Source organism: Cololabis saira, chromosome 5 (genome assembly GCF_033807715.1).
Source record: "Cololabis saira isolate AMF1-May2022 chromosome 5, fColSai1.1, whole genome shotgun sequence".
Lineage (NCBI taxonomy): Eukaryota > Metazoa > Chordata > Actinopteri > Beloniformes > Belonidae > Cololabis > Cololabis saira.
In genome coordinates this window covers 36,395,650-36,523,495 of record NC_084591.1, presented here as the reverse complement: position 1 = coordinate 36,523,495, position 127,846 = coordinate 36,395,650, and the positions used below count along the sequence as shown (strand labels likewise).

The 127,846-nt window shown below is 42.1% G+C and overlaps 3 protein-coding genes across 4 annotated transcripts; 1 reads left to right on the top strand and 2 right to left on the bottom strand.

The window, feature by feature from the left end:
- The first annotated feature begins 6,624 nt into the window (after positions 1 to 6,624).
- On the top strand, positions 6,625 to 44,760 carry fkbp16 (FKBP prolyl isomerase 16). The gene is made up of 8 exons (XM_061721880.1): positions 6,625 to 7,425; positions 7,510 to 7,679; positions 8,146 to 8,234; positions 37,821 to 38,038; positions 38,799 to 38,980; positions 41,705 to 41,782; positions 43,892 to 44,029; positions 44,116 to 44,760. Exons 1-8 carry the CDS (start codon positions 6,963 to 6,965, stop codon positions 44,200 to 44,202), a joined length of 1,425 nt encoding a protein of 474 aa, XP_061577864.1. The 5' UTR covers positions 6,625 to 6,962; the 3' UTR covers positions 44,203 to 44,760.
- On the bottom strand, positions 44,312 to 61,842 carry rasef2 (RAS and EF-hand domain containing 2). Its single transcript, XM_061721879.1, has 17 exons — positions 61,541 to 61,842; positions 59,273 to 59,425; positions 56,654 to 56,744; positions 55,632 to 55,727; positions 53,792 to 53,869; positions 53,598 to 53,713; positions 53,455 to 53,523; positions 53,158 to 53,239; positions 52,955 to 53,025; positions 52,675 to 52,855; positions 52,471 to 52,572; positions 47,824 to 47,968; positions 46,795 to 46,876; positions 46,522 to 46,636; positions 45,351 to 45,464; positions 45,180 to 45,256; positions 44,312 to 45,106 (listed from the first exon to the last, which is right to left on the bottom strand). The coding sequence occupies exons 1-17, from the start codon at positions 61,840 to 61,842 to the stop codon at positions 45,004 to 45,006; spliced, it is 1,977 nt and encodes a 658-aa protein (XP_061577863.1). The 3' UTR covers positions 44,312 to 45,003.
- A 2,188-nt stretch (positions 61,843 to 64,030) lies between these two features.
- Positions 64,031 to 109,916, bottom strand: sema4ba (sema domain, immunoglobulin domain (Ig), transmembrane domain (TM) and short cytoplasmic domain, (semaphorin) 4Ba). Of its 2 annotated transcripts, XM_061721884.1 has the most exons (15): positions 109,747 to 109,916; positions 92,616 to 93,007; positions 75,900 to 76,060; positions 75,684 to 75,746; positions 75,023 to 75,121; positions 74,423 to 74,534; positions 73,514 to 73,630; positions 73,100 to 73,257; positions 70,792 to 70,973; positions 69,945 to 70,095; positions 68,225 to 68,435; positions 68,025 to 68,140; positions 67,522 to 67,679; positions 67,342 to 67,433; positions 64,031 to 67,247 (listed from the first exon to the last, which is right to left on the bottom strand). In XM_061721884.1, the coding sequence occupies exons 2-15, from the start codon at positions 92,731 to 92,733 to the stop codon at positions 66,475 to 66,477; spliced, it is 2,511 nt and encodes an 836-aa protein (XP_061577868.1). In that variant the 5' UTR covers positions 92,734 to 93,007; positions 109,747 to 109,916; the 3' UTR covers positions 64,031 to 66,474. The 2 variants fall into 2 exon arrangements, with proteins under 2 accessions (XP_061577868.1, XP_061577869.1); XM_061721885.1 differs by lacking the exon at positions 73,514 to 73,630.
- Positions 109,917 to 127,846: the final 17,930 nt, after the last annotated feature.

Genomic DNA, 127,846 nt, shown 5'->3' with positions numbered 1-127,846 from the left:
GAATATCCCTGGCGTAGGCTCTGCATTGATTTAACGCGGAACCATAATTCAGCCTTTAGGTCAGTCCCCAGCATACCTGTCAAGGTTTGGACTTAAAAATACAGTGTTGTGCCAAAAAGTGATTGCCTGCCAGAATTTGATTTCTTCTGATTTTTGCCTGCGGTAGCACGCACAGCAGCCCGTTGAAAGATAGCTCTAAAATGTCAGATTTTCAGATTATGAAGCTCAAGAATGAGATCAAGTCATATTTAGGCAGAAACAACTTTTCATTAATTGGCCTTCAATCAATTTTTGGCAGGTGAAAATGCCTATTGTTTGTTGTAATGGTCCTTTAAAAGAGTTAAAATCAATCCTGTGAGCTCTTGTGTTTATATTATGAAGCTCAAGAATGAGATCAAATCATATTTAGGTAGAAACAACCTTTCATTAATTGTATTTGGCCTTCAATCAATTTTTGGCAGGTAAAAAGACCCATTTTCAGGGGAGAAATCAGATTCTGGCAGGCAATCACTTTTTGGCACGACAACGGGAAATATTCTGCCGCTGTCCCACCGGTGTTCTGCCAATTTCTGCTACCTGCCGAGAAATGCTACTTTGTGGTTCTTTTCAAAGTTTGATTGCCACGCTAAATTGATAACATGGGATGTGGAGTATTTGATCCTTCAAAATACACGACCCATGACATGAATCGCATTACACTGTGAACATTATACGATTAAGAGAAAAAAAAACAATTCTATCGCTTTGTTTGATATTCATTCAGTCATTGGCCTTTATTTAACCAGGCAGGTCATTAACACATTCTTATTTACAATAACGGCCTGGCAAGCGACAAGGACCATTTGGAGGAAAAGGAAGTGGGCTAGGGAGTAAAACAGTAAAATTGTAGCTCTACAAAGGTAGAAAACCATTAGGTAGCATTTTTTTGGCAAAGCAGCAGAAATTGGCAGAACACCGGCCCAACCAGGGTCCAGTATCTTACATGTTAAGACAGAAAAATCTAAAATAACCTACCTGTCAAACCTTTCTAAACTACAATTATGTGCTGAGAATCAGATACGCCTATCTTTGTTGACACTGAAATGCTGTGGACTTTCCTATGTATGTAATTCCTATAATAGAGCCTAAATGAAAACACAAAAAAGGATTAAAGCACATTTATTTATTTTAAATATTTTCAGTTAATATATACATTCATTGTCTTCAAGTGAAACATTTGCAACAACAATTGCACTGGACTTTTTTACCAACTACTGTACCTCCTAGCACTACTGTAAATACTTCCACACTGTGAATGCTGCAATCACCCATGGACATACTGTAACTCAAATCTGTTGTAAATCCTATAATCCCATCTCATATGTTTATAATATATATTATCACTCATTCATGTCTGACCTGCACCTTATAACAACAGTATTAATCTGCCCTGTGTACATACATATTTATATATATATATATATATATATATATATATATATATATATATATATATATATATATATATATATATATATATATATATATATATATATATATATATATATATGTGTGTGTGTGTGTGTGTGTGTGTGTGTGTATGTATATAATGTACATTGTGTTTATTTCACTGCACAAGCACTTCCGGTTAGATGCTAACTGCATTCCGTTGCCCTGTAATTTAACATTTGCAATGATAATAAAGTTGAATCTAATTTACTCTAATCTAATCTAATTTACATTTTCTTTTAAATTGTCATTTTCACTCATGTGGCTCTCTGGCATTCACTGACTGATGACACAGACGCATGTTTCTGTATCTCCTCTTTAGGAAAGTACATTTGGTTTCCCATTTTTAGAGATATTTACGCCAAGTCTTCTTCTTTTTTGTCCGAAATATCTTCACTCTGGTTACATCCATCCATTTCTGTTTGTTCCCGTTGTTGCCACTAACCTCGCGAGAACTGCCACCCAGGCTTCAGCAGGTGGCAGTTCTCGCGAGGATAGTGACCATTCACTTTGCTGTTTAAAAATTAAAACTGGAAATTTACGGGAAAATACTAATATGGGAGGACGGCGGGAAAGAGGGGTAAAATATGGTAGTTTCCCGGCCAAAACGGGAGACTTGACAGGTATGGTCCCGAGAGGTAACACTGTCACCTTCTCCACAGTTTGCAGCGTGTGTTTATTTGGTATTTTGACGGGCTATGTAACCTGCATCCTGCTTTCCTTCAACTGGATTTACAAAAATTATATTTTTTCCCCTCACAGCAGGCACAAGAGGAAGTAAACACACTTAGGGGGGGAGCAGGGAGTGTGGTACATGCCATTTCATGTTTATTTATTTATTTTTTTACCTTACATTCAGCCAACATTTTAGTCCAAATAATCTCACCAGTTATAAAAACATATATTGTGCATGATCGGGGTTAGTGTCTTCTTATCTTCATTATCAAGAGCAGTTTGAATGGTAAACTTGGAAATTCTCCATAATCCTCATCAATGCATGTTATTAAGAGGCCCTTGTTGAGTCTGCTTTTCTTATAACAAGACATTGTTTTACATTTAGCTGTCCAGATGAACCCAAAAATTTAAATGTGAAAAGATATTTTAGTAACCTACTACTCTTTGAAATGAGTGGACTGTTTTTTGGCTGTGTTAAACATATGATATCGTTTCATATCAATCAAAAACTCCTGGATCGAATCAAAGTCATATAATGGCGGATTTTGTGATATTGGCAAATGTTGACTGGTTATCCAGTTAATGGATGTAATACATATAAAACATCACCTGCTCCCTGATAGAAACACTATCAGCAAAGTCAACTTAATACACTTGCAAATCTGCTTTATTATAAATCATATTTGATACATTTTGGAAGAAGATTTTACTCAAAATATGAACCGGTGATGTAAGTAGTTATTGTAATAAACGATAAAGTCACTGGTGCAATGTTTTCCCCAGAAATAGCAAGGAGAATTGAAAATATGCATAAATCAATTTATCTTAAAGGTATAGTCTGTAATGTTGGAGAGCTAGCAAGATTTGAAAGTGGCACCTCCTCTAAGCCCCGCCCCCTCATCTAAGCCCCGCCCCCTCCTCTAAGCCCCACCCCCTGCTCCCCCTCCCGTCAGCGCTCCGTCCAAAGCCACGCCCCCACAAACTTTGGGGAACGCGCATTTGCAGGAGTCGAGTTTTCCAGGATATTTTGGACAACACATTTTCAACAAAACTACCCCATGTCTCATTCACCTGTAAGCAAGGCCGGTTTTAGGGGGGGGGGCAGGGGGGGGGCTGTGCCCACCCAAACGTGCGTCCTGCCCACCCAATCAAAGTTATGGGGATCCTTTATTTTTTATAATTTTATTTTTTTATAAATATAAAAAAAATATCACAGAATATCTGTACCGTTTCTGATTGGGTCGGCACTGCGCATCATTTTTAGACACAACAATGAACGCATACCGCAAAAGTTGTGTCTCGGCAGAGGGAACTGGCGTCCCAGCAAAATGAGCAGAGAAGTTCAGAACAGCACACAGAGCACACACTGAAGGCTGATTTATGGTTCCACGTTACACCAACGCAGAATGGTGCGCGTCGCCGTGTACCCTACGCCGTATGCTACGGCGTAGGGTACGGCGTACCCTACGGCGTACCCTACGGCTTACCCTACGGCGCAGCCGTGGCAACAGAGCCTGCACGGCACCGCAGCGTACCGCCACCCGCACCCGCGAGGGCGCTCTCCGCCCTCGCCGGGATGGAGACGCCTCCATCCCCACGGACCCCCATACTGGGGAGGTGGTATTTTTGGTTGCGTTTTCTCGTTTTCTGCGCCATTCTTCAGCAAACGTGACTCGAGTGTGTGAAGTTTTCCAGCAAGATTTTCGACGTGACGAGTGCGCGCATGGGACAGAGGGGGGTGTGGGCGGGACGTAAAATGAAGGCATCGGATTGGTTCTTTCCCCCCTGCCAAGCCTCTAATCCTCTGACCAATCCGTGCCACTCGGTGCGCAAAAAACAGATTGGTCAGAGTTTTTACAGGATTAAAGCTGTCATAGAGGTCGGATTTTTTTCTTTCCTTTTTCTGAACACATTATTCACTGGCTACTCTCAGGATGGAAGGACCATTTCACCCAGTATAACAATAAATGTTTTTGAATACGATTACAGACTATACCTTTAAAGCATCCTGAGGAAAAAACAAACAAACATACATAATAACTTTATCACAAATAAAGCTTGTTTGTGTGTCGGAGAAATTAAATGTCAGAAATGGAACTGGGATTACTGTAATCTGGCTGGACGTTGTGCTTCGTTGTGGATTAAGCAGCCTCACAACCAGATATGGACAAACAAGAGATCTCCTTCAAAACGGTTCTATCTACTGTAAAATGTTGATAATAATCCAATGTCTTGTCGTCAAATATCTAAACTCTTTATTTCATTTAAAACAGACAATTTAAGAACTGCAGAAGCTGAACATTTTTTAAATTGTATTATTTAATACATGCTAAAGTTTTGATACCCTCAATCAATCAATACGAGTAACTGGATGGTAATCTTCAGGCCCGCGGGATGTGATTCTGTCGCGGAAACCACAGCTCATATCGCAGCCAACACGACTTATCATATGAAATTTAGAGGTGAAGAGAGTGTAGTGCTGTTCATCCAACTGTTCATCACCTGAAGAGGTAACTATTCCTCCATAAATCTCTGCACTGCTCTGAAAATAAGGTACCGTACTTTCTACGGGACTGCTCACAAGTTGTAACACATTAGCTCCCGCTTTTGCTGCGCGTCACTTAACATGGCGTGAAACAGTAAGCAACAAAGTATTTTACAGCCCAGAACGTACCTGCTCCTTATCAACCGCTTCCTGACGTGTTCATCGAGGTTACCAAAGTCCTATTGCGACTGTTCCCAGAGACTGTTCCCAGAGACGAGAAGCTGAAAACCTGGACAAGGTTAATGGAAAAAAAACATCCTTATCTCACACAGTAAAGTTATCAGTGACATTTATGAGTGGAGCTCCACATTGTAGCGCTCCCAAATCATGTGGTCATAACCGCTGTTTATGGATGATGCTTCTTGATGTTGAACCATCTGATGAAAGACACTTCAGATCCCTTGAATGCCTAATGACATTATTCTCTTTGAAAGGGCACATTTCATTTAATCCCTTCCAGTGTTTCTCTGAGGGACATTCATCCATCCTTTCTATTCCCATTTTATCCGTTGCAGGGTCTGCTGGAGCCTATCCCAACTAATTACAAGGGAGGGGTTCACCCTGTACAGGTCGCCAGTCTATTGCATGGCGCTTTAAAACATTTCTGTGATTTTTCTCAAGCATTTGCTGAAGAAGAGATTATCTGCCCAATCTTTTGCCCCTCAAAGGTTTCGGCTTTCATGGGTTACAAGTTTTAGGACAAATCATCATTACAATCTAGTTTCTTTAGTCTGCATTTGAGGCCATAACCTCCCAAGACTGGTACACAGTTGTGGTGTTTCTTAAAGGGGGCCCAAAGCAGCACGCAAAAAATATAAATGCAAAAATGTATGTATATTAACAAAAGAAATTAATCTAATAGAAATGAAAGTCAGCGTATAAAAAAAGGATCGTCGTGTTTTGTCTATGTTCACTTGTTTTTTCTGATTTGGATTTTTCTGTAAATTATTCTTCATTCTTTTTTTATCTCAAAGTCCCACCATGAATAAATAAATAAAAAAAAGAAATCCCAAGAAGAAGAGAAACGAAGAACTGCCTAACAGTCTCTGCCCCAAACACCGTTTTATGGGCTCCAGAGCTTCACTAGAAGATTACAGTGAACATCCAGGGCGTGGGCGTGTAAGTAGTGCTTACAGCATCCGGATGATTTTTCAGCGCCGTTATGCAACTGTGGCAGGCAAGACTGCCACAGTACTTGATGGCTGCTTTTTTTTTTTCCCTTGTCATCGCTTGATTCCGAGTGTTGCGGCACAGCGGAGATCTTTGGCACGTTGTCTTCATTTTGAAAGACAAAGTGAACTGAAGCAGTAATGCAAGTGACGCTCACAACCCACAGTGAGTAATCACCTCTGCGTGTGGCCATGGAGAGCTTGTATTATTTTATTATTCCCAGATTTGAACATATTTACGAATGTATATATCAAACATACAGTATATATATATTTCTATAACAGGCAGTGTAATTTGCAGGATGACTATCCAGCTCTACTTTATTGCATGCCCTAATCCTGGCATTCATTTATTTATTTTCTTTTGTGATCATCACAAGTGAACGGATCGTATCAAATTGCTAAACTTAGTTTAAAAAAAGTTGAATTCTTTATAGTTTTTAAATTCTATCAGTGAATACCCCCAATAGTGGACATGTGAACTGTAATCTGAAGTCTGCTGGTTGTTGGTGGTTCAGTTCATCCCTCAGCTGTCTTTAAAAAGTAAAATCACACATCTTCCAGATTTTTATAAGTCAAAGTAGCACCTGAGTAGATCTGAGATATCATCAAACTGCATACATGAAAACAGGGTTATGGGGCACAACAGTGAAGTCATTAAGAAGCTTACAGGCGTTCTGGCAGATTAGGTTTTCCCCTCCTAATCCCGTAGATTACCACTGCACAAGCCTGCTGGCTGTGAGTGCTCCATTGCGTTTGCACAGGTTCTTCACATTGATCTTTTTTTTTTTTTTTTTAATTGAGCTACATAGACTGAGATGGATTCAAGCAGTTGAGAGGACCGGTCACCGTGCAACAGGAGTGCAGGATCAGAGCTTCAGCAGCCGGCTCAGAGTTTGAGAGGTTACTGATGAGTTGTGGGATACAGCCTGGTCTGGATTTAATGAAACCGTCCACGGACTTTCGTAAAGACGACAGCATGGAGATAGTTCTTCATAGCCGGGTGTAGGTGCCTGGTACAACTGCTAACTCTCATCTCAGTGGATCACTGGCTGAGCAAAGAGGATCATCTCTTTTTGAGACTAATGCAGACGGTCTCCATAGCTCTCTGTAGTGAAATGGAGACAGAGCCGTGCTGTGGAGAGCAGCAAGACCCCGCAGCGGAACCTGCGGACCCCGGGGACGAAGCGGCCGCCCCTGAATCTGCTGAAAGCGAGACCCTGACCGAGTCACCGTGTGAGCCTGCGGCGGCGGCCGAGGAACCGTGCGGCAAAGAGCAGGTGGAAACTGAAAGCTGCGCAGGAGAGAGTAAAGACCCTGGGACAAAAAGTCCACCGGAGAGTGGAGGGACAGAATGCAAGGAAGAGAAGAAACTGAAGAAAACAAACAGCTGGAAGATGGTTCGGTTCCAAGACCCGTCGACAGAAGACGATGTGTTGGAGAGGGACAGCTCAGCAGAAATCCTCTTTCCAGAATATGCTGTGGAGGAGTGGACGTCTACACCGTTTGAGCAGCTGTTCCTGGCAGACGACTGGGAAAACATCAGCGGTGAGGACACTGACATTAGACATTTGAGCTTATATTTACCCAAAACTAATCTATTCCACCATTTATTCCTGTCTCCTAATGCAGAGGACAATCTGTTGAGGAGGAAGGTACTAGAACCCGGGGACTCGCAAGCCCCGCGGTCCACCTGGGGCCAGGAGGTCATCGTCAGGATGCAAGGTGTTCTTGAGGACCGCACCGTGGTCGAGAAGGACTGCAAGCTTGTATTTGTGATCGGAGAGGGAGACGTAAATCAGGTAAACACCTTTCGGATGAGAAGATCCTGTGCCTTGAATGCTCGTATAACGTGTTGTTTTTGGCGGTTGTTTGGACTTAATGGTAAATAAAAACGGTTCCTCAAAACCTACTTTGTAGGCCCGCATTAGCTCGGTGCTAACATCGTCATACCCACAGTGCCAGCGTGATTAGCAGGTCTTAACTGCGTGCTTGCAAGCTAAACTCTTGTTAATATTTATAAAGAACCAAAGTGCAGCTGGGGCTGTCGGGGAAGTCGTTGGTCGTAAACATTCACAACAAATTGCAACTTATACTGAGGTGCATCTGCATGTCTTATCATAATTACATCTGTGATTAGCAGGTTCACAATCTTAGATATGAAATTCATCAACTAGAATCAGTTCATTCAAATGCACAACAGGAATGGATATGTCTATATATAATTATGGCAGATGTTACGTAGGTTGTATTTCTTGACACCTGTAGGCCCTGGAGGAGTGCGTCATGTCCATGCAGAAGGGGGAAATCACGTTCCTACTGGCAGACTCTCAGTATGCGTACGGACTTCTGGGAAGGTAAGGACTTTCCAGTCACTGCCTCAAACTGCAAACACAAATTAGGAAACGCACCCGTAGTTATCTCCGGCAGTAACAGCGTATGACTTATCATCGCTGGGCTCCTGAACCTGTTGCTGTGGGGGCAGCTTGGTTATCCAGGGGTAGCGGGGTTAATGGACCATAAACAGGAGCAGATGGCTTTCTCCTAACACCATTCAGAGGCAGCCTATCGGTGGTGTGTTTGTAACCTCTCGACCTATGGGAGAACACTGCTCGTATTACAGCCAATGGCTTGGGTTTATAACCTTTGCACTTTCAACGAGCCCGAACGGTGCATTCAGGGCTGCTGAAAACCCGTTTGTTTATGGTCTAACTGTTTACTTGTGATTACCTGAACATGTGACAGTGAGTAATAGGATCAAAATAATCCTCCAGATTGATTAGGATGTTGTCTTTAGCAACATAGTGATAAACATATTTAATTTTAACACGTTTGAAGGTAAAGGGGTTACATTTTTTTTTGTGATTGAGTTTGTTTTGATTGCTTAAATCTCGCTGTCATTCCTGTTTTCTCATAAAATGCTACAATAACAGCCCTTAAGACATCAGAATTTTCGGCCACGTGTGGAACACAGACGGCCATTTACAACGTAGCTGCATGAAACCGCATCCGTGTACCTGGAATATTATCACTTGGCGGTAAAAGCCTGAAAAAAGGCCACTTTTATGAGCGCTCCTGCTTTTACAGCGTGGGGTAAATCACAGGACGATGTCAACGCAGGATTGAGATGTGGGGAGCGCGGGTCTCTAAGTGTGGAGCGAACATTTTCAGCCTGCTCTGAGGGTCCTGTTTGTGCTGTGGGGCTCCGTGATGGAGAAGAAGTGTGGGAGGCGAGGCTGAGGAGTCCCCGAGGTGTCGTTTGTGGAGAAGGAGGCAGCAGAAGGTTGGCTAATGATCGTTTTCATGTTGCTGATTAGAGGTGTCTGCTTTGGAGCCAAACATATTCAAACGACGATAGGAGCGTCGCGCCACATCTTAAACACGATCCACTCACCGATGTCGTTCGTTGCCCTCAGTCACTGAAGTCAAGTGCATTAGTTAACAGTTTAGGCTCAGTCTCCCACATGAGGAATGAGATTTAAAACTTAAATTCAGGGAAGATCTTCACTGAATATTCCTCTTAGTATCCAAACCACGTCGGTGAAGTCACAAGTTAGCGTGTCATTTAACGAATGTGCTGGTGTGATACGTTGCTCAGGATAAACTGCACCTGCCTGAGAAATAGTCTTCTGCGTAAGCCTCAAAGAAACGACAATGAAACTCAGCAATGGATGTTTTGTTTCAGTGTAAACCGGACAGGCTCTATGTGCGTCTGCGTTGTAATATGACGGAGAGACAACGAAAGCAAATCTCATTACCACCTCCTTCAGTTGTCTGGCAGATGCGCTGGCCCGGCTCTGTCCGTGGCCTGCTGCAAAAAACCGCCATTAAAGACAGGTTGCAGTGTGCACAGAGCTGCTAAGACAGTGTTGGAGACACACTGGCTGCAGAGCCTGATGTGATCAGAGCTGCTCCTGGAAAAAAAAGGTGAATACAAGAGCATTGAAGACCCCCTGGAGAAGTGGCTTGATTGTTTACAGCTGATAAGCTGGTCGTGATGGAAGTGAATGGAAGACAGACTGCTGTCTTTTGTTTTTTTAGGGAGGTTTTAAAAAGTTTGACAAAAGACTCCGTCACGCTCACGTTCGAGGAACAGAGGGGAGCTTCATGTCTGTTCCACCATGAGAAAGCCAACTTGCGCGGACATAAACAGCGTCCCTTCAGGTCATTGCCGGGGGGGGAGGGGGAGCTGACGTCTCATGATCATCAGACACGGACTCCTTTAACAGCTGCAGCAACTTCAGTGACCAAATGGAGCTAGCTTCATTAGTCTTTCACAACCCGGAAGTCAATACCCGTAAACTTAGCTTAATTTCTGACTCAACAAAAATAAACTTTCCAAAAAGTAAGAAGACACTTTGTAAAAGAACGACAAACAAACAAAAAAAGCTTGTGTTCCACGCAGATCATCCATATGAACACAGGCTGCATTTAAAGTTTTCTGCCATGTGAAGAGGGGGGTTAAGACTATTTTGACTGGCTGTCAACAAACATAAAGAGAGGCTTAAAACCCAGGCCTGGCAGGAGTGTCGGCACACTTCCAGTCTCTACTGAGAGTGGCACATGTCAAAGTAGAGTTAGTTACACCTCGGGGATGTGTCAGCTGCGATTTACAGCGTGCATAAATGTACTGTTAATGTGCTGAAAAGTGCACCTTAACCATGCACATTATGCACACGCATTATACAAAGTGACCTTTCAGCATGAAAGACTTTTAAATAAAATGTTTCACAGACATAGTCAGTGAATTGACACAATTCCAGAAAAATCATTTATTTTGTACTGGCTCAAATCTTTTCCGAAAAGAGTAAACATCAAAATATTTACATAAAAAAACCTCACTCGTGCAAACTACACAGAGTACCCAGATCTTTCACAATCTTTGTTGTATATCTATTGCAACATAACAGCATAGTAACTGAAACCAGTGTTGCCGGACACCCAAAAACACCCAAAAACCAAATTATTGTAAAGAAAATCGTATTTCCACTAAAACTATTATACGCGGCTCCAACACCAACAGGGGATGAGAAACAAGTTTGCAACATATTCTGACAGCGACAGATTGTATTGCTTTCTGTAAAATCCCCCCCGTCCTGAGCAAGCACCGGGCGACTGTGGAAAGAAAAAAAAAATTCCTGTTAATAGGAAGAAGCCTCTGGCAGAACCAAACTCAGGAGGGGAAGCCATCTGCCTCCACCCGTTGGGACTTTCATTGAGATTTTATGGGGAATATTTGCATTTTTCTAAGCTTTCATGTGTTATTATTGGTTTTATGTTTGGTTTTTACTTGTTAGTCAACCATGGTTGTTTAAATGTGCTTTACAAATAAAGATTGATTGATTGATTGATTGATTGATTGATTGATCTGAGCATGTATGCATGTATCACATTTTGGGAAACTGAGTGTGCATACAAAAAAACTTGCCTTGGCGAGGGTAAATAGATCTGTTATAACTGAGCCAGTAAACGACTAGTCCGGGAAATAAAGGAAAATGAGAAATGTTGGGATTTCAGCGTTTCGTGCTTTAGCAGTTAGTCTGTAGAAAAACAGTAGAAACACTCACCAGATGGGTGTGTACCTCTAAAGTGAGGAAAAACAAACAAGTCGGTATGTGGGGGTGGGGGGACTCACCCTCCGACCCTGCGGGATGCGGGCTGATGGCTGCCGGTACCTAGATTACACCTCATAGGTTCGGTTTTATAGCAGCAGGGTGGAGCAAGCTGGGCACAGTTTACAGCTCATGGGAATGTCGTGTCTCCATGATTTGTGATTATTGTGTATTATTTTCCTTTTCCTGTCACTTTTTTTCTTTTTTTTTCTTAAGAGCTCATACTTGTTGTATAATTGAGTTTCTGATTGTAAGTGGAAGAAGGCGAAGACTCGCTCAGGTCTTTCATCTTTTGGTTTCTAAAATTACATTTAATCAGATATTGTCAGGGATTGCCTGATACAATCTTGGATGTCTTTCAACAGCCAAAGAACTGGCTCTTGGCCAGTAAAACTGGTTTTGAGAGGCATCTGCTCTTTTCTGGTGTAGGACCAAGAACAGAAGTTACTTAAACACAGAGTGAAAGAGAGGCTGACGGGAATGTTATTAGTTTTATACTTTGACATCAGGAAAACAAAGCACTTTTGTACAGGTGGTATAAATTTACACAACGACTGCACCTTATTCTAGTCTCATTTTCAGCTATCAGCCACATGATCACTAATTCCAAGAAAGTAAAAAAAGCCTTGTTTCAAAATAATTAGAAGACTGATTTTAGACTAGCTTGCTCGTAAGAAAGCTAAGAAAGATATTTTTGCATAAAATTTTTTTTACTAGATTTATGGAATGGCTTATTTGTAGATGGCTGTTATTTTGGAGTCCATGTAATGATCATTTCAAAATTACAAACCCTGAGTCACCACTGTAGACAATACTCCTTCGGTTTATATGAAATATTTAATTAGAGTCAGTCTGGAGGCGTTGTGTTTGACATACAATATCAAATGTCATTGAGCAATTTTCTTGGGAGAAAAAGGGAAAAGGGCTAGCGACTGTTGAAACCTCGCAGAGGCATACCCGTATCCAGCAGGGAGTGTTGCTGATGGGGAGGACATTTCCCAAAACAAAAAGCCAGAAGGCCAATTGACTCATCAGGTAAAAGCAGAGCTCTCTGTGATCGTCCCGCAGAGAATAGCTGAAGCAGGTGCCTCTTTGCTTGAAAAACTTCCACAATTACTTAATTCAACGAAACAAACACATTCATTACAGCCGAGGTGAGCAAAGGAGTGAGACAAGAAATGATAGTCAGCTTTTACGCACATCAGCTAAGCCTGTTCAAGTAGGGGTTGTTCCACCCTCATGGTGCATGGTTGCTCTGTGTGAAAGGTAAAGAGTTAAGCAGGTGGGATGCAGATTTGTAGCTACTCTTGCGAAATATAGTCTGACGCAGAAGTTGTTCCTAGCAAAACTTAGTTTGATTGTATTTTATTTCAGTTCATACCCATCAAACCCTTCAAAGTCCTCATCCTCTGTTTCTGCATTAAAGAGCTCCGCTAATTCAGCTGTGCCAGTCCGAATTTCCTCGCTGTCAGAGTCACATTCTGTGCCGTGCGGCCCCTCGGAAATGCCGGCATTTGCAAAAGCTTGCAAAATAGTCCCAGCAGACACGTTAGCCCACGCATGATGTGTGAAAAAAACCACCGGGTCGCCGCACATAGACCTGCCTCAGCCACTCGATCATCCCTTTCATCCAGCCAGCCCTTTTCATTCGCCTTTATAATGACTCCGGCTGGAAACGTCTTTAGGCAAAGTTTTTCTTTTAAAAATCACCATAGGCGGCAGTTTCTGTCCATCAGCGTGGCAGGCAAGCACAACAATAAATGACGACTTTTCATACCCCGTTGTGTGGATTTCCCCCGCGCGGGTCCCGTCTCTCCACCGCGCGGGTCCCGTCTCTCCACCGCGCGGGTCCCGTCTCTCCACCGCGCGGGTCCCGTCTCTCCACCGCGCGGGTCCCGTCTCTCCACCGCGCGGGTCCCGTCTCTCCACCGCGCGGGTCCCGTCTCTCCACCGCGCGGGTCCCGTCTCTCCACCGCGCGGGTCCCGTCTCTCCACCGCGCGGGTCCCGTCTCTCCACCGCGCGGGTCCCGTCTATCCACCGCGCGGGTCCCGTCTATCCACCGCGTGGGTCCCCGTTAACTCCACCGTGTGATTCACCGCATGTGGCACCCCGTCCATGTTGGGGATGTGGCTGGGCTGGATGTGTTTGTCGATGATGTGTCGGCTGCAGAATGAGTGGAAGCTCTCCATCTTTTCCATATAATCTGCCGGGCGCTGCTGCTGCGCTGGCACCGTTTCATGAAGCGAAAGCACCAAGACGGACCTCCATGAAAATGTTCAATTTTCATTTCTTCCGCCAGCGCTACTGCTTTCAGTCTGAGGATGGTCTCATTCACGTCCGCAACTCACGGGTGCTTCACACGACCCCTTCTCCCTTTACCGTTCTCATGGTGGCCGTCCTCCTTACATTACCGTAATACAGGTAATAGATACGGCGCACCGTTTCATTGGGCGCGCAGCACATTTTTAAAAAGAAAAAAGAATTTTATGTGCGCCTTATGGTCGCGAAAATACAGTAATATAATAGCGCTGATCGTGTCCCTCTGTGTTTGAAGCTCAGCGTCAGTCAGGACGCTCAGCTGCTGCTGGAGCTGGAGCTGGAGCTGCAGCTGCGGTGAGTGGGCTTGCCACCCGTCCCTTGAAATACGGAATTGTTACGTAATTGGGAATTAAAATGTATATAAAAACATTTTTTTCCGTATTTCACAATCGTCCCATGCACGTCTGTCACACACGCACACACTAGTTAAGCCTAATTATGCCTAAATAATGGTTACGCGTTAAATCGACGCAGAGCCTACGCCGTAGGGTAACGCCGTAGGTTACACGGCAAGGGGCCCTGTACGGTGCACGGGCCGCGTAACCTACGCCGTATGCTCTGCGTCGATTTAACGCGGAACCATAAATCAGCCTTGAGCAGCACTGAGGGAGGAGGGGAAGCGGGGCTCCGTCCCGTCTTCGCACAGTGTCTTGATGATTTGCAATTACAGGCTGAGCCTACCGTTAGTTCTTAAAGGAGCCGTCTGTAAGAAATGGCCAAAACTGGTACTGCAGTCACTTTCAAAGTATTGTTGAGCGGCGTGTACCCTCCCCCTCCTCCCCCCGACCAGAGGTTGCCAGGTAGGCTGCAGAATGCAGCAGGAACATAGGCTGCCATGGCTGCGATAATTAGAGCCGAGCTGGCAACCCGGATGCTGAAACAATACTGACTTTGTGATTGGGAGATAGGTGGAACAAAACAAAAAATGACAACATAAACATCAGTTGAGGGCTGCAACTCCTCTTTTTAAACTGGAATATCCTGGCTTGAGTGCTGTTGTCAGTGACATAAGTATTTGAAATTAACATGATTTTTAAATGTCTGTTGACATATCGGGGTCATTTTATGATTCGTTTTATTATTGCTCTTACATACAGCTCCTTTAAACTTTAAAATAAGGGGGGGTGAGAGACAAAAGCATGAGTTTGAAAAGTGGGGGGGACATGTCCCCCCTGTTCCCAGTGGAAATTGCACCCTTGCGCCTCACGGCGTTTTATTTTCACTCGCTTTATTTTATACTATTTATATACTATTTATACTTTTACTGTGACCACCAAATAATGTCGTTTTCCTGTCCTCCACATCATCCACAACATCTAGATCTCAGTCTCCGTGAAATTTAGTGGCACGGTGGCTCCACACGTCTCATTCATTCTGACGCCAAACAGGCTGCAGGAAGCCGCTGCGCATGCTCAGCAGGCTCATTCATATGCAAATACTACTTTGCATTGTCCTTTTAAGGTATGAAGTGGGCGTGTAGAAGACGGGATATGAGGCGGATTCACCTGCGCAACCTTCCAGCTGGACTGTGATTTATAAAGCGAACATTGCGTGCAAGTGTGCGTGCACGCGGTTTTATAAATCCAGATTTTTTTTTTGCGCACACCATTTTCGGCTTTTGGGTGTACGTGCACTTTTAGTATGAATCCTACGCACTCCATTTTAAATGAGCCCCCTGGGTATTAAATGGAATGGGTGGAGCGATGTCAAACCAAGCTAGTGGAGCGATGGGAAACGAAGCTAGTGGAACAATGTCAAACCAAACCAATCACATGGCAGCAGCTCAATACCTTTAGACATGTGGGCGTGGTCATGAAGACCTGCTGATTCAAACAGAGCGTCAGAAAAGAGATTGAAGTGATTATTAACATGACATGGTTGTATTTCACAAACTGTTGGTTTTCTAGGGTTTTCATGCACAACCATCTCTGGTAGTCACAGAAACGTTGCCAAGAGAGAAAACAAAATATCCTGTAACTCGCAATTCTTTTTGTGAAAATGATTAGTTGACGTCAAAGACCTTAGAATGGTCATCGTCGGGCAACAGTGACTCAAATAAGCACTCGCTAAGCTGGGCGCAAGGCCATTGTTTGGATGCACAGATGACGCACATCATCTGGAACCTTGAGGCAGATGGGTTACAGCAGCAGAAAACCACATTGGGGGCATTTCTTTTTTCTTTTTTTGTCAGCTATAAAGGAAACAGCAGTTCGACCAATCTGATGAGTCTTCTGCTGCGACATCCAGAATGGGAAGTTTGCGTCATGGATGTGCAGCTGACAAATCATTAACAACTGTGTGATGTTATGTTAGTATGGACAGAGATCTCGGGGGAATATTTCCAGCGCCTTGTTGAATTTATGCCACAAAGAGTTTAAGGCCGTTCTGAAGGCAAAAGAGGGTCAAATCTGTCACAGACAAGGTGCTACCAGCAAGTGTACCAATGAAGTCTTCTCTGCATTAATTAAATGTCGAGTGTGAGTTTCATTTGCTATGGAGGGTGTTACTGTTCCTCTTCTTGCAAACCAATCTCTCTTCTCATCACCCTCCGTAACATGACACAGCCAAGAACTGGCAGTTCTGCTTTTCACTTACAACGGCCACTTCCCAGTATACAGGTAGAATGAGTCACAGCACAGTTGCGTCACTCTCTGCTAGTTTTACACCTCGTATGCACACGAGGACCCCTTTCGTCTTTCCATACGCGTAAGCGTGTTGTCCACGCAGGAAAGGCGGAGGTCGTCTGGGTGCTGGCCGCAGCCTGACTCGCTCTGAGGAGCCACCAGGGCCACATGAATCAATGTGACCTCTGAAACGCTCCCCTGTGGAAAACCCAGTGGTGAATCTGAACCATTTCTTGTCTGCCGGTGCTTTGTCTCAGCAAAGGATTACTCAGACAAACAGTCTGCTGCTTGGCATAACTTACACCAGCATGAGGAACATCACTCAGATTTACTGTTTGTCATCAGCGACAGATTCCAGGAGCAGATGTTAACAGACAACTCAATACAGCTCTTGGCTGCTGTGTCATGTGACTGAAACAAGTTTGACCGTAACCTTCTGGTGTCTGGGTTTCTCTTTCCCGGCACGGCAGGCTGACAAGAAAGCCACACCCAGACCTCACGCTCCAGGAGCACGCCGGTGAGCACTGACAGCTGTAGCACGCTCCAGATAAGATCGAGGCCCGGCTCTCAACGAGCATGCGCGCCCTACCGGTCTGCAGCTACAACAAGTTAAAACAAAAACAAACTAAATCTGGGCAGAGCACTGTCTTTGATTTACTTCGCAAATCTAGATGATGGGTTGTTTTGGCACCAGGGCTGTATTTTACCAGTAAGGCCAGTGTTTGAACTGAGGCTGTCCTTCGTCTAATCTCTGGGGTGTTTACCTTTTTTCTCCTGCTGCCAGTGGCAGGCTTATCGCTCCTATCTCTCGTAGCGTTGGCTGTAACACAGCTCTGACCTCTGTTGTGATACTTCTGCTGTCTTTGCTCAGGGGGTATTTAGTTGGAAAGCAAATCTCCTAACATGAAAAATGCTTTTATTGAGTTTCACGTGGTCCGTCTTCTCTTCATGGGAGTTTTTCCATGAGTGGGGCGATAAAGAGGTCGGGTATTTAGTAACTGCAGAGGGAATTTCAGCTTTGTTGTTGCCTTTATATACCCGCACAACAACTTAAGCACGTACAGCCAACACTCATAAACCCATCCTTCAATGCATTTTCAGATTTTGGAAATACAATTTAAATGGGACCTGTTATGGCATCTAATACCTATTTTAAACAGGCCTTGAATGTCTTAAAAACAAACTTTTGATTGTTTTTGCTAAATAAATTAGAAATTCAGCCTCTGAGCCATGTCTTTATCTTCCCATTCTCTAACCTCATTATCTATGTGGGATTCTGAGTGGGCGGGGCTATGATAATGAGGCACTGTGCTGATTGGCTGCCTGAATGACGCGATACACCTCTACGAAAAAATGGCGGAAGCTCCGGCCGGCGGAGTTAGTTGTGGGCGTGGTTTCACGCATCGGAGGCCAACCTATGTAAATCACATTTATAACATTTATATCCGTAACGGAAGGGAGCAGAATCTGAACGGCTCGTACAAGCCACATCACACTGGATGGCTCATCCGGGCGGCTGTACAGACACTGCAGAATTTAGTTGCTTTCCTCCTTCTCTGAGTTGGCAGGCTGAGGGGAGACCACTTTATATATGTTAAAGCAAGAGAAAATGTGTTTTTCATAATAGGTCCCCTTTAAATATCCACACCAGGATCAATCATATTGTCAGTCTTTGCAGCGCACTTGCACCATTACCTTAATTATAAGGTTGATGCTGATTACAAAGAAGACACCCCATTTAACCCCTCTCTAAATACAATTAAGAAGTATTACCTTGTTAAAATGTCCATATAGTGTTTTTATCTTGTGCTGCAAACATTTCATGAACAAAGCAAGCGGCTGACAGCTGCACCTGATTGGCCCGGGGTCGTTGTATAGAAATGTGCTTTTATGAAGCAAAGGTTCAGAGTCTTTATAGTCTAAAAATGATGCAGGCTTTGCTTTAGTTCAGCGTTTGGAAACCACCTTGGTCCTTTTGGAGCCATGGGAGAAGAAAAGCAACCATTTCTGGGCAAATATTCATTTATTTGATATCTATTTAATGTTTGAGATATTTTCAAAATGTTACATTACTGCATGTTTTTGTTAGTTTCAGATCCAGCCGTTTTCATCTTTTATATACAGTCTCATTTAAGCTAAGTTTTAATGGCAATGAAATATGTTAGGACAATATACATTTTACATTTATTCAAATCAAAAGTTTCATCCATAGTATCTGTAGTTTCTCAACTCTTGTCAAATAATTTGATAGCAGTATCTTTCTCACAAAACACTTGCATTACTAGCAATAGTCTATTTTTTTTTTTAATCGGCAGAAAATTGGCTAATCTTTTTTATCTTTAATATCATGAAACAATGATTTTAGCACTTTTTTTTACCACGCTTCCTTAATCCTCATCATTGTGGTTGTTGCCACTGCTGTTTGTGGTTTTCACACCCAAAAAATACACAAAACAGTTTTGTTGAAAATGTTTTAAAGTATAAAAAAAAAACAAAGACTTTAAAACCTCTTGAACTGAAATGCTTTGTGCATTTTTTTTGTGTGGGGGGGTTGTTATTTTTTAGGTATAAAGTATAATGGCAGAACGATGGCTAACGTTAGCAAGGTTGCCTCACAGCAGGAAGGTCCCGGTTCGACTGAATGGTTGTTTGTCCCACTCCGTGCTTGCGAGGTCAGGAAAATTCGGCCAAATCGATGTGCGGACTAGTATTCTCTCCGCTCAGTGGGATTAAGCTGGACTGGTTTATGAAGATCTTTTAAAGTGTAAACTTAAATAACATGTTACAAAGTCTGATTGTCCTGATAAACGTGGTTTGTCTTGTACCTGCTGTCTTAGTCTTCCCTGTGTCTCCTACAGGTTAGTGTCGAAAGATCCCATCTGTACTGAAACAATGACCCCACAGACATGTCTCGCTCACACCTCTTCACCCTGCTTCTAGCTGTGCCTTATTATATAACTCAGGACTAGTCAGTATGGACAAAAGATTATATCTCAAATATATTTCAGACTTACTGGCAAAACACTGTCTGGATGGTATATATGAATAAGCATGTCTTTTTTTTCTTCTGTCCTTATGCACCCTCTTTTCATATGTTCATACAAGTGTATTCCTCTTAAAGCTGTACTTGTTTACATTGTTGCTCTGTATCTGTCATCAGACAAGGCAATGAGTCAAAATAGTGACTGAAATAGCCTTACAGTCGGATAAACACCACCCCGGACGTTGTGTTTTGATATCTGTTGTTCATGTCCAACACATAAGCGGCTCACAGCCGGGCTGCAGCTGTTAGGGGAGCCATGTGAAAGAGGAAATGCCTGCACTGACAGGGTTGGTACGGTCACTGTTCTGACACTGTTCAATGACATTTGGTCACCGTTTGTCATTTTAATACTGGCTGCTTTTTAGGGAATATTTTTTTGGCAAAGCTTCTACATTGTAAATAATGGAGAAGAGTTGTGAAGTCTGCAGCTCACGGATGGATGGATGGATGGATGGACGGACGGACGGACGGATGGATGGACGGATGGGGAACCAAGAAAAAGAACAAGTGCAGTCCTACCAATGACTTTACCATCCACACCCGCTGCTATTTTTATATCTGAAAACCTTTCAGCAAACCTGTAAATGAACCTATCTTGCATCCACAACTGTCGTAGCCTTTCTGTTCTCCACACGTCTGTTTACTCTTCACAAGACAAGGCAAAGCAGGGCAACACTGAGAGCTTTTGAGGCGCAAACTACGTCTAAAAATATGCGTCATTTTCCCATTTTGAAGTTATTTTGCCTCCCTTCTCTCTCTTTGACACCCACTTTTCCAGACTGCTTGCCTTCAAGGGTGGCTGTTCACAACGGCCATAAACACTTTCGCCTTCAGATGTGGTCAGACAACGTGGCCTACACAGGACTTGTTTTTAGCTCACGCCGGTCTTTGATTTGCTGCATAGGCCAAAAAAAAACAAAAAACAGGCACACACACACACACACAAGCCACCGTTTTGTATTCATAGCTGCTTTGTATTTTCCTTGTCGCTGCTCAAACACAGACTCCGCTTCTGGGATTCTTTGACCTTCGGGATCGATCTGTCCCTCTCATCATTTGTGGCCCATGGACGTCAACTCTTGTTATGATCTCACTGTTTCTTGCATATGCAGTCTCTGACAACAAGCAAATGACGGATAAAAAGCAATTTTCCCAATATGTAAAACCATTCAGACTGCCATGCAACACGTGCACACGCACCTTCATGTGTTTGCTCATTTGTAACTGCAACAGAATGGAAGCAGATGGCAATAGTGGAGGGCCGCGCTTGTTTCTGACAGTGACATATTGTGCAAACACACGTGCACCAACACACTCACACACACACACAGATAAGAATGTGATACAGGTCTGTGCAGGCAGGTAACGTGCGTGCATGATGCTGTCAGAGGCAGAGGCGCCAGAGTATCTGAGTAAAGGACGAGTATGAGGCAGTGTGGAGCTGCTGTTGTAGCAGGGTGCCAGGTGACGAATGCACCCTCTCAGCCAGAAGATATATACGCAGTGACAAGTGACACCAGTGTGTGTTTGTGTGTGTGTGTGCGTGCATGTGCAAGTTAGCCCAATGAAGAGGTACCATATGTGGGGACGTGGAGCATGACTCATCGCACTGAGACGTCAGCACCCCATCATCTGACGTCTGCAGCATTGTATCGCATGCAAACTAATGCTCACACACATGCGCGCATGCACACACTCCTCTCAAAGTTCACTGCTCTCTGCCATACCAAAATATCAGACGTGGCCTGTTTAATCATTAGGGATTATCTAAAATGTATATCTCATAAAAGAAAGAATTTGAGCCGTTGGATATATTTGATAGGTTGTAATATAAAGAACAAAACCTCTGAGTTAATATGCAGGAGACAGAATCACCTCAAATTCCTTGTAAATGTGCTTTGTGTGTTTGTTTTTCATGCTGTCAGAGGAGACTGACATAAAGTTGCCTCTGGGTTGGGTTACCGGTAACTAAAAGCCAAGCTCCTCTTCTTAAGAAATAGAGATACCTTACTGATGATTAATGCTACCGCGACACGGTGAGAAAGACTAAAGATCTGGCAGACACATGCTGCTCCACCTGTGACACCCTGACAAATAAGTCAGGAGTTTGCTGCAGCACAGGGAGGGGTCTGCTGCTTTATATTTACTGGTCACATTAAAAAGACACGGTCGCATTCATTCTTCTCTTTAAATCATGGTAACAGCAGGAGCAGGAGGATTCTTGGCACGATACTTAAAGAAACATTTTAGTGTTAAATCAACCCTAGGTCCTAATGTTAGATGGTAAGGAATTGCCCTGAGGGGCCAAAACAACAAGAATCAAATGCGTTTTGAATTAGAACAGGATATGTGTTTGTAATGAAATGGCAATCCAGCTACAGTACATTAAAAAAAAAAGAAAAAAAAAAAGATATTTTACGTGTCGGACAAGTCCACTGAAGAGACAGTGTGGACAAGGCCTCCCCAGACAAACCAAGGTCATTTTAACTTTGTAAGGGTACGCAAAAGGTATAAAGCCTGATACTGTATATGCTTTTGCATCAAAGCTACGCCGTAGTTGTCGATACGCGTTCTACATGTCAACGCGATGCTTAATTACCATATTAGTTCTTCTTTGTTTAAGAATTTGGTGCCATGTCTGTAACAGATTATTGTGCTCCATTGGTACATCGGAGCTTCACGCAGGAAGTAGACGAAAGGAAAGTCGGCGTTGCAAGCAATGGCGCTGCTGAAAAGGAACATACACTGCCATCTAGTGGTTGGCGATGCAATTACAAAGTGATGAAAAATATAACAAAGAAGTATAAACGCGACGAAGCTGCTGTGCGTAGCCTACGTGTAACATAAACCAGGCTTAAAATGGACTGCTTGAATACAAATGTCCTTTGGGTCCATGGCATATTGTTACATTTCTGCACAAGTCAACAACTACCACTGTCACGCAAACGACCATCAGTCGACGCTAAAGAAGGAGAGTTCATGGCCTCTGCTTCTAACACTTCTAACACTATTTCGTCATTAATATAAGAGTAGAGGTCCAGTTCCATAGAAGCAGAGGCGTTCGTTTGTGCATATTTACAGTAGTTTGTGCGACATTGGTAAACGACTTGCAGCAGGACGGTAGTGACTGAACAGTCCTGTACAGTCCTGAAGGGACCCTGTCCAATACTGACACTTACGTGTGGTGACATTTTTGAGTCTTGTCAAAGGTTTAAAATAATAATTTATTTTAATAAAGCTCAACTGGTTCCTAGGGAAAGTTTGCACTCCTTTCTATCTAATTATAAACTTACGGCTTGTCTTAACTCTGGACTGTTCCTTAAAGCAAAATTCCTAAATGTCAATAAAACACGTGAAAACATCTGTGTTTTAAGTCATGTTATTTGACAAAATGATGTTTTCTCCTCTCGTAATAAGTCCTAAGATGAACTACGACGGATGTCCAGGACCTGTTTAATTTTGGCAGGTCAGTTCCCTCTAGCTGCCCTGGTTTCTCCAAAAGAGGTGACATCTGCAACGAATTGTCACAAAGTCAGTCCCTTAGATACGTGGAGCCATTTCGAATTCCAGTGGGAAGGTCATCGTCCACATTTTCACTGACGTCACAGGAACTTTAGGATGCTTTTTGATTCTGTTTTGCGAAACAATGACTCCTCTGGATGTCTGATGCATCTTACCCAAATGGAGCCAGTTCCTCCAAAAAGGTGAATGAGACTCCTTGTTCGTCATGTGGCCCGTACTTGAGAAAGGTGTTTCCTTTGCCACTTCACATGAGTATAAAAACGATTTTTGGACACGTGTGGGTGTCTTAAATATGTCTGACGTTAAAGGCGTAAATGCCCGTTGCTGTTGTGCGGGAGCAGCGCTGCCTTAAAGCTGCATCTCATTTAAGAGAGCACGATAACTGGTGACCACGTGTTCTGCGCTTAATGTGAAAAATGATATCCCAGTGCTGGTGACATTTTCTCTGTGGGAGTTATCTGGTTTCTCCGCGTGGACATGTGGCAGCTCAGGCTCAGAAGGGAAATTATTTTCTGATTATTATCTCTTTATGACATTTATTCCTTCACCAAAGTGGCATTCGTAAAGCAACGAGGCGTGGTGGTCAGAAAAATTTGTGTTCTCTACAGCAGATTGAAGCAGACATTCAACATCTATTGCTGAATAATAAGTAAAATCTCTAAAGTGAAATTGCTCGTGGTTTCAACAGTCATTGTTTCATGTCTCCACTGAAGTAGACAGATACTTCTGTGAGCTTTAACAGTAATGGAAAAGGAGGACTTTCATCTTTCAGGGATCGGGATTCTTGGCCCGTCGCTCGGGAATTTATTGTAACTTAGACAGCTTTGAAGCTCAAAAAGTGAAATCCAAAACAAGCGAACGCTTGCTTTATGTAATCAGTAGACATAATGTCTGTGCAGAGGAAGAATTGGGCTGTCACACTTCGCCTCTCAAGCTATCCACCGAAGCTAAACCCCATTTCCCAGTGGTGCATAATCAATTGCCACTTGATCACACTGTGCACACGTCTGAGGTGACAGCTTGTTCATTGTGATCGATCATGGGTTTACAGTCCACCTTAAGGTACGATATGTTTTCCTGACATCAGTGAGGCTGATTTATGAAATAATGAACTCTGTCTAAGTCAAATTTCTTTCATCTCCTCTTCACACAGCATGAATCCTTCCTTGAAGGAAGGATTCATGTAGGTGCTGCTCCAGATCAGAGTCCAAACCTGAGAGATTTCAGATCATTGCATGAGATAGCAACTGAAGCTGATCCTGCTCACCTGTAAATCAAAGGAAAGGTTGTGTTTTTGTTTAAGAGCTTTGAGCTTGGACTTGGGCATCGTGCTCTAGCGTCCCATGTGTCCATGAAGAGTTTGGCCGCTACATCCTGAGCCTGAACAGGCCGGTGGTCTGATGAGAAAGCTTCAGTCAGCTGATGGATACATGTGAGCTACCACAGACAAGCTCATGAAAAAGACTTATTACAGCATCCTTGCATTGAGCATCTCACCACCTTCAGTCTAACATGCATCAGCTTAGGTTTTGTCTTCTTAAAATTCTTAAAATGACTGTCCGTGTTGTGTTGACATCCTGCATGTTTTGGTGCAATGGTCGAGGGTGCAGTGGCTATAAGTCGCGTTTCCATGACACCTTTTTGCGTGGTTGTGGTGTTTCCATTGAACAGTGTTTATGCTCCATTAGAGCATAACTCTTGTCATATCTCCGTGACTCTGAGAGACATCTCTTCAAAAGTATGAAAAAGAAGACCTAGACTTTGGAGAGGATGCACAAAAACATCTTTAGTCTTTGACAAATGATTGTGATCGCCGCTACCGCCGTTGAGAAAATAATCAGATGATGAAGGCAGCAGATGGTCATTCGAATGATTATTCAGAGGCAAAGCCCGTATGTAATGCAGTAATGCATAATGATTAAGTAGTGCTTTAACACAGCTTCATCGTATTAATGAGGCCAAAAACAGCTGGAAACTAGATTTTGACAACTTGACCAGCTACGTCACATCCAGCGCTGCCAGAGACGTGCGAATGCACAAACAGCGCTTCCATGACACTTTTGCAAAAAAAAAAACAACAACAACAAAAAATGGATAATTGACACACTTGGGAAAAAAAACACCTTGTGAAAGTGGTTTCTGTGTGTAGTTTCCGTGGTCTCTCTCTAAAAAGATGCATGTTGGGTTGAGCTTTTGTTGGGTCTTTATCTGGGACTTGTAACTGGACCGGGGACGTGTCCTGGCTGGGATAGGCTTCAGCTCCCCTGAGACTGAGCTGGATAAAGCAAGCACAGAAAGTAGTTGGATGGGAGTTACCTGGTGAATAAAAAGAAATCATCAGTAAAACTTCACTGCCGCAGCTTTTTTAAAGTATTCATTGCAGCTCTGAAAATGTCCAGACATGTTTGAGCAGGATGGCATGTGAGAATGCGTTTGTCTGCAGCATTCACTCTGGATTTGTAGAGATTAAAAACCTCTGGAAGAACGATGAGTTTGAGAGTTGATGTGGGAGTTTTTGCAGCGCGTGACGCTGCATGCTGGTGAGAGCTGCTGCTTCTTCATTTTCCGCGGATCCGTTCCTTGCCTCCACTCCCTCATCAGTGATGCGGCTCTGTGCAAATACGAGTGATTTGGTTTTCAACACAAAAACAATCAAGGGTCCTCGGCTTCCATTCTCGATGTGCTGTGAACAAAAGCCGATTCTCAAAGCTTGATTTTTGTATACTTTCCAGCACACTGCACACTCTGCCTAGATTCTCCTCGCTGTTATTTCCAGCTGCAGGAGCTCAATGAGAAATACATGTGTGAACCATTACTGCATAGCGAGTGTGCTCCTAGCTGTCCAAACCTCCCCAAGAAATGCTGCTCATGTGGCCTAAAGCTCACTGTGGCAACGAAAAGACAGCCAGAGAGACAGAAATATTGTTTGTGATTGCAACTTTGCTTTTACAAAGCACAGCAGTGGGTCGGTGTGGGGGTGGGCCATGGCGCTGGTACTTCTTAGTCAGCATTTAGCAATGTTGGAAAAGTAGGATGGAGTGCTGAGATCTGGATTTATATCATGCGATCAATGATCAATGTTTGAATATGTTTATGCATCTGGGCTCCAAGTGGAAAAAGTTCTAACTGAAAAGGAAAATACAAAGAAATATTAGCTTCAACCCTGAAGTTTGATGCTGGCTGTGACGAGTGGAGTCGATATACTCCCGGAGTCTAGTTTAAACCTGATTAATCGCACAGCCCAAGGTTGGTACTGCCTGGTACTGGTACTGGGAGTAATGCACCTCCCGCACTGCGCTGCCTCATGTTTTAGGACTAACTTGGTGGCTGATCATATGTTGGTGTCATATGTTGTTAAACTGAGTGCACGTACCGGTGCAGAGGGCTGATGTCCTTCTCGTTACCATGTTTGTCGTAAGGCAGAGGGTCAGTGTGCGTGGACATGATGACATATACTGCATATGCCCGAGGCTTTCCTGGCAGATGCTAAAGATAGATATCCGCTATGTACGTCTCTGTCAGAGGTGCCCATAAACCGCTGGGTGCCTTTGTAGTGGCTGTTACTCATAATACGTACAGAATATGCCTTCATTATGAGTAATAATTATATACTAGATCCTTTTCAAAACCTCAATCACTGTCTCATTTCATGGAGAAAGGGTCATCCTATCACGTGTAATGGAAAAAAACGCATGTTTGCACTCATGATGAAGACTCCAGTCGACAGTTTTGTGCTCAAGGGGTTAAATAAGGAGGAAAGATAACACGCAAATGTGGACGCAAACCATGTAGGTTGAAAAAATAATTTTCTTTTAGGAGGCTGCCCTTTTTGTCTGTATTACACTGATTGTAAACAGAACTGTTAAAGGTTTTTAAGATGATTTCTGTTTCAATTATTGGTGTACCTGGAGCAGACGTTCACCCCTCCTCCTGCAACCCATCACTGCACATACTGTACTTTCCCTCTCTAATGGAGTTGTGAACCTAAATGATCCTCTCTGGTGTCTCTGAAATGACTGGACAAGTAAACATGTGTGCGATTAAAAATCAGTCTTGTGCTGTCCGGGGCTGAGCTTCGATGCATTTTAAACAGGCCTCATTTAAACACACTGTAGATTATGTGAGACTTCTGCGCAGCTTAGCAGCCACGACGTAGCCGGTAGATGCCCTTGATCCCAGCACTTTGTTGGACTGGTTGCTAGAAGATGAGACGAAGAACAAGTGGACGAGGAGGCGGCAGCTGAAAGGCCCTAACACTTTTGCTTTAGCTTCTTGATCTGCGGTCATAACAGGAGGCTGGTTTGCCACAAATTAACCAGCATGGCAGCAGGCGAGGAAAAACAGCTGTGACGTTTCAGCAGCACCAGGATTAAAGCTAAGCTTCTTTGCATGGCTGTATTGATGCCGTGTGTCCATCCAAGAGTCAAAACAGACTCTTGACTGAACGGCAGCGCTGTTTTCACGGCAGTAAAAAAAAAAGCAGACAACCTCATAAATCCTCTCGGATTTTGTATTATCATACAGGCTGCACGCTGCATTTATTATGGTAGATTAGTGCGCTTTCCCAGGTTGTAACCATGGAAACCGGGACGAGGCGCGCGGCTGGCCTTTCTGTCATTTATAGTGCGCAACGTCAAACTGACCACTATTTTTCCTCCGAGGGAGGTTTTCTCTTCACCCGGCGCTGCGAGGGGTCTGCATGGCAGATAACAGGGTGAGTCAGCGGCTCTATCGTGCACCTTTGATGAGGAAGTTTGTTAAGCCACAGCCTGCATAAAAGTCACTCATAATGAATTCATATTCTTACCATAACAAAGTGAACAAGCACATCCTTATCACATCTTTCATAAGAACAGAATATGGGTGGAGACATACCTGTTCTGATCTGATAAGTGCAAAAATAGTCTGCCCATGTACCTGCAGGTTCATGTAGATTGGATGATGCTGATATTTTTTGTGTCTATTGGTGTAATTACAGTGATTACAGGAAAGTAAGTCAAACCTGCAGATTCATCCATCCATCCTTTATCCATACCTTGTCTGTTCCTATTTAGGGTCACAGGGACCTGCAGGAGCCTGGAGTGCAGGGGTACACTGGGTTTGCATGTTTGAAGCCGCTGTTTCAAACATGCAAACCCCAAACAGAAAGACCCCTGCTGAAAAACCAGGAACCTTCTAGCTGTGAAGCAACAATGCTAACCACCAAACCCAACCGTCCGGTGCAATTAAAGACGCTCAAAGGAACTTTTGCAATTTTTAGCTTGGCGGGCCTCCAAGAGAGATGAAGGCGAAGTCACTTTTACGACACTGTCAAAGATATACCTCTGGTTTGTTTAGTCTTTCCGCTTTTCTTCTCTTTGCTTTCTTTAGCCTCGTCGTTGCCTCTGCCAGGATGTCCACTCCAGCTCTGTTAGCTGGTTCAATCGCTGCTGTTGTGTGATATAAAAGCGACATGGTGTAACAGAAAGGACACAAGTCCTCCCATCCTCCCTTCTTTTTAGATATTTCCAAGTGAGGAACTGTGCAAAATCCCTGTTCACTAACTTCCCTCACCTTCCACCTGAGCAGCCATGGGGGGACCTTTTGCAATTGAATCCTTTACAAAGGTCTTTAATTTCAAAAATCTGTAGTTCTATTCAGTCATATGATGGTTATTTGACCACTAGCACAAAAGAGACTTGGGAGCGTGAACTAGGATTGGCTTTTGATCAATATTGGTGGGAAGCCGCACTGAAGGTCGTTCACAAGACTTCCATTTGTGCCCGTTTGACCTTGATACAATTTAAAGTTGTATTTAGATGTCATTATTCAAAGACAAGGTTGGCAAGGGTTTTCCCAAGTATGTTAGATGTTTGCGACAGATGTGGAGGTTCACTTTGCAATCTTATGCACATGTTTTTCTCTTGTCCAGCCCTGACAAATTTTTGGCAAGTTTACTTCGACACCATGTCCAAGGTATTCTGAAAAACTATTGACGCCTCACCACACATTGGCATTTTTGGTCTTCCTGAGGAGTATACCCGATACTCTACTAAAGACTTGGAAGTAATAGCTTTCACCTCCTGACTTAACTTAATCCACGACAGCTCCTTCCAGTACACAGGGAATTAACGAGGTTATGTCATTTTTAAAAGTAGAGAAAATTAGATACTCAAGAAGGGGAAACTTGAACAACAAATTTTACAATAAATGGCAACCGTTTATTTTTTACTTGGGTTTTGTTTTTTTTCTTTTTTGTTTTTTAAAAGATTTTTTACTTATTCATTTATTTTGATCTATCATTATGTTTATGTGTTAATTATTTCCTACAGACTATGTCCATTTCATTGTATTGTTTATCTAGTCTCGTTTTGTGTTATTGTTATTTGTTCTTAAAAGTATGTAAATTTAAATTCCCTGGTGCATACAACCATGTTCATTGCTGTCACCAATGTGCCCTGGCATATGTAAGTGCCTTTGTTACTTTTGCATCAATAAAAAAATATGAAACAGAAATTTTAATAAATATATGTCCAGAACAATGCATCTACTAAAAAGAAAAAGAAAAAAAGAAAAAAGAAATAAAAAATTAGGAAGGACACAAGTCCTACATGCTGCTTTAAGAAGAGTCCAATTTGAAACAGATCAAATTCATATAATGCCTAAAGAGATTGCATTGAATCTTCAACCCCATCCCTTGTCCTGGGCGCGCACGAGGCCGTCTGCTGTGACGCGGTGGGGTTGTGAGAGGACAAACCCTAAAGAGATTAGTCCATGAGATATTTGCCACGAGACGTAACGGAGAAACTCAAAAGTTAATCCAGTAACTTTAAGTCGGCTGTATGAAATAAAATCCAATAAACGTGGTTCATTTCAGTCCAATTAGAAATGTTTCATACTACAATTTAATCCTTTTTTTTTTAACCAATCCTTTTAAACTATAATTAATTTCCAGTCAATCCGGCTCATTAGATTATTAGCTGGACCCAACATGACCCCTGGAGTACACAAACTAAAAAACAGGCTTCACAAAGTCCCGTAATTGAGATCCCGCTATGAGGTGCCTGGTGGTCTTCATCAGCTTGGTGAGTCAGCGCACATTTTCTGTCTCTGGCTACGAGCAGATTTAAGTAAACAGAGCGAAGATTGCACCAGACACCCAGTTGCAGACGTGGCCCCAGAGCTGCATACTTCTCACAAAGAGAAGAAACTGTAATCTGGAGCAAGTGTAAGGGTAATGAGTCCGAGAGGGTCAAGGCAACACAGACGTGGCCAACATCCAGGAGAAAAGTGGCCCCGACATGAAGGACTAGAAAAACCGCAGCCAAATAGGCTAAACTTTCTTTCAAGATTGTGAAAGTTAAGTGATTTGAATGCACTTGTTTTGTCACGGAAAGTTTTCCAACGTGAGTTACGATGGTGATCTATCATGATGAGAGGTCAGCCACCATCATGTTCCTGAGAGCCACGGAGTCCAGGGAGGTGGATTGTGTACGTGCAGATCCAGTCTGGCACCCGAGAGCTGCAACCACGGCTCATGCCTCACATCTTCAGGTCAGCCCAGTGCAGAAATCTTCAGGCCTCGGGTTCTGTTTGGGTCAAATGACATGTTTCTTTCGTTTTTTTAACTACACCCAATGCACCTCAACCTATTGCAGCAAATACTCCGGGAATTGAAGAGAGACCAGTGCAGCAGGAAACACTTAAGTTGACCTTCCATCAATGGGTTAGTGACCGATAAAAAAAAAAAACTTTTACTGCGAAATCCTTTGATAAACCAGCGCAAAATGATTTGTGAACCATGTAAGTACAGCACGGCCAGGACTGTCAAATAGGAATTCTGCTTGATGCAATAAATGTGTTCCGTTGAGTTGGACTGAGCCCTGGACTGACCGTGAAATTAAGTTAGTACGTAGCAGTTTAACAGCTCTCTTAAGGTCGCGAGCTTCGGCTGTCGAACAAACAGCCTCACTTTTCCCTCTAAAGTTCTCTGGTTTGCAAAGATGTTCATGGTTGACGCAATAAGTGCGTTTCCAATAGCAGGAGTTCTGGGTAGATTTTCCGGGGCCGAATCGTTGACACGTGTCTCCGTTACCAGGAACCAGTGAGTGGGTTGACCTGCGACCCACGCCCGACGTTATCAGCCAACCCGACCGCAACTGGATGCGCACATTTTCACAAACACAAAATACTAGTTTACTTCTTCTCTTTCTTCTTTTGCTGCACTCTTCTTTTTAGCCTTCTGGCTGTGCATTATCGCCACCTTGTGGTCAGATGTGACATTTGTTGCAGAGGGCAGGCCCTATTAGAGTCCTGTCTGTTTACTTTGAATCCCCGCTTAGGAAACGCAGCTAATGATAACAAGGCACTCAGGTCTTCGCAGCTAAGCAACCTCACATCACCCAGCAGCGTACTTGACGGGGTTTATGATCTGTTTCTGTTGAAATACTGCGTTTTGTTTTTGCCAATCATAGTGCTGTGGTTTGTTCAGATGCAACTCTGTGAACTTCAGATGTTATTCCTTGTACTTTTTCAGACAAAGGTGGTTTGTTTCCAAATGATTTGGAGCTGGTTATATTGATGTGCCGTTGAAGTTGCTTCTTCAAGACCCTTGCTTATGTCTTTCCCTCTTGGCATTGTGAGAAGTTAACTGCAAAAACATTTATAGAGTTCTGCACTGCTGATGATTAATTCCCAAAGAGATGCTGCAACAGACCTTCTTAAATCCTCTGGAGGCTGCAAGGGGGATACTTAGTATTGACCACAGGATGTTTTATTTTATAATTTTCACTTTTGTTGAAAATGTTGTGTATTGTTGTTTTCTGTGGTTGTATTTGCCTACAAATAATGAGACTGTCTTTTCATCTTGGGTTTATGTCTACACTGAATAATTATGCAGATGCAGAACCTTTAACCTCCTGCTAAGTTTAGAAAACAACAAAAAGTAGTGACCATTTCCTTATTGTCCGATTAGAGTTTCCTCCGCAGCAGGGGAGGGAGGGTGACAGGAACTGGCAGGGAGGTCGAAACCTGCAGCTCGCTTTATGGAGTCGGATGTGGGCTGTAGTTACAGGCTCGTCTTTCACCCGCATCTCGTGGAGGGATCTGGCTGCACTGACCAGCCCTCTTTCCTGTTTGCTCTAATAAGACCCCGGGGGCTCTTCAGCTGGGCTCAGCGGAGCAGCGGGCCGGTGTCGCGCTAATCACCGGTGACCCCACGTGACACTTTAAACCTTAAAGATCTGTCAGCAAGCCCAGGTCTCAGGTTACACCCAGCAGCTCGCCGGCCAAGCCGATGACTGAAAGGGTGGAGGCGCTACTCTCACTTCGTCACCTTTATTAGTCACCGTTTAAGACGTAAATCCTCAGCTGTTGTTCGGCACGCTGCCATGTTTATGCTGCCTTTCTCATGTTAGCCCCTGATCTTACAGACACCACACCTGTTGGATGTCAGTGTGTTTGACGCCTCGGTTTAACTGGAGCGCTAACACGTTTTGAGGTTCGGTGTGTTACATTTACTTGGTGCACTCAGGAGCTACATCAGTGACTCATCACCTCTCTAATAATGCGTCTGATTATGCATGAGTCATGTGCAACAAAGTGGATGTTTTCTCTGTGTGGAAAGAGTCAGTTCCCAATGAGTTGAGGACCGAGCTGTTTGCACACCAAGCAAGGGTCAACTCTGGTTTCAAATTCAGATGTACGTTATCTGGACTTTGGTTCAAGCCATCTGTGTAAGCAACACGTTTTAGGTACATTTACTGGGAGTGCTTTCCTTTTAGTTTTGCTCCGTGGACACCAATGCAAAAAAAAAATAAAAGCAAAAGAAAAGAAAAAAGGTTTCGGTCAGAGCTTTGGTTCAACGCGCCAGCATGCGATCCGGCCTGTAAACCAGAACATTAGACTCGGCCCGTTCCCTCCCCTGCACTACAGCCGAGAGCCAGCGGCCTTGATTCAAAGAGGAGAAGAGAAAGTGCAGACATCTGCAGAAGTAAATCAAGCAAATAAAATGAAATTCACCTGTTGTTTTGACACAGTTATTGTGGCTCCGACAGCACAAGTATTCGTGTCCATGCAAGTATGTGAAAAGGTGCTGTGCTGCTTGGTTTTTCCTATTTTTGCAGATGGAGCCCGCAAAGGGTGTCAAAACAAGAGATCCCTCTTGTTCTGATCGCTATTGTTTTAGACCCCACGTATGTGCACGGTCATGTTCTTGATGCACGAACATGGGAAATACCAGTAGATGAAGCAAAGTAAATCAAAGAGATGGAATACAAAACTTAATATTTGCTCTTTAACTTCCTTACAGTTTAAAAGCACATGTCTAAACTCGATCATTTCATTGGGAAATATTATAGTTTTCATTCCATGATGTTTATGAAATAACCTACATTTGATACGTTGTTAGTTAAAGGGGACATATTGTGCTTTTTTTTTCTTTTTTTTTTTTTTTACAATTTTCTGTCTTCTTAATGAAGTTTCTCTGTGACATGCTGAGGGTAAAATAACACTGGAGTAAATGATAACACTCCCTTTTAAACCTGTTTTTACTGCTAGGTTCGTAAAGGTTCTAAGGGGCGGAGTCAAGTGTCCGACTCCGCCCCTTAGAACTTGGTTTGACTCTAGCTTTTGTCGCCGCTGAATGCACAACTTTTGTAATTAATATTTTTATGAAGTTTTGCCGGGTGTAAATATAGATGGGGGAAGTCACAGAACCCCGCAAATCTGAGCAGCTGCATCTATTACATCCTTTCACAAGTTAAAAGGTTGTGTTGTGTCAAAGGTTTTGATTTGGTTTTTTAACAAAATTAGCCAGTATATTAGACATCAAGTTAGAGTTAATATACTGCTATAACTGTGGTATTCAGTTTCCTGCATAGTTTTTTTTTTTAATGTTGTTTACTTTTAATACTTTGAGTAGCACAAAGAACAAAAAAGAAAAATGTATCATCATTTATCATATTTTTGTAACAATTCTTTTCCAGCTCAAAGCATCCCATCATAGGCGTGGCAGTTGTTCTGTCCAGCGGTTGCTGGTGTTTGGTTGGAGACTCAGTCATGCAGGTCACGATAACTCTCAAAGGTCTGAAACAAGGTGACTGGACTTCCTTTTCTTTTGCTCTGGAAGACGGGTCACCCTTTACCCAGAAGGCTTTGTGACTCAAACAGGAGCCCCTCCACGATGGAAGGTGAAAAACCAATAAAAGGACGTTTGGTCACGTCGTTTCCAGTCTCTATGGGTCTTGTTCGAAAACTCGCTTGGTGACTCCCTCTTTTTCTCTTCCATCGGTACTCTCTTGAACCGCTGAATCACCTTTTCCACGGCGTCCACTGTAGCTCTGTCAGCTAATTAGATTTTCAGTGACGGTGGGATGTAGCGCCGTTAAACACTAGCAGAGATGACAGGTACATTAGTCCAAAGTTTCTTTGGCTGTTTTTACAGTAGGGACAGGAGCCCACGTGCACGAGACTCATTTGCACTCTGATAGTAATCTAACTTTAGTTTCAATATTATTTTAGCTGCAGGACCGGGACATAAACTGAGCTCTGACATGACCGTATGAACTCCTACTCAGATGAGTTTACAGCAGCAGCACTTACTCCACCGCGTCCTCTCTGATAAACTAATCAGGTTCAGCGCAAAGACATGCGAGTCCTTAAAACGATGCATTGCCGTTTTGCCGGGTAACTTTCAGCCAAAATGACATTTCTTCAGCCGTGAGTGCACAGCTGCATGCAGAAATGCTCATTACACCTGTCGTTCCACCATGCAAGTGCAAGAGTTTGCAGGACACGGCGTGTGACTGTTGCACGCTCCACGCTGTTGCATAACACAGCCCTGGAATATTGTGTAATATTCTCTGATAAGAAGAGCCGGGTGTTTGCAAGGAAAGTTTGCAGCGTGTTCGAATGCTGCCCATGCTGACCACTGAATCACCCGGTGACGCTGTTGCGCTCTTCGTTCATCAGGAAAGCAGTGAAGGGTACTTTAGATGGATGAGGCCTGCTTTGCCGTAAAGCCTTGAACCCTGCCGTCAAAACTAATTAAGGAGGACCTGAATCTACTTATTTATGGTCCAGGGTGATATATTTGGAGAGCTGCTCCCAGTGGCGATGCAGGGATCCGGTTTCGGAGGCCTGGGCTCTGCTGCCGGCCTCACGCCCCCCTGCGTCGTCCTGCGATAGCGGGGACGACTCATGGGAGCGGAGGTGAAAGGGTAATGTGATCCCACCTGCTGACGCAGGCGCACGCTGACTGGGCACACATCTAATTCTGTTAGACAAACACAAAATGTGACAAAGCCAGTCTGAATAATTCATGATCTGACACAACTCCCTGTGCTCTCATTTTTGCAAAAAAAACAAAACTGGAAACTGCCACATACAGAGCGTCCTTCAGCAGAAACGGACATTCTGCTTTAATTTGTGTTAACGCATTTTTACTGTTCAGATCATCTCACCCCGTTACACCCTGTGACATGCGGCCGAGCTCAGAGTAATCTTCTCAGGATGTAAACACACACACTCGGAGGAAGTGATAATAATCGACCGTTTGTCATGTTGTCGCAGGAGCCAGATGATTGAAAAGCAAATTAACTTTCCTTCTGAGTTACTCTTAACTAAGCTGAAGCTATCGGGTTCACACCGGTTTCAGATTCTCGTCTGCTTAAATGAGCCGGACGGCTGGCTGAGACGTCTTCAAAGCTGTTGCTTCTAAGGTTTGTGAGATGCTGGATGCAGTGAAATGTAATCTGCACAGAGAGCAGCTGTCAGAGCCTGCAGGGGGGGAGGAAAAAAACCAAAACAAACAGAAAAAACACCATTTACAACCGCAGTAGTGATGAAAACCGCTCGGGCTGATTTATGTGGACAGTGTTTTCAAAAACCTCGGCAGTGAGGTTATCGTGTTTCTATCAGTGAATCTGATAGATCCCAAGCTGAGTCCCATAAAACATGTTGCATGCATCGTTATGATCACTGATCATGTGTGAAAAAATGACTCGAAGGTCGAGGGTAAACAACCCCAGGCCCGTTACTAGTTGCTAAACGTTCATAAGGGAGGCAATTTTGAGTCGGGATGGAATCGTCCTTCGCAGAAAAACAGCGGTCACTATAGACTTAAGTCAAAATAGATTGCTATTTTAAGCCTCTGACAAGACTCAAAAGTGTAATTCCACTTAAGTGGAAGATTGACCAGGGCCCCTAAAGGTTATTTTAACTTTGCATGGGTACAAAAACTGTATGTACCTAAGTCCGGTCGCAGCCCGTGCAAGTCTGTCTACGGAAGCAGAATCCACAAACTCCCATCTTCCTGCGTTGTTGACGGTAGTTTGAAGCTCTTAAAAGATCTGTGGTCGGCTTAACTCTGTAATGTTCCTTTAAGAAAATGAAGACGTCGTGTTCCAGTACTTCACAGCCCATTTAATAAGAACAATGTGCTTACTCTCATTAAAAAAGAAAAGAAAGCTGTCACAGCTATGGCGAAACTTGAGCCGTATGCTGGATTTATTGGTGAACTTTTTGAGACGGAGAAAACACAACTCCTGGATCACGAGCACTCAACAGCACGTCGGTGCCCCCCCCGGGTGTTTGGTCACGACCGCGAGAAGGCTCGGCACAGAGCAGAACCTTCAAAAAGAAAGAAGCCGAACTGGAAAGGACTGTTTTCTACATCAAAACTGTTTTTTCTGTCGTTCTGTTTGGATTTTAGAATGGAAAAATGAAAAAAAAAAAAAAAACAAAGAAGGTCTCAGTTTTCTGTTTCTTTGATTTGGTTCTGAAAGGAACAAAAATATTCACAGATATCTGATCAAAGCAGAGTTTTGAATGTATTTTGAGCCCAAGAAACAACGCTTTGACATCTCTGTTGCTGGTCATAACACCCAAGAATAAACGTGCACCTAACTTGTCGCTGTAAATATAATGTGCAGAACATGGTCAACATCCTGCACAGAACCGGTCCTTGACATCAGTACAACAGCCATTCCAGAATCCAGATAAGCGGGGATCCATCTTCAGTCTTTGTCATGTTGAAATTAAAAGATGTTGGGGTTTGCATCACTTCCTGGCTCCTGAGCACGCTGCTCAGGTGCATTTCCAGCGGTAAGAACTCATCTCACACATTAAGTCTCGTCTTGCGCTGCACACTGCATGAACTATGCAGCCTTTACCTGTGAAAGTAGCCAGAAATGAACCAGATCCCCAAACTCTTTCTCTGAGCTTATGAGCTTGTGGACTGGAAAAAGGGGGAGAAATGTGCCAGGGTTGGATAAATCAAAACATTTCTATCTAATTTGTTGGATGTTTGGGGGGGAGATCGTGGGCGCAGCATCCTCTGATGATTCCCCGGGGAGCACCGTTCTCATTTCGGTGAGGCAGAGTTAAACCAGAGCGGCTCTTTAACGGTCCAGGAGCTGAACTGTCGTGCCTGCAGTTCAGTCTCCTCACACTTCCTCATCCAAGAAATGTGATGGATTATGAATAAAAACTATAATAAAAGATCTGTGTAGGCAGCCGAAATACTGTCTCAAGGTGCAACGCCAAACACATCTTGTTTTATAATTAAAGATTTAGTTATATTTTTTTATTGTGTCATTCCAGGATGTTATGTATCGGTCATGTATTTTTATTTATTTATTTGATATATTTTATTTTCTCATTTATACTTGAAGTTATAGATATTTAAAATGTGTCGTTTCAGGATGTTATTTATTTTTATGATTATATATTTAATACATTTTTATTTAATAATTTATAATGTTTTTACTACTCATATATAAATATGTAGCTTTTTCTCCTTAGTTTGCCCTGTGGTGATGGTGTCTCCGTCTGTCTGTCTACAGGGAGCCTGATATTCCAGCCTGGGCTCCTCTGCTGTACCAGCTGCAGTTGCTGGACATCAGAGAGAAACCAGACCCATTGACTCTGCCCATCGCTGACCGCATCCGCATCGGCAACCAGAAACGAGAGCGGGGAAACTTTCATTTTCAGAGGGAGGAGTACAGTAATGCTTCCAGGGCTTACTGTGTGGCTCTGGACATGCTGACCACACGTAACCCAGGTACCCCGGCACCAACACGCCATTTTATTCCCAGAAAGGAAAAGGGAATAGGCACAAAACGGGACATGCAACACAGAATAAGTGTATAGACACACATATGGTATAGGACAGAATCTGATCTGAGAAACCTCACACGCCACATTTTAACATCGTTAACCCGGAATGACTTAACAGAAGTGCTCTCCACCACTCTGCCAGCTCCATAATCACAGCATCTGGATGCATAGCCATGCTCATCTCTGAGCAGAGCAGCACAAGTGATGTTTCTGCTCCATTCTTCTGCATAATCAGAGCCAATCAACTTCCTCCCTATTTCCATCTTCTTAATCACTCTAATCATTGACAAGGCAGTGGAGGCCCCCGGAGAGAAATGTGACTGAACGAGTCAATAAGGAGACAAACATGACACGATTCGTGATGTATCAATAAAGGTTGAGCGGTGAATGAATCCAGAGAGGCGCTCAGGAGAGGAGTTTATCAAAGCATCCACATCGTTTAATTATTTGATGAGATGGAGCTGAATAATGCAGGAGAAGGGCCAACAAGCTGGCTCTCACTGGGTCATATGGGGCCCATCAAAGTCGGGAGACAATTACCATCCAGGGGGCACTGAGTTTGTAAATGTAAGTGTAAGTGTGATCGATTAATGATGCCACACTTTTATTTTTGTGGTCCCGGAGAAAAAAAGAGCAAAGATTCTCTGTGAAGTGACCGGCACAGCAGGGTGTCCGGTGTGACGACCCGTGGTCTCTCTGTGCAGATGGCAGCGACGCCGGCGTGAAGGCGGAGGGGGAAGAGGTGCGGGCATATCGGCTGAAGTGCTTGAACAATCTGGCCACCACCCAGCTCAAGCTGGAGCAGTTCGACGAGGCTCTACACACCAGCCGGGACGTCCTGACCCTCCAGCCCGACAACGTCAAGGCTCTTTTCAGGGCGGGAAAGGTGAGGATCCCACCCTGTCACGTTTCCTCTGTATCGGTACATTAAAGGCACATTATGGAAGAGTACAGCGCCAGACCACATGGGGGCAACGAGGAAGTTTATGTGGCGTGTGGCATAAGACTCTTCCTTCTTCTTCCTTCCTCTCCACATTCAGCTGAGGTATAACCAGTACTGGAGTTGAGGGGGGATGAGGGGGGATGGCATCCCCCCTGAAATAAAAACGGTCAAAATCATCCCCCCTGTAAAACTGTCATCCCCCCTTTCCATCCCTTATGTCATCAATGAATGTGGTTTTACTGCTATTTCAACATTTAGAGTCATCACCAGAAAAATGTGACAATTTTCACCTGTTTCAGGTAAATTTTCACTTGAAATAAGTAGGAAAATCTGCCAGTGGGACAAGATTTATCTTCTTATTACAAGCAAAAAAATCTTGTTCCACCGGCAGATTTTTCTACTTATTTTAAGTGAAAATCCACTTGAAACAGGTGAAAATTGTTGTTTTTTTCCAGTGTTCAGTCTTGTTTTAAGTCTAATGAGATTTTTTTTACTAAAATTAGACATTTTAACTAGAAATAAGACAAATATTCTTGTTAAGATTTTGAGTTTTTGCAGTGATCCATTTTACTTATCCTGTGAAGGACAGAGTCATATTGATAAGTTCAGAAAAGTGTTTTTTATTGTTGTGTTTTAATGTATTTGATGTAAGCCCAGTGGATATTTAAAGCTTACAGAAGGCTGCATTTAACTGCTGCTATGTCATTCCTGCAGTATTTCTGCAGCTGTTTTGGTCAGTGCTATTATTTGTAATATATTATATTATTTGTAATCAGCACAAATTATCTGTCCCCATATGATAAAATCCACCATCCCCCCTGATTTTTTTTTTTTACAACTCGAGTATTGGGTATAAGCATATTGTGACACTATTGTGCAGTGTTGTTTTTGACAACCATCTTAGATTCAGTCTTAGTCTTACTTCTTTGAACTAAAATGCGTATTAGTTTTAGTCAAATTTGAGTCATTTCTATATGTGATAGTTTTAGTCGACGAAAAGTCAAAAAGGTTTTGCTCTGGTTTCAGTCACACACTAAAACTAGACTAAAGAACACGCAGACACAAACAGCCTGACAGCTGTCTATCTCAGAGCATTTGTACATGACGCTGAAAACTCTGAAGAGTTCCATCTTTGATAGAGCTTAAATATAAAATCTCTAAAATTACACATTTTCAGATAGATATAGACACAGCAATCTATGACATCATTTTTGAGCTCTGTAAGAGAGAAAGGACTCGGCAGTCTGATATCGTTGACAACACAAGGCACATTCAAATAAGCAGGTGCTTAAAGCTACAACAACATTCTGATAAAGAGATTATTTATTTATGAAGGTTACACTGACTCACCAGTGGCTTTCTCTGCGCTGGCTGCCGCAGTTTACAGTCCACTCCTCCATAATCCTTGGCTCCAACAAAATAATCCAGATAACGTGGAAAACAAGATAATGTTCAAAACTTGCTACATGCTTAGTCCTCTTTTAAAGTTTTGCCCTTGTCTCCTTCATGGCGGCAAACTTGCATACACCACTTTCTCTTTATCAGGGCATTTTTAATCATTTCTGAGGCCTTGAGAGAATTTGAACGTGTATCATTCAAAGATACCGTATGTGGGTGCTCAGTAACCTCGAGAATCCAGTTGGAGCCCGTCTTCTGCAGAATCCAACAAAGAACAAAAAAACGAGGAGGATGCGTATGGAGCAGGTAATCTGTGCAAAGTTGGAGTACATGGTCACGCTATGCATGTCTTAAAATGCAGTAAAGTATAAAAAATGATTGACGTGTGATAGGGCTGGGCGATATATCGAGATTTTAATATATATCGATATATTTTCAAACGCGATATGGTACGAGACAATATTGTTTATATCGATTTAAAAAAAATATATATTTTTTTTTTTACATTTTTTTTTAATGATTTTGATATAGCTTATTTTGTGACAAATTGACTTGAATGTTTTATTTGAGATTTGCACAAATGTTTTGTTATTTGCACAACTGTCAACCTCAGTGGAAAAGTCTGCCTGTTACTGTCTACATTGTATTAATTGCACAGTGTATTTTAATTTAATTGTTATGCAGGAAAGGGATATTTGTTTTATTTTATTCAAGAAGCATTTTTATTCTATATATGCAGGCAGTTTATTTTTATTTCATTTGTTTTATACATTTTGATATTGTGCAGACCTCTGTTAATAAAGGAACCTGTGTGACATTTGACACGAGGCTTTGTATTAAAACTGAAAAACTGAAAAAAATGAAGCTAACAGAGATGCTATGCTATAATGCTTTGGGGGAAACCCCAATTATGTCACAGAAAAAATATCAATATATATCGAGTATCGCCATTCAGCTAGAAAATATCGAGATATGACTTTTGGTCCATATCGCCCAGCCCTAACGTGTGAGAAGAATAAGCCCTTAGCCAGTGTTAAACTCCTCTCTTCCAACAGATGAATGTCTTTAACATCCAAATGGCTGTTTTGTTTTGTTGTTTTATTAGGTATTTTCATGTCTAATTCTGACACACAACAGCTTTAATGTAGACTTCCTGGAAGGAGGAGTGAACTGTTTAACCATCTTGTACATTATTGCTCTTTCCTTGGTGTTTTGGACTCACGGGCGCTCCAACAACTCTCACGCCGCAGGTCTTCTAATCTCTTGCAGCTGCTGTCAGAAATGGGTGAATACAAAGAGGCGATGGAGCTGCTAAAAAAAGCCTTGAAACTGGAGCCAACCACCAAGGTGAGATTATGTGGGTGAAGAGGTCCTTCCTCTCACCCTGTTTCCTCTAAATCTGCCTGTGAATCCCTCTCACACACATGCATGCTGCCTGGCGACCAGTGTTACTAGAGCTCGTGGATTTCCCCATGAATGCATCTGAACAATGACCACCTGTGTTCTTTTAGGCTGCAGCTTATCATTTCAACAAGAAAACATTTGAGATATATCCAGCGAACGTCTGTGTCTTCTTTCCAACTCGTCTCAGAGAAGCCGTTCTGACATTTGCCCCAAGAAATCTTGGTATCTGTGGACCACCTTTAGTTTAAAACTTGTTTTGTCATGTCTTTGTGGCTCGTCTAATCTCCCAGATCTCTGCACATCTGATTAAACTCAAGGCTCCTCAGGCTTTGTAGCAATTTTTCTTTTGTAAAAGGTAGAAAGGTGTAGGTTAATGTGTCAAGAGACAAGAGTGAAATATGCTGGAAGTCGCCATCGAGGGATGGATAAAGGTCAGGAGCGATGCGATAGGTACAGTAGGCTGCGGGGCCCAAGATGGTGCTGCGGGGCCTAAAGTGGGGCGAGAACAAAGCTAAGGGAATCTGGAGTCTGTTTTTTGTTGAAGATGAATGAATGTTGTAGGTTAGAGATGCAGTTAGGTCCTCTCACAGTTGTGTAATTGATGGGCGGCGGCAGGCGGCATAAACATAGTTAATGGCATGCTGTTGTGTGCTCACACATGGAGCATGTTTGTGCACACTTTACTCTGCATGAGTCAAACATTTGTATTATAGCCATCTGAGTTCAGATGTCTTCATCAGGAGGAATAAATCTTGTATCCATTTTAAGTATGGTATAAAAACCGTCTGGTCTGACTCTACTGCCACTATTATAAGTTGATGTTTACAGTTACAGTGGATTAGAAATGAGACAGAATGACCCATCCCTCCTTTAAATGTTGGTGTTTTACTCCACTTCCCTCAACTCCAAAATTACTCTCATACAACAAAAGTCCCTCTTTTATCTATTTTTGATTGGTTCATGTTATAAGACATTACTTAGTTTTTTGAAACTTCATCCTACACCCTTTCAAACAGGAAATATTTATTTACATATAGATTTGTCTCTTTAATTTGCCTTGTTTTGCTTATGGTTTTCTTTGTTGTTCTTTGTTTTTTTCGGTATATACATTTTATGCATTCTGATTATTTTGTTTTTGTTTTAACCTGTTTGAATAAATAAATAAATGAAAAAAAAAATGAAAATACTTTCCGCAATAAAAGGAAGACAGTGCGAGTGTAAAACCAGCCAGCAGGTCTGGGGTAAACCTTCATCACTTATCATCCATAAGTGTGAGGATAGAGTTTCTCTTACCGGCCACTGCTCATGCTGGTGTTTTGAAAGTACAAAAAGAAAAACTACCCACATAACTTTATTATTGTCTCTCCGAGGGTCTGCGCTCCAACTGAAGTGAAGGTACGAAACGGTCTGACTCAGACTTTCCAGCTACAAAACACACACCGGTACTGTATACAGGACCAGTCCTGGAAGGGAAACTCGACCAAAAATCACAATTTACGGCCTTTAGCTTGCGGTTTTTATGCAACACAGAAAGCAAGGAGAACATTTCCATCAGCTGTTGACAACACACCGCTGCCGGAGTGACTGTGACCTGACACAAAGGGCAAACTGCCTCCCTCACAAAGACTGCTGGTGTTGTCTAGACAAGACCAAAATATTTTGCTGCTTTGCTAATTACACCCTAGTCCCCCATCTTTCAGGGACCTGTATTAGCATCTATCCGATAAAGTTTCTTTTTTCCTCCGAGTGTAATCCACAGAGAGGGAAAGATTTATAATCTCTAACGATCAATCTAGTTCATTTATTTACAAACTGGTCTTTTGAATATACATGTTTGACAAGGTCTCACTAGAAAATGCATGAATGGTAATCTACAACTGTGCTGAACACTTCAAGTCAGGCCTCTGCTCTCATCTGCTGGGCGATTTTAAAACTGCATCTTCATCTTCTTTGGGGTTTTTTTAGAGGCTCTTTTAATGTTTGAGCAAAGAACAGCCTTTTCTTTTTTGTTCCTATAACTCTTTAAAAGGAACTATTTCTCTCTTTCTTTAGGCGATCCATGCCGAGTTATCCAAACTCGTCAAAAGACAGTCGGGAGGGAAAGACACCCAGGAGTGGAAGGCCAAACCGGCGGAGATGCTCGGAGACAATATCGTACCCTTCCTCATTCCTTCCAAGAAGAAACCCTCGGTAAGGCGCCACATCTGCACACCTCCCGCATTGTCTCGTCGTGATGAACAACAGACTGGATTCAGGGCCTCTTTGTTGCATTTTAGGGAATTTCCTGGAAGCTCATACTGGGAGCTCTGGTGGTGGCCTTGAGCAGCTTAGTGACGTCAGTGGTTCTGGCTGCAAGAAACTGAAGTCTCTCCAGGAAGGAAATGCTGTGATGTGCAGGAGCCGCCGGGTCTCCAGTCCTCTTTCATCAGGTTTCCACCCTGAAGACCACACGGCAGCACCGGAGCATGAACTCGAATTCATTGAAAGAATCGAGTGAATCCCCTTCAGCAGCACTTATGTATTTTTTTTTGTGGAGCAACAGAAGTTTGTAAGAGTCATCTTCTCAGATCTGTTTTATTGGATAAAGGGATTATATTTCTATTTATCTTGGAAAATGTTCTGCTACAACAGATGCTTAAAAAAAAAAAAAAATGTATGTGGAACAAAACCTGCAGCTAAGTTTAGTACATGACCAAAGGAAAAAAAAAGTATTTGATCAGTGCTCAAGGTGCAGGAGGTAAAACTGATATGAAAATTACAATAAAGTCTTGACATCTTGTCCATTTTCCCTAAAATAAGCCAGTCTGTAAGACATTTGGTCTCTTAAGACAATAAAACACCTTTTTCTGTCTGGTGAAACAAATAAAAATATCTTAAATTAAGTGTATATGTTAATTTATTAATTCATCATTTCATAAAAACAATTTTATTTCCAAATAAATATAAAATGTTAAAATCTATTTCATATTATATACATTGATATTTGTGCATGTGCATTTTTCTAAATATAAAAACCTTCACTTTTGATCAAACATTTAAGAAACTATAAAGTAAAAAAGTTAAATATCTCAAAGTTAAAATAAACAGAAGAGTTGTGTTCTTCCTCTCAAAATAAAAGCAGCATGATGTCCTTCATTGTTCCGTGTGCATGTACAGACGGGTGTCTAGAGTCCGCAGCAGCCGCTGAGAGTCTTCTTCGGGTTGATCTCACTCAGTCTGACCTGAGATTCTGATTTTCGCCTCAATTTGCCCATTTTCTTTACTTCTCTATGGGAAAGTTAAAAAGAAGCGTGTTAATTCTTTAAAATAGAGTGAAAGAATAAACCCTCTGGTGTCCTACCTTGCTAGATGAAGCACTGTATTCACGATGTTGATTCCCTCTTTGGCACTTGTTTCAAAGAACAAGGCACCGTATGCCTGCAAACAAAGCATTTCCATCTCTTCATCAGTTTACTTTGACATCTCGGAGAAAGAGTGATTAGCATGTTACCTCCAGATGGGAAAAGCTCACCTTGGCTAACTTTTCTCCGTTTGCCGTGCTCACACATCCCTGTGATGGAAGCTGCTCCCGGAGGTCCACCTTGTTTCCAACAATACAGAGGCAGATGTCGTCGTCGGTGGAATCCTTCAGAAAAACAAAGAGGATGGCTTCACGTCATTGGCGGTAATCGAAGGAGAGTGCAGTTCTCTTCGGTCAGTGTGAACACAGTATCCGGACGTTATGTGTACGAGCTAAAACTTCCAGTAGTGCAATGTGGGTAGTGAGGGATCACATGAACTCTGCAGTCACAGATAAATGCATTAAGCTGCAGTCATGCTTCATTTATGAACTGGATAGGAAAAAAAAAAAAAAGGTCAACTCGGGGTCAAATCGCATAGTTATTGTGTTATTACGCTTTTCAGCGCTTCGCTTCAGGCCAGTTGTCATGGGAACATGACATTCTGCCAACAGTGTTGCTGACCATTGTCACATGACTTCTGGTGAAGCGTTTGGGTTGGATTGAAAACACTTTAGATCAGGGGTCGGGAACCCAAAATGTTGGAAGAGCCATACTGGACCAAAAACACAAAAAACAAATATGTCTGGAGCCGCAAAAAATGAAAAGTCTTGTATAAGCCTTAGAATGAAGGCAACACATGCTGCATGTTTCTATATTAGTTATAACTGAGGGAAGATTTTTTTTTTTCATTATGCACTTTGAGGAAAAAAAAGTCCAAATGTCGAGAAAAAAGTCAAAATGTTGATTAATGTTGAAGTACAATCTTGAGAAAAAAGTCGAAACGTCGAGAAAAAAGTCGAAATGTCGAGAAAAAAGTCGAAAATGTCAAGATTAATGATGAAGTACAATCTTGAGGAAAAAAGTCGAAATGTTGAGAAAAAAGTCAAAATTTCGAGAAAAGTCGAAATGTCGAGAAAAAAGTCGAAATGAGAAAAAAAGAAAAGAAATTAAAAAAAAGAAGAAAAAAAAGAAAAGAAATTTAAAAAATGGAAAAAAAAGGTCAAACTTTTTTGAAAAAGCTCCAGGAGCCACTAGGGCGGTACTAAAGAGCTGCATGTGGCTCTAGAGCCGCGGGTTGCCGACCCCTGCTTTAGATGAACAGTGAATGCAAAAAAAACTATTCAAAATAATCCAGTTTGCACCAAGGATGTGAAAACAACTCAAGTTGATAACCATAGTTACCCGAATCTGATCCACCCACGCCCTAACATTGAGAAAGCTGCTCTCCGAGGTAACATCATACAGCAGCAGGACTCCGTGAGCTTTGCGAAAGTAGGACCTGGCAATACTACGGAACCTGAAGTCAAAGGAAATAAAGGTCAGTTAAATCTAATGGCATTTCTGTTGAGTTGACATTAAAACCCGTTGACATATATTTACAATGATGGAACAGAAACTACTTTTTTCTTTCGCAAATTCTTTGATATATTATACATCCTGCAGGGATTGGCATACCTTTCCTGCCCTGCGGTGTCCCATATCTGCAGACTCATGGCCTCCCCGTCCACCAGCATCTTCTTCATCTGGAAATCCACCCCTGAGAACAAAAGAAATGGGGAGTTTTTCATCTGAAATGAGATTGCAGACTTTTAAGATTCTCAATTTTCCATTCTTTAATCTCAAGAAAGGTGTACTAAAATCCCTAGCAGGTTTTTGAAAAATAAACTTTCAGTTGTTTGAGTATATTGAGAAATTTTATAGGCGAGAAGAAAAGGCTGAGACTAGAGAGCAAGTTTCTTTGCCGTGGCAACAACGCAACGTTAGCATCAAGCCAACATGAAAAGAGCTGCGAGCAAGAGTCAGGCTGCACCCCGGTCAGGCTGCACCCCGGTCAGGCTGCACCCCGGTCAGGCTGCACCCCGGTCAGGCTGCACCCCAGTCAGGCTGCACCCCGGTCAGGCTGTACCCCGGTCAGGCTGCACCCCAGTCAGGCTGCACCCCAGTCAGGCTGCACCCCAGTCAGGCTGCACCCCAGTTTTGCTCCATCTCCAGCATGAAGTGAAATGGAGGTCCCACACGTTTCAGATGTGGGGTGCTTCCGCCCGTTTGGCTGGATATGTGAAATTTTTTGAAAAGCAACTTAGCTCTATAGCCTATGATGTTCTTGTCTCAAACTTCCTGCCAGCTCAGTCTGCCATGTGGAAAATTGAGCACCAAACATGACTCGACATGCATCTGTTCAACTGTGGAAGGATTGCTTCTGGTGGGACCACACTTACTGACTCAAGTGGGAGTGGGACCCAAGCGTTAGAGAAGCACTTCCTGGGTTATAACACCGTTTCCACAAGTCCATTATTTTACACTGACAAAGGTTATTCACAAGCAGAAAACGTTCAAAATAATAGCCAACCGTTCCAGGAGCGAATTTTCAGCAAGTTCACGTGATGATCAGAGAAATTGAAAAAAAAAAAACAACCAAGAGCTACATCCATACAGACCTCAGTTAGTGTGGTAAATGTTAAAATTCACGACGGTGGCACCCACCAAGTGTCGTCTGAATGTCTCCTTTGAACTCTTTGAGAGTCAGCCGCAGAAGGAAGCTCGATTTTCCAGTTCCTGTGTCTCCTGCTAAAACCAGACGGTACATCGGTGCAGGTTCTTCACTGACGAATAAATCCTCCTCCAGTGGCTGTGTACACGGACGACAAATGGACAAAGCAAAAGCAAATGACTTGAAGCTAGAACAAAAACTTGAGTCTATACCTGAAGAGAAAATTATATTTTCCCCACCACGTGCTACGGGAACTGCAGTGACTCGATACAAAATACTTCCAGTGACAAAACCAGCAAAACAAATTGGCACACTTTTGTCAGTAAACATCCATAAAAGCTAACTCTTTGAAATTTAGGTTTAGGTGTTTTAAACTCCTTTTTTTTTTCTCTTTCGTTTTTAGGATTTTTTGTGTCTCTAGTGGCCTTTATTTTGAAAATGGCTAGACGGAAAACACGCAAGGGGGGAAAACACGCAGTAAAGAGCAACGGGCTGGGATTTGAACCCGTGCCACCTGCTAAAGGGGGATAGCCTCCGTATATGGTGCACACGCCAAACCAACTGGGGGGCCTCACTTTCATTTCTTTTTGGTTAACTACCAAGAAAACTCCGGTAATGACAGCTGAAGGAGACATGGGGATAGGAGTCGTCACTGTTTTACACTTTCTCCTCCTGAGGTTAGGTGATAAACTATAATTAAAAAAAAAAAAAAAAAAAAAAAAATTAAAATCAAATGAACATGTTGATACTGATGTGCCTTTTCTGCTTAAACCTTAAAAGAAGACTGTGAACTTTGTTCTCCTTGAAGTCAAAATCCCCTTGCACAACAAAAGAGGCAAAGGGAGCAACCGCTGCACGGCGTGTACCCTGGCAACCAAGAAAAGCACACAAGGCATCCATCCAGGATGATGACCGAGCTGAAAGTAAACACCGAGAAGGTCACGCTGGAATCTGAGCTCCTTTACAAGCTTAAATTCCTCTAACTCTTACTCAGACTTGAGGGTCTCATGAAATTGCATCTTTCTTTTCGTTGTTGCTTCTCTCCTTCTCTTTCTCTCTAGTAGACCTTGGAGTGGCTTGTTAGCATGAAATACATGCATCTTTGTTACTGGCAATGCTGCGTGTGAACCAGAGGATTGAGCCCACAAACAGCTGGGAGAGTTCATCACTACATGTTGCATTGAATTAAGTTTTAGTCCCATCATTATTTTTGGTTTCAGCATTAAAAAAAAATGTTGCTACGCCGACCAACATTTTAGACAGCATCTCTAAAAGAGATGAGACAGATAACAGAATATAATCATTTTGAAAAACTAATAAACCCACTTTTTACTCACAATGGAAGACAGAAAATATATCAAATAAGTTAAAAAAATATTAGCTAATTTTGTATTTGATGGAAGCCACATATATTCAAAATGTGGTACCAGGACCACGGTACTAAAAAGAAACACCTGGAGGCTCATAGGCATCAAATCTGTGACATGACTAGATATAAAACGATCATCTTAGAGTGTAAACATTCTGAAAGAACATTACAATAATTTTCCTCAGTGTAAAGTAGTCAAGTGTTTGAATATCCCATCATCGACTATACACACTAATCATCAAAAGTACCTGTAGGACGGAAAGATTTACAAGTTAAGGCCAAGAAGAGCTTTTTCCTTTATGCTTTTATATTCCACCACAACAGATCAAGATGTGATCAGAGTGCAGACTTTCAGCTTTAATTTAAGACGTTTCACATAAGTGTGGCCCTTCCTATTTAGGAATTACAGCCGTTTTATGCAAAGTACCCCCACTTCCAAAGGCTACAAAGGGTTTGGACAGCTAACTGAAAATAAGTCATTAGCAGCAATTCCTTTGTCACTCCAAGACAAATGAGGCAGATTAAAGGTCTGGAGTTGATTTGGGGTTTTGTTGTGGCATTTTTCAGCTCGTTGACTGGAGCTACCAAAGTGAAATCTAAGGAGATATCAGTTCAAGGAGGCCAAAGGAGTAAAAAAAAAAAGACAAATCTACAAATGGAGTGTGCCCAAATCTACAGTTTTGTAGATTCTTAAAAAAAAAAAAATGAAAAAAATTAGCTCAATATTATCAAAAAACCTGTAAGACAACTAAGGTGGATGATCACACAATCCATTCCTTGGTGAAGAAAAACCTCTTCACACATTCAGCAGAAGAAACACTGCTGGAGAACGTAGGAATATCACTGACGGAATCTACCGTCAACAGACGCCTTCGTGAATGTAAATCCAGAAGGGTACAAACCACTGGTAACGTTCAAGAACTGGATTAGACTTTACTTGAAAACACCTCCCATGTTCTGAAGTCAGATGCTTTGGACAGATGAAACAAAGATAAACTTGTATCAGCGTGAGGGGAAGACAAATATACAGGGAAGAAAAACTCAAACTCAAGATCCAAAACACCACATCATGTGTCAAACATGGTGGAAGCAGCGTTATGGTACGGGCCTGTATGGTTGCCAGAGGAACGGGCTCCCTTGGGTCCGTTTCACAAAGCAGGTTCAACAAACTCTGAGTCTAATCCTGAACGCTTAGTTGATCTACTCTGAGATCGGAAACTCTGAGTTTTCAGTTCCAGAACAGCGGATTTGAGTGAATTTACTCAACTCTAAGTAGTTTCACCTGGAGTTAAGCGCGTTCACCACAACTATGAAAAGCCAGCATCAATGGAGCCCTGATTCGACGAGTCACCATGGCAACGGGAAAGAGGAAGTCTGCTTTTTTCACCCGAATGGAATTAGAGATTTGAATGCGCGCATACGGCGAATTTGAACATGTTTTTTGAAAAAAGAGTAACACCGCAGCACAGAATATAATATAAAATTAATTTAACAGACCTCTACATCATTCACCTGCAATACTGTGGAAGTCTTTGATGGCTTGGACAGGTTTATGTAGGCTTGCCACCCGTCCCTTGAAATACCAAATTGTTCCGTAATTGGGAATTAAAAGTTGCGTTCCGTATTGAACCAATACAGACACATATTATGCTCTTATTTATTCATGTAATAATATACAGGTGGAGGTCGGAAAATTTGAAAATATTGCAAAACTTAATTCGTAGTAAATTCAACTTAAGGTGAAACAAATATTATTTCCCACTACATACAAAGTGAGATATTTCAAGCCTTTATTTGTTATAATTTTGATGATTAGACTATAGCTCACAGTTTATGAAAACCCCAAATAAAAAAATCTCAAAAAATTTGAATATATTATGAAATCAATAAACAATTCAATCATCAAAATTATAACAAATAAAGGATTAACATATATTGCTTTGCCTGTAATGAGACTATGTATAATGTACATGTATTACGTGGTCTGATAATAACCATCTCCCGACGAATATTTAATTCTCTGCGCATTAATGCTGCACCTTCATCAATTGTGTCTTCATCAAAAGGACATGCCGTGTTCGTGACAATGGACTTCTAATATATACTGACTCTGTTTTTAATGACAGAACTTCGCCAAAACTCGCCTGGTGACTGAATGAATGAGGAAATCAAATGTGCGTGTGGCTCTGAAAGAGGCGGAGACACAGAGAAACTCCAGGTTCATTGAGATAAACCTGGTCCCGACCAGGTTAGATTCAGAGGGTCTGTTACTACGGTAACTGACCAGGTTAGATTCAGAGGGTCTGTTACTACGGTAACTGACCAGGTTAGATTCAGAGGGTCTGTTACTACGGTAACTGACCAGGTTAGATTCAGAGCGTCTGTTACTACGGTAACTGACCGAGAGCTTAAGTTACCTCTCTTTGTGAAACGGGCTAGAGTTACTCCTCTTTCTCTGGTTTGAGTTACCTCCCTTTGTGAAACGGAAAACTCAGAGTTTCCCTCATTTCAGGGTTAACAGACTCAGAGTTTTCACTAAACCTGCTTTGTGAAACGGACCCGTGGTGTCTATTGATGATGCGACTGCTGACACATGTAGCGAGATGAACTCTGAAGAGCTAAAACTGCTCACATTCACACAAACGCTACAGCAAACCTGGCCTCCTCCGCTCCCAGACACATGCGGTCCGAGTTTAAAAGAATGACAAGCTGAAAGTTTCTGCCATTTAAAGAGTTGATGTGGTTTCTATTGTGAATACACTATTTTATTTTTTTTTATTTTATTGGTTTAGTTGATAGGGACAATGCAGTTTAAACATAGTTTCAGTACAATGACAGCAACTGATGTTCTGCACATAGAGTTTATAGCTATTGCTAATTTGCAACTCCTGTCCCTAGTTGGGCTTTTCTAACAATAAAACACAAAAAAACAATATCTAGGACCTATAATACAAAATTACATCTATTTAAAAACAATCACAAAATAAACAGTCACATAATCCCACAATCTCCACACATCATACACATACTCCCTCACTCCCTCTCAACACGCATCACAACACAGACAGTAACAACATTTCAAAAGTTGGTACAATCATGTTCACAATCAGCCAGTTCTTAACCATGGATGCAAAGATTCTGCTATCTGATACCAATTTTATTTCATTCGGGAGTCCATTCCAGAGATGACCGCTCTTTACTGAGAAAGCTATGGGTTGATGAACTGATCTTGCATTGTGTACTAAATTCTTGGCTGTTATTTATTTTTTACCTGTGTGGAAAAGGCTGACAGGCGTCTTCGAAGGGAGGAGGCGACGGAGCTGGCTTTGCTGGGAGCCACCGACACTGCAGCCTCAGATTTCACCTCTGATATCTAGAGCAAACAAGCGCAACACGCATGTGAAGTCCTGAGAGAATAGTGGCGTTTTATTTTTCACCCTCCGCGCCACACTGGGACTCTGCTGGTTTCTCTGACCTCCACGTCGGACGGGACGTACGAGTAGCTGTGATGCACGGTTTCCACAGAGCTCCTGGTGTCGTCAGTGTCGTAGTCGCTGCCCGAGCTCTCGGCTATGTCCATCGGCAGGGACAACCCGCTGTCCAGGTACCTGTCGGCCCAGGTGGACACATGGGAGATGCTGGGATTCTGCTCCGAGCTGCACCCAAGCCCCAACACACACAAACAAACAGGCTTGAAACTGTTACAATCCATCCGTAAAGTCAGGCGGCGTGAAAGCAAAAGGAGCGTCATGTACCTGCCATTATTGAGCGTGCTTTGTCGTAGAGGTTTCATTCTTCGGGCCGGGGTCTCATTTTGGGGAGAAAGCTGTTGAGCAGATTAGAAACACCAGCAGGGAGAATGTTCTTTTACCCTTGAACCAGTGGGAACAGTCAGCTTTCATTTGACACAAAGCGAGTAAGTATGAGGACATGTGCCTTCAGCAAACTAGGAACTTACCCTCCTTTTAGCTGTAACCACTTCAGAGGCTAGAGCTGAACGGAGCCCGTCATTACTGTCATACAGCTTTTTATTCGTTTCCCTGATGAAACATTTAAGAAAACAGAAGACACGGTCAGAAACATACACGCACTTACAGCTGGAAGATATTTTAGACACTGGCCTCGTCTCTTGCATGCGTACAGTGGTGAATTAACATTAAATGTGTGACAAAAGCAGCTGGTATCCATTACAACTCATGCAGTGTTGATTCAGACACCTCAAAATAGAAAACATAATCAGCTCAGACAGACTCACTGTAGGACCTGAATGTGACTCGAGTACGACTGGTACTCCAAGACCATCCTCTTCAAATCCTCCGTATCTCTGCACAAACATACACTCGCATTTTATTGGCTGTTATTTCTTCGTCTCCGACACAAGCTGATGGGGTTTTTTACCTTTCATACTGAGCTTTCTGGTCTGCGTACATGTTCTTCAGCTTGTCCAGCTCCGAGTGAAGGACGGCGATGTCCGTCTGCGCCTGCAGCAGAGAACTCTGGAGCTGCTCGTTTTCCTGCAACGAGAGGCCGGCATTAACGATGCGACGCTGCACAGGTGTGGTTTCTTCTTTCTGGAGCCCAACGGGACTTACCTGCGTCAGACCGCTGATCTGCCGGTTCAGTCTGAGCACCTCCTCCCTGGACTGGCTGAGTTCAGAGTCTTCCTCACTCTTGATGACAAACAGAAATACAAAAAGTTTGATTGAGAGTTTCAGTTGATGAGTTAAGTCAAATGACCAAAACCAAACACACTAAAGAACAGCAAAAGCACAATTCCTAGTTCATATCACCTTTTGCATGGCTGTGATATAATCTCTTGGAACCTAGTGGTAAACAGAGGTGTCAAGTAACCAAGTACAAATTTTGGTTATCTATACTTCACTGGAGTAATTATTTTTCAGACGACTTTTTACTTTTACTCCTTACATTTTCACGCAATTATCTGTACTCGTTACTCTATTTCATTTCGGCCTTTAAAAAAAAACTATCCAGTTAAATTGCTCCATCCGGATAGAGTGAATTTGGTTGTGGTTGTTTCAGATGTTCTTGTCCAGTTTTGTTCTTACATCCGTTCCCTCAGATTCCTGCAACTAAACTTGGATGTACATTCCAATAAAGGTTAGGATAAATGATAACATGCCTCTGAAGTTTGACTTTTTGCACCATTACAATACTTATAGGCAACTAGTGATCATATCTTCTGCTCTCTGAAACACATGTTAATGCTCAATAGTACACATATATGGTGCTTTAATATATTTGCATTATACTTAGATGGATTAATTTTTGATGGCTTTTTTCCCCCTTACATTACTTTTATACTTTAAGTAGTTTTGAAACCAGTACTTTTACACTTTTACTTGAATAAAAAACTTGATTTGATACTTCAACAGGAGTATTTTTAAACTCTAGTATCTATACTTCTACCTGAGTAATGAATGTGAATACTTTTGACACCTCTGGTGGTAAACATAGTGTGTGCACATCTTTAACATTCTCTCAATAAGATATAACTGACAAATACTGAACACTGAAGGAGTTAAATTATTAGTCCAGCTTTATTGTCAACTGTCCCCATCTACAGGACAACAGCAGGAATTGCTTCCATACTTCATACAATGATGAGACACTGAGAAATGCTGTCTTATTTTTTATCACATTATTGCTTTGGGTATTTGACATCTTTTAAGTGACATTTCAAAACATCCAAATTAGGTTTTTAACTACAGCATATTTTTCTCCAATTACATGAGTATACAGAAAATGTGTTTGTTTTTTAACTGTTGTAAACATAACAGTCTTAATATTCTAATGAGGACACTGCTTAAACTCCTTTCACTGTTGACAGCCTGACCTGCCTGTAAACGTGACAAGTTCACGACTAATCTCAGCTTAAACTTTATCTACATTCACACTCGGCTTCCCAAGGGTGTCTGGTGTTCTGCCTCATTAGGAGTGGGCCAGCCAGTTCTACGAAAGGTTTAAAAACAACAACAAAAAAAACAAACACACCCCAAGACACTAAAATAAAAATTCTGAAATGAAACTACTTGCGAGTTACTGTAAGTGGCTCTCGAACAAACAGAGCAAGGCCGTGGTCCTGTGAGTTTGACAATGATTGATTTCACCCCATTCAAAGTGGATAGACAGCAGCGCTGAAGTTTACGCTCTCTGCTGGATCCTGACATTAATAAACATCTGTGCATTTAAAAAAGCACATTAAGTTTGATAAGAATCAAAAACATGGTCTGACAGAACGTTTGAGAAATTTGGAGGCTTTTTAAAATCTGTTTTTGGTCCATTACTCCTTCCCAGAAATCAGTCCGAGCTACACACTGCAGGAGTTTGTCCTTTAGGCAGTTACCTTGTCCTCATTAGAAAACAGGTGTTTGATAGAGGACAGAGTGATGCTTGTCTCCTGTCAACACCTACCTTTAACAGTCTCTCCACTGTGGCCTGCAGCTCTGCGAGCTCGTTCTCATGCTTCCTCTCAATGGTCAGCATTATTCCTTCCATCTTCTTCTGCTCCTACAAAACACGAAACGAAAGAAGTTCAGACCTGATCAGAACTTGACTTGGGGCTTACGGCTGATCTCACAGAGGCTCTTTGTGAGGAGACGCGATGCCGGCTGGTGTGTGTCGTGCTAGGGCTGGGCCATATATTGAGATTTTAATATATATATCGATATATTTTCAAACGCGATATGGTACGAGACAATATCGTTTATATCGATTATAAATTTTTTTTTTTTTTTTTTTTTTAATGATTTTGAAATAGCTTATTTTGTGACATTGACTTGAATGTTTTATTTGAGATTTGCACAAATGTTTTGTTATTTGCACAACTGTCAACCTCAGTGTTAAAGTCTGCCTGTTACTGTCTACATTGTATTAATTGCACAGTGTATTTTAATTTAATTGTTATGCAGGAAAGGGATATTTGTTTTATTTTATTCAAGAAGCATTTTTATTCTATATATGCAGGCAGTTTATTTTTATTTCATTTGTTTTATACATTTTGATATTGTGCAGACCTCTGTTAACAAAGGTACCTGTGTGACATTTGGCACGAGGCTTTGTATTAAAACTGACTGTTTTTAAGGGTTTGCCTCAGAAAAAAATGAAGCTAACAGAGATGCTATGCTATAATGCTTTGGGGGAAACCCCAATTAAGGCACAGAAAAAATATCGATATATATCGAGTATCGCCATTCAGCTAGAAAATATCGAGATATGACTTTTGGTCCATATCAGCCAGCCCTATGTCGTGCCACAAATATGCAGGTAGCTCGAACAAAATGCAAACTTTTCATTCCAAAAGATGGTAAATGGAACTATAAATCAAATATACTTGCATTGACGGTGGATAATTCAGTTAGCTTCTTAGAAATATTACAATGGATCACAGGAGATACGACTGAGCATGAGTTCTGCAGCTACTTACAGCAACTCACCTCGTCTCTCACCCGCTCCTCGGCTCTAGCGAGCTGTTGCTGAATATCCTCCTCCAGTTCTACCAGGTGACTGTTATTCATCTCCTCAGCTCTGTTTCAAAAAAATACCTGTAATCAAATGTTTGCTAGCGCAGGTGCCATGCCTGTACAGCAAACCACACACCGGACTTGACTTTTAACAGGACACAGTTGTTTCAACTCTGCTCTTATCAGACAACGCATGAAACAAGAGCCGGGGGAGGGACAAGCGTGAAGAGGATTCTGCTGCTGAAGCAAAAATGTCCTCGCTGGTATTTCTTGAATAGATCTCAAAAGAAAGGAGGTCCATTTGTTTCAACGGCTTGTCAAAACACAAGCTTTCTTTAGTCTTAAATACCTGGGCAGGGCAGCACACTTAAGTCTTCCTACTTCCTTCAGCGAAGAATGTCATCTCTCATGCCAAGTGCCTAGTGAACCACAGAACGACTCAGTCGCAAAAGAATAACAATTCTGTCTCACACTGTAGTCTCATGTGTCAACAGGACTCCAAACTACAAACATTTACTTGCATTTCGTGACAAAGAACTAAAATGTATAACCAGTGCAGCTCGCAAATATATACGGTACGTGTCCTTGTTTGAATGTTACTGCATTTATACATCGTTTGATGGACATTCTGTGGGAGAGCAGCAGGAAATAATCAAGTGTGTGTAAGACACCACGAAGACAAAGACAGGTTCCCGTCATCAGGGCGGGGTGCCATCCATTTCCACTTTGACATTTAAACATCAACCTGACGAGGAAAGGAGGAAACAGCAGATGAACTTTGTTTAACAGCGCAGAGATATTATCACTTCTAAGCAGATATGATATGGCTGACGTGGTTCACGTGTCTGAAATATTGCTCTCAGAGACACCCAGACTTTGTAGGAAAAATTGTTATGGTGACTAAAACTGATGAAACAGAAGGAAATATTAGAAGATGATAGTTTTAAGATGATTTTTTTCTTCTTTCTTTTGGTTTATTGGTTGAAATTGTTTTATATTATTTCTGCCCTTTTTGGTTTGTAGAAGCAACGTACACTCGTCTCAGAGTTGTAGCCAAGCAGGTGGACTTAACAGCCGTCATTAGTCGTCACTAGCAACCACCTGTAACACCAACCAGGTGCACTGGCATGAAGAATGAGCTCAATGTACAGGAACGTATCAAAAAAGCATCTGTGTTAAAGAAAGTTACAGTGCAGCCAAAACACACTGTTAAGTGATGTATAAGTACAGTAAGTGTACATCTTTTGGTCGATGGCAACGAGGAAGTGAAGGTATGGAGGAGCAGCCCTTGTAACGGTGGTTCTGGTCTCCCTTCCTGGGGGATCCGGGTCAGCGAAGGAGGATGTTGGCGGAGATGATAAGGACTTCCGTTGTTATCTTTTGTACTACTACTGATAATAAAACCAGCAATAATGACATTAGGGTTGTTAATACGATTATTGCCATTATGGTTGCTGTAGATGTCTTTACTGACATTAATAATGAATTATATATTTACAAGTATGTGTACCCTTCCCTCTTGTTTGTATTTGCATGCATGTTCATACATGTATGCCTGTGACACAAACCTTACAGACCTGCATCTCTCTATCTCTCTTTTCCTGTCCGTCTTTTTATGTCGGTTGGTCTTACGCATGTCTGTCCTTTTTACTGCAACACAGTTCACCACTAAGACACGTCACACAAACACGACAGCAGTAACCAAACTTCACACACTGCACCTGTCACTGTCCTTTCATGTGTCACACCTGGGATTTTAGTCCTCTCTGTCAGAATCAGAAATTCAAATGCTGATAGAGTATGTTGGGTCAGACTGTTGAAGAGGACACTCGCACAACATTCACACACCTTAAAAAAAAAAAAAACTAACATCTGCTGCAAGATTAAAATGCATATATCTGTCATAGATAAAAGGTTTTACCAAATCATGGTACTAACCATTAATATATGCAAACAGTCGTAAAAAAAAAAAAAAAAGAAAAGACAAAAAAACAGTAACGTGGTCAAAGAATAGCTATATTGGATTCAATGTGATATTAAATGATCTTCTTGCTGTCAAGAGGTTTAAGCCAATTTCACATTTAAGCTGATCTTAAAGTGCAATTTTGGCACCAAACAGGCGCATAAAACTTTAAATCATTACTAATATTTAAGGACGCGTACTGCTATCACATAACACTATATATATAGCCTTGGCTGGGCTCATCTTAACAAATTAAAAAGGACCAAGCTGATATTACCAAGCAAGAAAAAATAAAAGATGACCAAGAATCTCAAGCTTTTTAAAATTGAATTAAGTAGTGGCAATTAAAGAGATCTGCAGCTTTCTTGAAGAAATCTGACCATCATCATTAAACTAGCCAGTATCTGGTGGATAGTAGCATTTTTAGTTTTTTTTTCTCACAAATAAAGTTTGCAGTCGTTATTCACCTCAGACTGTATTAACTTTAAAGACCTGGTAAGGACCAAATAATCTTTTTACGTCACGTCATGACACATAAAACCGTGAAGACGAAAGAGAACGTTCTTACATTTAGTGACTGTATGTGATGTGACTTCAAGGCCACACGTGACAGCCATTTCTTTTCTTACCGCTTCAAACTGGTCGTCAGCTGTGCACATTCGAGCTTGTTGTCCAAGCTTTGACTGATCAGAGAGTTGACAATTTCCTCATACGCTTCCAGAAGAGTTATGTTTGCAGAGGAGTGAATGGCCTGGTGAAGATCAGCCAGCTGCTCCCTGAGGCTGGAAGGTGGAGAACAAACAGTTACTACCAGCAGTGAACAGATGAGAGCCATTTCCTGCTGCGCTGCCCAAAAATGCAACATCTCGCAAAGAAATGAAAGGTGGCTGTTGGAGTTTGTGAAGTGGGGATGAAAACCTCCAATTTGATCCAAGATGACGCCCCTTTCATATGAAACAGTACAGAGTGACGAGAACTGAATGGCAAGAGAAAATATAAGTAAGATTTTAAAACCTGGATGAGGCCTACAGGACACTTCACACAGATGTCCAAAAGATCATTCCAGCCCACATTTGTGTGTGGGCTCCATTGGAGATGTAAATGGGCTGAAAAGGTTGAGGCCCAGGTGGGACTGGCCTTGGGTTACCTGTTGGCCCCATGCTTGCAATGGTACATAGTTGAAGACTGGGTCCAAATGTACGTCTTATCTCACTTGGAACAAACCGCATACAAAACACATCAAATCAGTCAGAACTAGATGTAAAATGATCAATAACTTTCTCACAAGCTTAATTTCAATTCCAAAACCCAATATCACATTTTGAAATGTTGATAAAAACACATATTTGAAAGAACTGCACATCCATTGAGTCAAGTTAGGTAACAAAGTTGTGTTTTCTCCTTCATAAATCTATCCATCCATAACCCTGGGGGGTCTTCAACAAGCCGAGGCCCATGGACCTACTGGACCATAATCCGTCCTTGTGCTCCACTAAAGACCAATACTTTTGAAAATAAAGTCAAATATCATTGTTTGATTAATTGAACGGGGGGGGTTTGTGCTTTCAGGAGTTCTCTCTAGTTTAAAGTTACTATGGTTTCTTCTTGTTTCTTTGTAGATTTGTTTTAAATATCCGTGGTAGATAGGGACGAATTGCATCTTTATTCACCGGGAGTGCTGCACCAGACCAGACAAAACAGCAGTTAGTGGCAGGTATAAACCTCCACATCCTACCTCTAAACTAGGCCGGATTATCCATATACTGAAATGGGCAAGCACCCACGGGGCACCAAATCAAATGACTAACTGGACCACATATGTCATATTTTGTTATTTTCTCAATATATTTGCTGGAAGAAGAGCAAACAGGTACAGCAGTAACCAATGATATAATAAAAATACATGAAAATTATTATTAATGTGCTGTTCCCTACCTTCACATCAGCTCATTCAGTAGGCCTGTTTGATTGCTTATTTGATATGCTGTAATATTTATTTATTTATTGTAGATCCCCATTAGTCACTGCCTCAGCAGCGACTATTCTTTCTGGGGTCAATTAAAAATTACAATACAATTAAAAAATACACAAAAAAACAATTAAAGAACAAATATAATATATACATTCACACATCTACCAAAGGAAAAAGAAAACCAGAACTATTATCCTACATGACAAATAATGATAAATTAAAATATAACAGACATAAAATACATACAAAAGTAAACAAAGATAAAACATATATCAATATAGTAATGATAACCTCACTTAGCATACTAATTTGATTAAACCAAAAAAGTATAAAGAAAATCAAACATTCATAACTCCTAAGAGATTACAATTAACTGACAAAAACATTAGTTACATTCTACAACAACCTCTTTCTGCTTTACAGCTCGTCTAAGTATTTTCTAACACCTCAAGGCTTGTCTAGTGCCATAGTTGTGACTATCACTAGCGAGCAACAGCTGAGAAGAGAGAGACTAGTAGGTTTACTTGATATATAAATGTTTTTCAAAAATATAATAATGCTACAAACTAGTCTCTCACCAACTCTCATCCATGACAATTGATTGTGCATTTTTTTCCACGCTGTACCCAAAGCTTAAGAAAACTCAAATATCCTATCTCAAAAAATTTGAATATTCTGGGAATCTTAATCTTAAACTGCATAATCAGCAATATTAAAATAATAAAAGGCTTGCAATATTTCAGTTGATTTGTAATGAATCCAGAATGTATGACATTTTTGTTTTTTCAATTGCATTACAGAAAATAAAGAACTTTATCACAATATTCAAATTTTCTGAGACAGTCCTGTAGTGCTAGTTTGCAGGTATCTAGTGACGTCATTGGCCTGTGGAAACAGCGCCAGTAGGCTACAGGTGTGACTTTACCTGCAGGAGAGGACAGAGCCCGCGTCCACCCTGTCCACGAACTCTTCCCCCGGGGCTCGGGCTGCCCCGGAGCCGAAAGCCGCCAGGTCCAGAGTCTCCGACACCTCCCGGAACCTGCAGGAGAACCTGCTGTAGTCGATGTATCCGTCCTCGGCAGCGCCGAACTTGCCAAACAGAGTTTGGATCTCCGCGTCCGGGACGCCGAGCTCCCGGCAGACCACCGTGAAGTCCTCAAACTCGATCACCCCGGACTTGTTCACGTCGCAGGCAGAAAAGAGTCTCTGAAGGCCGGGCCGATCCATGGCCATGCACTGATGAACCTGTCCCAATCCGCTGCTCCGTCAACACTGACCGCACCGGCTGCTGGTAAAGTCAAATATCCGATCAGAGCCGCTGATTGGTCCAGGTCTCCGTGTGGGCGGGGCTACACGGACTCAATGGAAGCCAGTGTTGCCGCGATCACCTGCGGTCCCTCGGTTACCATGACAATGGAAGTTAGTGTTTGCTTGACCTGTATGTCATGTTTGCAGCCAGAGAGCCGAGTTAGTAGCAAGGCTGGCAGTGTGTTTGTCTTGGAGGTGTGTAGGCATGTCAAGGTTTTTATCACACACGAACGTCTTCCCTTGAGCTCCACTGTTGACAGATAAAGTGTCTGTGCCAGGCTACAACTTTATAAAAAAATCTATTTAAAGATTTAAAATCTTTAAAAATATGCTGTGCTTTTTTCCCAAAAGCAGACACAATTTCCTGACGTCTTAAAGAAATATATCTGATATATTTGGTTTAAAAGATGACAACTAAACAGTACAAAAGGTCCTTTTCCTGCCATGTCTTCATAGCAGCTGGTTTTACGGGGTGTAGTCAGCAACTTCACTCCACCCCCTTCTTCTTCTGGGTGAGCCCAGAAACTTAAGCTGGGCATACACTGTGCGATATTTTAAATCGTTTGAGACCCATCTCACACTGCACGACTAGATCGCGGAGTTCAAAAGTTCACAGCCCACAATTTATGTTCTCACACTGTAAGAGCCGATACTCGGATGCGACCCATCTGCTCACACTATACAATCATAATCCTCCCGTCGGACCTCTGTGTACTGGAACTCGAGGCCGGTTTTGGGGCAGGGGTGGGCTGTGTCCACCCAAACGTGCGTCCTGCCCACCCGATCAAAGGTTATGGGGATCCTTTATTTTTTTATCATTTTATTTTTTTACATATATAAAAAAAATCCCCAAATATCTGTACCGTTTCTGATTGGGTCGGCACTGCGCATCATTTTTAGACACAACAATGAACGCATACCGCAAAAGTTGTGTCTCGGCGGAGGGACCCGGCGTCCCAGCAAAATGAGCACAACAGAGAAGTGTTCAGAACAGCGCAGAGCGCGCACTGAAGGCTGATTTATGGTTCTGCGTTACATCAACGCAGAGCCTACGGCGTAGGGTACGCGGCAACCCGCACCGTACGTGGAAATGCGGTCTTTTTTTCTGCTATTAAAACATGATTTGTAATGTGAATTTGCAACACTTAAACTACAAATAATAGTTTTTGACGTGACATCAGAGATTGCGCATGCTCTCTGTGAAAGGATGAGTCCAATCGGGTCGTAGCTGCTTCAACTGTGCGATTCCTTCACGAGGAGCGACCAGGATTTCAAACACGCTTGATTTTCTTGCGACCTCACGATTTGTGATCAGGAGCTCGTCGTGAGGTGTTAATCTCTCGTCGTTACCCCACGTACACTGCACGAGGCACGAGTAACGATTGGGTCAATATCCGTCCCGATCCAAAAGACTGGAAAATCGGCTCAAAACGAGCCGATAATCACACAGTGTATGCCCGGCTTTACGGTGCGTCCGAAATGCCATACTAAACAGTATATACTAAAAAGTATACTTAAGTTCGGCACAATTTTGAGTAAATATCAGTAGTATGCATTAATTCGGACGTACTATTCAGAGTGCACACGTCACTTCCTGCCGTTGGGAGGAAGTGACGTGTCACAGAAGCAGTAGCAGCGCACCGCTCCGCTATTTCCCGTTTAGCCTGGCCGAAACAAGATGACATTATATCATATTATTATATACAAATATTATTATATTAATATTATATAATATTATTATATTAATATTATATAATATTATTATATTAATATTATATAATATTATTATACTTATGACATATATACGTATCACTTAGCAACCAAACACCGCTCATGTCATGTTAATTCTAACCTTATGGCGTGCTTAGATGAAGTCCTGAAATGTGGTGGAGTTTGGAGACTTAGATTATTTAGCATAAAAATACAAAAACACTATCATTCATCTCTTTTCTGGACGCACGATGACATCAAAGGTACGAATACATCGTTTTCAACACTTGAGGTAAGTCCAAAAACACAGCAAAGCATTCTGTCTTCACTCTTAACACCAGCGTCCTGCGCATCCATGCACAGCATGTGTTAAAGTCACGATTTGTTCCAGTAAAAATAAGTTATCCGTTTGATATTTATTAGAAAAATTAAAATAAAATGTTTTTATATACAGTACAAAAAAGGAAAAAAAAACAACAAAAAAACTGTGATGTATGATACAAAAAATACAATTCACAAATATTTGTACATTGGCAGCTGAATTTACAAAAACAAAAACAGAACTTTTACTTGCTGTACAATACATGTCGACGAGAGTCTGAGCCACGCGTACAGAAGGCCTGACTACAGTGGTTCATTAAGAGAGCAGACACCAATACTTACACCGTGGCTTTAATAGTTGTGGCCTCGTCTCAGAGAACCTGCACACATTCGACTAAAACACTACTATTTTGTATTTCTTGTGCACTTGCTGTAGCAAATTCAATATATTTCGGATGACAGCCACTTTACTAAAAGCTGCTGCTTGTGTGTGTTAGTAATAACAGTCGAAGCATGAATCTTTCATACTGCACGAGGGATTACAGGTGACCACCCCTCGCAATCAAAACTCTTTTTTTTGCAGTGCATTTTACAAGAAATGTACCATAATACTTTTCATATTTTCTTTCAAAGTGGTTATTTATGTACTAATGTTTAAGAATAAAATTTCATCCCTGACTGCAGTCGAAGCCATCCGATCAGATAGTGAAGTTAAAGAAAGACCACGTGAGCAGGTGCTCAACTGCGTGGATTCTTGGTTGCGTCATCGTTTCTGAAGGTTGGCCAGTCCTGTCACGGCCGCAGCATCACATCTGACTCTGCAGCACCCCTACCTGGTTAGCTATTGATCTCAAGAGGCACGTCACATTATTATTACATCAGAAGGCATTGTTCGTTTAGACCAAGGCAGATTTGTACTCGCATCTATAACCTGCATTATACTAAGGCTTTCATCATCACGTGCAAATCCCAAGCTTTCTTTTGTCAAGTTGCACACCTTCTCTCAATGCATGAAATTTCATTCTGTAATTCTGAATCAAACTCAAGTAAGACTTGCTATGGTGTACACGGTCATGGTGTCACGTGACCTATACATTTGGCGGTTTATGTGGTACAGTAAACTATTCATTATTTTTGCACAAATAAGAAAAACTAAATGGACATTTCATATGTTTATTACTGAATGAGAATGAAAGTTATTGCTCTGATGGTTGCCTTTAAGACCATTTAAGCAAGCAGAGGCTGTTTTCTCCCTTTCATTGATAACGCTCCACACTTAATATGTCTATCAAAAGTGAGAATATACTGGTGTTTTATTAAAATACCTTTTTTTTTCTTTTTATCATTTCCCTTTGAAAACAGTGCCAGATGTTTAAAACACTAAAGTATGACCTCTAATATCAAATATGTTGCCACCTCATCAGTAAAAGTTTCATCATGCTGCAGTAATTCAACTGCCACAGATGTCCGTGACGATCCTTGACCCCTGTGTCTTGTACGGCCACGAGATCCGTGATCTCCTTCACTAAAACACACCGAAAATGGCTGAACTCTCTTGCATACTTGCGGTTTTTTTTCTTTTTGCAGAGCCACAGACTCTAAAGTCATTCACAGCGCCAGTACCTTTGTGCTTACTCGGTCTCAAGGCGAGGTTTTCTTTACGTTCACCTCACTTCACATTATGTGCTTTGCATAGACTGGCTATCTCACGAAGAACAGCATGATAATACCTGGAATGAGCTTTTTTTTTTTTCTCACATTCAGTTGTAGAAAAGTTCGAATTCAGGCCTCGTTAGAGGAATATTTAAACCCAGAAACAATCCAAATACTTTAAACATACATAACTGTATATTTGCGACTTCATTTAGTGTGTTCTTTGTGTGCTCCTTTTATGAATACATTTCATCTAACGTGTGAATCTAATCTTGTAATTATTCTTATTTTTGCTCTTTCTGTGTTGTAGTTCAGTTTTTGAAAAGACTGGCATGAATGCACGCAGGCTAACCAGGGACATTTTTTTTTTTTTTTTTTTACATCACTGACTTGCTTATGTATACTTTGCTACAGTACGGTACATAGTGCATAGCCTCAGAATGAAAATAAAACATCAGACACCGTGTCGGCGTTAGAGGCAACGTGTTCACCTTTCAAAGCATTACCAGTGTATCGTATGGACGGACGGAGTGGCGGCGCTCCGAAACTGAATCACTACGTGATGCCTGTGATGCCGCCTCTACATCCCTGTGACTTGCATGTGAAAGCGTCATTAGTCTGACAGACTAGAGCCTCTCCGTCTTCAGTGTGACTCAGGTGCACATCAATAAGGGCACGTGAGAGGAAAACAGAATGAAATGCACATCGAACCACAGGGACAAAACTAAAAGGAGGAAAAAGTGCAAAATCCGTGTAAAGAAATGCTTGTCCATGAGAGCGCTTCTTCCCCGTCTTATCATGTTTTGTCTTTCTAAACAAGTGCACTGTTTTCTTTTTGAGTTCACTCCATGCAACATGAAGCCGGCCTCACACTATCGAGTCTTTGATTTCAGAGCCTAGTCTGACTCGTGGCCGCGGGCATGTGGGGGAGATCTCTACGTGGCTCTCTCTCGAGTTCAGAGGCCTCTTCTCAGACTCCGAGAAGCTCTTGCTGTTGTCTGGGGATGAGCACTCGTGCGGCGGAGTGCTGCAGATATAGTTGTCGTTAAGGGTCTGGTACCCTTTGTGATCGGAAACTGACGTCGGAACTGCGTTACCGTTGAGCGGCAGGTTCTCAGCGGTCTTAACAACGATTTTGGGCTTCTTCTGCTGCATGTTTGGGCACTCCCCCTCTTTGAGCATGGACTTCATGTGGTCGCGGTGTCTGTAAATCACGAAAAGGGAGAAAACCACCAGGGAGAATCCGAGCAGGACGCACACCACGATCAGCTCATTCCAGTAGGTCTTGGTGTTGGTCTGCAGCAGCCGGGTTTCCCCCGGCAGGTTGATGGATTCATCCCGGGAGATCTGCGGTGCGCGGGAACGGCCTGCCGGGGTTGTGCTCTCCTGCCTGGCCTCGCCCCTCACGCAGTAGTTTGCCAGCAGCTGTCTGAAGCCTTCCTCCACGGACCAGCACTCGTAGGTGTCCTGCCTGTCCGCCTGAGCCACCACCACCAGGCCTCCCTCCGGGCTGGGGTAATGGAAGTGGCCCGCGTTCTCGCTGAACTCCCACCGACTTTCCGCCAGATTAGAGCGCGGCTTGCAAGGCAGCACTTTGAACGTGTTGGCCGGGATAATGATCACCTGGCACGACGATGCACCTGGAGAAAAGGCGAACCAGAAAACACATTCAGCATGAAATGCATCACATTTGACGCGAGAGAGGACGGCTATCGGGAGAGGAAGTTCTCGTACGTGTAGGTGGAGGTTTACGAAACCGCGGGCTTGGTGCCGTCTTGTTGCAAATAGCTGACGTGTCTGCTTCGTCTACATCCTGCACGCCAGCCCTGAAAGACATGATCGTTAAGGCTGCTTCTGAAACACGACACCTGAAAATTTAACAGAAATGTGAGTAAATGATTGAAAAGTTCATACTTGCTTGCAGGAGAGCTCCTGATATCTACACACTGCCTCTCGCTCCAGGCACAGTACGGATCCCTGGAGAGGATGCACTCCCCACAGCTCTGATAATTAGTGCAGTTGGCTACTGGGACCTCCACCAGTTCAGAGAGAGACGACACATAAAGCTGGCCCTGTGGAGGTGGGAGCAGAGAGCAAGAGGCCCAAATACAGTTAATGGGGGCGTATCTTCAAGCTTTCATCCCTGTATTACTGTAGCCTTAACATGCTGCAGGGTTTTCTCTCAACCATTTTAAATACATGCCAGGATTGAAATCCAGCTGATGAAAAACCCCAGTTGTTTGCAGAACCCTATGAGAGAGAAAGCTGTGTGTAATTAGCTCACTGAACACCGCGTCTGCTCATTAGGCTCTGGCTCCTAATGGCCTGTGGAATCTGTAAACTGCCAATGAACTAATTTGCCGAAGCTTATTGGTTCATGCAGGAAAGCTCCAGGACGACTGCACGTCTCACTTTACCTTTTCAGTGTCCAGCTCAATGTGCTGCACCGGCTGGGAATCCTGGAAGATCACCATTTCCTCAATGATGTGCATCTTGTTTTTGACATTAATGGCTTTATGAAGTCTGCCGTCATCTAGAAAAAGAGGCGGTTCATCAGCAAAAGTGTGACGGAGTGCGGGTTGTTTATGATCGGGAAGGTAGACGGAAGGTGCTGTACCTGTGCCAATGAAGAGCACGTGATACACTTTTTTCGCTGTTTGCACACGGTGGACAGCGATCTGCGTGTAGCGCACGTTACGTTTCAGCAGAAGCGGCTGGCTGCGGATCACGGTGTCCATCAGGAAGTGGTCTTTGACGAAGTTCAGCACCTTGTCTGGCATATGGAGCGAGGAGGAGATGCCCTGCTTCCTGGCAGCATTTGTAATGCACTGTTGAAACAACATAACAAATCACTTTAAAGAAGAAAAAAAAGAAGCAAACTCACACTATATAGAAACTCAAACTGCTGCTCGACTGCGTCTCATAGTTTGACATATTTCAGTGATCCCACTGTGATAAGCCTGCCGGGAAGGAAAAGCAACACTAGTCTGATAAAAATCATGTTTAGGAACAGCAGGTCGATGTCAGTGTCAAATCTCAAGTCACAAGGTGACTGATGTACAGATTTATTTGTTTCTTGAATATGCAACCAAACAGAAAGCCTGAAAGATAAAACTCAGGGGGTCCCTCTATAGGTGTGGACCTTACTTTCCAATATTTACTCTGTTTTGCTTTCTTGTTTGTGCACACTTTTGGTTTAGAGCCTACAACCGCTACATCTTTGGGTGTCCTGAGTTGGAAGAGCTATGGAGCAGGGCTACATGGCCTTCGAATGGAGACTTTTCAAACATAGGGGTACACGGAAAATGAGACACAAATAAATCCCTGCAAAGACGACAGAGCCAGGACAGCGGATCAAAGTTATGATACTTCGGGAGGTTTTTGCTGATAGCATCCAGTAGATAAGGGACACTTCCAAGACATAATCAAAAATCCCTTGAAATTAAACTGAAACTGATATATACTGTATATGCAAAGTTTAGATTAAAATGTTACTTACAAACGTATTTCCAGAGTTGGGTTACATTAACTCTGTTACATTTACTTGAGTACGTTTTGGGAAATTTTGTACTTAGGGTTAGTTTCACTATACTTTTTACTTTTACTTGAGTAGATTTGTGAAGAAGAAACTGTTACTCTTACTCCGCTACATTAGGCTACGTTGAGCTGTTACTTTTGTTTTATCCCTTTTATCCACGTGTCAATCTCATGACATCACTGGGTGATTCTTTGGGAAAAATGTTTGTTTTTGCATGTTTTGTCACATTTACACAGACTCAAACACACACAGAGTTTCTATGAGTTCATGGGCTTGTTCTAGTTCTGCCTGGTTAAAAAAGAAAAGTACAAAGGCTTGAAATTTTGTGCTACTTTTTTTTTTATTCTGTTATTATTTTATTTATTTTATTATTTATTAAATTACTTGAATTTACTTTAATATTATTTTAATTTAAGCTATTTTTTTATGAATTTTAATTAATTTTATTATTTTATTGATTTAGTTTGCCTGAAGATGATTATTTTGTACTTTTGTCTGTTTGAATGGTTGTGTTAAAAAAATAAATGAGACGTTACTCAACAGTTACTCAGTACTTGAGTAGTTTTTTCACCAAGTACTTTTTTACTTAGTAATTATTTGAATGACTACTTTTTACTTTTACTTGAGTCATATTATTCTGAAGTAACAGTACTTTTACGTGAGTACAATTTTTGGCTACTCTACCCACCTCTGCGTATTTCCCGTAATGACATGTTGTATGTTTAGTGAAACAGTCATGCTTCCCAGCACTGAGCAGTAGCTGTGTCTGGCCAGCAGGGGGCAGCAGACATGCACTCACCGCTCCGGGCCGCGGCTCCGGGACCGGGTGGTTGTACGTGTACCACTGCTGGGTCCCTCTGTTCACCTCCCGGTACCGCCCGGCGAAGGCGTTCTCCACCTGCTCCATGGTGAAGGAGCACACTGCAGAGCTGCCAGACGCACCCTTGTACCTTAGGAGTAAAACAGGGAAATGGCTGTAAAACCTCAAAGCAACCCGTTTTTAACCCTATAGGTGTTTCCGGTGGCTCGTGGGCCTTAAGTCTCAGGTAAAGTTCAAACTCGCCGATAAAGCTCCATATTTTTGAGTCTTTTTAAAACTTCTTCTCATTTTTTGCACTTTTTAATTTTGCGTTTGTGCTCGAAAGCAGTTAATTCTGTCAAATCTGAGGTTTAACTTTAAACAAGCATGGTGGGTCCTGAATCCAGACCAGGGGAGAACCCCTGATCTAACAGATTTTACGCACTTTAAATATATATATATATATATATATATATATATATATATATATATATATATATATATATATATATATATATATATATATATTATATATATATTATATATAATTAGTATTTAGAGTTTAAAGGTCTGATGAAGGTTTTCCCAAAAGGCAATTGGCATGTTTATCTGTGTGTGTTGTTTATTTCTTAGTTTTATTTATTTGGTCCAAAAATATCAACAACTTTAAAAAAAAAAACTCAATAAACGTGTAAAAGTCTGCCTGTAAACTTTCCACAGACAACACTAGAACAATTTAATGAATATTCTTTAATAGCTTTAACATTACCTATTTAAGCCAACTCTTTTGCTACATAAGATCACGCACACATGTGAAAGAGCTGAAGCAGCTGATGCTGAGCCTCACCACTGAGATGTGAAGACTCCATAAAACACGGTGTCGTTCCACTCCTCGGGGCTGGGCGTGAGCACGAACATGTCTTGGATGATGTTGAAGGGGAAGCCGTCGTCAGGCAGAGAGCACAAGAGCTGAGCCTTCAGGAAAGTGGTCCACTTCTTCTGCAGCACCCTCTCTCCTCCAATGTCACCCTGCGACACAGTTAGCAGAGATTTGGAGCCTTTTTCAGTGAAAAGATGACATACATCATGTAACGATTTGACATAAGATAAACCGTACATTAGGAAACCAATTCAATTCATTTTGACAGCAAAGGCAGAAATAGTAATAAATTGCTGGTCTGGCGGTGAAGCTGGTTGAATGAAGGAAATGGGAAAACACGAACCATAATGAGTTAAATCAAGTGTGCCTGCCACACAGATGTACCCTGAGGCAGGATGCTTTTAGGCCACGAACACAGTTAACTACATCACCGCAACAACATGGATCAAACACAGTCAGAGCCGCCAGGAGGGCAAGTGCTTTTAAATGAATGAGGAGAAGGAGCGTTGCCCTGACAATGGTGCTGTAACCCGCGCCTCGGAAACAAGCCTTCGGAGTGCTGCGAGTGGCCCGGGACCTCCTCGACACGAGGACTAATTTAGCTGCACGGGATGCATCGCAGGACATCAGCGTGCGGCAGAGGGCTGTGGCATCTTTAAGCCTCTGTGTGAAAGTGATTGTGGTGTATTTTAGACTGGTAAATGATTATATTCCACGGGGAGGTGGAAGGGCGGTGCAGATAAAGAGCTGAAATGAGATGACCACAGTCTGTTTATCACAGATGCAGAGACGGCTGCTGTAAGGTGTTTTAGGACATGCTGTTAAAGGACATAAGAGAAATACTACATGATCAAAATGTCAGAAAACCCTTTAACACGAAACCTGTGTTGAGTCCACTTTAACATCACGTTAATCAGAAGACATGGCAGCACTGGTATAGAAGGGAGATGACGAATGACCAACACTAGGCCTCTGAAACCATTACGTATAGTAGCAGCCCAGGCAGATAATGAGCAACATACATATTCTCCTGTCCCTCTGCCTGAGCCCAGTTTTATAATTTAATGCCACTCTGAGCTTAAACTGACTGCTGAATAATTGAAGCAAATGCATCCCATTCATTAATCCCTTATAAAAGCAATCCCTTGTTCAAAAGGCTGCTCGGAAAGCCGCGGACGGACGCAACAGCCAGGAATGGCTCCTCTCTGGGAAAGTGAGCGGTCCCCGCAAAGCAGAACACGCTTCGCTTTGTTTGTGTCATGCAAAAGATTGTTTAACCCTCCGTAGCTGGTGTCAATGATGCAGGACTAAAGCGGCAAACACCTGAACGCACAAAACAAAGAGTCCAACTGGAGTTAGAGACATGGAGGCAATTTAATTATTCATTTGAGATGGTGTCACTTACAGCAAGATGCCATTTAAAAGCTTTGTTATGTCTTACATGCTACTTAAGTTATTTCCTGTTTTGTAGAACCCCCCCCCCCCAAGATGGCACATTATTGCTAATTTCTCTTTGGGAAACCATGATGAGGGACGAGCCCTTAATTTGAGCGTATGTGAGAAAACCACCATCAATGAGCCCGCGTTTACGAGACTCTGTTGAGAGGAATGTTTCCGTTATAATAAATGTGTGGAAATGCTAAGTGAGTAAATCATTGAATGGAGCAAATATAACCATCCAAGGCGATGGCTGCCGGCTAGTATTTGTCATTTCTTTTAAGAACCAGACTTACGATACAGAGAATAGGTTTGAGATGTTATCAATGAGGCTGAAAAAAAAAAAACCAACCCACGTAAATCCTACATATTATGAACAAATGGTCTGTGTGGTCGGTATTTAGTGAGAAAAACAGCCCCAAAACCTTGAGCAATCCAAGCCTCTCTGTTTGCTCCTTCAATCCAGGGCTCAAGACAAATACTGCACTGATAAAAATGTAGAGGGAGGATTTGGAAACAAAGACTCAAACAAAGGGGACAGATGAAGGGGAAATGTTTTCCAGAAGGACCGAGAGCCGTACAAGATGTGTTTGAGCTGGAAGCAGCTTTTACAAGGCCTCATGCGTGCCTGTGCAAGAGGATCTCCTCGGCACAAGCAACCAAATGTGCACAACCATATGAAATGGGCAAATACACAAACAACCACTGCTCCCCCAACCCCCCTCGCCCCTGGCCTTTGCTGGTTTGATTTATTCCTATAGTAACACGTGGGAGTAGACATTGCTCAAGGGCATAAAAGCTTCTTAAGATGGACTACCTGCCCTCTGGCGTCACTCACCTTACACACACGAGCGATGCGTGACACAATGGTGTTGTCAAAGAAATCAAACTCCTTTCCTGCTTCACTGAAGAAGAAGTAAATCTTATCGTCGTCGCCCACCAGGTTGCCCTTGGGCAGGCTCTGTTGTATGTAGGCAGAGCCGACGAAGGCCGGGTCTGTAAGGGAAGCAAGAATACCGTCACAATGGCCGCCGCCCCAGGGGACAAACGTCCCTATAGTTGCATTAGAGGACGCAGGTAAACACTTTTCCTATCCATAATCCCTGACAGTGTTGCGCTGGAGAACCTGTCATGTAGCATTTATGGCACAAATATCCAGAGTGTCTCTTATCTCATGTAATACCTAATGTAAAATGATATACAGACAGAGAATTATGGAAAATAAAACACATTTCCGGCCAACGCACTGTACCTTGCAGCCAGTTGAGAGAGTTTTCAGTTTTCAGAGCAGCTCCCTGGCTCAGACTCTTGTAAATGATGGGTTCATTTCCTTGGAAATTACTGACGGTGCCGGTGTACAGCTCTCCATCTGCAACGCAGTGAAGAAGCACGCGCTCAGATTAAAGCCAACGAGATTTTGAGCTGGTAAATGAACGCTCACTACTGATTCCAGTTTGTGGTTGCAAATCAAGAGTCGTCGCGCCGTGAAATGAATCTGCCTGAGCAAATGAAGCTTACGTGTGGAAAACAAGTTTTTGAAGCGACACAAAGATACTCTAAAAATCCAAATTTTTGTTAACGCTTAACAACTGCACTTACACACTAAATTTAGCACTAAATGATAATGATGTCATTTACTAACAAAACTGACCAGTCAGCAGCAAGATGGTTTTGTTTACTTCAAAAAGATCCTGATGTAAGTATCTGTTCTTACGCTGTGGAAACAAAAGCTGAACGTTTACTGTAAAAATGAAACCTTCAGATATTTTTCTTCACTTCTCAGAGAGCATCTTTTGAAGCTCTGCGTTACTTTCACCACCGTATTCCCTTAAACGTAACAAAACCTTCGGTCCACTGAGGGGACGGTTTGATTTGTGACGGAGCCGCCGTCATCAGTTTGAGGTATAACGTCGTGGGTCAAAACTGGTGCTCATGGTTTCAGAAGGCACTTTTTTCTTTGTGTCTTTGCTTTACAAACATTTTATTTTCTAGACAAATAGGAAGGGAAAGGGAAGAGCCTCTTGCATCCCAGACAGTAAAGAAATCCAAGGGTTGTGGCACTTTCAGTCTTTCTGTCATCCGCATTTGACTATTTATTTCACTTGTTGTAGCACATCAGAGCAACGCTCGGTTGCCGTCTTGAGCCGCTGGCGGGACGTACCAGCTATGATGGCGGTAGACTTGTACTCAGGGTTGAACGGGCAGCGGCTTCGTCCGTCCTCTGTGACAATCTCTCCGGCATCGCTCTTGACGAAGGAGAAGTCAGCGGTCCTCTGAGGGAAACACACATGAAACACGCAGATGAAGAGACGCAGGACTGAAACCAGACGGAGGCCTCTGGGCTCTGGCTGAAGTCGAAGCGTAGCTCATCTGTGTCTGTTTGATATGGATTGTACTAAAAGGCCTTAAAAGATTTGCAGAAAAGGACTGAAAATCAGATATTCTTGTAATCTGATTACATGCATTAAATATTTTGATCCATATCCCATGAGCGCAGGAGATAATAAAATAATGTGCTTGTATTGTATCTAGCAGGGCAGAGCTTCAGACAGACTAAGTGAGCTGAGAGACAGGAAACGGCCCGCATCAGTTGCTCTTCCTGCAGAACTGAATAAATGAATCACATATAAAGTCCAGAACCAGGATAATCAAGTTTTCTTTGTTTAAAAAAAAAAGTATTTTTTTATCTAATAAATGGACACAAAACACAAGTACAATCCCTGCAGCAGCCATGATCGTGCATGTGGCCGTAGAGACTTACTATGTAAGCACAGGTGGGGCTGAACGCGTACGTTCCACAGACGTAGAGGTGCGTGCTGTTCACACGGAGTAAAATCTTCATGTAGTTGAAGCAGTCCTTCTGTATTTGAAACACAAAAGGACATGTCACTAGACAGCTACAACAGTAAAATAGTCATACTCACTGTGTAAGTTCATTTAATACCTGTTTCAAGCAGCTGACTAAAACTTAAAAAGTTAAGATAAAAGTGTCATGGAAAATACACACACATTTTCTGCAAAGCGACAAGCTAGTTTCTCCTTCTGAAAACTGCATTTATTACCCCACAGTTTCCACTCAGGAACTCTGACACAGCTTTTGATATCTAAAACAAATATCCCAGTTCCTCCCGCCAAAGTGTTCCTATGCAATTAAGCTCCTAGGTCAAGGTGGAGCAGACTGACAAAGGAAGGGGGCACGATAGAGGATCAGTGTGTTTGTAAAGGAAGGGAAAAAAATCCATTGTTGTGGGATGGAAAGTTACAACTTGACAGGAAATGTGCAGAGTTCTGCCCTAGCTCGGTTTCCCGAATACCATTTGGTGACAGTTAGCTTCGCCAATGAAGCAAGCCCGCTGTCGTATAAATAGTGATCGAGGTGCGTGAGTTCGGCTGCAAGAGCCTCAAACCAACAGCTGACTCGCCTGTGGGTCTTTGCCTTTGAAACTGCACTCTTCTCTCTTACTCTCTGGCGTTTTCCACGTGAGCTGCAAGAGAGAAACCATGTCAGAGGTCTACAGCAGGGACGACACAGGGAAGTGTTTCATAGTCATTGTTTGTCAGCATTTCATGTGTAGAGGAAGCATTTCATGAAATCCTTCCTCTACCCTGGAAGCCTATTGTTAATAAAGTCAGCTTACATTTCTCTGTAGCCTGATTGCACTGATGTCAGAGAGGTTGAGGGCAAAGAGAATCTCCCGGGCGCCGACATACAGCATGTTGTCCTCACTGCTGAGCAGGAGAGAGGTGTAGTTGAAGACCCCGCTGACTGAGAAACTTCTGCTTGTCCTTTCTTTTGCATCTAGACACAAACAAGGGAGAGACAAATAGAAGAGGAGACACGTCATCTCAAATGCTTTGAGGATGTCATACAGTTCAACTGGGAACTATTATACAACCCTTACAAAACAGAACATTTAGTAGGGCGCTTAAATATCAAAATGATTGCATTTTAAAAGGAACACAAATGTGCCATTTGTCAGCTCAGAGGCTCCCCCTATAGTTTTGAGGTGAAACTACTTTTACAACTCTCTTAAGTTTTAGTCTTATTCAGTTCAGTTGTTCAGTGTTGAATTACATTGTTTTGACTCAGTTTATCCCATGAATTATCGCTGTAATCTGATGTACGTGCAACTCGGATTTTAAGATATATAATGCCTTTTACAGTTTTCAGCGAATTATGTATAACATTGCAATATATCGCAAAATTTGGATATTGCAATATCTGTATCATGACTCAAGTATCGTGATGTGTATCGTATCGTAAAGTCCTTGGCAATAACCATGTGTCAGAGTTATGAAGCTCCAGTAAAGTGCTTTTGCAAGCCTTCCTGTTGAAGAGGCTTTGGCCCCGAGTTTAGATTTCATATAAAACAACAAAAAGAATATGGGGAAGAAAAACCGCATATACATTTTCTTAAATGGCATGACATCTATTGATGCGTAAACACCTTCAACAATAAATCATAGCAGGAATCTTCAAGAGAACTAGCTGCAGAAACACCTGGAACTTATAAACTATCTCCTAGAACTTGAGATTTACAAGAATTCATGAAGTGGACCTCAGAGTATATGATACACCTGGAAGGACATTCTTACAATGTGTGTGGATGTGAATCTGCAGCTTCCACATCCATGTATGAACCTCCTGATATATCTCTTATGGTTAAATTCCGCTGCAACGTGAGTGGCTTTGATCTAAAGTAAAGTCAAAGGTTAAACCATCCTCTCGTCTAATCACCGCTGCCGCGTAGGCCCATGTGTCTCAGAGATCTGAAGCAACTTGGAGGCCCTCGCTGGCAGCCCAACTTGAACAACTTGCCTTAATTGCACGCCAGAGTAAACAGAGCAGGGAGCTGACAGAAACATGAAGCGACTGCAGCTCTGATAACGGGACCTCTGCCCTTCAAATGTGAAGACCGAGGGACAAAATAACAGACCAAAGAGCTCCATTTATTCTACTGAGAAAGCTCCTATAATAATATTAGTCTATAATGTGATTTCATGTTATAAAATTAATCTCACTGGTTGTAATTCCTCCTTTAGCTTCTACTTTGAGAGTCTGAACTAATTCTACTGAAATAAAGAGCGAGAGTTGAACAATATCTTACACTTCTTATAAAGGAAAGACATGGTAAAATGATTTTTCTTGTGACCCACTTATTATAAGAAGCAGTGATTTGATTCAGCTACAATCCTAATTAATATAAAGGATATGAGACGCAGCACCTGTGTGTCCAGAACAATGCTTTCATCTCACAGTTGGTTCATTTGGAGAACTTAATTAAACGCCGCCATTAAATCTCCCAGTTGAAAAATACCAGATTTGGGGCAAACATTTTTTTAAGCCATTCTGAGGTGGATTTACTTTGATGTGTAGGGTCATTGACCTGCTGCATCAGCTTCTCCTTAGCTTCAGCAGGTGGGACGGTCACCCTTACGTAATCCTGCAGGGCAGACAGGTGAACCTGGGAATTCCTTCCCCAGTGAGGCAGCGAAGAAAGCCGAAACCTCCCGCCACCATACTTCACAACTCACTACTACTCACAACTGGGGACGTTGTTCTGATGATGGTAATCTTTGCCCTTGTTCCCAAACTTGGGTCAGGAATTGAGATTCCATGAGTGCAAAAGTACTGACTGCAATTAGGATTTGAGGAAGTAATTAGTCTGAGAGGTTGACATAGTGACTGCGTTTACATGCAGTCAATAACCCTTTTAAAACCCGAATATTGGCAATAACCGGAATTTGCACGGCCATGTAAACACCAATTACCCCTTTGAATAACCCGAATTTGCTCATATTCGGGTTTTTAAAAACCCGAATATGACCCCTGGGTTACTCCTTTTTAAAACCCGAATATTGGGTCATGGAAACGCCAAACGGAATATCCCGATCAAACGGAACATGATTTTGTTTTCTGCGCATACTCTGCTCGCAAGGAATACTGGTCTTTTGAGTCCAGGAAGTTCTTATAAACACGGAGAAACGCAAGACCACGCCACACTTTTGGAGTGAGGAGGAGACAAATCACTTCATAAATGTAATGAAGGATATTATGAACATTTTGGCATTTGCAGACAGTAGAAAGTACAGGGATAGCGAGATTTAAAAGTTGAGCGAAAAGTTGTGCAAAGCAGCATTTGTTTTGAATTTGGATACAGGAAGAAGAAGCGGAAATGACGGGAATTGCGTCATGACGTTCTCCGCACGTCGCTGGTTTGATCCAGATATCCCAAATGATTAATTACCATGTAAACGGAATATTCCGAATGTTTCAGTAACCGGAATATTAGCAATAATAAGCAATAATTAATAATTAGCATGTAAATGTAGTCAATGTTTTTCTACTGTTGTGCACTAGACGAAGATCAAATCATATTTTGAGGCAAATTAATGCAAAGAAAGCATCAAATTCCTCAGCTTGTACATACATACATACATACATACATACATATACATATATATACACATATACATATATACATATATATACACACATGCTGATACATAGATATATAGATAAATGCTGGTGTTAAACAATTAGACTTATGCTTCTTTCCTGTATTAAACTAATCCAGTCCAGGTAGTGCCATTAAGTTTCCCTCATACTAAGCTTGCAGTATGTGTTACCTAATATAACTTCACCTGAGTGCTACAGGAGGCACAGAGACTTCCTCTCCTTTGGGAAAACAACATGTTAATAGCATTCCGTCACCATGGCAACAGCGAGCCATATAGTACTTAAATGTGTCCATAAAACCTCAAGAGGCTCTGCCTGACGTACAGTACACAGACCCACCGGGAAACTCTCTCTCTTTCACTGTCATTACAGAATAAATTGTCTGCCGCTCCATGCTGGTACACGCTGGTACACGGAGACACACAAAGGCAGGCTCTGAGAAATTAAATTAAAGCTTTGAGGGATTTTCTGAAGGCGATATCTACGCAATTATTGTCTAATGTCAGATCACCACTGTTACACCACAGCTGGCAAAACAACACATTAGGACTCTAAATTGAGTCTCATTATGGAGATCCAAGAGGGTTTTAGGTTTACGTTCATCATCTAAGGAAAAACGGGTATCTTTAAGGGTAGACAAATGCTTTATTTGAACAGAGATTTTAGTGGCAGTAATTAGTAGACAGCTGGATGAATTCTGTCTGATTGTCTGAGGCACCAAATCCCAAAACATACACATGTTTAAGCATTTGGATAATTTGTTCATTAATAGGCTGAAAGATGCTTAACTGGGTTCTTTGAAGGTATTTGCCCACAACCTTACTGCATGAATTTCAGTCAATTTAAAATGTTGTGATTTATGTGATTTATTCAACGCACACAGGTAATCAGGGATAAAATCCCAAGTTACAGATCGCCTTCTGCTAAATGTGAATTTTTTTTCAGTAAAACTTTTTCAATACTGACCAATTAAAATGTTTGCTTTTGAAAAGATATTTTCCACTTTTGAATAAGGTAAAAACAAAAGAAGAAAAAGCTGATGTTGGATGTTGTCAACACACTCATAAAGGAATGCAGCAACTCACTGAAAAGTGTGTAAGGGTGCTTTCACACCTGTGGCCCGTTTGTTTTGTTCCGATTCAGGGGCTGAACCGATACAGTTGTTCCGTTTCTCGTTCGTGGGGTTTGTGTTCACAAGGCAAACGTCTGTACCGTTTCAAAGCTGTTAACAAATTCCATGCGCGAACCGGCTGCTCTCTGATTGGTCAAATGAACGCGGAAGGAGTTTTCTCTTCCGCACCCCGGGATAAACGACACGTCCCTTTCAGCGCAGCGCAGACCGCAGCCGTTGGCTTTGGCTGATTTATGGTTCCGCGTTACTTCAACGCAGAGCCTACGGCATAGAGTACGGCGTAGGCACTGCGTCGATTTAACGCGGAACAATAAATCAGGCTTACCCATTCATTTATGTGCGCTCGGCGCAGAGCGGAGCCCGGACGAGAGGCCGCCTGCTGCAGCCGGGTTTGGGCTGCGCAAACCCTGCCCGAATTGAACATTGTTTAATTTCAAACAAAGTTTAATTTGTGCCGTGCTGGGAAGACATCTCGCACGTCCAATAGGAGAGGAGTTGGTGGAGGCTGGACCGACTCCCCTCCTTGCGCCGCGGCAGCACACACACAATGAATGGAGTTGTATCGGTTGCTGTGGGGATCATGTTCTCACTCCAAATAAAAAAAATGAACCGTTTCAGGTCTCGATTGGAATCGGGCCGAGACCACCTCTCCTAGGCGATCTCGGAACGCTTGTTTTGTACCGTTTCAGAGCGCGATTGCTGTGTTCACATATACCAAACGTTCCGATCTTTAGGGGGAAACGTTCCCTGTATCGGAACAACTGCTTGAAACGGTACAGGTGTGAAAGCACCCTTAAAAGCAAGAAATTAGAACAACCAGTTTCCATGGGATCTTAACTTAGCAAAAAGTAAGGACATTTGTGTTTAGTATATTAGTTCTTTGTTGTAACAATAGCAATAAATATTATACCTTTGGAAATCCTTCCGTTTCCGTATTTCCGTATTAAATGGCGCTACATTTATAAGGAACATGCATTCATGGGATGAGCAACAGAGCTGAGTTTGTGGGTTGCGTCCATGAAAAGTTTACCAAATCTTTTCTGCCAGTGCCAAACCTCTTTTACTCTTGTTTGGTGTTTGGTTGATTGAAGTTGAAGAAACAGCACATATTAGTAGTTTAACAATTCATCCATTAACTAACAGGAGCTTCAGTAGCGTGTGGAAGAACCATACACGGCCACAACAGCCTGGCACCTCCTCCTCACGCTGGTCACCAGCCTGGTCACTCTGCTGTGAGATGGCATCCCATTCTCCAACCAGCACTTATCACAAGTCAGCCAACGTGGTTGTGTCGGTCGCTCTAGCATGAACAGCACTCTCATGCTGATCCAACTAGTGTTCGGTGAGGTTGAGGTCAGGACTGCTGGCTTGCCTTTCCATCTCCACTCCCAGATTCTGGAGGTAGTCTCTGATAAACCCGTTCTGTCGGGGTGAGGGTTGTCATCTTGGAGGATAGAGTTCAGTTCCAGACTGTGGAGATATGGGATTGCCACCGGATGCAGAATCACATCTCAATATCTCTCTCCATTGAGATTACCTTGTTTTTCCAGTGAGGGAGACCATCACACCATCACACTGCTTCTACCAAAAGATGTTACTCTGTCGGTGCAGGAATCAGCATGGCGTTCTCCGCATCTTCTCCATACTTTGACCCTAACATCCAACTCACGCTGAACATAACGTTCTTCCACATGTCCAGGTTCCAGTGTACATGTTACAGATGCAAACGTGCCTGAAGATGAAGGGCAGTCATGGCAGGCCTCCTGGCAGATTGGCTGCATGCATCTTTTCCAAATTTTTTGAGCAGAGAGCCGTCGGCCATATCGTCCTGCAAAACTTCACCGCAAATCGGTAGAAGACAGCCTACAGTACCTAAGTGCTGACAGGGTGAGGAAACAGTATTCTTGGGGTGGCATCTTCTTGGGACGCCCACTTCCCAGGCTGTCTCTGACATTCCCCATTATGATGAACTTAGCCTTCAGTTTGGAGATGGCACCAGGACTCACTCTAAATAATGCTGCAGCTTAGTTTTGGGGAACACCAGCTTGAAGTTGCCCTATGGCACCAGTCCTGTCCAGATCACTGTAGCAGGGCCAATGCTCACAGGTGCTGCCAACCTGACTAGCAGCAACTGGGGGTACCAGAAGCTCTGAACAAGAGTCAATAGCAGCAGAAAACTATGTTGTTTGGCATTGGGAGAGAAGATTAGGCACATTTTTCTTTTTTTTAAGATTTACTGCCATGAAGCACTGTTACAACAAAGATATAATCTACCAAATACAAATGTCCTCACTTTTTGTGTTTAGTTTACTTAAGGGAAGTGGAGGAACTGGATCTCTAGGTTTTGTTGACCTTTTATTTATTTATTATCCTTTATTTAAACGGGCAAAGAAACACTGACCAAGTCGGGTAACAGTTAAGAACACAGCAGTTACAAGCACATATAATGACAGTAAAAACATAAAATATATACATAAGTACCACAAAACAAGCTCATCAAAGACTGCCTATGTAAAGGCCTGAAATTATTATTCATTTCAGACCTTAAAAGGTTTCAAAGGTCATTGCAATCATGCCTGGCGGTGATGAGTCCTAACATCTACAGCCAGATGTGGATGCATGTAGAATATTTAAGTTATGTTTAAAATCATGTAATTAGACCAGATCCTTGAGGTTCATGTGAGTTTTTCCCCATCTCAGTATTGTATCAGATGTATCGTTCAAATACCAACGGTTGCACTATCATCCAGAAATTACTTACCTTACCTTTAAAAGACAATGTCCTGAGACTTAATATACACTGCATAGCAGTGTTCCTCAATTCTGGTCCTCAGGGGTCCACTGCCATCATCCCCACCATCAGCCTGTCCTACCAAGTCTGCAGGTAAGTGTGTCAATGAAATATTTATTTGAATCAGGTGTGCTGGAACAGGAAATGGTCTGCAGAGCAGTGGCCTCTTGAGGAACACGACTGTATAGGCAAAGGGAGAAAAAAAAAGGGACTATTTTTAACTGTCTTTAACTCAAATGAATATCTGACCTCCAACTGAATTATTATTTTCTCCCTGTGTCATGTCATTTTGATGGATAATTCATCTTTATTATGAAACTAATCAGGAACTAGTATTGTTGAAGCACCATTAGTAGCAATGGATGTAAGTGACAATAGCAGCAGTCATGAGCAGTAACTTAGCTTCAGTGTTTGAGTCATGAGTCAAACAGCGTACAGAGCGTCTCCCCTTAACCAGCATCACAAGCTTGTGAGTGCATTGTAGTTGAACTTGTCCTCCCCTCCCCTCCGCACATGCCACAACCTCTTAAAGAATCCCCTGCACTGTTGTTTGACTGTCTGAGGTTTATTCCTGCCGGCTCTTTTCATGACAACGTAGCCCCAGAAATGTTGCGGAGTACAGCAGGAAGTGGAAACCAAGTTCACTGAGAGCACTCAAGAGTACAAGAGCAGCTTGTATCTGCTGCAAAGTATCAGACAAGGTGCAAATGGCTATACTCTCACAAGGGTATCGTACTACGGTGGTTTGGTTTCTCCTTGTCCATCTTGTGATTGTTTTTAAGGGAGCAGTTGAAAAACAAAAAGACTTACAAAGAATGGATGTTGCACATTAGAGATGGTTTACTTTTGGGGTCCATTAACACTAAAATAGTTCTGGTCCACCTCCAGTTTATTTGGTATATAAATCCCTAATAATCTGGATGGCATCAGAGGTAGTTGACTTTCTTACTCTTGCTGCCGTTTGTCTGCTTATATAGTTATATAGTTTTCTCACCGAAATGATCCTGAGAATGCAATAAAAGACAAAGAAACGGCGGACAGCTTCCCTCTCGGCTGCTTGTGCCACGCCGATGGAAACATTAGTCTCAGTGTGTGCAGACAGATGACCTTCTGTCCGGCTGCAACTGAATAAGCTGCACAGAAAGGAAGCCAGCACGCAGGGCTGCAGGGCTTTGCACCTCATCATGCCACTGATAGGGGACCTCTGATCCTAGAGTTTGTGAGAGCAGCTTTGTGTGGTTACTGCCCCTCATCCACGACCCTTCCTGCAAGTGCATGAACAACACACTCAGTGGTTCAACCTCTGACAGCTGTAAGCAATATGCCCTCATTGGGCATTATTATGTAATTAAAAGTAATTTCTGCAAATGACGCCGTTATAAAAGGGACTGAACTACTTACTTAGACCGAGGTGCTGATCTATTTGGAGAAGAAATGAATTAGGCTGAGCTCAAAGAAGTCATTCATTGACAGAGTTTCTGCTGATTTCCCAGGTCTGTGTTCAAAAAGCAGAGGGATCATTAAACATCTCCACTGGAAAGAAACTTCAGATTCAGTTGCTCTTCACTGACGGAGATCTGAGAGCTTTCTTTTGTCTAGACACAACTACACCAGGCCGAGGCGACCAGTGCCCTCCCATCAAAGAGGCCTGCCTTTATCAACTCTTACAGCTGTGTGTTCAGCAGATCAGCAGATTGCATACCTCATTTGAAGCACTCGCTCTTGTTTGCTCACTGTGGGACATTAGCAGAAACAAAAGCTAACTGTATTAGAGCAAAGTCCGCAGTAAAGGTCCTTTAAACTGGATTAACTTCCTGCTTAGCAAACTTGCTTCTGTAAACAAGGTCTACGGTTTTTAACTTTAGCAGGCAATGATGTCGGTGCGCCATTTCAAGTCCTCTGACCGTGACCCACCTTCTCATCACTGAGGAGGTTTAATTCTAGTGATAGTCTTACCACGTAGATGCAGAAACCACAAGGACATGAGATGCATTTTGTGATCATTTACATTACAGACATGTTCCCAGAGACCCAGGCACAAGACAAAGTCTGAATGGGAGCATATGTTGCTCGCAAAACCCACGTATATTTTCAGCAATGATGTTTCCTTTCCAGATGTGCACGCTGCCCTTTCCATGGCCGCAAATGCACCCCCATTCCCCCAGATATGAAGCTTTTTGAAATGAGTTGTGATGAGAAGCTAGATAGTCCCTCCCTTTGTGGTCCAGAGGCTTTGGCATCCATAGTTTCAGAAATGCATTTCATATTTCAAGTCCTTTGAGTACAGGACAGTTTTCCACTTTTCCTCAGCCCATTGAAAACGATCTCAGTTCCAGACAAGACACTTGGGTCTACTAGATCTTGTTCACATGCAGTTTCTTCTTTGCCTGATGCTTTAATCTGCAAATGTTGAATCTTGTGCTTTCCAGAAGTGTTACTGAGCCAAGGCAGTGGTTTCTAGTGCAGAGTAACGCTGCGCCACCTGACGGCCTGAAGATCATGAGGATCCAGGACTGACTTTTGCCCTTGTACCGTGAATCCCCAGATCCCCAGATCCTCAGATCCAAGGCAGGGGCAGCTCTCCTGATTATAGTAGTTTTAATGATAGATGTCAACATTTTATACTTGGTACATCAATGTGAATTTGTCTCACGATCTCAACTCCATATTTACTTCTGAGAGATTGTGTTTCTTACAAAAAAAAATTATATATATATATATATATATATATATATATATATATATATATATATATATATATATATATATATATATATATATATATATAAAAATAATAAAACAACAATAAAAAAATATAAACAAGATAAAAATGAAAAAAAGCACATGAAATTTCATATGTACAAAACTGAGACACTTTGATGGTATAACATGTGCGAATGTCAATTCTCAAGTGAAACCTACTTGTTTATCTGAAACCCACCGAAATTCAATTCTCCTGTGAAAAAATGGGGCATCACATGTAAAATCTGTGGAATATTACTAAAAGTGAAAATTGAGGGATCACCATCAGGGTTTAAATGCAAGACAAGGCAGGACTAACCCAGTAAAGTCCTTATTTAAACCGGCGTTACCTGTCTCTGTCTTCTGGGACCACTAGTTCTAGACACTAGCGGAGCAGGCGGGGGGGCAGGGGGGGCGGCCGCCCCGGGCCCACTGCTCCGTGGGGGCACCACGCCGAAGACGAAAAAAAAAAAAAGTGTTCTGAATAAAATAAGGAAAGGTCGCTTTATTATGATTTTAGGTTATGATATAGAAAGTCGAAATTATGAGATATAAAGTTGAAATTATGAGATATAAAGTTGAAATTATGAGATATAAAGTTGAAATTATGAGATAGAAAGTCAAAATTATGAGATAGAAAGTCTTAATTATGAGATAGAAAGTCTTAATTATGAGATAAAAAGTTGAAATTATGACTTTTTATGTCATAATTCTGATTTACCGTAGGGATATTTTTATTTTTAAGGCTAAGATTTCATCTTATTTTTTTCTTTTACTGGCGGAAATGGGCTTCCATAGACATCACTGGATGTCATTTGATTTATATCTTAAAGTCTGCATTAGGCGTATAATTAGGTTTGACATAATGACTGGTAAATCCATGGTGCTGAAACCTCATGTGAAGGTTCTGACCGTGTGCTGCGTGCTGTGGTTGTGTGTCAGAGGCGCTGATCTGTGGCATTTTTTTAGCGATTATGTTTTAACTGAGATGTTCAGGCCACAAGGGCCTATCTAGAATGCTTCACCCCCCCCCCCTAGGCTGGGACCCCCGCTCCGCCCCTGGTTCTAGATGTTTCTCTGATTTAACACGCCCGATACCAACAACTAGTTTTTAGTGAAGATCTGATGAAAGAGCAAGAAAATATCTAAAGCAAGTAGGGCAGTGGCCCTCAAAGACCTGGACCGGGGAACGAATTTAACCCAAAATCAAACTGGCATGAGGAAGAAAGACCAGGAGCAGGGAAGGAAAAGCAGGACGATATGTATACGGAGGAGCTGAAGAGACACAGACCATTGAGAACAATAAGCCGAACCTAAACCGAGGGATAACACTTTCACAGGACATGAAGCAAACCAATTAACACACAAAAGAGTGCATAAACTAAAGAAAAAAAGAACAATCTCGTTAAGGGCCACAAAAGAAAAAAAGACTTATCTGTAGAAGACAAACAAGACAGACTCCCTGAAACCACAGCAGTGAACAAACAAAATACGAAGCATATTACAAAGCAAATGACACAGAAAACCCCAAACCATCCAAAACTAAAATCCTGGCAGACCAAAATATGAGAAGACGCAGGGTCACCCCCCGCTTCAAGGTCGAGTTATACCATCAGTCTGTGAGAAGCAACAACTCTGATTGTGATAAAATAGTGAAATCAATAAAACACCAATCTCTGGTTGTTTCACTGCTGTTGTGCTGTAAGGCATCAATAAAAACATCCCAAACCCTGCAAACATGTGCAGCAGAGGCAGGTTTCTGAAGGAATAGAGGTGTAGCGCTCTCACTCGTGTTACTGGGGAAGGGCGAAAGTGAAAGAGGGACAAGGAAATATTCATCTGCATTTGTTTCACAGCGACTTCAACAGATTCAATCTGGCTAATCTACCCTAAACCTTAGGCCTCAGTGGAAATGCTAAAGAAGTTGTTCTGGGTGCGCTTTGTTGAAATGGGTCTTGTCATTCAGCTTTTATTGAATAGAACAGTGTCAGCAAAGAGACATACAGAACAATTATCTGTGGTTGGGATTTAATCCTACTTTTCTTTAAGGAAAGGCACTTAAAATCCTTAACTGGAGCAGAATTCAGGCCCGATGCATGGAAGCCACGGCGCCCGGCCTCGGTGTCAGTGTCGCATTGTTTGGTAATATCAAGACAGAAAACAGCCCATGCTCGAGCACTAACTTAATTGTCTCAAGTAATTTTAAACTAGCTACTCGGAGCTGCTGCTGAACGGGTAATTGTGGGAGAACAGACATGGGAAGCTGAAGGACAGAGACAGAGCCATCTGGAGTGCATTAGGACGAGAGGCCGAGAGGGACAATTCACCAGGAGATTCACGAGGCATGCTGGGAGGCTGTTGTTTGTGTTGTTTTGGTAAATTGTTAAGCTGAATGTTTTGCTAACTGGGCAGTGTCAGCATGGCACCATGCTGATGCTGAGATAGTTGGTATTTTTGATCACAACTTCAAGAAGGCTGTGAACCTGCAGAAACCATTTCAAAAATGAGTCTGAACCGTTGGAAGAAGCTCTTTTTTGTTTGTGTTCAAACCTACCGCCAATCGTAGTTCTTAGGACTAATTTTTTTAAATCTCCTCCTTCAAAGTAAAGGCTTTTATACCATTAGGGGTAGAAAGCTGACCCCGCTGCATGATGAAGGGGCCAAAATATTGCAACTTTGTCCGGTGATCCATTGTCTGGTGATCGATCCAGACAATGGTGCTGTTCAGTGATCGAGAGCCTGAGAACTGGGAGCCTCAATTACAAGAAAAACCTGTAAAAAGGAGAAATGTTGGCCATATAAACAACAGCTTTTAATATCAGCCATCACAAACCCAAATACAACACTAAGGGAGGGATTGACTGTGAACCCTGGGGGTGATGGAGGAATTATGGTGGAAATTATACCTTAAACCAACCATTGACTGGTCATTACTTCATTGCAATGTTCCAAACTGTGGTGCAACCAGAGAAAAAGGCCAGGTAAGCACACCGGTGGGGTGGGGGGTGGGGGCTCCGAGCCTCCAAAGAGCTCAGAAGGCACATTTGGACCAAGCGCTTCTGAGGACTCTTTGAAAACTTTTCTTTCAATCTTTTCATTCTCAAAAGCCTTTGGAGACGTCTGGTTCACATACACCTACAGACAGTTGCAGGAGATGTGCACGTGCAGGGACGAGCAATAACAAGCGTTATTTATGCCGGGACGGATCATCGTGAAACCAATGACCCCGTTAACATTTCCATGCGACGCTTTCCTCCTGTTGTTGGCGAAAGAGCATGCACCTCAGCTCAGGATGATTGCTTTCTCATGAAAAATGTTGATAAGGCAATCTTCCACTCAGGGAGGAACACAAACTGACCCTGGATTAACCACAATAATGTTAACCAGCTGCTGGTTCATCACAAACTCAGAATGACCTCCTCCGCCTGTTGTGAACGTTGCAGCGGCAGCGAGAACAAAGGGACTGTACAAGAGGTCTCGACATGTGTGCTCCTCCACGGCAGCACTCTGACACGGCCGACCCGAGTCCATGCTGTGTAATTACGCTCACTTTGTATGCACAACAAACCCAAAATTCATGTCCAACGCTGCCCCAGTCAAGTGAACGTTCGCAACCTTCCCTGATTCTGTTTCTTGTCATGTAGATTTTATTACCTGTTCCTATTAAACAAGAGATTTTTACTTATGTTTTTATGTCTTTACAACTACCCTGACTCTTCAGGTGACTGGCTGATTGGTGAAATCTTGAAGAGTTTCAAAGTTACCACAATAAAGAAAATATGAAAATGTGTTTCACATTGATTTCATTCAGTAAAGGCTGAGAAAAAACCTGGAATGCGTGTCATCACCCTCTTAAAATAAAGGCATAAGTCTTCTGTTACGTTTTTCAAAAAGCAAACATAACTCAACCCAATATTTGATTTATTTGTTCTTACTTAAAAAAAAACTGTAAAAAAATATGACTTAGCGCTTTATTTTAAGAGGGTGACGATGTAAGGCATCCACAGGAGTGTAACTCCATTCGAAGCAAAACTTGGCAAACCTTTTACATGCCGGGGAAAAAAGTACTGAACTGAAATCTGCAGCAAAACAAAAAGAAAAGCAGCAAGAGTCAGACTCAGGTCGCTCCATGTGCTTTTTTGCAATTAGTTCTCAAAATATCCCTTTTAGCCCTGGGAATTGTGACAGATGCTGATAACGGTTGTTCCACTGCTGGCAGACTGACTGTTAAGTTAAACTAAGCAACGAGATGAGGAGAAACACTTAGTTACATCTTAGCTACAACAGCCATCCTCTGTATTGAACCCTCCTGAATTTATACGTTTTCGACAACGAAGAAGTCCTCTTCAGACATGTGGCACTAACGCGACATTCAAAAGCTGTTGTATCAGTTAACATCACTGTCATTCTGAATTACTTGAGAGTGGCTCGCTCATCTGTATCAGACAAGGAAGCCTTTGAATAAATAATAAATGCTTCACTTCCAGTGTGGTTGCGGCCACGTCCACTAAATCAAATTAAAGCACGACAGTCATTTAATGCGCAACAGAGGGGCTGAACGGAAAAGACGGGCAACATAAACGGCTTATAGGTGTGCCTTAAAAACTGTGTTGTAACACACTGAGCCATTCAGCATGGTTTGCATTAAAGCCTGGAACAAAAGCAGAGAGAAAGGCAGATGCAGGCTTTACTCCCTGAACCCATGATGCGTACTGATAGGCGCATAATGAGAGCCAGATAAGTGCTCACACCATAACACATACAAATCCACATTCATTATTCATGGCAGATTACCCTCTTCATTAAATCAGAGGCGGGGACCAAGGGGACAGAGAGGGAAGAGGAGGGGAAGTAAGTCTATGAGAATGTCGCCGGATGAAGATCAGCCAGGCAGAGCTGCGGCCCGCCCGCACTGCAGAGGTTTAAGCATGCATGCTGTCAAGCTAACTGGCATCCAGACGGGCACAGAGAGCAGCAGAAGCCATGACGAGGCCCGACACTTTCAGCTGTACTTTTAAAGTTTACGTCCCCCAGGCCTGCAGCTCTGCACTCCGCTTTGGTGCTGCATACACAATGTGACAATGCCTTTCAGTGGGAGGCTGGGAAATTTCAGCGCTGCACAAATTGCTTTAAAATCGACACCAGACCCTGCTGCCCTTTACCAGCTGATCCAAACAATACTTTTTATTTTTATTTTTGGAGCCTCACATTACAATCTAAACCATATTTTTGGGATATTATTTGTGTTTGTTGGTTCTTAACCATTAAGAGACATGATATCAAATAATGCCAATTAGGTCATATGGAGAACTGGGACTACCTATGTTGTTAAAGCTGCACTACTTCCTACGAAAACATAGCCTGACCCACTCATTTAATAAAAGCCCTCTCCCCTAAATGGGTCTGCTACAACTCCAGTTAACAGCTATTTCTGCTGTACCGAGCACATCGCAAAAGGGCTTTACCTTTTTGCTTTACCTGAAACCTCACCCAGGACCGTTCAGGAGCAACGATTTAAAAACATGCCAAAATCAACAACTTGTGTGCCTTCTTACTCTGCATCGACATTTTGGATGTTACTAGTTTGGTTAACGCTCTGCCGACATCAGACGCTTCGTTTCTCTGATTGGTTGTATGCCTGCCCAGTTTCAGTTTCTTCTACATCCATATATGGCGCCCCCTGGAAATCAAAGTCCAGTCCCAGACAAGAACAAGACAAGTTCTTTATAATGAGGGAATCCAGAAAAACCAACGCCCTCGTGGAAATGTCAAAGCATGGCAACGCGATTAAAGTAACGCGAACGCTGTAACAGGACAACTTGAAGACTGGAGAGCCACATTCCCAATGACAAACACAGTATAGAGAAGACAGCCCTCCCCGACAGGCTTCAGGTACGCAGGCTGCCCGCAGTATTTTACACACAGCAGACTCCTGACATGCGGGCCGTGCGAGTTTTACGCTTTTATTCAACTCTGACTGCACCCTCAAAGCAAATCTTCACACCAGAACAGGGAAGTGTGTAATGCATCCTTTCAGGGAGTGATTGATGATGTGGGTTGTTGTGAAACGCCCCGTGAAGGCCAAGCCGTTGGAAGGGGGTGAGAGAGATTATCTGTTCAGGTGAGAGGTCCAACATGCGGGAATGCACAAGCTCAGACAGGCCGCTTGGCTCGCCCGTCTGGGAGATTACGTGGCTCAGAACTAGCTCCAAAACCTAAAGTGAACCCATGACTACAGCAGCTGACTAAGTGAGGTCTATCAAGGCAAAGTACACTGATGAAGTCTGACCATCATCTATTGAAGCCTCCACTGATCCTATAATTTACTTTAATTTCCATGGCAACTATATGTTATATTCAACTTGTCGTCCCGAGTCCGCTGGGATATTGCTTAAATGATTAAATAAGCAATGATGAAATCACTACTAAGTGCTAGTGGCCACGCCATGAACGATGAAGTGAACATAACGAGTCACGTTGCACAGAAAAACAACACGAAGGGCTAAAATGTATGATGCCATTGAATTGAGCTCAATGCTCAGTCATTTTGCAAACAAAATATATCTGATACCGTTTGCAACCAATAACTCTTAGACTACATGAAAATGGCTTTCGAGTTGCATAACAGCAGGTCTGCACATTTTGTAATTATGTCTGACCTGTAAATACGTAACCAAGCAACCACGACGCAGCTGTCCTTTGCAGCGGTACTGTGTTGAATTTAAATCACTGAGGTGGTGACAAACACTTTTCCCCTCTTCTAAATCCTCCCATTCCAAACAATGGATGCACATAAAGAGTGATGATTATTTTTCCAGTGGACAGAGTTAATGAACAGACACCCCTCCGGGAATTGCACGATCGGTTCTGCAGGCAATATATTAGCGCAGCGAGGAAGAGTCTAGGTGAAAACAGCTGCTTGTGTTGACCCTTGAAAGGTTTCCCAGATTATACGCCTGTGCTAAGTTTTATCCATAGGAGACTTTGCAGCAGAAGCTGTATTTGACAGTTTATTGACCGTTGGACACATGCTGCAATTCATGCAGCAGGATCGGATAAATCCCCAGCTGGAGCCTCAGGCGCCTGACATGCTCTGAAACAGTGACCCCGTCTATCTGAGAGCGTCTCTTCTCCGTTTCCTTCTTGTCCACAAGCAACACCGAAAATGTTCCTTGGGACATACATCCCATATGGACGTCACTGAATAACGAAGAAGCTGTTGCACTTACTGTAGGAAAAGGTTAGGCGTGGAGTGACGTCGCTTTCAGTGATGGCCATGTGGAAGCACCCAACAAGGAGAGCGGTGCAGGCTGGGAGACAGAGCCAAGCCATACTAATCGTCCTCATCCCTCCTCACGACAACCAACTTGCAGTATTTGCCTTTCAGGTTTTGGGAGAATTCATTAAGAGGGTCCTCTCCTCTTTGTCTTCTTATTGGCTCATCAACATCAGGTGCCTTGAATGGGAAACTAGCGCACTCTGAAGTCAGAGCACTTTCGTTGACGGTGCAGACGATTATTCTGGTGTGAAATGACAGTCTGTGACCTCAGAGCCCAGGGACGGTAGGCCTCCTCCCATCAGCTCCCATGTGCCCTCAACTCTGAGAAGTCCAAGCTGAGATCTATGAAAAAAAAAAGAAAAAACAACATAGATCAGTCAATTCACACTGCGACCAACACAAACATTTCATGATCATTACAAATGAAAACAAATACTTAAAAATGTGCCTTGTGGACCCCGACCCCTTCGCTGTCCACAGGAAACACGTACGCCTCGATATCAGGAACGATGAGCGATGACTTTACTGGCAAGCAAACTCGGCAGTTGTGTTTTGGTTGGCAAGAGAAGGACACTGTCTTGCTCTCTGAAATTAAACCAGTGAACTTGTGGGTGTAACTGAAAGTGTGCGGAGGAACCGATGCGTGAGTCGTCTGCCTGAACAAGCTTGCAGGTGTTGAGTCTTTCTGGGTCCTTACGAAAATCAAACAAGTGACAATTCTGTTCAGTTAATTCTACAATAAAAGTAACTTTTGAAGCAAAAATGCAGATATTTAAGATGCAATAATAATGAAATATAGGATATAAAAGGATTTTGCAGTACTGAGCGTTGAGAGCGACGAGTAACGGTGTCACGCAGATCAGAAGCTGGGATTTCTGCTCAAAGGAGTAAGTAGGTGATACCCCTGTAGTATTGATTGGTTGAGTACTACACGAGTTATCTTCAGTTCAGGGCATGTTTGTGTGTGCACAACGCTCCACTCAGGTTCATTTGATAGCGTCAGCTACAAATACATAACCTCGCATTGCCAAACGCCATAATCCCCAAGTCTGAGCTGCACGCCGATGCCCCAGAAAACCTGAATTTCTTGAAAGTCTTTGTTAAACCTTCGGGACAATGGAAAGTTGCGACACCCAGTTAAATTCACATATACAGTATCAGGAACTACAAGTCGGTCCCACAGTTTTCCACCAGCAAGCTCAGGTTTAGTTTTTGAGTGATTTTAGCTGCGGCTGGAGACCAGCTGGCACCTCCACGTGGGCCTCAGTTAGCATGTTCGTGGAGGTAAAAGTGGCCCTTTTCAAATGTTTGCATGGACCTGACGTCAAGATCTTCTAAAATCACTCCAAATTATGACAATTTAACATCTCACACACCTTTATCCACAGTACCTGTGATCATTCTTGGGAAAAGAAGCCACAATATGTATGTTATGCTATTAATGGAGTGATGGGGCGACCCGTAAGTTCTACCTGACTGCACACAGTGAGCCATACAGGGAGATCCCAGTATGGTTACCCTTGCCACAGGGTCGGGGAGCTCCTCAAGCCACCGGCGGGAGGTTCGGTTTCATGTGAGGTATGGCAATCGATAGCAGTGAGTGGAGCTATTTCTGGTTTCCATCAGACAGATCTTGACTCTTCGTCAATATGCAGTCTGACTCTCGTTACAAACACAGACATCTGCACATCTGAGGCTGGCAGACTTCTGCTTTTTTCATTCATTTTTTGTTATTTATTTTATTTTGGCATCGGTAGAGCGCAACATAAAAACAGTTATTTCTGAAGCAGCTGTGACACAGATTATGTAGGATAACCTCATGCAGATATATTAGTCTGAGACACTTGATGAACAATTTTGTTGAAGATTTTCTCTCTCTTACTTAGTTAAGGCTGAAATAATATCCCTTTACACCAGTGAACAGCACAGATCTGCAAATGCTTTCAAAGGAAAAGTAATCACAACCGCCTGTGCGCTGAGGACGGACCCTGACTGTGATCCTGATGACAAAAGCAGGCAGAATTATAACACGGTTCTGCTTTTTAAAGCTCCCTCCGAAGTGTTTGTAAAGCAACCCCTGCCAATGTCCGACGAGAGTTAGCGGACTGAAACATGTAATAGATGAGGAAGACCATTAGTATCATTAGTGCGACTCAAAGTAAATCACTGGTCAACCACCCGGCCGCGGGTGGCATCGCTTCTGGGTTCGTGTGACAGTCGGGAGAAGAGACCTGGATTAATCCGATTGAGGTGAGTGGAGAGAGATGGAGAGTCGGGGAACAAGGGCTCCTCTGATAGCACAGAAATCTATATGCAACTCTGCACTTCACTGCCGTCTCCTGCATGATGCATAAACTGAATCATCCCTTTCACTCCACACAGATGTGAGAGTGGGCTCTGGCTCTGGAAGATGCTCTCCGATCTCTCCGTCAATGATCTCCTCTTGAATTCCCCCAAGAGCATCTCTCTATATTCCCTCCGGTAACACGTCAGGCTAATCAGCTTGACACATCATTTGTCAAACTTGACACTGAATCAGAAGCATATCTGAAGAGGTTTATTGCATTCGGTCAGGTATTTCCTCATTTTATTGAGACGGAGCCAACCAGACTGAATCAGTGGTTTCCTGTGATATCTAAAGCTAGAATCAGGACTTTAAAAGGCTGCAACACACCTCAAAGATGACTTTCAGCAGCCAACTAGAACCGACAATCTACTCCAGCTCAGAATGACATCATCCTGCGGTGCAGAAGGAGGTTCTCTTCTGCATATTAATCATTAACCCATAAGGACCAACAGTGACACAGGTGTCACGCTGCCTTCAAAAGTCCTGGAAAGTTCCTGATACGTGTGGCCTCTTCATCCGTGTGCACCCCATGTTTTTTTAAGCAAGAAGAAAAAATGTTAACAAAATCAAACACAGTTGGAGGTCAGCTGGATGTGAACATGTGACACATTACATGAATGATCTTTGACCAACTATTGCACATTCAAGCTCCATCTGTCAAAAAAGTCAGACGTGACATTGCTTACTCAAGTGAACTGGTGGGAGTAAGTGTTTTATTTATGCTATCAACAGGTTTCAGCTCTCTTGTCCTTCGTGTCTCGGTAAAATCAACTGCTCTGACAATGTATGCAGTAAAAATAATTAGCTTAGCCGGGGAACGGACCGTTAAATTCAGCAGTTACGCGTTTTGCTGGGAGCTGGGAGTGAATCGGTCTCAAGGAAACGACTGATTTATTAACACATGCACTCCCCCAGATATATAACTATGATTAAAAAGCTGAAAAGAAAACTACAGAATGAAATACGTTTAGAGCACTGCTTCCCTACATGGTGGAAATAGTTTGCAAATCACCTTTTGCAACAAAAGATTGAACAACTTTTACATTTGACTGCACTGGGAAATTCCCAGCACTGTCTCCCAGCCACTTCCTGTAATAAAACCCCTGGTACACAGTAAATATATTTAGATATACAGAGAGTGAAAAGCTGGGCCTGTGGCAGCGCCATCTCAAAGAGTGGGAGTGTTATAAATAGCAGCGCTGCTGAAACAGGTGTCGCCACCAGTAACGTTCGCTATTCCAGCAGAGAACGATGGGGTCAAGGCTCCGCGCACAATCTGCTGACCGGAGAGGAGCTGACTGATAAATATGACCTCTTGGCATGCCCATCATCTCAAAAAACCACCTGGACACATGCACACACGGGCCACCTCTGTCACGCCCCCCCCCCCACCGGCCCCTGCGAGTTAACCCAGGTCACATGTGGACTTCAACCTGCAGTCAGCACCTCCCCGTCCCTAAATCCTCCACAGCCGTCACACTTGAGACATGGACGATATCGTCCGTCTGGAGAGACGCATGGACGGGGGGGGCTGATTGGTCAGCGAGTGGGTGCAGGATTACAACATCCTGCTGTACCGGTCCTGCTGCCTTGATCACATGATCAAAGTCTACAAGTGACGCTTGGATTACAGAACTCGCCCACTGGCTCAAAGTGATCTGAGACGAGTCCCGGTGACAGGAACTCTGGCGTAGAGTCACGGCACTGCCGGCAGAAGGAGTCAGAGATAAAAGAAGTACAAAAACAATCAACAATGCAGAAGCAGGCATAGATAACGGATGGACAGCTGTTTTCTGGAATTGAGCGCTTCACGCTACAGGACTCGTTCACCCATCCACATAGACATTAGAAGTTCTTTGTTCCTGCTGAGTCAGTGTTGGTGCTTTATTCAATCACTCGCTGATTGCTGCATCAGAGGGAAACTAGGGCTCAATTTTTTGCCCAAGGACACTTTTAACATCTGGACCGGGAGGTCATGAATCAAATCATCGACTTTCCAATCAACAAACGACTAATCTACAACCTGAGCTGGAGTTCCCCGCCCCCGAGGCCTGGTTTTCAATAGCTGATAGTTTGCTGACATATTTATGAAATTGACATATTTTCTGTCGAAACACCACTGAGACAAAGTGCACAAGCTTCCTTTTTTAATCGTGTCTTTACAGCTCTGTTCATAGCAGCTGGTTTTAGGAGCGGGTTCAGCCTCTCGCCTCCACTGCACCCCCCCTCCACACAGTTTTAAATGTCTCTGAAAAAAATAAGATGCCAAATAGTCAGAAACCATAAGGAAATAAAGATGGAAAAGTTGAGCATAGTTTGGTGGTTGTCATGGAAACCACTGACCCTGCAGGATTCTTCACTTCACAAGTTAAAACTATGTCTGATAGTCTCTCTAAAGTTTTTGCAAAGTCGTTTGGCATTCTTTTGTGAGTTGTTGGGTTTGTTTTCATTTCAGAGACCCAAATATTCACTCTCAAGCTCAAAAAAAGAAAAGAAAAGAAAATTAAACTATGTCATCATACTGGTGTAAAGGTTCAGTTCATCAGTGTTAGATAATAGCAAACAGCAACTTAAGTTAATAAACCAACTTTTTAGCTTTAGATTCACAAGCCGCTGGTAACAGCATTAAAATCAGAAGTGTGCATTCCTGATTGGGTAATTATGCTTAAAGAAGAACCCTCTTTCTCCCCGCTCGACCCATTTCACGTCCAAATCCCAGACCCAGTGAAGAATAATTAGTGGCTCATTCATCTCTGAGCGAACCATGCAGCAGTAATTATGACCATATGCTATTCCAAAGACACTTAATTGCCTAATTAAAATCTTATTAAAGTATTTGACCAAGATAAGGGACATTTTGAACTTAAGTTTCAGGGGAGTTTATGTCATCAAGTTTACGTCCCCTCTGGGGCTCGTGACATCAAGTCAGGAATTGGAAATTTCCTTCACATGTGCTGAATTCCTAAAACGACAAGTTCGAAGCCAGCGGTAGCTATGAGTGCAGGGACAGATTATGTAATATACGGCTGTTAAAAGGGGAAGAGCACATTTCATCGGTTCCCGTCTTCAAAAACTATGCAAGCGCTTAAATCAATCCTGTCCAAGAAGTGTAAAAACGCAAAAAAAAAAAAAATATGAGAAATGATATTCGGTTTCATTCATTCAATTTCCTCTCCGAACAAATGTCCACAGCAGATGTGGAGCTCCAGCAGAAGGAGGCCAGCTGATGGAGCTGCTAAGTCTGTCGGCAGGCCTGCTATCACTATTAACACCAAAATACATGAAAGAAGGGGCACTGCGAAAGGCAGAAAAGTCAATTAATGCTGAGAGGGGCCAGGACGAAGGGAAGCAGATGAAGAGGACAAAGACACCCTCCTCTGGAACTCATCAAAGTTTTATATTAAATCTTGGATGAAGACAGAAATTACCTGAGAGTGACTAATCTCATTAAATGGTGCAGTGAGATCTTTACTAATGTGGAGCAGCCTCTCTTAGATTTGTTCCTCATTTCTGGGCACTTCAGCCAAATCTCCCATCAAACTACACCTGATGAGACCTAATCCTGCCTCGAGATGACTGGCCGCCCGTCTTCCTTCGACCCGCGGACCTGCGGGACCGTAGAAAAGTGGGCAGCAGTTTGCAGCTTTTCTCTCTCGACTTTTTCCTCAGCTTTCTTCAGACCTGATGTAAGCTGATCCACTTTTAGGAAGGAGGCTGCACTGTTGATCTTCCCGGGGTGGCCTACTTCTTTTCTAGTAGGTTTTACTACGGTCACACCCGTTTGCTGGGAAAAAGAACACCTTTATCTTTACTCCTTTTTCCATAATAGACCTTTCACGCACTAATTCTAAGCTGGCAACGTGCTTTTTCACACCAACAATCGCTTCATGCAGAAAGTATAATCCTCCTTTATCTAAAAAGCTCATTTCTTCGAATTTTTGAGCAGTTAGTCAAATGAAATGACTCACTGCAAGAACTCAGGGGAATGGCGTTCACTATAGATTCACGATAAGACAGACAGACATTAAAGTATTTAAGCTGTCAAAAAATAAAGTTTTATGGTGACATTCAGCAGGCGTACATCCCAACATTTGCTGCTGGTGCTTTCATGGCAAATGTTAAAAAAAGAAAGAAAGACGTAATCACCTGGATTTAACTAAGCAAATAGCCAAATGGGTAAGACGCTCCCACTGGAAAAGTACTGCAGTGATTCAAATTCTCCAGTTATTTAACCCTAAATGATGCAGCAAGGAGCTACAAGTTTCTTAACCATGTAGGAACGAGGAAAACTGCTTCAGAAGAGGCAAATTATTGGTCTGCAAGCAAATGAAACAGCTTTGAAGGTCTCTGAAACTAACTAGGTGGAGCAATGTCTGACAGAGTTGTAAAACATGGAAGAATAGTGGTGAACCACCTCATTTGGCCAGAAAAAAAAAGAAGGTATTATCCCTGCAGAGGTGGGTAGAGTAGCCAAAAATTTTACTCAAGTAAAAGTACTGTTACTTCAGAATAATATGACTCAAGTAGAAGTAAAAAGGAGTCATCCAAATAATTACTTGAGTAAAAGTAAAAGAGTACTTGGTGAAAAAACTACTGAAGTACTGAGTAACTGTTGAGTAACGTCTGATTTATTTTTTTAACACAACCATTCAAACAGACAAAAGTACAAAATAATCATCTTCAGGCAAATTAAATCAATAAAATAAATTAAAATTAATAAAAAATAAAAAATAGCTTAAATTAAAATAATCTTAAAGTAAATTCAAGTACTTTATTAAATAATAAAATAAATAAAATAACAGAATAAAAAAATAAATTAAGCACAAGTAGCACAACATTTCAAGCCTTTGTACTTTTCTTTTTTAACCAGGCAGAACTAGAACAAGCCCATGAACTCATAGAAACTCTGTGTGTGTTTGAGTCTGTGTAAATGTGACAAAAACATGCAAAAACAAACATTTTTCCAAAAAAATCACTCAGTGATGTCATGAAATTGACGCGTACGTGGAGGGGATAAAAGAAAAGTAACAGCTCAATGTAGCGGAGTAAGAGGAACAGTTTCTTCTTCACAAATCTACTCAAGTAAAAGTACAAAGTATAGTGATTCAAAACTACTCCTAAAAGGACAAAATTTCCCAAAACTTACTCAAGTAAATGTAACGGAGTAAATGTAACTCGTTACTACCCACCTCTGTATCCCTGTAATGTTTGGTGTAAGCTAATCAAGGAGAATCCACAGTTAAACTCCTGGAGAAGTTTGGCTAAATAGTTTATACAAGTTTATACATTTATACAAGGTCATGAACTCTGGAAGGAAATGAATGTTGAAGCATTGAATGAACTTCCTGCAATAATGAAACCGTAAATTTCAACAGAGATCGACACTGAAGGTGGTCCAACTTTTATGATCAAACAGTGAACCAAAGTCCCCTGAACGAAGTGTCTGAGCTTTAACTGAAAACAACGCCCCTCTTACTATGTAATCGTGCCTTAGCTAAGGGTTAGGGACTTCCTTCTGGTTGTCACAATTTCTTAGACACTGATTAAGGAACCTACTTTGGGTAGATGAAATGTTTCCGACTCAGATCTGTCACCCCGGTCGGTGCTCACGACACATCAGGTTCAGGATCAGCAGCATCAGACACTCAAATTTAAAATGTCATGCTTATAGTCAACTTCAGTGAAAAAAAAACAAATCATCATTTATGGCTTTTTCACGGTAGAAATAAGAACAGCCAGTGTTTGAGATAGCTCGGGGCTTGTGTTTTCATGAGGGCTCCTGACTGCTGCCAGACACAGGTGAAGAGCTGTAAGTAGGCCAAGCCTGTTGAAACACTCAGTCCCATTTGAAAAACGTCTTTACTTGTTTGCAATAAAACTCTGTCTGCGTTTGCAGGAGTGAAATATTGACCCTGACAGGAAAAGTACAATAACCTGCTTCAGCCTCAGGTACTTGCTGGTGCTTACCCCTATCTCTGCTAACGTTGTTGATTTAATTAGACACACGAGTAGCTCTGCACGCGTGTGTTGCGTGTGTGATGCCATCCATTTCCCATGTCCACTTCGATCCCAATAAAGGGTCAGGGGGGCCTGAGTCAAACATCATGAAGTGGAAAGAGACTCGTGTGCAAACTGGAGTGCAGAGTTGGAAAAATGTCAGAAAAGTCAGCCAACAATAACATCCACTGCAGATGAAGCAATCCAGTGCACACGCCTTAAAGCGCAAAATTTATTCAGCACAGATTTACTTTGTATATGAGCAGCCTTTTTGCTGCTTGTCGAGAGGAAGCGCGAGCGTTGGATATTTCCAGCCTCAAAGATGACGAACACTCCAGCTGTAGAGATGAGCTTGCTCACCTTTAAGCTGTGTCGGGGTCAAAGAAACATTTCCAGAGCTCACTAAAAAAGGGTTTGGGATTGGAAAGGAAATGGACTACATCCAGAGGCCACATATGCAGGTTACTTCCCCCATTCAGCCTGTGGTGACTTGTCCATTTCAGGAGTTGGTTCAGTAAATTAAAACAACAAAAAAAAAAAAGAAAAAGAGAATTCAAGTGAAAAGGTGAATCATGTGCCGACCGATACTTAATTCCCACATAAAGTCATTGGTCGAGCCATTGACACATTTATCCTCTCTGAAATTGATTAGGCATCCATGAAAGGCTGCAAACAATGCGGTGGCCGTCCTGCCTTGATGTCCGGCGCAAGAGGCTGCCGGCATTCCAGTTTTTTGGAGGCTTAAACAAAAGTCTTGCTAAAGGCCATTGGTCAGAGAGCTGCACACATCTGTCCCCGTGTGGGACCGATAAAAGGCTCAGAAGGGCGGGATCTCCATACACTCCAGAGAAGAGTTGACACAGCACACCGTCATCCTCCAACCGGTAACTGGCAATCGGTTGGAGGTTTGACTAGTCTTAAACTCTTGAGAAATGCTGTCATTTAAAGCCGGTAAATCTTTCAATCAATGAGCTAATGAGAGATTATTCAAGTTACGTTATTACTCAAAAAGCTTATGTTTTAAGTTAAATAAAGTAAAAAAAATAGTCAAGTACAGAAGGATGCGGTTGAACTTGATCATTTGACGTCATCCTTAACGTGTTCCAAAGAGTCAAGTCCTACATGCCTGACGTGTTGACCACATTATAATATCATTGTGGGGGTTGGTCTGCCCCCTTTATGTGGGGTTTGAAAGTGGGGCAGCTGCCCCCCCACGTCAAGTGACCTCACTTAGTAAAGATCAATGGCAGACATTCCACATTGAAAGTCCTCAGCAGTAGCGAAAGCTTCGGTATCCCAGTCATCCGAGACATCTCGGGAATCCTTTTGCACCAATATTTGGGGGGTGAATTCCTATTATTGACATCCAACATCCTAGACGACCAGATTTGACCCGTGGGGGGCAGCGATGTGGAGATGAGCGCTCGACACTCGTGAGAATGAGCCGATAAGCAAAGTTAAGGCAGCGGCTCAGTGGTACACGTAGCGTTGAATAGTTTAGGTGGAGGTTTGTCATGCTCTGGCCATTTCATTTCTTTTACGTCAGATTGTAACGCAGCCTAGATAAAACATTGATCCACAGTCAGATGATTTAACCCCTGACTGCCTGGACGACCATCATCGGGATCAGGAAAGAATCATCAGATGTAAATATACTCTAAATATACATATTCAGCTTGTTAACCAGAGTGGAAATAAGTTAATTTCATGTCAGTCTGATGCTCCAATCAAGAATCCAGCAGAGCTCCACCACAGCTGATCATTTGATCAATGTAATGACTCTCAGAGTTCATTTTCCTCTGTGTTTCAAGAGAACCAGAATGATGTTGAAGATACAATCAGAGTCCTGACATGCCCAAGCGGCACCCGGGCCACTGAAGCTGGATGTGAGTAGGTGGGAACTGATGTCACGGGAAGATGGATCAGAAATGAAGTGCTTTGTGGAAAGCTGAGCTTCCTCAGGGTCAGTCATCCTCCCTTCCCATCACAGCTAGCTTCAAGTGAAGCAGAGGGAAAAAAATAAGCTATTTTTTTCACTGTTATATTCCCAGGAAACCAAAATAATGTCAACTTACAGTTTACAGTAAATGACATCAGAGCGATTAATGTCGGTAAATAGTCACCAGAAGCATTCGAGTCTGATGTCAACAAACTTCCCTCTCAATTTACTCTCACAAAAGCGCCTCGTTTCCAGGAAAGACCTAGAGGGCGCTCCGCAGTTTCTGCAGCGTTCTGACGTCAACGTGAAGCAAGAAAGTGATTCATGGCATTACTTTCTAACTGTAACATATCAGATCAGGGATCTGACCCAGAGCCTTCATTAGCTTAGTACTGTTACTTACTACAGACAAAAGTATATACGGGGGGGGCAACATTGCTACTTCCTGAAGCTGCATACTGAGCAGCTTCATCCCCTCCAGATGTCTGTGGGGCCTCGCTGGATCTCACGCAAGCACATCTGCAACCGTCTCCTCCACTGACCTGACTGGTAGATAACTGCTGGAAAGAAAGGCAGAGATGAAGCCACTTGTGCTGCACAAAAAAAGTGCTGAAAGGGGCCATGAGAGAGCTTGTGTGCTCTGTCTTTATATATCACATCTTCAATCTGATCCGATGAATTATTCAGCGGTGTTATCTACTGTCCCCCTCACCTAAAACATCTGCCCTGCCAGCCTGTCTGCAAGGCTCGAGCTGACACTGTGCTCTGCCACAGGAAGCTTTTAGTCTGCTACTATCTTGTGGTCTCATTTAACCCCCTTCCTCTCTATCTCTATTTCCATCCTGCAAACGTCAAGCATGAGCCATCAAGGAAAAGAGATCACGTTGCTGCGTTAAAAAACAGAGCCAGCCTGTGCACAGCTTCAAAAGGAAAAAGCGGTGGATTAGCTGCTGTGCAGCATCTGGGCTGTCAAAACCCAGATAGGCACGCAACAAACTACCTCATATGACCAGTCATCTGAGCAAGAAACCACTGCCGTCGCAATGAGACAGCACTCCCAGCGCCAGTTCGGGCAACAGAGTTTCAGCTGCTCCATCAGGAATGCATGACTACGTCCTGCATTGGTTCAATGAAAGAGTTAAATAACAGAATATTGGCATTGACCTAAATTAAAGGTTAATTAAAATATATTTTTTTGAATCGCTGATTTTGACTTTTGAATAAAGGAAATAAAAAGATTTCAGCTTTGTTTGAATATATTAAATAATTTACATTTTGGATGCAGGTGATTTCAACCTCAAGGGCTGCTGCCCAGGTGGGTCCTCACTCCACCAGGTGAGCTGGGCCAGCACAAGAAAAGACCTTCTACAAGTCTGTAAAAGTAACGTGGGTGCCCCAAAACATAATTTAATCAGTTCAGGTCTGCAGAAAAAAAAGAGTTTGACACACAAAGATTAAGCGATGTTAATTCAGTCTCTTGCTCGTTTCATCTCTCGTTGTCTTTTCCATCACCCTCCACTATGATGCCAAATGTACGGTCTTTGAGTTATGCTCATTATTGTTGATGTTTGACAAAGTGCCATAAAGGCACGAGCAGTTGCCACAGGCGACGACCGGGATGTGAGTCCAAAGTTGCACTGACTGACTTTCACGTTGTACAAACAGCAGATGATGCCTTCTACAAATAAACACATTTTCTCTCAAACAGAATTGAAACAGACCTCGTAAAGAAAATCAAAAAACTATTTTGTGCCTTTTACTTCATTTTAATCCTGTTTTGAGCACTTTAATGCGGCGGATTAATCATCATTTACCAGATTAACATTTAGATTTTTTATGAAACCGTTATTAGGATAAGTACTGCCTTTAATAATGTGCAGTAAGAGACGCGCACTTCCTTTCAAAATAAAAGCCCCGCTCAACAGGATCATTTCCATCTAGTTAAAGTTTAAAGTCACGAGCAAAACTTTTACTTTGAAACAGTTGAGGAAATATTAAAAGTGTAATGACCGCTAGTTCAACTAAAGTGTTTTACATAATATTCAAGGCTAAATGTGGAAGATAAAAACAATGGAAGCTGCCGTTTCGTGCACCTGTTGGACTATACAGGATTCCCACAGAAAGGCCAGGACTTCCAGTCAACCCGCAGGTCCGTGGACGACGCGAGGTGCGACTCTGCACCAGCGCACATTTAGTTTCAGGTATTAAATTGAAGCACGGAACGCAAATACTGAAAAGTTACACCACAGTTCGAAATAAAAGCCAGTGTCTTAAAGAGGTATATCCTACGGAAGAGTATTAGGGCCAGGCAGGAGAAAAATAAAAATATTTTAGAGGAGGAAGATTTTTTTTTCATTATGCACTTCGAGGAAAAAGTCGAAATATCGAGAATAATGTTGAAGTACAATATCGAGAAAAAAGTCAAAATGTTGAGAAAAAAGTCCAAATTTCGTGAATAAAGTTGAAATGTTGAGAAAAAAGGCGAAATTTTGACTTTATTCTTGAAATTGTATTTCAACATTAATCTCGACATTTCGACTTTTTTCCTCGACATTTCGACTTTTTTCTCCTGCATGGCCTTAATACTCTTCCATACATAAGATTTGCATATTAAATACTGACCATAATCCAAAAGTGTGCATTTTTAATGAATATAAACATGTAGAAGAAAATGAAAGAGTGGTTTTATGTCCAGTGTCGTTGGTCATGTAAACTGTACAACGCTTAGCCAAATGTGTTGGAAAGTTTTGAATTCTGCTCTAATCTGAGAGCATAATAAACCAGAGTTGTCTCAGTTGACCCACATTTAACTTTAAAAAACCCAACAACCTCACCTGCAGAAAAGGAGAACCATGACGTATGAAGAAGGCAGCTTTAGTGCTGGTAGGACTGTTTGTCCTCCTGCACTATTTATAGATTTAAACACGTAATAAAACCTCTTTGTGATCCTCCTTTGCAAACTTCCCGTTCATATCTTCCAACAGTGATGCATTGCACCCAGCATCGTTTGTGTCCAGGATTAGGGGAGAACACCTTTGTCTGTGTGAAAAGTGCTTCAGCTGGTAACGAGGATGATATATCTCACTGTAAAGTGCTTCTGAGTGAAGAATCCTACTGTGCAGAAACACGAGGAGGCAAGAACAATCAATGTTTACAAGGAGGCAATTAGACGTCTGTGATCAGGGAGCTATGGCAGCCATGTCTTTAAGGGTCAGCGGCACCATTAGCGGAGTGAAAGGGCACAACCTGGAATGCTTAAAGATATCAAATCTTGGCGGTGGGGGAGGGACGGACAGCTAAACAAGGCTTCGTAGGAGACTCGTTCAGTCATCAGTAAGTACACTCGGACTCATGTCAGGGAGGACAAAACAACAACGGATGTGTCTTGAGTTTAAAGGCGCACAAAAGTTTGAGAATTAAAATATAACTATTATCATATTACATTAGAAGAACAGGTGTGAAGTTCAGGGTGATGGATTAACACAGCGAAAAGACCTTTCTGGATTTATAAGCAATGCTGACAGACGTGAACATAAACTGCATGGTTTTGTTGCACTGGGCTGGATACTGTTGGAATGTACATGAAAGTCCTGCAGCACTTCAAGTGACGTAGAAAGTGCGTGTTTTTTGTGCTGTTTAAAGGCAGTTCTGAAAGACTGGAGTGAACACAGGGATCTGGCCAAGATCCACGTCCACAGTCATTTCCCACATCATGGCACAGCACTAGACTGGGAATAAACAGAGGAACCCGCTGGGCTCCCAGAATGCATGTTTGCAGAGTTCCCATCAGTGAGTACACAGTAATAGGACTCCCTGAAGGACTGTGTTTAACCTTTAGGTTACAAGTGGCTGGCCACTGCACAGCCCACCCCTCTGCTGCCTCAACATTTAACCCTTTTCTTGCCGTTGATCCGCAGAAACGAGAGCAGAAAGGAAGTCAAATAAAAAAAAAAGGACAAAAACCCAAAGAGCGTGCAAAGTCCGAAATTTGCTACAAAACAGATTTTGTGGAGAGGTTATCTTGACAGCTATCGTTTTGAAGATTTTATCTGTTCTGGAGCTGTGTGTCTTCACTCTCTCAGAGAGACACGCACACACACACACACACACACACACACATACACACATACACACATACACACACTGAAGTAGAAAAGCGATGATGAGGTCTGCAAACTCTGGTTGCTGATGACGAGACTCATTGCATAAGATTAGAAGAGTAAATTTACAGCAGAGGTTGTTTTGTCAAAGTAAAGGAACAAAACCTGGCAGTGATGCTCGTATGCACCCAGGAAAGGTTACACAACAGGATGTAACCCACTACGAAGGCAGCATCACACACACACAGCAATATATAGCGTCTGACAGAAGTTTAATAAAGCCGCTATTTGCAGCAGTCTTCTGCAAAGAAATCAGGTGGCGTGGGACTTTTTTTTTATAATAATTTTTATAAATTTATATCTTGTATATCTTGTAATGTCACATGTGTATTGTTTAAAGTTCGATTACTGAGTTGCAAAGTCAAATTTGACAGTTTCCGCCAATCTTCTGTAAGCGAAAACACACAAACTTAAACCAAAAGAAAATACAGGACCTTATAAAAATGTAAACCTAATGACAGCGCAGGAGTCAGCCTGCCTGTATAAACAGATGAAAGAGAGGGATCAGGGAACTCCAGAGCTGAGAAAACACGCTTGAGACATGCTGACCAAATAGAAACGTGCACATGGGCCCAGAGGAGGGGAACTGATATACCGGTAGTTACTGTACCTGCAACAGTTGGTTACTACTGCTTGGTATTATGAAAGCTGTTTCATAATACCAAAAGATATTTTCTTTCCACATGTACACTTATTCTTTTTGATAGACTTTTTTCAATCCATCAAAAACATCTCCAATCGGCGAGTGTTTGACTTTTAAAGGCTTTTTCTCCGGGTCATTATAACCAGCTCATATGTTCCACTTATGCAAAGTCAGGTTATGAGCTATTGATAGAGCAGGCACCGGGTTTTACCAACTAGCCAAAGCTTCCCTGACAGCATCGTACAGGCACTTCATTGTCAAGGCTGTCGGTATCCAGAATGCAACTGCCAGCTGTTTTCTTTGTGGATCAAACCAAAAGAAAACAGCGGAGCCAAGGTCAGCACAGACGAGCTTTTCTGCTACAGCAGACAGTCCAATCTGCATACACAAGGCCGCGAAAGGAAAAAAAAAACCTCAGTGTCGCAAATGTGAGAACACAGTTGATTATATTCCTCCCTCTCGTGGAATAATCAGCCATCCTGAAAAATTCATGAAAGCTCCCATTTATCCTCCTTCTGCTGGGTGTTTGTTGCTTACTTGAGATTCTGCATCTGCGTGAAAGCTTTGTTTGGGACAGTTGCATCTGGTGTCAAACTGGCCCATTTGGGCGTTTGAGAGGGACGTCGTGTTTTCTTGAGGCGAAATGAGACGGCAGATGTACATTTTCCTCTCGGGGAAACTGACAGGAGCGGCCATTGTTTCAAATTGCCCTCCCAATCCACAATGCCTTTGGCCTGTACTGACTGGTGCATGTGTAGAGTTTAACTCTGATTAAATAAAATCTGCCTTTCTAATCGGTGTGATCAAAGATGCAAGATGCAGCTGTGATGTGGAAGCTGGACTTAACTTCTGCAGTTCATATTTTCAAATTAAAGCCTTTTTTTAATGAAGAAAATGGATGCAACACATTTATAAAGCACATCAGAAGAGTTTAAAGCCCCCAGATGAAAACATTGCAAGTATAACCTTGTTGAAAAGTCGTGTTTTGTAAAATTTTCAATAGGATGAGCATAAAAAAAAAATAAAGATATGCAGTATTACAGGCTTAAAAGCAAGAAAAACGAGGTAACTATCACGACTTGACAAATGTTCCTATTTATGGCTTCTGTATATTAACTCTCATCCATTTCCAACAACTTTTGGCATCGGCGCTGGTTATGCTGCCAGCAGTGCGTGTGGGTGACAGATGAATTTCACACAAGAACTGATGCTTCTGTTTTTTTTTTTCCAATAGCGAGTCATAAAGCCTGATCTGGTTTAATAACAAATTGTACCCCGGTTTCACAGCGTTGGCCCTCCACCAGGCAGCTGAAAATGTGCACGAATATTTACAGTCTGTCTTCTTTGGTCCGGCAGATTTTCCACACGGCTCCGGGCTCACGCAGCAAACTTTCCTACGAGGATGTGTGTGCACTTGCTGCCACATTCGCTGACTCGGGCGTGTGGAAAGAGGCTCCACTCACAGACGCAAGCTCACTCCGCTCAAAAGGGTCGTCTTTCCCTGCCGCGCCGGAGACGCTTGTGCACGATAAGCCTTAAAATATAACACGTGCCTGGTAAATAGCTGTGATTTTAACAGGCAGCAAGTCAGAGACTGACATTACTTAATATAAGGGTGTATCAATCAGCCCCAAATGTGAGCAAGAAACACATGCACACGTACAGATGCTTGCAGTCAGACTCGGTCTTAAATGCCCCCCACTGCCCTGCTATCACCTTACGATAAAGACCTGCTGGAGAGCGCCGAGGGACTGTCTCGTGTCAGCTCACACCCACTTTTCCACTTAAAAAGGACAAAACCAACAGTAAACTCAAGACAGGCTCCCTCAGAATTAAAAAAAACTTCAATAAATACTCTAACAAGGAAATGAGAGACCATCCTGGCATCAGAAGTCACCAGCAGAAGTGCTGCGTCCTTCCATCAATGATTCATGGAGCCGCTGCAACAGCACAGTAAATGAACTGCAGGGTAGTCCCTGCAAGAGTATTACTTACACTCTGGGCGTGAAGGCAGAGCTCACTTCAGGTCACAAAAAAATTTCCTTCAGATGACACAAGAGCTGACAAATTCCTCCTTAGTTAGAGGTGCCGGGAGAAAAATCCACAGGAACGGCAGAACTAAAGCTTTATTTGATGACAGCTCTCCGTGCGCAGGTCCACGCTCTCCCACTCTATGGCACTGTGATACTACGGCCGGCCTCTTGCCACTCAAAGTGGAGCTCCTCCCATCAGAGGGAGGGCGAAATGAGAGAGAGGAGTGAAGGGAGGTCTGCGAGAACAAATCTTAGTCTAAGTCAACTCTGCACTTTTCTAACCTTTCCACACTTTCTGAAAACCATGGAAAGATAATCTGGCAATGAGGATAGCAAATGGCAAAATATTTCAGGTGTCTTTTGTCCAATACTTCGTGGAAACACTGTTCGGGTGTGCAGCTGTCCACTGTCCTTATCCCACAGATGTGGATGGTGCCTCCAGACATGTTTAACATTCGATGTTATTAAATCAGCTTTTCATGAGTGACATTTTCTTGATTCAATGCCATCTGTGAGATCACAGGTGTCAGGCCTCGGCTTGTACTCTCACCTGTTATACACCTGAATTCCTCCACTTGATTGATGATATCATACAACATAGGAGGAGAGGTATTCAAGCTCCTTCCAGTAATTATCTGAGGATGCTTGTTATTAAAACATTTCAATGCATTTTTCACACATTTGACAAAAAGAAAAGCCTCTCCTCAGCTTTAGCTCCCACAGTGTCAGCATTTCAAGGATACGGCGTCTAATCATCATTACCGTCACCTGCTGACATCATGCGTTTAAAATGACACGTTTCTTTCACTTCCTTAGTTGCCTTGTGTCAACCTTTTGTTTTTTGTAATGTTTTTAAGGCCTGAAATGCAAAAATTGATTCATATTAAGAAATCGAATGAATGAAAGTGTATGAAGAAATAAAAGTTGATCTAAGTGAATCTAAGACTTTTGTATTTGCTTTATTTTGCATTTTTTTCTTTGAAGTCACGATCTTCCAAGCTCATTTTCTCTCTAAAAACCCTTATTTCACAAATATCTTAAAAGTTTTAACAAGCACCACATATGGAGCCTCAGGACCAAGAAATGAACAACAAATGTGCTGACTTGTGATAAATAATATAAGAACATCAACACAACCGTAACTCGTTAGTTAATTCAGTTTTTTTCTGACAAAGCCGTGAGTAAAAAACTATTGATAAGCGACTTCAAAGAAACCATCAATGATTTATGACACGTCATCATGACGTCAGACCAAGCAGTCGTCCAGTGGGACGCTGTGTCCCGCCACACCACAACCTGTTCAGGAACAATGCCACAAGCAGCCCAAGCAGCCAAGAGCCTGAAGGTGTTGAGTTGTTCTTTCATGAGTGGTCCGTCGGCTCAAGGCCCGTCCACAGACACCCGAGATGAAAACTCATGGAGGCAGACGCCACAGGACAACCCCAGTGAGTAACAGCTGCTCTTGCAGCATGAAATGAAGAGAACATGCATGAAGGTAGTTACAATGATCAACTAAAAACACTTATTTTTGTTGCTTCATGTGAATTAAAGGTGAAGCAGCTTGTTCTCTCAGTTCCCTGATTCAAGTTAGTCCAGATAAATGTACAAAAAATACCTCAAACATCAATGCAAGGCATATGAACATCAAACACAGGCTTGCAACTCTTAAATTCTCTTTCTTTTATCTCTCCTCGGAGATTGATCTAAATGCAGGTGTTTGCTTCTCAGCCTGCTGTTTGGATCATTATAAAGCCAAACTTCAATTACGGCAACTACCGCTTCAAGCAATCAGGAGAGAAAATTAAATCCGTTTCAGTGATCAGTGAGAAGTTTAACATCTTGACAGCTGAACTGTGCACTTCCCAAAGTCTGTTCTGCAATCAGAGTGGTAAACATTAAAGGCGGGGTAAGCGATTCTATGTTATTTATAAGCAAGAAACACTTGCGTGTTCAGTGATTATCTGCACGCCATCAGCTCGCTGGTCATCTTTGAGTATCATTCAGAAATCACATACCCTACCTTTAAATCTGCTATTCGTTCCATTTATTTTTTTCCCCTTTCAACAAGATTAACTTTTAAAAGCAACAAGATAAAGTTTCAATCCCACCCTTGCGACTATGACGTTTGCTAATATTTTAATATTCCTTTGGTCCACCAAAACAAAACTTCAACGTTTATTCCAAGCTGCACAGAAACGTTTTCAAATATTTTCTACATGAGTAACAAAACATAAGACTATTAATCACGACTGCTCAAAGAGAGCTTCCAACTGTGCTTACTGAGTGCAGTAAGATTACCAACCTACCCTCCGTTTCAGACTTTCACCATCAAAACATTACCCTTCTTAGTGGACCAGATGAAGTCGCTTTAAGGTGCTCCTGTAAAATATCTACCACAACGCAGTTTTGAGCACGCTTCTGCAGAGAGAGCATTCCTTTGCGAGTTAATCTGAGTTAAGAGTATAGATGCGACAGTCTGATTAAAAAGTTGTCTTTTAACCAAAACAGAACAACATATTTCAGTTTCGAGCATTGCCCTGCACCATGACAGCTCTTTAATGCTATTTTAACAGTACAGATGTCCTCTAACTGAATGCAGAGTAACACATAGCTATGTGGCTACAGGCTACATGAAAGGCTCTTGAAGCAGACAGTGCCCCGTGTGAAGTTTGGCCATAAAGTAGTTCAAAAATAACACTGGCAAGGACAATGTTTTCAGGTCAAGACACCGAAAGAACAACAGCTGTGATGCAACACTCCCAGAGGAGGCCGTTTCATTATTTGTGAAGAGGACTCTCAGCTCAAAAAACAGTCCAAGATATTCAACCAATTTCCATCATAATCAGTAAAAATACTATAAATATATTCTGATGTAATTTCACCCTCAAGACAGATAGGATTGTGAATGCAGATTTTTGAATACATGCAAATGAATGACATGTTAAAAAGGAAAATAAAGTCTTGTCAAAGTTTTGCCATATAACTTTACATGCTCCAAAACTATTTCCAGTGTAAACATAGAGACGTGTAAGATAGCAGGCAGTTGAGACAGGGATGCCTGTTTCTAAAATAGCAGATGCTAATTATACACTTCAGGCAGCTGCTAAGGAGGGAGGCGTGATGCCAAGTTTGAGGGAATCTGAATGCTGGCTCGATGTTTCCGTGCAAAGTCTAGATTCAGTGCAGCTATCTGAGACCCCAGTGGGGTGTCTTCTTCAGGAGGTGGTGTCGACGGATACCGTCCTCTCCCTAGGACGAGCCACAAACCCCTGGCTGAGGTGGACCACCTGTTGTGGTCTTGCACAGAACATTTTCTACATAATCCAGATGACTTAAAGGAGTCCTACAGCAGACATCCAAACGTGCGTCTCAGACCAGTCAGACTGATGAAAACTGACCCTTTTTCACCGTTTGTGACCCGGCAAATGTGGTTGCTCTCAAAATGTCACCTCTCATCGGTTATGCTCCCTCTGACTCCTTAGTGCACTCCATCAGCTTTATTTCGTAAACATAGGAAATTGTTTGACAACAGGAAGTAACCTCGGGATGAGAGCCAGATATGTTTGTACTAGTCATCCGTAAATATATATAAAAATGGGAACATGATGTTAAAAAAAAAAGGAAAAAAAATATTCTACCATTTTAGAAATTCAAGACTTAATGCTGTAACAAAATATTTTAAAAAGTGAGGTTATAATATTATATTTGTTGTAATTGGTATTTTATAAAAAAAAAACAAACATTATTTCTTCCTGAATTTATTCAGTAACTTTGCATCTTTGATCATTTTTACACTTAAAAATGTGAAAGATTGAAGTCCTCTCTGATCCAAAGAAGCCACTTGAAAACATCTCCATTCTCCTCATGTGTCACACACGGCTAGCAGTGAACGCGTAAAAGTGAATAACAGCTGAGGAATTACGGCTCTGTGATCAGCCCGGTTAGTCCACATGTGAGACCGATGGAGACACATGAGCGAGCGGTGCTACACTACTTAGTGCTACTCTGCTTAGAGCCACTAAGGCTGACGTAAAATCATTGATTTAAACAAGATTTAAAGGGCTACCGCACACAGACGTTGTTTGCAGCTGACCTGAGAGTTTGGTAAGAGGGTACGCACCGTTCTCTGATCCTCCAGTAGCGCTCCGCTAACCTCGCTTAGCAAACTCACTGGAAGTGGATTTCTACACCTGTACCAAGAAACAATTAAACTCCCAAATAACTCTCAAATGTTCTTATTTGCATGTTGTGACATTTGCCTTGTCTATAAATAACTACACCAAATGAGACCCAACTATCTGACACAGTAAACAGAAATGAGGAACTTTATTTTGGCGAGGGGGCACTTCCTGGTCGGCAGTGGCCAGGTAACACGCAATTACAAGTCTTTCGCCTAGCCAGCCCATTGTTTACTAACTAACCCTTAAGTTTCAATTTCACCTCCGTGTCAGAAGTTACGCTGTTTTAAAGAGCCGCTGTGATGAATCCCAGTTTTACATGAGTCACGTGTTTGTTAATGCAGCATTTTCAAATGTGTTGAAAGTCTGTGATTTTATGCTGCATGTGATGAAAAGATGTGACCAAAACCAAAACCAACGTGCATGACTACTTCTGTTCCCCTTCCCTTCCCTTTACTTCACAGCTACTGTATATTGTTAAAATGACAGAGAAGCACCTCGTATCCTAACCCACACGAGTACTTCTCTCTGGAGTGTCAATTTCTTTTCTTACTTGTTCAGTAGGAAGCAAAAACAGCAACCCTGGGACCTGAGTAGGTTTTAGAAGTTAAGCCACCATTAACAAAATGGAAAAGATTTTAGAAATAACCCTCCACTGTTGCTTGCTAAGCTAAAGCACTTTCAGAGTCACAGCTACACAGTCAAATCCGTTGATAGTCCTTACACCACTCATTACCACATCTTCACATCCACATGCTTCAACTGTTGCTGTAGCTCAGTACAGCTTGTTGCAATCATTTACATACACTTTTCATAAACCAATATTCAGTCTGACATACCTGGAATATAAAAACTGGGTTTGCACAAAGGTTCAGCACATAATCTAAATTCACAATGAAATAACAGACTGAGTGGTTTTAAGGAAAAATACTTATCTTAAATATGGCATAGAGCGGTAATTCAACCTAAGGATGTTTAAGATACCTTTAAAGTAGTGGTAAACCTAATGTACAAGTCTCCTGATGTACAAATAACTGCTAAAAATAACATCTAAAGCAACTGATTCCTGCAGCCCTATTTTATCTCTTTATCAAACTCAGGTTTCTCTTTATTTAGTTGGAACAAAACTCAAATTCAAAAGCTGAATAATATTCAAAAATCATTTCCATTTTGAAACAAGTGGGATTAAACCGTACGGAAAAGTACCAGCTGAGGTGGAAAGGTGTGACACACAACCGAGACAAGTGACTCATATGGCGTCTGTGACAGAGCAGCACGTATATACTGTGTAATACACCCAGCGTGTGATCAGTCACACTCCCTTCAGGCACGCTGTTGTTCAGGGATGCTGCGATTGTTCATCATGCACTTTGTCTGTTTGGGAAAAAGACAAGGCTGTACTGGATTGGCATGACACGACCGAAGGCGTCGCTCCACCTCCTCTCACGTGTAGCTCTCCCGCAGAGAGGGTTTATGGGATGAGTGCCCTCTGGCAGGGAAGTGATGCCAGTGAGCAAAGCCTGGTGGGGTACGTGCGTTTGTGTGCTGTTCAGCCATCTAAGGTATGAATCACACCAGGGCATTTCACTGAACATCTGCCACATGTGCTCATTTTCTTTCTTTATCTCATCCTCCCGTTTGTTACTCACCAGATTGAGGGAATATTATCAATCACATGTTCACGGCATTGTCATGAAGTTTGTGTGACTTTTCAAATCATTCCCCTTTTTCACAACATGCAGCTTTTTTTCTTCTTCACCTCAGTCATGTCCCAATCATTGTTTTCTCTTTATAAAAGAGAAATAATACGAGGTAGTTCAGTTTTATTAGATTAACATGTTGTCAAACCAGAGCCAATGGTACAGCTCCAAAGCAAATATTTGAAAGAGGAACAGCTCGAACGCTCCTCAGGTGGTCCACCATGTCCATGGCAGCAGCTCAACTGTATTTTCCAGCGCTGGTCTTCCACCCCCACACAAACACACCTCCTCTCCCTCTTACTGTAATAACCAAGTTTTTTTTTTCCCTTCAAAGTATGCAATTCGGCGAGTATTCTTCGATTTTCATGTGTAAATTACATCCCTAAAATACATATTTATTTCTGCATGTTGCATGTGCAGCATGTCTCAGTTAAAGCTGAAGTGGCGAGTCCATGAGAATATTAATCAGCGTCCATTATGATTGCGCACTCTAATCAAACTTTTACTCCTCCGATGCTTACCAATCGATTCCTTAACTGAATAAGACATAATATCGAGTTATAGAATGAATGCGTACATTTTACATCATTCATATTCATGAATTTATGAATTTAAACTCCAGCTCTGAACAGAATGTTGAAGGTAAAGATGGATGGATGGATGGATGGATGGATGGATGGATGGATGGATGGATGATGGCACTAGCCATATCTTAAGTGCCAAAATAGAGAGGAAAGTTGGATTCAGATAAGACTTGAAAAGATACAAGCTCATGAAGGATTTTCCCCCTGAATTACATTTAAATAAAGACAGCCAAACAAATATGTTATTACTTGTGTGATAAGAACTTAATTCAACAATACAAGTAGATATGAGTGAATGATGTCATATTCCCTACCGCAAATACTGAGCTTGTTGGAGATTTTCATCAAGTGGACTTACAAAGTCAATCCCTTTTCTTAGAGTCAGGTATTTTTTTTTTTTTTAGGTATTTTAGGTATCGATTCCACAATGAATGGATATGTGACTATTGGGTATCCCATGACTCAAGAGCATTCTTTTTTGTCATGTTTCCCTGATTTTGAACCTCGTAGGCGAACAGCATGGTGGCTAGCTCTGCTGCCTCACAGGAAGAGGGTTCCTGGTTCAACTCCTGGCAGTGGCCTTTCTATGTTGAATGTTCTCCTTGTGTTGGCGTGGGTTTCCTCTGCTTACTCCCAGTCCAAAACCATGTATGTCAGATTATTTGGTGATCTTAAATGTTGGACCCCAATGATCAAGGCTTTGTGACTATATATTTATGATTTACTCTCTAAAAGCAAGGTGACGTGACTACAGTTAAATTGTGTTCAGGCACTTTCAAACAGCCCTTAACAGGTTTGATTTCAACAAAACATAAATAATTATTTCAGAAATTCAAGGAAAATTCCAAGGAACCTTTTAAAAACTACATTACCATGACCCACTGGTCTCAGTCGGAGTGGAAGCTCCACGGTCCGGTTTTGCAGCGGTGTTGCTCCTCGTAGCACCCTATAATGTAATAATTCCCTGAAAATGTAATAACGCCTGAAAATGTAATAAAATTTGCACTTAACTCAATTGAAAATGTAATAAAACCCAATAATGTAATAACTTGACCAATAATGTAATAAAATATCCTGACGGATATTGTAATAACATTTTTACTAATAATGTAATACCTTTAATAATTACATTATTGGGAATTTATTACATGGTACTCAAAGTCTGCAATTTAACCCAATAGTCATTCTGGTGTTTCAAATCCAGCGTATATAACATTCTTAGATACTTAAAACACAAAATGTAGAACTCTGGACTGAAAATTAACATATATATTACATTATTTGTCAAGTATTACATTATCAGTTTTGGAAAGAAAAAAAAAAAGACCCACCTGAAAATGTAATAAATTCCCAATAATGTAAAAAGATATTACATTATCGGTAAAAATGTTATTACAATATAAGTCAGGATATTTTATTACATTATTGGTCAAGTTATTACATTATTTATTACATTTTCGATTGAGTTAAGTGCAAATTTTATTACATTTTCAGACGTTATTACATTTTCAGGAAATTATTACATTATAGGGTGCTACACTCCTTCCTCAGTGCGACCTCATGCCATGTCTTGTTATTTATGGATTTTTGCATACACATCGGTTGAGTGGCGTCGTCATCCATTTCTTGTAAAATATGATTCTATGCCCACCACCTCCACAGATTTACGAGTGGACATAGAGTCAGAACCGCTTGTGCACCTGGTGACAGTCTTGTCCAACTAAACTGCATATTAAATCCATGCTAGACTTAATTTACCAAACTGTCCCTCTTTCCCCCCCAAATAAAGACAGTCCTGTCAAAATGAACCCTGCCTACTGAAGATGACTGAGGAAGAGGAGGAGGTATTTGGACCTCTGATCAGGAATCTTTCCATTAACAAAATAACCTTAAAAACAGTTGAATGGTTTCTCTTCTCTGAATCGGTGTGAGAACACCTTCCTGGTACACAACCAGGTCCCAGGAGGCTACTAGACTTGTTAATTTTCATCAAACCAATTATACAAAAGAGAAACATTATACTTCTAATGATCTGTGTACTCAAGGAAATGACCCGGTGAGACGAATGGATAGTGTAAGAGATAAGAGTGATGACCTAAGCAGGGAAAGTCCTGAGGATGAATTAGTTATAAGGCCATCTACATGAGGGGTAGCAGAGACATGAAAAATTAACTTTGCATCTGATACAGAACAGGAGGTGAGGTTAAAAAACTCTTGAGTCTTATCTTTAACTGTAGACTTACAACAACCCGACGTGGAACCGGACAATCAGTCAAAACGCAGTGATAGTAAGGGAAAAGTGTTCGACTGAGCATATCTGTGATGCATTCACTTCTTTTCTTTTACAAAGCAGTCAAAAGCTCACAGTAGATTACCGACCCTCTGCTTCAGGCGTCTCAGCTACACGACTCTGCTCGTACACACCCAGGCTTTAAGGAGCAGATGGGTCAAAGTGAGTCCCGTGTTTCAAGAAAGTAAGATAATAACACCCTGATCTGCCAAAAAATGTATTATTTTTTAAAGGAAAAAAGTACAAGAGATATTTAAATATATGTATGTGAAAAATCTAATTGTAATCTTGCAAAACTGCACGAGACAAGAAATAATTTCATGGCAATGATAATTACAGCCTACCACAACACGCAGTGAATTACCTCTGAGCCAGCACAGGCACCTGTCTCACATTTACCATGGAAACCAACACCACACCACAAGCACACACACGGAGAGAAATTGCTATGCCATCCGGCACGGTGGCGGCAAGAAGCTTTCAGATCAGCAGCTAACTGGACACCAACTCATCCCACTGTCTGTGCTTTTCTTACCCTCTTCTTCTCTTTCCCATCTTTTTTTCCACTTAATTTCCTCTGTCATGAGCCAACATAATTACCTTTAATCAGCGGAGGACAGGGTCTCGCACTGCTGAGAGAAAGCGTCGCTCTCGCAAGTAGTGACAGAGGAGAAGAACCTCTGTAGGAATCCCAAGGGATGCTCAAGGATGCAGCTGAGCCGGCATAGCACGCACGCATCCACCGCCACTATCGCCACCAGTGAGAGCAGCAGCCGAATCAAATCGGAAGGGGAGGGGAAAAAATCTAACGAGCAAGAGAGGGGGTTGCTCTATCGGCAGCAGGAGCATTACATCATAGGCTGCCTCTGTGGAAGGGTGGGAGAGGAGTGGACAGAAGAAGGGAGGTGCTGCTGGTAGCAGCACACTCCCTGCTGCTGTTTCAGAGTGTGCACAAGTCCAAATATAATATTTATGATCTGCTGACTGTAAAATACTGTTGTTGCTCAGAGTCAGACCAAGGAAAAGAATTCAATTATCTACTCTTAATTGCCTACCATCACTGGGGTCGTGTTGTCAGGATGGATGATGTACCCTATTATGTGGTCCATCCCTTTGGGGCAAAGTCTCTGCATGTGTGTCTGTGTCCAGTGCATGACACACACACACACACACACACACACACACACACACACACACACACACACACACACACACACACACACACTGTCTATTGTGCACAGGAACTCGATTGCGTGACCGGTGCCTCCTTACGAGTGCTCAACAAGCATGCTAATATTCAACCTCTGAAAAGGTCATCTGAGATTCCTGAAGGCGATTTAGAGTGGATAGGTACAACTGTTAGAGCAATGACTGACGTAAACCTGCCTGTCACAACACATTTGTCAGATACCCGTGCATGAATACAAAGAGCTCCGAGCACATCTGGGATGCACGTCTGACTAGGAGAGGGACTGATGTAATGGTCGTCTTTTTTTTTTTTTTTCATTAGTCAACCACCTCCACGTTGGTGCTAAACAGACAACAAAACCCTCAACTACACTTAACCAGAGTCACATGACCCCACTGCTTTCTAACGAATACAAAAGGACTGTAACAACAGTTCATGCAGTCAGTAATAAATTGTGTTGAAAGTCATCTCCTTTTTTTTCTGCTGAATGTTTAAAGTGCTGTAAAAAAAAAAAAAAAACTAGCATTAAAAGTAATACCATCAATACCTCCTGCCCCACCCTACATCCAATAAAGATACATAATAGATGTAAAAAGTTTAAGGGACAGAATAGACATGACTGAAGATTCACTGGAACGAAGATGAAAGTGCTACGAAACTATTGGATTTCAAAAATTTGAAATGCTGCTATAAAAAGATGTAAGCTAATATAAAAAAAAATTGAAAAATACATTTGATTTGTTGGCTAAATTACAAATAAAATGCTGTGCTGGTTATTCAAATAATGAAATGCTTAAAATTGATAACTACGGTAATATATGGAAGCATATTATAACTGGTGCAGTTTCAAGAAAGAAGAGCCAGCTTGAATGATCAAACAAGACTGAACAAAGACATCAATTTTGCCCTCAAGTTCCAAAACAACAACAACAAGAAAAACAATAAAACCGGGGCAACTTTCAGGCAGGATGTTTAGACATATTAGCTTGTAGAGGCCTCTGGTCCCTGGATGCAGCCAGCTGTTTGTGTCTTTCAGCCACAAACAGCTGGAGACGGTTCCAGAAAGAGGTTCAACGAAGTCTGAAGTAAACCCTGAACTTGAGGTTTTTGGAGCCTGTGTCAACTAAACCGGAGCGGTCAGTTCCTCAGCTGGTTATGAATACATTCAACTCCTTGTTACTTTAGTTGGTTGAGCGTATTCACAGCACACCTTTGTGAATATCATCAAATGCACAATGTACTTCTAAGAGATCTATGATAATAAAATAGTAATAGCATGTTTGACAGGGAACTGGAACGACACCCAACTGCTGATCGATAATAGTAGGCAAGAATTTACACTGGATCCTGAGCTGATATAGAGTTTGGACTGTTTGTTATACATTTTCTTAAATGGGGTAATATCGTCGATCATTGTCTTTTTTTCCTAATTTTCTTAGTGTTACGTGAGACAAACTTTGCCCACCAATAGTTAAGCAGTTGCCCTGCCCTGCATCCTCAACACTGTACGAGTTACTCCTGGTGGAAAAATAAACGAATAAACAAATAAAAATAAATAAGATTAGTCTCTATAGATAGTTGGGCAGTTCTGTGGTGTAGAGCATTTAAGATGTCAGACCAGAAAAATGTTTAAATACGTTAAAGAGTCGTTAAAAGAAATAACGCTACTACATTAGATAAGAATACTCTGTGGTATTTTTTACAGTATAAAATACAGATTATTTGTACCTTTTAATCAATTAAATGTAAAGTTATTATTGTTATGATGTGTGGTTGTTGAGGACCCAAGCGCAGGAGAGCAGAGTAGGAGGCCGGAGGCAGGAGTTCTCAACAAAAAGGGTTTATTACAAAAAACAAGAACTAAAAGCGCTGCAGAGCAGGATCAACAAAAACCGGGATCAGGAAAAACTACGAGGAGACATGGAGGAAGAAACAGTACGGACCGACAGGGAACAAAGGAATGACAAGACCAGATATACACAGGGGATAACGAGACACGACGAGACACAGGTGCAGACACAATCAGGGCAAATGGGAAACAGGAGGGACAGAACTGAAACTCAAAAACTGGGGGGAAGTGTCAAACCCTGACAATTATGTAACAGTAACAAACCTGCAGTCTTGGTTCAGAGGGACAGGGAGCGTTCATGACGTTGCCATGGTGATAAACACACGCTTTCCTTTTTGGAACTGAGACATGGGTTTACCGTTCACTCTGAGTTTGTTTAAGGAATACAATCTACTTTCTGAAAGAATCCCACTGACTCCACACCCCTCCTATCCACCCCTATCCCAGGTAATAAACTTATTGAGGCCAGTACATATGTGACTTTGACAATGGCCATCGATGGAGGTAGGAAGTAAAACACTTTCAAAATAAAACATCTAAACCCAAAACAGGAGTCCAAAAGCAATTGTGCTTTTACTCAGGAAAAATTGCATCTTTCTTCTCAAAAACTACATCCTGTCACATTTTGTCAGAAAAGATTTTAAACAATCTTGTATTTTATACTTATTTGATAAAATTCAGTGCAACAAAAGGAATTTCCAATCACCAATTACCATCTTTATTCATTAAGCAGCAAAACTTGGTTTCCCTCGTATGACCTTTATGCTTGAATCAAGCGAGAAAGAAGGTAACCTGTGTTTTAGAGACTCAGATGAAAGTAACCAGTCTAAACTGCAACTTGCCCTGAGGAAGAACGGATACTTTTTAATTCATGAGCTGATGACTTTTCAAAGACCGAAGCGTTGCTCTTGGTGCTCATGGTGAGCTCACTTCTGTCTTCTGTTAACTGTACTCATGTCCTCCACACAAAAGACAACACTGAAAAAAGTCCTAGACGATTACATTACGCGGCGTGTGTGACAATTGTGAGCAGTCAAAAAAATTATAAGTGTTCTTCATCAGCGTCTATGAAATTAAGAATGAAAAAACTGAATGCAACAGATACCTCACATAAACAGGAACAGCATCCTCTGTTAAAATATGTGCCAACAGAAAAAGGGAGAGAAGGAGCGTTACGAGAGTACAGTTCCAGCAGAAAAATCGCTCTTTTGTCCGTCTCTGTCAGTTAAAAATGGAGCGTACAAAATTCCTCACATGCCGAGTATTGTAGGTCGGCTGGAATCCAGACCATACCAAGACAAGGCTCTGTGATATTCAGTGTTTGTGACACTATTCAGCGGACGGAGGTTATCCCAGAATATAAACAGCACTCCAGATGGACCTGACCTTTGCTGGCATGATTCGCCTGAACCTCTTTTGACCGCAGCTTGGAAATCTTGTTGCTCTAGCACACAGAGCAGCATCTTTCCTGAGAACTGTTCTGTTTCACAGTCGTAAATGGATTCAAGCTTCTTTGATAGAGAGAGAAGAAAACAAACAAAGACAGTTCTTTATAACTAGTGAGTCACTTGGACTTTAGGTCATTAAGTGTACATACAATGAGTTTAAATCTTGAGAGATTATGGGCACCATATAGAAATGCCCAGATGTGAGAATACAATGAAATCATAGCTCTCTCTCATCGCTCTCGAACAGATGAAGGTGAAAGTGAGAGTGAGTGAGAGACTAAGCCAACTCCTCAAACACCATATCAAACAGAAGGCTCGGCCGCTGGCATTACTCCTCAGCCTTACGTATTTCTTTTGCCAATCAAATATTTCTACTCAACAATTTTCTTTCACTCCTTTTGTTCACTGTTTTGTTCACTTACCAGCGGCGAAGAGAAAATAATCCATTGTTATAATGCAATTTCTGATGGATTTATCAGGATGGATAGTCCTGGGAAACCTGATGGAAGGAGCAACGTGTATCGCATGTGTCGTGAATAAATAAATGAGTAAATTAAAGTGAATGACCTTGATGCTAAAGCTCCACTTCCATTCAGCCGCTCTTACAAGCAATGACCTTGATGTTTTGACCACAATATCGGAACTTTTTATTGACTGACTGACTATTTATTGTAAATGATAATAATAATAGGGTTTGCAGTGATACTTTTTGAAAAGTATTTGGATAAGAAACATAACATGAAAAATCACTGTTTCTCAACGACTTAGAGAGAGTCAGGCACTAATTTACTACAACAATAAATTCACGCATAGATCAGCTGAATAATATTTTTTATCTGGTTACACCCTTTAATTTTGTACCGTATGAACTTTTTTTTATCCTTTGCTGTAACAACAGTTCATCATTTATGGTTTCAACCACAGACACACAGACACACACACACGACCTTAACTCTTGTTTCTAGTACGTACTGAAGACTGAACATGTTTCCCCAGCCTGGAAAGTTTTGGTGAAGATGATCCAAAATGTAATATGAATAAAATAATGAGACTCTGTAGACACGTGCAAAATTGTTCTCCTTCTCCCATCCCCCTTTCCCGTCGCATGATAGACTCAAGTATTACTTATATTATCTTGTGCATATCATTAGCTTTTTTTTTTTTTTTTACCATAAACTGATCAATTTGTGTCAAATTATTTATATTGTCAATACGAGCATAGTCCCAACATCCCTATGAGCTACCAAAAGCATCACAGGTAAGGACAAGGGAACCGGGGGCAGGTGGACTAGTAAGGCTTGTTGGTTCATTTTGCTAGCTGACGCTGTATTGAGAGATCCAAGCCCACATAAGAGCTACTATAGCACAAAGGTTACAAACCTGTCCTCTGGCTGTCATAGAAAGGCACAAGAACACAAAATTCATCATGGGTTGCTATAAATGAGCTTCACAGCTGAATACTGTTCCAACCGTCCATCCTGACTTCCATCCATTGCAAGACAAGTGTCCACAATAGGTCTTTGAGCGATGGGAAAGGGTGGCTAAGTCTGAGAAAGCTTGTTTTATTACACGTTATGTGGATGACCAACAGGATGGATTATGGGAAGAAAAAACCTCAAATGATTTTTAGGAACATGCAAGGTGTTGACTTGGTCTCCTGACTCTCCAGATCGACTAAAGCATCCGGGGGATGCACTGAAAGGTCCAATCAATGTAGGGCCAACCTCAAAGCTTAAAAGACTTTAAGGATCTGCTGATGAAGTCTTTATGCATGATATCACTGAAACGTTTGAGAGGTCTTGGAGTTCAAGCCTTGTCAGCAGGTCAGAGCTATACTGGCAGCATGAGGGAGGGATGTACCCAATATAAGTTTGATTTAATGTCGAAGTTGATAATTGGGTGTCATTTTTTCATCAACCCAAAGACGAGAACATTTCCAAGTGGAGTAAGGGTCAATTAAATATTTAGATTTCACACATGAAGGAAGAGGTGATCGGTCCTCATTGATCCAACGTAGCAGTGACATTTCCAGTCCCAACCCTTCCCCCTTTCCCTGGCCCCGGAGACTACTTCAGTATTGATAAGGTCAAAGGTGACTTGCTGATCCACTGTGAAGCCAGTGAACTGAAGTAATCATCTCAACAGTATAACTAGTCTTCACACACTTATGTCAAACCACAAAGATATAAGAGGTGAAATTTAATTTGATACACAGACAAAATAACACATATCCCTATCATCATGGGAATACTGACCAAGAGCGTTTGAAACCATGAAAGGGGTAAAAATCAAAAGGAAGTAGTTTCTGTTAGGGATGGCTATCAAGAACTGGTGCCTAACTGGTACTAGTTGTTGAGTTGTCAGTGCCAAAGTACAGATGGTCTTCAGGACAAGCAGTAATGCTATCATCATCTATGTAACATACTGTAAATTCACGTGATGATGATGATGATGTGATAACGTTGGGCTTGCAAGTGTGTTTTCTGCTGTCCATTCATAGCCAAACGCTCTGAGATCACCATTAAATCTTCTCAAAATGTAGCAAAATACTTATCAAGCTTTGCAGACACAAACACGCTAAAGTTCTAACCTCATTATTTTTAGATAAGTTATTAATGTTGCAAGAAGGAGTATGCAAATATTCACTCATTGGACAATTAGCAATGGTTTTAAGGTTTTAAAAATCTATATTTTGATATTATCCCACAGATTGTGTAGGCCATAGCTGTCCCAGAAGTTACACACCAACCAAATATCCATTACAGCGGGTATTGGTTAAGGTTTGTTCTTGTTAACAATAATAATAACATTCTGAGATAAATTATTAGCTTCAGTTTGAACATAGTGGGCCATTTGCATTGACAACTATATAAGTGTTGGCGACTACAAGTAATTGATCATTTATATTGCTTATGGTCAATGTTTCTAATGATAGGGAGACTGGGGAGTCTCTGGGAGACTCCTAGGGAGTTCTGCTTGTCATGTGCTGCCACGGCACGGTGGGACCAGGTCTGGGTTGCAGTGTACAACAGGAATGTGTCTGCACTCACATCTGCTCCGACTGAGGATGAATCAGATGATGAACTGAACAAAACAGGAGCAGATCACATGTCGGTTCATACGGACACAAGAGTAAAATACAGAGAGCAACGCATTCATTGACTACGTTTACATGCAGTCAAAATTCAGGTTAAGGTCAATATTCCGGTTACTGAAACATTCAGAATTATCTGTTTACATGCGTGAGCAAACAGGGTTATCCCTGTATACATGGTAATTAATCATTTGGGATATCTCCATCAAACCAGTGACGCACGGAGAACATCATGATGCAATTCCCGTCATTTCCGCTTCTTCTTCCTGTATCCAAATCCAAAACAATAACAGCAGCAGCACGGCGGATAATGAACAGCCCAGTAGGAGTCGCCTTCTTTTGCGCTTTGGTGCTGGTACTGACCCACCACCAGGACTTAACACCATTCCTCGTCGCCTTCTTCTTTAATGGAAGGCGAGAACATGAAGAAATGGCAAATGGAGCCGGAGCTGTGCCATCCATATCCATGCTACCCGTTTCCACCAGAGCAACCCGGACACTTTGGATGAAGGTGCAAAGTCAGGACTGGTGGGAACGGGTAGTATTGATGGAGTTCACCAACGCCGACTGGCGTGATAATTTAAAGACCAAGATTCCTTGCGAAAAGAACATGCGCAGAAAATAAATGAATGTTCCGTTTGATGGGGATATCCCGTTAGGCGTATACATGACCAAATATCCGGGTTAGAAAAGAAGTAACCCAGTTTAAAAAAAAAAATAGTTTTAAAAAAACGGAATATGAACAAATTCCGGTTATTCAAAGGGGTTATTGGTGTTTACATGGCCGTGCACAACCGGGTTATTGCTAATATTCCGGTTAGAAAAGGGTTATTGACTGCATGTAAACGTAGTCATTGAGGTCATGCAAATATGTTTTAAGTTGTATATGATGCCAATAAGAATCATCAATAAGTACCAGTATTAACAGAATCCTAACCATATCCATCTTCAATAAATGCAACACAGCTATCTCGCTCTTTTGCAAGATCCAAACTTCATCTTGGCTTTCCCCCTTTTGGATTGCCACAGCGGATCGTTCGTCTCCATCTTACCCCGTCTCCTGCATTGTCCAACTGGGCAAACACATTTGTTTAAATATTCTAAGGCTATAAACAAATCATATTTGCTTTACATGTCAGTAACAAAATTAAACAGCCCAACAGAAGAAAAAAGCTTCACTTAGGTTTTGGTCTGCTTATGAAGGGAGATGAATTCTAGCTGCTGAACTCTGGATCGCGTAGGCTGGAAACATAAACACAATTGTACATCAAACCTCATTTATGCATGACACAAGCAGATAGTTTGAGCATTTGTTTAAACTAGAGTGACTCAGTGGAGATATATCAAGTGTAGTGTTCAGGATGATTAGTGCAGATTCTACCATCACTGAAAAGACGTAGGGCTGCAGTTGCGTTTTATTCCTGAGACTTAATATAGGGATGTTAATCCTCACTATAAAGAAAACAGGGACCCTCCGTTGTCACCTTCCTTTGGGGTCTCAGAGGCTCATACAGCTGCTCGGATAAAGCTCTCCAACAATTTGGGACATTCCCCGTTTGACAACTTCAAAGCATACAGTAGTGTTTCGTGATATGTGTCATTAAAGCCAACTTAAGACAGCAACATGCACATACATGTAATTAGCTATTCTCAACCTAAATTAAATTTAGATCATTTTAATAGGAAATTAAATGTGAAAATTTTTATTTTCCTTTCTCAGTATAATATCA

Bases quoted from the DNA above. Each gene is read 5' to 3' on its own strand.
- fkbp16 (XM_061721880.1), top strand. From the start codon at position 6,963: ATGCAGACGGTCTCCATAGCTCTCTGTAGTGAAATGGAGACAGAGCCG. The intron at 7,680-8,145 runs GTAAACACCTTT...TGACACCTGTAG, and splicing joins GAGAGGGAGACGTAAATCAG to GCCCTGGAGGAGTGCGTCAT. The intron at 38,981-41,704 runs GTGAGGATCCCA...AATCTCTTGCAG, and splicing joins CTCTTTTCAGGGCGGGAAAG to CTGCTGTCAGAAATGGGTGA.
- rasef2 (XM_061721879.1), bottom strand. From the start codon at position 61,842: ATGGATCGGCCCGGCCTTCAGAGACTCTTTTCTGCCTGCGACGTGAAC. The intron at 53,240-53,454 runs GTGAGTCTGTCT...ATGTTTCATCAG, and splicing joins AGTCACATTCAGGTCCTACA to GGAAACGAATAAAAAGCTGT. The intron at 46,637-46,794 runs GTATGCCAATCC...CTTTGACTTCAG, and splicing joins GACACCGCAGGGCAGGAAAG to GTTCCGTAGTATTGCCAGGT.
- sema4ba (XM_061721884.1), bottom strand. From the start codon at position 92,733: ATGAGGACGATTAGTATGGCTTGGCTCTGTCTCCCAGCCTGCACCGCT. The intron at 75,747-75,899 runs GTAAGCTGACTT...TCTCTCTTGCAG, and splicing joins CAATCAGGCTACAGAGAAAT to CTCACGTGGAAAACGCCAGA. The intron at 68,436-69,944 runs GTGAGTGCATGT...TTGTTTCAACAG, and splicing joins CGGAGCCGCGGCCCGGAGCG to TGCATTACAAATGCTGCCAG.